Genomic DNA, 123,712 nt, shown 5'->3' with positions numbered 1-123,712 from the left:
ATACCTGGATATGTTTATTTTTGAACCATTCCATTGTAGATTTTGCATTATGTTTTGGATCATTGTCTTGTTGGAAGACAAATCTCCGTCCCAGTCTCAGGTCTTTTGCAGACTCCATCAGGTTTTCTTCCAGAATGGTCCTGTATTTGGCTCCATCCATCTTCCCATCAATTTTAACCATCTTCCCTGTCCCTGCTGAAGAAAAGCAGACCCAAACCATGATGCTGCCACCACCATGTTTGACAGTGGGTATGGTGTGTTCAGGGTGATGAGCTGTGTTGCTTTTACGCCAAACATAACGTTTTGTAATGATGCCAAAAAGTTCAATTTTGGTTTCATCTGACCAGAGCACCTTCTTCCACATGTTTGGTGTGTCTCCCAGGTGGCTTGTGGCAAACTTGGGGCGGCAGTGTAGCCTAGTGTTTAGAGCATTGGACTAGTGACTGAAAGGTTGCAAGTTCAAATCCCCGAGCTGACAAGGTACAAAATCTGTCGTTCTGCCCCTGAACAGGCAGTTCACCCACTGTTCCTAGGCCGTCATTGAAAATAAGAATTTGTTCTTAACTGACTTGCCTAGTTAAATAAAGGTTAAAAAAAAGCCTGAAATGTGGCAAAAGGTCGCAAAGTTCAAGGGGGCCGAATACTTCCGCAAGGCACTGTATATATACAGTACCGTTCAAAAGTTTGGGGTCACTTAGAAATGTCCTTGTTTTTGAAGGAAAAGCACAGTTTTTGTCCATTAAAATAACATCAAATTGATCAGAAATACAGTGTAGACATTTCTATTGTTGTAAATGACTATTGTAGCTGGAAACGGCAGATTTCTTATGGGATATCTACATAGGCGTACAGAGGCCCATTATCAGCAACTATCACTCCTGTGTTCCAATGGCATGTTATGATAGCTAATACAAGTTTATCATTTGAAAAGGCTAATTGATCATTAGAAAACCCTTTAGCAATTATGTTATTACAGCTGAAAACCGTTGTCCTGATTAAAGAAGCAACAAAACTGGCCTTATTTAGACTAGTTGAGTATCTGGAGCATCAGCATTTCTGGGTTCGATTACAGGCTCAAAATGGCCAGAAACAAATAACTTTCTTCTGAAACTCGTCAGTCTATTCTTGTTCTGAGAAATGAAGGCTATTCCATGCGAGAAATTGCCAAGAAACTGAAGATCTTGTACAATGTCAACAGTGAAGAGGCGACTCAGGGATGCTGGCCTTCTAGGCAGAGTTCCTTTGTCCAGTGTCTGTGTTCTTTTCCCATCTTAATCTTACATTTTTATTGGCCAGTCAAATATATGTTTTTTTCTTTGCAACTCCAGTGCCTAGAAGTGCCTCCAGTGCCTAGAAGGCCAGCATCACGGAGTCGCCTCTTCACTGTTGACGTTGAAAGGGGTGTTTTGTGGGTACTATTTAATGAAGCTGCCAATTGAGGACTTGTGAGGCATCTGTTTCTCAAACTAGACACTCTAATGTATTTGTCCTCTTGTTCAGTTGTGCACCAGGGCATCCCACTCCACTTTCTATTCTGGTTAGAGCCAGTTTGCGCTGTTCTATGACTGGAGTAGTACACAGCGTTGTACGAGATCTCTCTCTCTCTCTCTCCAAATTCATGAGGTAGTCACCTGGAATGCATTTAAATGAACAGATATGCCTTGTTAAAAGTAAATGTGTGGAATTTCTTTCATTTTTAATGCGTTTGAGCCAATCACTTGTGTTGTAACATGGTAGGGGTGGTATACAGAAGATAGCTCTATCTGGTAAAATACCAAGTCCATATTATGTCAAGAACAGCTCAAATAAGCAAAGAGAAACGACAAGTGGTACTGGAGCTTCAAGTCGAGGTCTAACCCCAAGCCATAAGACTCCTGAACAGCTAATCAAATGGCTACCCAGACCCCTCTTTTACGCTCCTGCTACTCTCTGTTTATGATCTATGCATAGTCACTTTAACTCCACCTACATGTACATATTACCTCAATTACCTCAACGAACCAGTGCCCCCCGCACATTGACTCTGTACCAGTAGCCCCAGTATAAAGCCTTGCTTGTTATATATAGCCTTGTTTGTTATCCAAATGAGCTTCAATACAACTCTCCTTCCGTGGCCTCCCATCTGCTTTCAAATGCTAATAAAACTAAGTGCATGCTCTTCAACCGATTCTACCCTCCTGCCCGACTAGCATCACTACTCTGGACGGTTCTGACCTAGAATATGTGGGCAACTACAAATACCTAGGTGTCTGGTTAGACTGTAAACTCTCCTTCCAGACACACATTAAGCATCTCCAATCCAAAATTACATCTAGAATCGGCTTCCTGTTTCTCAACAAAGCCTCCCTCACTCATGCCGACAAACATACACTCGTAAAACTGACTCCTTGACCCCGGCGATGTAATTTACAAAATAGCCCGAAACACTCTACACAGCAAACTGGATGTAGTCTATCACAGTGCCATCTGTTTTATCACCAAACACCATATACTACCCACCACTGTGACCTGTATGCTCTCATTGGCTGGCCCTCACTACATATCCGTCACCAAACCCACTGGCTCCACTTCGCTAGGTAAAGCTCCGTCTTATCTCAGCTCACTGGTCACCATAGCAACACCCACCCGTAGCACGCGCTCCAGCAGGTATATTGCACTGGTCATCCCCAAAGCCAACACTTCCTTTGGCTGCCTTTCCTTCCAGTTCTTTGCTGCCAATGACTGGAACAAATTGCAAAGTTTCTAGTTTCTGCATCACCACATTTTGCGTGAGGCAAAAGAGTAGGCTAGGTGCGCTTCAATTATCCTGTTGGGTGCAGTGCTGCTGGAACGCGCCAGAGCATCGCTCTGCCAGTTCACACTCTGGTGCTCTTTCAAACCTGAATCAATGTCTTGCAAGATCACATAATGATTCATTAGTATACTACATTACAGACTCAAATATAATAGCATAGTAGCCTATACCATTACTGTTATACCAAGAACACCACATTAGTCGTTTCTTATGAGATTTTAGGAATGGTTAGCTTATAGTAAAACAAAAATTCTCATGCCGGCAAAACTCAACGGCGTGCGCCACTAGGCAGAAATATGCTTGGAATGAAACAAAATACAGGAAGGATATTTACTGAATATTGAACAAAAATATAAACTGAGTTACAGTTCATAAAAGGAAATCAGTCAATTGAAACAAATTCTTTAGTCCCTAATCTATGGATTTCACATGACTGGACAGGGGTGCAGCCATGGGTGGGCCTTGGAGGGCATAGGTCACCCACTTGGCAGACAGGCCCAGCCAATAAGAAGTTTCTCCCCACGAATTTGCTTTATTACAGACATAAATACTCCTCAGCACCCCCCAACCTCCCTCAAATGATCCCGCAGGTGAGAAGCCGGATGTGAAGGTCCAGGGGTGGCGTGGTTTGTGGTTGTGAGGCCGGTTGGACGTACTGCCAAATTCTCTAAAACGATGTTGGCAGCAGCTTATGGTCGATCAATTAACATTCAGTTCTCTGGCAACAGCTGTGGTGGGCATTCCATGCTCCCTCAAAACTTGAGACATCTTTGTCATTGTGTTGTGTGACTAAACTGCACATTTTAAAGTGGTATTTTATTGTCCCGAGCACAAGGTGCACCTGTGTAATTATCATGCTGTTTAATCAGTTTGAATGGATTAGCTTGGAAAAGGAGAAATGCTCACCAACAGGGGTGGAAACAAATTTGTGCACAAAAATTGAGTGAAATAAGATTTTTGTCCGTATGGTAAATATCTGTGATTTTAATTTCATATCACAGGACGGGGACTTCAAAAGGACTGTTCAGATGGGTTAAATGGAACAGTAGCCTGACTGTAGGTCTATAACCTTTCACATAGTCTAATACAATATTAACTCCTGCAGAATTAAGCATTTCTTGCACTAAAATTATACATTAAATGTAAAACAGGAGTTGAGAAATCTTGAGAGAATTAATGTTAGGGACTGTGTGTACAGGTGTTATCTTTATCAGCATCATAAAAACTGATTGTATTTCAACCACATAAAATATGCATCCAAACCGAACTGAAATCTTATCAGAAACATGTTAGGTAGTTTTCGCAGCTTTTAATTTCCTTAAAACCTGTCAAACTAATGTTGTGAAAATGTTGCAATAATCAGTTTTATTGCATTTTCTCCCCGGCCCTTAAACCTTGTGCGAGAAAACTAGATTGGTATTCATTCTATCGATTTAAGACATTCTATAACTTAATTATCCTACTCCTGTCTATAGCTTACAAAAATAAATCAAATCATTCAAAATAGGCTACTGCACCAAAAAGCATGATTTGGCCAAAAAGGATAGGAAGGGCCTGCGATTCTGGGTAGGCTGAGCGGCAAATACCAAATAGATGTTTGTTGAGTTGCGACTGCCAGTGACAAGTAGAAAGGCCCAGCCAGGCATATCGCATTATTTCAAAATACAAAAACATAGTTTGGAAAGCAAATGGCTATTGCTGTAAAGAGAAGACAAAAAAAACTAAAATTTGTCTTTTAGTTAGGCCTATCAAAATGCTCAAATTAATTGAGCGAACGGTATAGCTTATCTTATTGGCACCAGCTGAGAGCACTGTCCGGGTCCCTGGTGCGCGCATATTCACTCTTTGTCATTGTTGGGTCAGTGCCACTTAAACTGTTTTTGTTTGGACAAGGTTAGAGGGACATCATATTGTAATTGTATCCCCTTCTCGTTAGCCGATTTAATAGGAAAATCCTATCTACTCACATTAGGAATAGTAGGCTTGCATAAGTCTGCAAATGTTATGATGCATGGGATGTGATGATGCATGGGATGTGATGATGCAGGGGATGTGATGATGCATGGGATGTGATGATGCAGGGGATGTGATGATGCATGGGATGTGATGATGCATGGGATGTGATGATGCATGGAATGCGATGGTGCATGGGATGTGATGATGCATGGAATGTGATGGTGCAGGGGATGTGATGATGCATGGAATGTGATGATGCATGGAATGTGATGATGCATGGAATGTGATGATGCATGGGATGTGATGATCCATGGGATGTGATGATGCATGGAATGTGATGATGCATGGAATGTGATGATGCATGGAATGTGATGATGCATGGGATGTGATGATGCATGGAATGTGATGATGCATGGAATGTGATGATGCATGGGATGTGATGATCCATGGAATGTGATGATGCATGGGATGTGATGATGCATGGAATGTGATGATGCATGGGATGTGATGATGCATGGAATGTGATGATGCATGGAATGTGATGATGCATGGGATGTGATGATGCATGGAATGTGATGGTGCATGGGATGTGATGATGCATGGAATGTGATGATGCATGGAATGTTTTATTGTACGGGTGCATTTTTATGGTCCTTTGCTTCCCCAAATTTGAAACTCACGCGACTCCTACGGCTAACAAGTAGTGAAGCCACATGTGTCTAATTGTAGACAAGTTGACTAACAAGCAATCTACCAAAATGTCTGAAATGATAAGCAGAAACATAGGTCTATCTATAGACAAGCTTGTCCAAATATTACTTCACCATCTCTGACTGTACAGAGCATTTTCTATTTTAGCGGGTCGGGTGCTGGCCTCAGATTTTCACTATCACATATAGTCAGGCAATTGTGGGTGCAGGTGAACAAACAGGTGAAACCGTGCTTCACTAGAATACACATTCATGGCATGGTTCACCAAGTGTCCAGCAGAGAGCACTGTAGGTACACGAATGACTGCAGGACTGCAGGTGCAAAGGGAAAAGGTATGTTGGTTTTATAAATCTTGGGGCAGATTTCCTTGACACAGATTATGCCTCGTCCTGTAGAATTATTCCATGTAGAATCATGCTTTTTAGTCCAGGATTCGGATCAATCTGTGTCTGGGAAAACGGCGCATGACATTCTCTGCCTAGTAATCATGATGGTGTGTGTGTGTGTGTGTGTGTGTGTGTGTGTGTGTGTGTGTGTGTGTGTGTGTGTGTGTGTGTGTGTGTGTGTGTGTGTGTGTGTGTGTGTGTGTGTGTGTGTGTAGACCATGCCTACAGACATGAGATCACTGCAGGACTTTGAAGAACCAGACAAACTTCAGATCAACATGAATGACATCATCACTGTTGTCGAGGGCAGGTCAGTGTGTGTGGGTGTGTGTAAGAAGAATGATTCATCATTCAGAAAGGCAGATAGATATCTATTATGAAGAACATATCCTTCTCTGTAATGTGCAATAGGGAATCAAATCGGCGTGTGTTCATGTGTGTCTCTGTGTCTCCAGAGCAGAGCTCTATTGGTGGAGAGGTCAGAACAGAAGGACGTTGCGCGTGGGACAGTTTCCTCGCCACGTGGTCACGTCGGTCAGCGGCCTGTCGGCCCAAGACATCAGCAGACCCCTCACACACTCCTTCATTCACACTGGACATGGAGACACTGACCCACACAGGAGCTGGGGGCACGCTGACCGCATAGACAGGTACACACATACACATACACACACACACACACACACACACACACACACACACACACACACACACACACACACACACACACACACACACACACACACACACACACACACACACACACACACACACACAGAGACCTGGCTGATACCTGCAGGTACAGTGTCTGACAACTGGAGTAAAGCAGAGCCCCGTTAGCAGTGCTATTGCTCTTTAGCTTGTCAGACACAATAAAACCAATGGAAAAGTCCCCAAATACTTTTTATAAAGAACACCTGAAGTACTGTGTTTAAACTCTACTATATCCCTGGTCTTTACCCCTCTCCAGTCTGTACTTGGGAAACCCTATGGACCCCCCTGATGTTATGGGAATGGATCCTTCCACTGCCCGGCCCACCAAACTACCCAGCCGCACCAGGAGTGAGTAGGCTACACAAACTAACACACAGTTATTCTCTCCTTACAAATATCTTACTACCTTTTCATTAATTCATAAAGTCTCTCCCTCTTTCTGCTTTGTCTCTCAGAGAAGCCTCCTCCTCGTCCTCCTCAGCCTGCTGTCCAGATCAACAGTATGTCTCCCACGCTGAGTGTGTATTTACCTGTATATGTTGAGCTGTCTATGACTCTCTGATTGATGATATCGGTGTGTGCGCTTGTGTGTATGTGTGTGTGTATGTGTGTGTGTGTGTGTGTGTGTGTAGAGCCGTTCTATGACTCTGTGTTAGATGATGATGATGAATATGAAGGTGCTTCGTCGGGGCTGAAGAGGCTGGGCGCGGCTATAGGCCTTAAACTCCACCCGGGGGAGGGGTCAGGTGTGAGGTCGGCCAAAAGCGAAGTCTCGCTCATCGACTTCACCGATGACAGCTTCAGCTCGGCCACGCCCTCCCCTCTCACTGAGACACGCATACCTGACCAGGACACACTCCAGGTACACACACACACACACACACACACACACACACACACACACACACACACACACACACACACACACACACACACACACACACACACACACACACACGCAGTAGGCAAAATAACCTTATTCTCTCCCTCCAGGACCTTCCTTCCATCCTGGACTGGCCCCTCCCTCTTCCAGCCTACGACGAGGTTGCCACTGAGGCTGAGGGTCAATTGGCAGACCAGGAGGTTCGATCTATCACTGGATTACCAGAGGGGATGTTGGCTCCGCCCAACACTGATGCAGAGAGGAGGGGCTTAACTCAGTCAGCTGATCTGTTCCAGGAGCTGCAGAGAGAGGTACGACACAGACACACACACAGACACACACACACCACAGGTTAGTCATTTGAGTCTGAAGTTTTAACGTTGTTTTTCTCTCTTCCTGCTGACCTGCAGGTGATGGTGAAGCTGCGTGTTCCCATGACAACCGGCCGTTCCCTCCCCTCCTCCCCCCTCCCCCTCTCCTTGGCCCCTCACAGACAGATCTACCTTCCTCCCCCCTCCTCTTCCTCCTATGAGGACAGACCCATGCTACCTCCACGCTCCCCCATCCCACCCCTCCGCTCCTCCAAATGCGTTTCCCTATGTGAGAGGGAAAACACACCCCCTCAGATCCCTCCCAGAGACCACGCCTTCTCTCAGCCCTCCTCCCGCTCCTCCTCCCCCCTTCCTTTAGTGCTTCCCCTCTCTGTCTCCCCTCTCTCCTCCTCCCTTTGTCTCCCCCCTCCTCCCCTCTCCTTCTCTCCTCGTCAGAGGACTGGACTATACGGGGTTGTTGGTCCTCTCGGCTCTCTAATCTCCTCCTCCCCCTCTTCCTCTCCTCCCTCCTCCTCCCTCTATTCCTCCATGCTTATGGCTGCCCCTCCCTCCAGTTCCTCGTTGGATCCCCTCTCTGAGGGGCGTGGCCTGTCAATACTTATTGACAACTCTCAGAGTTCTGAACGTCCCGCCTACTTAGAGAGGTATGGAGCCACCAAGATGGCCACCGTCCGACCCATGGTGCAACAGCAGCCAGGTGGGGGTGGGGCCAGGCCTAACTCCTCTTACAACAACAACAACCACAGGACTCAACATTTAACTACAGCTCCCAGCAAGCAACGGGAGAACAGCCTCATTCAGGTTAGAGATGTTCAGAACAATGAGGCTGCATTCAAGTGCTCTTTGTGTTTACTTGTTTATTGTGTCAGAAATGCATTCAAGTGCAAGACTTCTGAACCTATGAGATGCTTAAACATTGTGTGTGTGTGTGTTTGTGTGTGCATGTGTGTTTACACGCACACAAACACACACACACACTCTCTAACATCTGTATTCTCTCAAACATCTCTCTCTCTCTATAACATCTGCATTCTCTCTAACATCTCTCTCTCTCTATAACATCTGTATTCTCTCTAACATCTCTCTCTCTCTATAACATCTGCATTCTCTCTAACATCTGTCTCTCTAACATCTCTCTCTCTCTATAACATCTGCATTCTCTCTAACATCTCTCTCTAACATCTGTATTCTCTCTATCTCTCTCTCTCTCTCTATAACATCTGTATTCTCTCAAACACCTCTCTTTTTCTCTAACATCTGTATTCTCTTTAAGATCTCTCTCTCTCTCTCTCTCTCTCTCTCTCTCTCTCAATTCAATTCAATTCGCTTTATTGGCATGACGTAACAATGTACATATTGCCAAAGCTTATTTTGGATATTTACAATATAAAGTAACAACAATGACCAAGTGTCAAAATAACCATACATTCAATAACAATAAGAATACAGTAGAGGACATGTGCAGGTTGATTGGTCTGTCAGACACTGTCCCTCAAGTTATGGCAGGCAGCAAAGTAGTGCGCTGCCAACCCACAGCTCTCTGTGTCCTCCCCCAACAGGACGGGTAGCCTACTCTCATTAGAGAGGTATTTGAATAAGGGTTTCAAATTTGGGGAAATGACACTCTCTAATTGTTTTATATTTTTTACATTTTGTCAGGAAATGCAGCTCCGTCTCAGGTTCTGCTGTGGTGCAGTGGTTGCACAGCCTTTCCTCTACAGGGAGCCAGGTGTTTGTCTACCCTTTTCAATGGCAAGGCTGTGCTCACTGAGCCTGTACTTTGTCAAGGTTTTTCTAAGGTTTTGATCAGTAACCATGGTCAAATATTTAGCCACTGTGTACTGTCCATTTAGGGCCAGATAGCACTGCAATTTGCTTTGTGCTTGTGTTTGTGTTTCCCAATAAGCAATATAGTTTTGTTTTGACTGTGGTGTAATTTGGTTTATCCTGATTGATTGGATGTTCTGGTCCTGAGGCTTCAGTGTGTTAGTAGAACAGGTTTGTGAAATCAGCCCCAGGACCAGCTGGGACTCTTTTCTTTGCTCAGCTCTTGACATTGCAGGGCTTGGTAATGATATGAGAGGGGGTCACTGTATTTGAGATGTTTCCAAAACTTAATTGCTATTTTTTAGTTTTTATTATTAGTGGATATTGTTGTAGTTTTCCTCTGGACATGTAGGAGACTCTTACAGAACTCTGCATGCAGGGTTTCAATGGGGTGTTTGTCCCATTCGATTAAATCCTGTTTTGCAATTGGACCCCACACCTCGCTGCCATAAAGTGTAGTTGGTTCAATGACATATTCAATTAGTTCTAGCCAAATTTTAATAGGTATTTGAATTTGAATTGGCTTTTTAATGGCATAGAAGGCCCTGCGTGCTCTCTCTCTCTCTCTCTCTCTCTCTCTCTATCTCTAACATCTGTATTGTCACTATAACATATGTGTTCTCTCTCTCTATAACATCGTTGTTCTCTCTAACATCTCTCTCTCTCTCCCTCTATAACATCTGTATTCTCTCTAACATCTGTGTTCTCTCTAACATCTCTCTCTCTCTCTCTATAACATCTGTATTCTCTCTAACATCTCTCCCTCTATATATATAACATCTCTCTCTCTATAACATCTGTGTTATCTCTAACATCTCTCTCTATATATATATAACATCTGTGTTCTCTCTAACATCTCTCTCTCTCTCTATAACATCTGTGTTCTCTAACATCTCTCTCTCTATCTATAACATCTGTGTTCTCTCTACATCACTCTCTCTCTCTCTATAACATCTGTGTTCTCTCTGACATCTGTGTTCTCTCTGACATCTCGCTCTCTATAACATCTGTGTTCTCTCTAACATCTCTCTCTCTCTATAACATCTGTATTCTCTCTAACATCTCTCTTTCCCTCTCTCTCTATAACATCTGTATTCTCTCTAACATCTCTCTCTCTCTCTCTCTATAACATCTGTGTTCTCTCTAACATCTGTATTCTCTCTAACATATCTATCTCTCTCTAACATCTGTGTTCTCTCTAACATCTCTCTCTCTAACATCTGTATTCTTTCTAACGTCTCGCTCTCTCTCTATAACATCTGTATTCTCTCTAACATCTCTCTCTCTCTCTCTCTCTCTCTCTCTAACATATGTATTCTCTCTAACATCTGTATTCTCTCTAACATATCTATCTCTCTCTCTCTATAACATCTGTGTTCTCTCTAACATCTGTATTCTCTCTAACATATCTATCTCTCTCTAACATCTGTGCTCTCTCTAACATCTCTCTCTCTAACATCTGTATTCTCTCTAACGTCTCGCTCTCTCTCTATAACATCTGTGTTCTCTCTAACATCTCTCTCTCTCTAACATCTGTATTCTCTCTAACATCTCTCTCTCTCTAACATCTGTATTCTCTAACATCTCTCTCTCTCTCTCTCTCTCTCTCTCTCTCTCTCTCTCTCTCTCTCTCTCTCCCCCTCTCTCTCTCTCTCTCTCTCTCTCTCCCTCTATATATATATATATATATATATATATATATATATATATATATATATACTGTATATATATAACATCTGTGTTCTCTCTAACAGCTGTCTCTCTCTCTCTATAACATCTGTATCTCTCTCTCTCTATAACATCTGTATCTCTCTGTTGTAGGTAGAACAGTTGTTCCAGCTGGGTCTGCGTTCTAGGACAGAGTGCCAGGAGGTTCTAGAGCGTTGCCAGTGGAACCTGAAACAGGCAAGCACCATGCTACTGGACTCTTATGGAAAAGTAGGCTGAGACAGACTCCAGGACTACTGACCTACAGACTTAAAAGTACTGATCTTTAACCCTACAGACCTACTGTTCTAAAAACTACAAACCTTTACCTATTACTACAGACCTTTAACTACAGACCTGAAACAACAAACCTTTACCTATTACTACAGACCTTTATCTACAGACCTGAAACAACAAACCTTTACCTATTACTACAGACCTTTATCTACAGACCTGAAACAACAAACCTTTACCTATTACTACAGACCTTTAACTACAGACCTGAAACAACAAACCTTTACCTATTACTACAGACCTTTATCTACAGACCTGAAACAACAAACCTTTACCTATTACTACAGACCTTTAAACAGACCTGAAACAACAAACTTTACCTATTACTACAGACCTTTAACTACAGACCTGAAACAACAAACCTTTACCTATTACTACAGACCTTTAACTACAGACCTGAAACAACAAACCTTTACCTATTACTACAGACCTTTATCTACAGACCTGAAACAACAAACCTTTACCTATTACTACAGACCTTTATCTACAGACCTGAAACAACAAACCTTTACCTATTACTACAGACCTTTAACTACAGACCTGAAACAACAAACCTTTACCTATTACTACAGACCTTTATCTACAGACCTGAAACAACAAACCTTTACCTATTACTACAGACCTTTAACTACAGACCTGAAACAACAAACCTTTACCTATTACTACAGACCTTTAACTACAGACCTGAAACAACAAACCTTTACCTATTACTACAGACCTTTAACTACAGACCTGAAACAACAAACCTTTACCTATTACTACAGACCTTTAACTACAGACCTGAAACAACAAACCTTTACCTATTACTACAGACCTTTATCTACAGACCTGAAACAACAAACCTTTACCTATTACTACAGACCTTTATCTACAGACCTGAAACAACAAACCTTTACCTATTAACTACAGACCTTTATCTACAGACCTGAAACAACAAACCTTTACCTATTACTACAGACCTTTAACTACAGACCTGAAACAACAAACCTTTACCTATTACTACAGACCTTTATCTACAGACCTGAAACAACAAACCTTTACCTATTACTACAGACCTTTATCTACAGACCTGAAACAACAAACCTTTACCTATTACTACAGACCTTTAACTACAGACCTGAAACAACAAACCTTTACCTATTACTACAGACCTTTAACTACAGACCTGAAACAACAAACCTTTACCTATTACTACAGAGCTTTAACTACAGACCTGAAACAACAAACCTTTACCTATTACTACAGACCTTTATCTACAGACCTGAAACAACAAACCTTTACCTATTACTACAGACCTTTAACTACAGACCTGAAACAACAAACCTTTACCTATTACTACAGACCTTTAACTACAGACCTGAAACAACAAACCTTTACCTATTACTACAGACCTTTATCTACAGACCTGAAGCAACAAACCTTTACCTATTACTACAGACCTTTAACTACAGACCTGAAACAACAAACCTTTACCTATTACTACAGAGCTTTAACTACAGACCTGAAACAACAAACCTTTACCTATTACTACAGACCTTTAACTACAGACCTGAAACAACAAACCTTTACCTATTACTACAGACCTTTATCTACAGACCTGAAGCAACAAACCTTTACCTATTACTACAGACCTTTAACTACAGTCCTGAAACAACAAACCTTTACCTATTACTACAGACCTTTATCTACAGACCTGAAACAGACATTCCCTTGCTGGAGACAATAGCACCTGGTTGAGTCCTACGGAGGGAAACACTGGACGAACACAATACTGCATGTTCAGTAGTTAAGTTATTATATTTTATATTATATAGATACAGTGCCTTCAGAAACTATTCACACCCCTTGACCTTTTCCCATTTTTTTTGTGGTAAAGCCTGAATTACATGGATTAAACTGAGATTTTGCGTCACTGGCCTACACACAATACCCCATAATGTCAAAGTGGAATTATGTTTTCAGAACTTTTTACAAATTAATTAAAAATGAAAAGCTGAAATGTGTCGAGTCAATAAGTATTCAACCCCTTTGTTACGAAATTCCTAAATAAGTTCAGGAGTAAAAATGTATTTACTTAACAAGTCGCATAATAAGTTGCATGGACTCACTCTGTGTTCAATAATAGTGGTTAACATGATCATCTCTGTACCCCACACAGATAATTATCTGTAAAGTCCCTCAGTCGAACAGTGAATTTCAAACACAGAATCAACCACAAAGACCAGGGAGGTTCTCCAATGCCTTGCAAAGAAAGGCAGCTATTGGTAGATGGAGAAAAGAAAGCAGACATTGAATATCCGTTTCAGCATGGTGCAGTTATAATGACACTTAGGATGGTGTATCAATACACCCAGTCACTACAATGATACAGGTGTCCTCCCTAACTCAGTTGCCGGAGAGGAAGGAAACCTCTCAGGGAATTCACCATGAGGCCAATGGTGACTTTAAAACAGTTACATAGTTGAATGGCTTTGATAGGAGAAAACTGAGGATGGATCAACAACATTGTAGTTACTCCACAATATTAACCTAAATGACCGAGTGAAAAGAAGGAAGCCTGTACAGAATAAAAAATATTCCAAAACATGCATCCTGTTTGCAATAAGGAACTAAAGGAAAACTGCAAAAATGTGGCAAAGAAATTAACTTTATGTGCTGAATACAAAGCATTATGTTTGGGTCAATTCCAACACAATGCATCACTGAGTACCACTCTTCATATTTTTAAGCATGGTGGTGGCTGCATCATGTTATGGGTATGCTTGTCATCAGCAAGGACTAGAGAATTTTTTTAGGATAAAAAGATCAAATTTGATTTGATTTGAATTAAGCTAAGAACAGGCAAAATCCTAAAGGAAAACCTGGTTCAGTCTGCTTTCCAACAGACACTGGGAGACTAATTCACCTTTCAGCAGGACAATAACCTAAAACACAAGGCCAAATATACACTGAGTGTACAAAACATTATTAGCACCTGCTCTTTCCATGACATAGACTGACCTGGTGAATCCAGATGAAAGCAATGATCTCTTATTGATATCACTTGTTAAATCCACTTTAATGAAGGGGATGAGAGGATTAAAGAAGGATTTTTAAGGCTTGAGACATAGGTTGTGACATTCAGAGGGTGAATGGGCAAGATGAAAGATTGAAGTGTCTTTGTACGGAGTATGGTAGTAAGTGCCAGGCACAGCGATTCGTGTCAAGAACTGCAACGCTGCTATGTTTTTCACTCTCAACAACCAACTTGACAGAGTTCTAAGAATTTTTGAAGGAATAATGTGCAATCCAGGTGTGCTCTTCGAGACTTATCCAGAAAGACTGACAGCTGTAATCCAGAAAGACTGACAGCTGTAATCCAGAAAGATTGACAGCTGTAATCCAGAAAGACTGACAGCTGTAATCCAGAAAGACTGACAGCTGTAATCCAGAAAGACTGACAGCTGTAATCCAGAAAGACTGACAGCTGTAATCCAGAAAGACTGACAGCTGTAATCCAGAAAGACTGACAGCTGTAATCCAGAAAGACTGACAGCTGTAATCCAGAAAGACTGACAGCTGTAATCCAGAAAGACTGACAGCTGTAATCCAGAAAGATTGACAGCTGTAATCCAGAAAGACTGACAGCTGTAATCCAGAAAGATTGACAGCTGTAATCCAGAAAGACTGACAGCTGTAATCCAGAAAGATTGACAGCTGTAATCCAGAAAGATTGACAGCTGTAATCCAGAAAGATTGACAGCTGTAATCCAGAAAGATTGACAGCTGTAATCGCTGCCCAAAGGGATTCTGACATGGCCTGTGAATACTTATGTCAATTCGATATTTCTATATTTTATTATCTATACATTTGCAAAAAATTCTCCTAACATGTTTTAATTTTGTCATGATGGCGTATTGTGTATGTAGATGGGTGAGAGATTTTTTTTTCTTCATAAATGTTGAATTCAGGCTGTATAAACAACGTGGAATAAGTCAAGGGTATGAACACTTTCTGACAACACTGTTCATCATTGTTACTTATATTTCCTCGCCGGATCAAATGTGAAGTATGAATATTTATTGTTTGGCTATTTAAGGATTATTTATGTTACTTTAATGACTTCAGATCTTGTGTGTGCTTGTGTGCGTACATATCTGTGTGTTGATAGATACGGTAGATGCTCATGCTGTTAATGATATGTATATCAGGGATATACAATGATACTTTCTGTTTTATTTCATGACTACTACAACACTACAGAGTCCAGATTAAGTGTTCTGCACAGATATGTGTCATTGTAAAGTATGATAATAGTGTTGTATATTAGATACGAAGTACTATTGCAAAGTAAAAATGGTATAATACGTATTAAGTATTTAAGTGTAAAGTTTAGTAAAACATTGTGTATACAGTAGTGTTTTATGGTGTGGGACATACAGAAGATTTAACATGATGATAACTGTGTGTGTGTGTGTGTGTGTGTGTGTGTGTGTGTGTGTGTGTGTGTGTGTGTGTGTGTGTGTGTGTGTGTGTGTGTGTGTGTGTGTGTGTGTGTGAATAGTGATAATAATGACGTTAATCATGAAACATTCTGGAGCAGCTGAACACCATATTACAGACCTACCTATCTACATGGAGGTTCAGACACTGCAAGGTGTGTGTGTTTGAGTGTGAGTTATTGAGTGAGAGAGAGAGAGAGTGTTAATTCATGTGTGTGTTGGCTCTTGCTCAGTGGTGCTATAAACTGACAGTCAAGTGGTTGTAGGGTAATGTTGACTACAGGGGAACAGATATGTAACCCAACATGTCTGATATTTTATAATAAACAGGTTTTTGGATCAACTCTGTATTCCATTCTGGTTTCCCCGCTTGTCTTGGAACATGTGCACATGTGACAGAACAAAGAAACAAGACATAATAGACAAAGAGAGAGAATTATGAGGGAGATGGAGGATAAAGAGAGAGGGAGAAAGAGAGGCAGGATAATGAGGGAGAGAGAGAAAGAGAGAGGATAAAGAGGGAGAGAGAGAAAGAGAGAGGATAAAGAGAGAGAGAGAAAGAGAGGCAGGATAATGAGGGAGAGAGAGAAAGAGAGAGGATAAAGAGAGAAAGAGAGAGGATAAAGAGAGAGAGAGAAGGATAAGAGAGGCAGGATAATGAGGGAGAGAGAGAAGAGGATAATGAGGAGGATAAAGAGAGGAGAGAGAGAAAGAGAGAGGATAAAGAGGGAGAGAGAGAAAGAGAGAGGATAAAGAGAGAGAGAAAGAGAGGCAGGATAATGAGGGAGAGAGAGAAAGAGAGAGGATAAAGAGGGAGAGAGAGAAAGAGAGGATAAAGAGGGAGAGAGAGAAAGAGAGAGGATAAAGAGAGAGAGAGAAAGAGAGGCAGGATAATGAGGAAGAGAGAGAAAGAGAGGATAAAGAGGGAGAGAGAGAAAGAGAGAGGATAAAGAGAGAGAGAGAGGCAGGATAATGAGGGCGAGAGAGAAAGAGAGAGGATAAAGAGGGAGAGAGAAAGAGAGAGGATAATGAGGGAGAGAGAGAAAGAGAGAGGATAAAGAGGGAGAGAGAGAAAGAGAGGCAGGATAATGAGGGCGAGAGAGAAAGAGAGAGGATAAAGAGGGAGAGAGAGAAAGAGAGGATAAAGAGGGAGAGAGAGAAAGAGAGAGGATAAAGAGAGAGAGAGAAAGAGAGAGGATAATGAGGGAGAGAGAGAAAGAGAGGCAGGATAATGAGGGAGAGAGAGAACGAGAGGCAGGATAATGAGGGAGAGAGAGAAAGAGAGAGGATAAAGAGGGAGAGAGAGAAAGAGAGGCAGGATAATGAGGAAGAGAGAGAAAGAGAGGATAAAGAGGGAGAGAGAGAAAGAGAGAGGATAAAGAGAGAGAGAGAGGCAGGATAATGAGGGAGAGAGAAAGAGAGGCAGGATAATGAGGGAGAGAGAGAAAGAGAGGCAGGATAATGAGGGAGAGAGAGAAAGAGAGAGGATAAAGAGGGAGGAGAGAAAGAGAGATAATGAGGGAGAGGATAATGAGGGAGAGAGAGAAAGAGAGGCAGGATAATGAGGGAGAGAGAGAAAGAGAGGCAGGATAATGAGGGAGAGAGAGAAAGAGAGAGGATAAAGCGGGAGAGAGAGAAAGAGAGAGGATAAAGAGGGAGAGAGAGAAAGAGAGAGGGATAAAGAGAGAGAGAGAAAGAGAGGCAGGATAATGAGGAAGAGAGAGAAAGAGAGGATAAAGAGGGAGAGAGAGAAAGAGAGAGGATAAAGAGAGAGAGAGAGGCAGGATAATGAGGGCGAGAGAGAAAGAGAGAGGATAAAGAGGGAGAGAGAAAGAGAGAGGATAATGAGGGAGAGAGAGAAAGAGAGAGGATAAAGAGGGAGAGAGAGAAAGAGAGGCAGGATAATGAGGGCGAGAGAGAAAGAGAGAGGATAAAGAGGGAGAGAGAGAAAGAGAGAGGATAAAGAGGGAGAGAGAGAAAGAGAGAGGATAAAGAGAGAGAGAAAGAGAGGATAATGAGGGAGAGAGAGAAAGAGAGGCAGGATAATGAGGGAGAGAGAGAACGAGAGGCAGGATAATGAGGGAGAGAGAGAAAGAGAGAGGATAAAGAGGGAGAGAGAGAAAGAGAGAGGATAAAGAGAGAGAGAGAAAGAGAGGCAGGATAATGAGGAAGAGAGAGAAAGAGAGGATAAAGAGGGAGAGAGAGAAAGAGAGAGGATAAAGAGAGAGAGAGAGGCAGGATAATGAGGGAGAGAGAAAGAGAGGCAGGATAATGAGGGAGAGAGAGAAAGAGAGGCAGGATAATGAGGGAGGAGAAAGAGGGAGAGAGAGAGAGGCAGGATAATGAGGGAGAGAGAGAAAGAGAGGCAGGATAATGAGGGAGAGAGAGAAAGAGAGGCAGGATAATGAGGGAGAGAGAGAAAGAGAGAGGATAAAGAGGGAGAGAGAGAAAGAGAGGCAGGATAATGAGGGAGAGAGAGAAAGAGAGGCAGGATAATGAGGGATAGAGAGAAAGAGAGGCAGGATAATGAGGGAGAGAGAGAAAGAGAGGCATGATAATGAGGGAGAGAGAGAAAGAGAGGCAGGATAATGAGGGAGAGAGAGAAAGAGAGGCAGGATAATGAGGGAGAGAGAGAAAGAGAGAGGATAAAGAGGGAGAGAGAGAAAGAGAGAGGATAAAGAGGGAGAGAGAGAAAGAGAGGCAGGATAATGAGGGAGAGAGAGAAAGAGAGAGGATAAAGAGGGAGAGAGATGCAGGATAATGAGGGAGAGAGAGGCAGGATAATGAGGGAGAGAGAGAAAGAGAGAGGATAAAGAGGGAGAGAGAGAAAGAGAGAGGATAATGAGGGAGAGAGAGAAAGAGAGAGGATAATGAGGGAGAGAGAGAAAGAGAGAGGATAATGAGGGAGAGAGAGAAAGAGAGAGGATAAAGAGGGAGAGAGAGTATCTGGATTCACCTGGGGGTCATGATTTGGGGCTGTACAAATGTTTGATGTATTACAATAATTGATTATGCTTATGTTATATTAATAGAAGGGGAGGGGTTATAAGACCCCTCCCTCCTTACATTTATAGGGTCCTAGACTACAAATTTGGCTGCCTCTCCTTCCAGTTCTCTGATGCCAATGACTGGAATGAACTCCAAAAATCTCTGAAACTGGAAACACTTATCTCCCTCACTATCTTTAAGCCCCAGCTGTCAGAGCAGCTCACAGATTACTGCACCAGTACATATCCCATCTATAATTTAGCCCAGGCAACTATCTCTCCCCCTACCTCCTGTATGTATTTATTTATTTATTTTGCTCCTTTGCACCCCATTATTTCTATCTCTACCTTGCACATTCTTCCACTGCAAATCTAGTGTTTTACTTGCTATATTGTATTTACTTCGCCACCATGGTATTTTTTTTGCCTTTACCTCCCTTATCTCACCTCATTTGCTCACATTGTATATGGACTTGTTTTTCTACTGTATTATTGACTGTATGTTTGTTTTACTCCATGTGTAACTCTGTGTTGTTGTATGTGTCAAACTAATTTGCTTTATCTTGGCCAGGTTGCAATTGTAAATGAGAACTTGTTCTCAACTTGCCTACCTGGTTAAATAAAGGTGAAATAAAACAAATAAAAAAAGATTAACAATATATATATTCATTATATAGTTTTAGAATTGTTCCACAGCTGTTTGCTCTTTCTCTCTCTTATAATGTGTGACTGAGACAGAACTCTGCAGGGGAGTGTGGAAGATAAGAGACTACTCAGACATTCCACAATAAATCAGCTTTGAGGAGGGGACATTTATTGCCTAGCTTTTAGATAAACACTGAAACTCTATGTTTGTATAGCTATGGATGCAGGGTTTTGTTCTCAGGAGTAAAAAGGTCATGACGTAGTCAGTGACACCACTAAGGCAGGACTTCGGTTTAATAAAACACCTTGAGACCTTTTGTTTGATGCAACATTTGTGCTGTGTTCCTGTTTGTCAACTTATGTCTGCAATTGAATTAATAAAGGCTTTTGAATGATTTTATTATATTGTCATAATGCTAATTTCACCAATGAGCCAATGATGATTGACAAGGAGGAAAGGAACAAACCTAACAAGAGGATGAAGAGAGAAAGAGAGAGGATAATGAGGGAGAGTGATAGAGAGGATAAAGAGAGAAAGAGAGAGAGAGGGGATAAAGAAGGAGAGAAAGAGACAATGAGAAGAGACACAGTAGAAGAAGAATAGAGCTAGATTGAAAGAAAGATGAGACTGTTACTCATCCTTGAACTGGACAGAAATCAATGGGATCAGGTGGTTAGAGAAGAGATGGGGAAGGGGAGAGAAGAGAGGGGGAGGGGAGAGGAGAGAGAAGAGGGGGAGAGGTGAGACAACAGAGGGGGTAGGGGAGAGGAGAGAGAAGAGGGGGGAGAGGAGAGAGAAGAGGGGGGAGAGGAGAGAGAAGAGAGGGGGAGGGGAGAGGAGAGAGAAGAGGGGGAGAGGAGAGAGAAGAGAGGGGGTATGGGAGAAGAGAGAGAAGAGGGGGAGAAGAGAATGGGTAGGGGAGAGGTGAGAGAAGAGAGGGGGAGAGGTGAGACAAGAGAGGGGGTAGGGGAGAGGAGAGAGAAGAGGGGGAGAAGAGAGGGGTAGGGGAGAGGTGAGACAAGAGAGGGGGTAGGGGAGAGGAGAGAGAAGAGAGGGGGAAGGGGGAAGGTGAGAGAAGAGATTGGGAAGGAGAGAGGGGGTAGGAGAGTAGAAGAAGTGATGAGTGGAGGAGGGGAGGGGAGGGGTAGATGTGAGGAGTGGAGGAGGGAAGAGGAGGGAAGAAGGAGAGAGAAGGGAAGAGTTAATGGGGGCAGACAGACACACAGACACACACAGGAAATGCAACTCAGGGCTGAGGAACACACACACAGAGTGATGAGTAACAGACAGAATAGTCATTCAGCAGTGAGATTAACTACTGAACTCTTCTGTCCTCATCAAACACCTGCTCTCTCCCTCTGTCTTTGTCTTTGTCTTTGTCTTTCCTTCTGTCTCTGTCTCTCTTTCTCTCTCCCTTTCACTATACCTCCCTCTCATCTCTCACTTCCTCTTTGTACTAACTATTCCTTGTCAGTAGGACAGTCTAGCCAGCAGGGACAGTCCAGTCAGCAGGGACAGTCCAGTCAGCAGGGACAGTCCAATCAGCAGAGACAGTCCAGTCAACAGGGACAATCCAGTCAACAGGGACAGTCCAGTCAACAGGGACAGTCTAGCCAGCAGGGACAGTCCAGTCAGCAGGGACAGTCCAATCAGCAGAGACAGTCCAATCAGCAGAGACAGTCCAGTCAACAGGGACAGTCTAGCCAGCAGGGACAGTCCAGTCAGCAGGGACAGTCCAGTCAACAGGGACAGTCCAATCAGCAGAGACTGTCCAGTCAACAGGGACAGTCCAGTCAACAGGGACAGTCCAGTCAGCAGGGACAGTCCAGTCAATAGGGACAGTCCAATCAGCAGAGACAGTCCAGTCAACAGGGACAGTCCAGTCAACAGGGACAGTCTAGTCAGCAAGGACAGTCCAGTCAACAGGGACAGTCCAGTCAGCAGGGACAGTCCAGTCAATAGGGACAGTCCAATCAGCAGAGACAGTCCAATCAGCAGAGACAGTCCAGTCAACAGGGACAGTCTAGCCAGCAGGGACAGTCCAGTCAGCAGGGACAGTCCAGTCAACAGGGAGTGTCCAGTCAACAGGGACATTCCAGTCAGCAGGGACAGTCCAGTCAGCAGGGACAGTCCAGTCAATAGGGACAGTCCAATCAGCAGAGACTGTCCAGTCAGGGACAGTCCAGTCAACAGGGACATTCCAGTCAGCAGGGACAGTCCAGTCAGCAGGGACAGTCCAGTCAATAGGGACAGTCCAATCAGCAGAGACAGTCCAGTCAACAGGGACAGTCCAGTCAACAGGGACAGTCTAGTCAGCAGGGACAGTCCAGTCAACAGGGACAGTCCAGTCAGCAGGGACAGTCCAGTCAGCAGGGACAGTCCAATCAGCAGAGACAGTCCAATCAGCAGAGACAGTCCAGTCAACAGGGACAGTCTAGCCAGCAGTGACAGTCCAGTCAGCAGGGACAGTCCAGTCAACAGGGACTGTCCAGTCAACAGGGACAGTTCAGTCAGCAGGGACAGTCCAGTCAACAGGGACAGTCCAGTCAACAGGGACAGTCCAATCAGCAGAGACTGTCCAGTCAACAGGGACAGTCCAGTCAACAGGGACAGTCCAGTCAGCAGGGACAGTCCAGTCAACAGGGACAGTCCAGTCAACAGGGACAGTCCAGTCAGCAGGGGCAGTCCAGTCAATAGGGGCAGTCCAATCAGCAGACAGTCCAGTCAACAGGGACAGTCCAGTCAACAGGGACAGTCCAGTCAGCAGGGGCAGTCCAGTCAATAGTCCAGTCAGGGACAGGGGACAGTCCAGTCAACAGGGACAGTCCAGTCAGCAGGGACAGTCCAGTCAGCAGGGACAGTCCAGTCAGCAGGGACAGTCCAGTCAGTCAGGGACAGTCCAGTCAACAGGGACAGTCTAGCCAGCAGGGACAGTCCAGTCAGCAGGGACAGTCCAGTCAACAGGGACAGTCCAGTCAGGGACAGTCCAGGACAGTCCAGTCAGCAGGGACAGTCCAGGACAGTCCAGTCAGCAGGGACAGTCCAGTCAGCAGGGACAGTCCAGTCAACAGGGACAGTCCAGTCAATACAGCAGGACAGTCAATCAGCAGAGACAGTCCAGTCAACAGGGACAGTCCAGTCAACAGGGACAGTCTAGTCTGCAGGGACAGTCCAGTCAATTGGGACAGTCCAATCAGCAGAGACAGTCCAATCAGCAGAGACAGTCCAGTCAACAGGGACAGTCTACAGTCCAGTCCAGTCAGGGACAGTCCAGTCAGCAGGGACTGTCCAGTCAACAGGGACAGTCAGTCAGCAGGGACAGTCCAGTCAACAGGGACAGTCCAGTCAACAGGGACAGTCCAATCAGCAGAGACTGTCCAGTCAACAGGGACAGTCCAGTCAACAGGGACAGTCCAGTCAGCAGGGACAGTCCAGTCAACAGGGACAGTCCAATCAGCAGAGACAGTCCAGTCAACAGGGACAGTCCAGTCAACAGGGACAGTCTAGTCAGCAGGGACAGTCCAGTCAACAGGGACAGTCCAGTCAGCAGGGACAGTCCAGTCAATAGGGACAGTCCAATCAGCAGAGACTGTCCAGTCAACAGGGACAGTCCAGTCAACAGGGACAGTCCAGTCAGCAGGGGCAGTCCAGTCAATAGGGGCAGTCCAATCAGCAGAGACAGTCCAGTCAACAGGGACAGTCCAGTCAACAGGGACAGTCTAGTCAGCAGGGACAGTCCAGTCAACAGGGACAGTCCAGTCAACAGGGACAGTCCAGTCAACAGGGACAGTCTAGCCAACAGGGACAGTCCAGCCAGAAGGGACAGTCCAATCAGCAGAGACAGTCTAATCAGCAGAGACAGTCCAGTCAACAGGGACAGTCTAGCCAGCAGGGACAGTCCAGTCAGCAGGGACAGTCCAATCAGCAGAGACAGTCCAGTCAACATGGACAGTCCAGTCAGCAGGGACAGTCCAGTTAGCAGAGACAGTCCAGTCAACAGGGACAGTCCAGTCAACAGGGACAGTCTAGTCAGCAGGGACAGTCCAGTCAATAGGGACAGTCCAGTCAATACGGACAGTCCAATCAGCAGAGACAGTTCAGTCAACAGGGACAGTCCAGTCAACAGGGACAGTCTAGTCTGCAGGGACAGTCCAGTCAATTGGGACAGTCCAGTCAACAGGGACAGTCCAGTCAGCAGGGACAGTCCAATCAGCAGAGACAGTCCAGTCAACAGGGACAGTCCAGTCAGCAGGGACAGTCCAATCAGCAGAGACAGTCCAGTCAATAGGGACAGTCCAGTCAATACGGACAGTCCAATCAGCAGAGACAGTTCAGTCAACAGGGAAAGTCCAGTCAACAGGGACAGTCTAGTCTGCAGGGACAGTCCAGTCAATTGGGACAGTCCAGTCAACAGGGACAGTCCAGTCAGCAGGGACAGTCCAGTCAATAGGGACAGTCCAATCAGCAGAGACAGTCCAGTCAACAGGGACAGTCTAGTCAGCAGGGACAGACCAGTCAACAGGGACAGTCCAGTCAGCAGGGACAGTCCAGTCAATAGTGACAGTCCAATCAGCAGAGACTGTCCAGTCAACAGGGACAGTCCAGTCAACAGGGACAGTCCAGTCAGCAGGGGCAGTCCAGTCAATAGGGGCAGTCCAATCAGCAGGGACAGTCCAGTCAACAGGGACAGTCCAGTCAACAGGGACAGTCTAGTCAGCAGGGACAGTCCAGTCAATAGGGACAGTTCAGTCAATTACGGACAGTCCAATCAGCAGAGACAGTTCAGTCAACAGGGACAGTCCAGTCAACAGGGACAGTCTAGTCTGCAGGGACAGTCCAGTCAATTGGGACAGTCCAGTCAACAGGGACAGTCCAGTCAGCAGGGACAGTCCAATCAGCAGAGACAGTCCAGTCAACAGGGACAGTCCAATCAGCAGAGACTGTCCAGTCAACAGGGACAGTCCAGTCAATAGGGACAGTCCAATCAGCAGGGACAGTCCAGTCAACAGGGACAGTCCAGTCAGCAGGGACAGTCCAGTCAATAGGGACAGTCCAATCAGCAGAGACTGTCCAGTCAACAGGGACAGTCCAGTCAACAGGGACAGTCCAGTCAGCAGGGGCAGTCCAGTCAATAGGGGCAGTCCAATCAGCAGAGACAGTCCAGTCAACAGGGACAGTCCATTCAGCAGGGACAGTCTAGTCAGCAGGGACAGTCCAGTCAACAGGGACAGTCTAGTCAACAGGGACAGTCCAGTCAACAGGGACAGTCTAGCCAACAGGGACAGTCCAGCCAGCAGGGACAGTCCAATCAGCAGAGACAGTCTAATCAGCAGAGACAGTCCATTCAACAGGGACAATCTAGCCAGCAGGGACAGTCCAGTCAGCAGGGACAGTCCAATCAGCAGAGACAGTCCAGTCAACAGGGACAGTCCAGTCAGCAGGGACAGTCCAGTTAGCAGAGACAGTCCAGTCAACAGGGACATTCCAGTCAACAGGGACAGTCTAGTCAGCAGGGACAGTCCAGTCAATAGGGACAGTCCAGTCAATACGGACAGTCCAATCAGCAGAGACAGTTCAGTCAACAGGGACAGTCCAGTCAACAGGGACAGTCTAGTCTGCAGGGACAGTCCAGTCAATTGGGACAGTCCAGTCAACAGGGACAGTCCAGTCAGCAGGGACAGTCCAATCAGCAGGGACAGTCCAGTCAACAGGGACAGTCCAGTCAACAGGGACAGTCTAGTCAGCAGGGACAGTCCAGTCAATTGGGACAGTCCAGTCAACAGGGACAGTCCAGTCAACAGGGACAGTCTAGTCAACAGGGACAGTCTAGTCAGCAGGGACAGTACAGTCAGCAGCGACAGTCCAGTCAGCAGGGACAGTCCAATCAACAGGGACAGTCTAGTCAGCAGGGACAGTCCAGTCAATAGGGACAGTCCAGTCAACAGGGACAGTCCAGTCAACAGGGACAGTCCAGTCAGCAGGGACAGTCCTCTGGTGTTTCAGTTCTCAGTGTGTGTCACTGTGTTTGATTGTGATAGATGTGTGTAATGGTGTGTGTGAATGGATAATCAATCAATCAAATTTCAATCAAATGTATTTATAAAACCCTTTTTAAAGTCATCAGATGTCACAAAGTGCTATACAGAAACCCAGCCGAAATCCCCAAACAGCAAGCAATGCAGATGTAGAAGCATGGTGGCTCGGAAAAACTCCCTATAAAGGCAGAAATCTAGGAACATAACGAGAGAGGAACCAGTCCTCTTCTGGCTGTGCTGGGTGGAGATTATAAGAGTACATGGCCATTAAGGCCAGATCGTCCTTTAAGATGTTCAAACATTCATAGATGACCATCAGGGACAAATAATAATCAGAGTGGTTGTAGAGGGTGCAGCAGGTCAACCCCTCAGGAGTAAATGTCAGTTGGCTTTTCATAGCCGAGCATTCAGAGGTCGAGACAGCAGGTGTGGGAGAGAGAGAGATAGAGACAGAGGCCAATGTTGTCTGTACACAAAACTGCACAGAATTCTTAATACTCACAATATTATAGCGAGTACAGTGCCTTGCGAAAGTATTCGGCCCCCTTGAACTTTGCGACCTTTTGCCACATTTCAGGCTTCAAACATAAAGATATAAAACTGTATTTTTTTGTGAAGAATCAACAACAAGTGGGACACAATCATGAAGTGGAACAACATTTATTGGATATTTCAAACTTTTTTAACAAATCAAAAACTGAAAAATTGGCCGTACACTAGAAATCCCAATTCAGGGAAATGACAAAGTATGCAAACAATTTATTGGTCATCACTATAATAACTTAGACCTACCTACGACTTACAGCCTTAATTAAATACATTGTCCCTGGGTCACATTATTATTGTCCCTGGGTCACATTATTATTGTCCCTAGGTCACATTATTATTGTCCCTAGGTCACAGCCATTTTAAAAGTTATATATAGAAAGTACCAATCAAACGTTTGGACACACCTACTCATTCCAGGGGTTATCTTTATTTTCACTACATTCTACATTATAGAGTAATAGTGAAGACATCAAATCTATGAAGTAACACATGGAATTATGTAGTAACCAAAAAAAGTTTTAAACAAATCAAAATATATTTTATATTTGAAATTCTTCAAAGTAGCCAACCTTTGCCTTGATGACAGCTTTGCACACTCTTGGCATTCTCTCAATCTGCTTCATGAGGTAGTCACCTCGAAGGCATTTCAATTAACAGGTGTGCCTCGTTAAAAGTTAATTTGTGGAATTTCTTTCCTTTTTAATGCCTTTGAGACAATCAGTTGTGTTGTGACAAGGTAGGGGTGGTATACAGAAGATTTGGTAAAAGACCAAGTCCAAATTATGGCAAGAACAGCTCAAATAAGCAAAGAGAAACAACAGTCCATAATTACTTTAAGACATGAAAGTCAGTCAATGTGGAACATTTCAAGAACTTTTACATTTTCTTCAAGTGCATAATCAAAAACCATCAAGCGCTATGATGAAACTGGCTCTCATGAGGACCACCACAGGAAAGGAAGACCCAGAGTTACCTCTGCTGCAAAGGATAAGTTCATTATAGTTAACTGCACCTCAGAAATTGCAGCCCAAATAAATGCTTCACAGAGTTCAAGTAACAGACACATCTCAACCTCAACAGTTCAGAGGACACTGCGTGAATCAAGCCTTCATGGTCGATTACTGCAAAGAAACCACTACTAAAGGACACCAATGAGAAGAAGAGACTTGCTTGGGTCAAGAAACATGAGCAATGGATATTAGACAGGTGGAAATCTGTCCTTTGGTCTGATGAGTCCAAATTTTAGATTTTTGGTTCCAACTGCCGTGTCTTTGTGAGACACAGAGTAGGTATGATCTCCACATGTGTGGTTCCCACCGTGAAGCATGGAGGAGGAGGTATGATGGTGTGGGAGTGCTCTGCAGGTGACACTGTCTGTGATTTATTTAGAATTCAAGGCACACTTAACCAGCATGGCTACCACGGCATTCTGCAGCAATACGCCATCCCATCTGGTTTGTGCTTAGTGGGAATATCTTTTGTTTTTCATAAGGACAATGACTCAACACACCTCCAGGCTGTGTAAGGGCTATTTGACCAAGAAGGAGAGTGATTGAGTGCTGCATCAGATGACCTGGCCTCCACAATCACCTGACCTCAACCCAATTGAGATGGTTTGGGATGAGTTGGACCACAGAGTGAATGAAAAGCAGCCAACAAGTGCTCAGCATATGTGGGAACTCCTTCAAGACTGTTGGAAAAGCATTCAAATCAAATTTATTTATATAGTCCTTCGTACATCAGCTGATATCTCAAAGTGCTGTACAGAAACCCAGCCTAAAACCCCAAACAGCAAGCAACGCAGGTGTAGAAGCACGGTGGCTAAGAAAAACTCCCTAGAAAGGCCAAATCCTAGGAAGAAACCTAGAGAGGAACCAGGCTATGTGGGGTGGCCAGTCCTCTTCTGGCTGTGCCGGGTGGAGATTATAACAGAACATGGCCAAGATGTTCAAATGTTCATAAATGACCAGCATGGTCGAATAATAATAAGGTAGAACAGTTGAAACTGGAGCAGCAGCACGGCCAGGTGGACTGGGTACAGCAAGGAGTCATCATGTCAGGTAGTCCTGGGGCATGGTCCGAGGGCTCAGGTCCTCCGAGAGAGAGAAAGAGAGAGAGAAGGAGAGAATTAGAGAACGCACACTTAGATTCACACAGGACACCGAATTGGACAGGAGAAGTACTCCAGATATAACAAACTGACCCAGGTGAAGCTGGTTGAGAGAATGCCAATAGTGTGCAAAGCTGTCATCAAGGCAAAGGGTGGCTACTTTGAAGAATCTCAAATATAAAATATATTTTGATGTGTTTATTAACACTTTTTTGGTTACTACATGATTCCATATGTGTTATTTCATAGTTTTGATGTCTTCACTATTATTCTGCAATGTAGAAAATAGTACAAACAAAGAAAGGTCCTTGAATGAGTAGGTGTGTCCAAAATTATGACTGATACTGTATTTGCCTCAATTACTTCGTACCCCTGCACATCAACTCAGTACTGATACCCTGTATATCTTTACTCATTGTGTATTTATTATTTATTTTACCGTTAGTCTACACCTGCTGTTTATGAAGCAGGTGACAAATGAAATGTGATTTGAATTAATTTAACACAGATACACAGGTCACAGCATGTGCATGGAGCTGTGTGTGGGGAGAGGGGGAAGGTGGACTAATTTCATACCAAATTAATTTGAAAATAATAATAATTAGTTGCTTAATACTTCATGTAGGGATATGTTTTTTTTTCAGAAACAGAGAGGTATGAATAAAGAGAGAGAGAGGCAGAGAGACAGGTGTTTTTTCTGATCTCCTGCACACACACACAGCTCTTCTCTGCAAGTACCAGCTGTCACACACAGTGGAAATGGACTCTATCGGCAGTGCTGACCTCTGTTTCTCTATCTATCTATCTAATCTCCCTCCCTCCCCTTTTCTCTCAGTCAACATGGATACTAGCCTACTGTATCATGCTAAAATATTGCCCTGACCACAAGAGGGAGGTGGGGGGGGGGTTCTGGCAGGTCATTTGGGGGGTATGACTTTGTCGCCAGCCGGAGTCACACGCAGTCAGAGATAAATATAGGAGCGCAATTCACACAGGCACACACATGCTCAGACACACAAGGACGAGATAGATTTGTATCACTCTCTTATACTCTCTTTCCACTCCGTCTCTTCAGCGATTCCCTGCTTCGTGCAATCTCAGAGGTCACAGATCAGAGGTCAGGTCACCATGGTAACAATGAGCTGGATGCTGCTGTTGTGTGTGCTGGCAGAGGGGTATGGGTCAGAGGTCGGAGTTCAGGAGGGGTGCGGCCATTGGATGGGAGGTGTTCCTGGGACTCCTGGTCTGGACGGGCAGGATGGGAGAGATGGGAGAGAGGGACGCCAGGGAGAGACAGGAGACACTGGACTTCCAGGTAGAACACATCAGGGAATCAACAGTCAACATATAGATTCTCAAACTTTCTCTCACTCACTCTCTCCGTCCATCTCATGCTCTTTCTCCTGTCCTCACTAGGTGTGCGAGGTGAGAGGGGAGAGGTGGGGGAAGTTGGGGGGGACGGATTCCAGGGACGACGGGGTTTCCCGGGGGCCCCAGGGCTGCAGGGGCAGAGGGGCGAGAGTTCCTTCCTGTATCGCTCTGCCTTCAGCGTGGGACTAACCACACCCACTACCACGACAGACACACCCCTTCACTTCACCAAGATCTTCTACAATGAACAGGTACTGTGTGTTTGTGTGATGTCAGAGCAAATATCAAATATCGATTCTTCTTTCCAGCTTCACCATATCCAGTTTCTCTGTCTGTCTGTCTGTCTGTCTGTTTGTCTGTCTGTCTGTGCAGCATCACTATGATGACATCTCAGGGAAGTTCCGCTGTTTTATCCCCGGAGTGTACTACTTCACCTTCCACCTCACTGTACAGGTAACACACAAACAAATCCTGTAATGGTAAGTTACTGTAAATTTCAAAAAAACTTTGGTTTAAACAGTACATTACTGTAAACTTTGTTTAGAATCAGGGGTGTAAGGTGGGCTGTACAGTAACGGTGTGTGTGTTGTTTAGGGTCAGGGGTGTAAGGTGGGGCTGTACCGTAACGGCCGTGTCATGTCGCTGACTCTGGACCAGTTCCTGACCTCTGACCTGGACCAGTCCTCTGGAGGGGCGGTCCTAAACCTCTCATCTGGAGACCAGGTATGGCTGCAGGTGAGTCATACGCTGCCAATTCAAAGAAACAATGAAGGGGTATTTTTTCCTTTAGTTCCTTTAATTCTTTATTATTTAGAGTTCTAAAGTCTGGTTGAAAAAGTCAATATGGCTGAATCAGGCAAACAGAACTATTTTACCAAACTGGTGAATTTCCTATGGCTGCTATTAGATGTTGTATGTTTGCATTAGAATTGGACCTTTTACTCCTCACCACAAGTCACTAACTTATTACTTCATTAATAGCTAATATAATATCCCTCTGTCTACAGGTGTATGGTGCGGAACAGGAAGAAGTTGGAATTTACGCTGACATCAACAACGACTCCACCTTTACTGGCTTTCTGATTCAGCCGCGCCTACCTAGCAGCCCATTGGACAACCGCCGACGCTGACTTCCTGCTTTAGCTGTGCCTACCAGGCAGCCGATTGGACAATCTGCGCCACCATACCTACTTACAGCAGCAGCTGCTTATTTTCCATCACATCCCTTTTCCCCCCATCTCTCTCCCTATCCCCCACCTCTACCTATCCCCACCTAACTCCCTATCCCCCACCTCTCTCCCTATCCCCACCTATCTCCCTATCCCCCACCTCTCTCCCTATCCCCCATCTCTCTCCCTATCCCCCACCTCTCTCCTTATCCCCCACCTCTCTCCTTATCCCCCACCTCTCTCCCTATCCCCCACCTCTCTCCCTATCCCCCACCTCTCTCCCTATCCCCCACCTCTCTCCCTATCCCCCACCTCTCTCCCTATCCCCCACCTCTCTCCTTATCCCCCACCTCTCTCCCTATCCCCCACCTCTCTCCCTATCCCCCACCTCTCTCCTTATCCCCCACCTCTCTCCCTATCCCCCACCTCTCTCCCTATCCCCCACCTCTCCCTATCCCCCAACTCTATCTATCCCCCACTTCTATATCCCCCACCTCTCTATCCCCCACCTCTCCCTATCCCCACCTCTCTACCTATCCCCCACCTCTCCCTATCCCCACCTCTCTACCTATCCCCCACCTCTCCCTATCCCCACCTCTCTACCTATCCCCCACCACCACCTATCCCCCACCTCTACCATCTCTACCTATCCCCTGTTCTCTGAGATAAGCTGTATTAAATACTAAAAGTAAAACTCCTCTCTCTCTCTCTATTTCCCCCCCTCTCTTTCTGACTCTGTTTCCTTTCTCTTTCCCTCCCTTCCCCCTTTGGCCTCCAGCCAAAAGGGCCAGTGTGTGTGTGTGTGTAGCTGTAATCTATATTTATAATCATCTTAGTTCTGTAATGATAAAGGTCACCTGCCACAGGCTGTCACATACACATGAACATGCACACACAAAAAGAGAAGCTGTGTGAGTGGGTTTACTCTGGGCTCACAGCTGTTGTTACGGAGTCAGAGTGCTCTTGGATCAATAAAGGTGTATTGATGTTTCAAACTGTTTTTTTTCTTGTCTTTCTGTGAGTTGGGGAGCGAGGTGGGTTAGTTGGGGTAGGAGTCAGGTGCATGGCAGGAAAGGGGAAGAGGGATATTTTTAAAGCTCATTTTAACTTCTCCCCCTTCTCTTTGTTCATTCACTCTGCACCCTTCTCCCCAAAGTGTGCACTCATCCACTCCTGTCGTATTTAAAATGAGTCAACATTAATATGTTTAAAGTACCATAATGGTTTATATTTGTATAGGGGGACCCCTATAGCCTATAGGGGTCAGTAGATAATATTACCACTGCTAGCCTATAGGGGTCAGTAGATAATATTACCACTGCTAGCCTATAGGGGTCAGTAGATAATATTACCACTGTTAGCCTATAGGGGTCAGTAGATAATATTACCACTGTTAGCCTATAGGGGTCAGTAGATAATATTACCACTGCTAGCCTATAGGGGTCAGTAGATAATATTACCACTGTTAGCCTATAGGGGTCAGTAGATAATACTCCCACTGCTAGCCTATAGGGGTCAGTAGATAATATTACCACTGCTAGCCTATAGGGGTCAGTAGATAATATTACCACTGTTAGCCTATAGGGGTCAGTAGATGATATTACCACTGTTAGCCTATAGGGGTCAGTAGATAATATTACCACTGTTAGCCTATAGGGGTCAGTAGATAATATTACCACTGCTAGCCTATAGGGGTTAGTAGATAATATTACCACTGCTAGCCTATAGGGGTCAGTAGATAATATTACCACTGTTAGCCTATAGGGGTCAGTAGATAATATTACCACTGCTAGCCTATAGGGGTCAGTAGATAATATTACCACTGTTAGCCTATAGGGGTCAGTAGATAATATTACCACTGTTAGCCTATAGGGGTCAGTAGATAATATTACCACTGCTAGCCTATAGGGGTCAGTATAGAACATGGACACAAAGAGTAAAATACATGTTTTTCAAAGCTTTTATTTAAAACATTCAAAGTGTAAAAAAACTTTACATAATACATCATAAACAAAACAAACACAAAAAGAATGTGAAGTTTGTAGCTTCAGAAGTGAAGCAGAGCTGCAAGAATGTATTAAATATTCCAGTGATAATAGGGGGTCAATTAATCAATGAATAAAAGCTATCAAACTGACAGATAAAACAGCTAGTGGAGAGAAACTCCTCCTGCTTCTACTGCTAACAGCACATTACTATGTGTGTGTGTGTGTGTGTGTGCCTGTTCTGCTAACAGCACATTACTGTGTGTGTGTGTGTGTGTGTGTGTGTTCTGTGCACATTACTGTGTGTGTGTGTGTGTGCCTGTTCCTGTTCTGCTAACAGCACATTACTGTGTGTGTGTGTGCGTGTGTGCCTGTTCTGCTAACAGCACATTACTATGTGTGTGTGTGTGTGTGTGTGTGTGTGTGTGTGTGTGTGTGCCTGTTCTGCTAACAGCACATTACTATGTGTGTGTGTGTGTGTGTGTGTGTGTGCCTGTTCTGCTAACAGCACATCACTATGTGTGTGTGTGTGCGTGTGTGCCTGTTCTGCTAACAGCACATTACTATGTGTGTGTGTGTGTGTGTGTGTGTGCCTGTTCTGCTAACAGCACATTACTATGTGTGTGTGTGTGTGTGTGTGTGCCTGTTCTGCTAACAGCACATTACTATGTGTGTGTGTGTGTGTGTGTGTGCCTGTTCTGCTAACAGCACATTACTATGTGTGTGTGTGTGTGTGTGTGTGCCTGTTCTGCTAACAGCACATTACTATGTGTGTGTGTCAGACTTTATTCAGTGTTTTATTGTTTTGTATTAAATATAGTGTTCCATGTCATCTGCTCCTGTTTTTGGCTGGTGTGTTGGTTAGTTTTGTTGTTGTAGTCTTTAGGGCATATGCAGTGTGTGTCTATGTATGTAATCAAATCAAATCAAATTTGTTACATACACACGTGTGTGTGTGTGTGTGTGTGTATTTATTTTTGGCGGTAGTCAGCAGCGTATGCTCTGTGTTTATCCTGTTCAGGGTACTGGTCTCTGTATCCTCTCAGCATGTCCTGGAAGCTGGGCATTCCCTGCTGGGTTGAGGGGTAGGACCCGTATGACAGCCCCTGCGAGGGAGGGGGGTAAGCCCCGTAGGTCTCCTCCTGGCCACTCTGGTATGGCTCTGAATCTGCCTCGCTTTCTCTCTCTGGCTCCCCCTGGTTGTAGCTATGGTCCTGGCTGTGCTGTGGCTCCCCCTGGTGTACAGCTTGGGCGTTGGCGTCTGGCAGCAGATCCTCCCGGGGTTCATAGCGACGCAGGCGGCAGTTGGTGTCATACTCCGGGTCACAGTCGGGGTCAGAAGGCTCCAGAACTCCGTTCCGTGATCCATCGGCATTGAGATGCGGCTCGTAGGGCTCGGCGGGGTAGGCGGTGTTACGGTGGACGCCAGAACGCGGCTCTGCGCGGGCTATTGGGTAGCACTCCTGGTCGTAGCCGATGAAGCATTCATAGCCCTCCTTGGTCCTTCCCCGGGGGCCCAGCGGGTGGCGATCCTCCTGTGTGGGCTCCTCATAGCGGGGAGGGGGGGCGGGGGCCTGCTGTGGCGGGGAGGGGGGGACATGTCTGTGCATGGAGGCTGCAGCTTCACGGTACATTTCTAAGGGATCGTTAGCATTAGCCTGCCTGTACATGGTGTATGGGTCGTTAGCTTGAGCAGTAGCGATAGCTCGGCGGTACATGGCATATGGGTCAATAGTTGGAGCGCTGGGAGAACTGGCTTGGCGGTACATGGCATATGGGTCACTAGCTTGAGCTCTGAGAGCACTGCCTTGGCGGTACATGGCATATGGGTCACTAGCTTGAGTGCTGGGAGCACTGCCTTGGCGGTACATGGCATATGGGTCACTAGTTTGAGCACTGGGAGCACTGCCTTGGCGGTACATGGCATATGGGTCACTAGCTTGAGCGCTGGGAGCACTGCCTTGGCGGTACATGGCATATGGGTCACTAGCTTGAGTGCTGGGAGCACTGCCTTGGCGGTACATGGCATATGGGTCACTAGTTTGAGCGCTGGGAGCACTGCCTTGGCGGTACATGGCATATGGGTCACCAGCTTGAGAGCTTGGAGCACTGCCTTGGCGGTACATGGCATATGGGTCACCAGCTTGAGCGCTGGGAGCACTGCCTTGGCGGTTACCATTAGCATAAGCATCCCTGTACATAGCGAATGGGTCGCTGCGTTGCTCGGGAGCTGGGGGCGCAGCACGCATTGCGGCGGGTTCATCTTTGTGTTCTTCCCTGAACTCCTCTGGTGCCGTGGCGTACTTGGTTGCAGTGAGAGGGTTACAACCGTCCTCAAACAGAGGATTGCAGGAACCAGGACCTGCAAGGGCGGGGGGAGCAGGGGCACGGGGTGCCTGGGGATGGAAGTACAGTCATGATCATGATATTACAATTCAAAAATAATCGCATATAATAATAATGATGATGGCGATGATAACAAAAACCAATCTTACCTGTAGGGATGCAGCGTAGACGCAGCGAGGATCTCTGGGGTCACAGTTGGGGTAACGGAGGAAGAGGCCGGAGGGAGCTTTTTGGACCAGCTGGGGTTTACAGGTGGGGTCTTTCGGGTCACAGCCCAGGTGGGCGTAGGAGGGCTTGGGCCCAGCGGAGGGATTGTGGCCGAAAGCAGCTCTCAGGTGGTACTGGAGACAGTCCACGTCCTCCTCTGAACAGATACGCAGCAGCTCCGCCTTCTGCTCCTGGATGGGAATAAAAACAATCATGCATATGTTAATTATAGATAGCGAGATGGACACTATACATTTGTATAGTGGTACAGTAAAAGCAGTAATAGTGTAGTAATACTGTACCTTGGACAGGAAGGGCTGCACAGTGGGGGAGTAGTAGTACCCAGAATGAGGTTCTTTAACAGCCACAGGGGCGCGCACATATTTGGGGGCTGGGGCCTTGACCGGGCCAGGGGAAGGTGGGGGCTGGCTCTTGGCAGCATACAGACAATATGGGTCCCTACACAGGACATTAGATTAGATTCAATTGACAAGCATAAAATTATATAACACAGACATCAATTAACATGACTGACCTGTAGGGGTCACAGGCCTTGACAGGGGCGGGCTTAGGAGGGGCCTTGGGGGTTTCAGGTTCTTGCCGGCTAGTGGCCGAGGCCACGCAGTTTGGGTCCTCTGAGTCGGCGCAGGCCTTGTAGATGTCCCCTAGGTGGCCCAGGTAGGCCTTATAAGAGCGACGTCCCTCAGCACGGTTCTTATTTTGGAGGTAGGCCAGGTAGACCCTGTCCAGCTCCTGGACCTAAGGGGGGAGAAGGGGATAAAGATATGAGGTTAGAAGTATATGAGGTTCATAAAGATGAAAACCAAAGCTAGGGAAACCCCAAGAACATGAATAGAGATACCTGAGAAGTTCCCCAAGGTTCCTGTGTCATTCTCAAACACAATATCCCTTTTCATCTCTAAGCAGATGATACTCAACTGTGAAGGTTTGTGGTTAGTTAGTGTTGGCCCCTTGGGACCAGAAGGTTTGGGACCATTCCCGGATAACACCCCAAACTCCTCAGAGTGTACTCACTGCCTCCGTGTTTCCATTGTCCGTGAAGTATTTGTACCAGCTCCAGAAGTCTGAGTGTTGCTTGTACCAGCTGACGTTTCTACGGTTACGGACAAGCCTCTTTGCCGATGCCATGGCAACCGCTGTCTCTTCAGTGGCATCCCCTAATGGTGAGACATCAAGCATCAAAAACATTTGTTGTGTATGTCAAGTATGTTTGTGAGGTAGTTGTGCATTTACCATGTCCATTGAGCTTCTGAAACACCGGCCCTGCCGACAGGAATTCTGAGGAGACAGACACACACCGTCAGAGCTAGATGTTGTCAGCGTCAGCAGCAGAGACCAAAACATGCTGACATATACTGCTAAGTACATTTCCCCACTGCAAGTGTAATATACAGGTGGAAAGGTGTGGGAATAAACACACACAGGCTTACAGGGCAGGGGTTATTGGCCGTGCCTGGATGTTCGGTGACTACGGCCCTTTGTAGATTTTATAGGTGAGCATGTAACAGTGGACCCCAACTGGGCTAGCTACCTTACAGAGCTCCGTGTGTGTGTGTGTGTGTGTGTGTGTGTGTGTGTGTGTGTGAGAGAAACAGTAGACACAGCTTTGCATGCTCTTTCATCTCCACAGGGGAAAATGGTGCTAGCAGTTTTTAGGGGGAATGACAGCGTGGGGTGGAGGTAGAGCGAGAAGAGATGAAAGGAGGGAGAAAGAGGGATGGAGGAAGAGAAGGAGAGAGAGATGCATGGATGATGGATGGAGGGAGGTGTATGTGGTGTTGGGGTAAATGTTGCTGTCTCAGTGTATCCGCTGTATAATATTTAATGAGCCAGTAAAAGACCGGAACATCTGTAAACAACCGTCTTTACGGGACAGAGGGAGGGGGAGGAGGAGGGGGGGTGCAGGAGGCGGGACTCTGATGCTGACAGGTAATAATCTTTTACAAGTGCTGGAACGATGAAAGAATTCCCTCTCCTCCCCCTCCTCTATCCCTGTAAATACATGATGGGTTAAGGTTAGGATTATGGGTCTGTTGAGAAACAGTTTTAGAGGAAAGAGGAGATTGACAGTTCCCCTCAGGGGAATCTTTAGTCAATCATGTCAACACAGAACCAGAAACAGCTGGTCTGGTGGCTGTTATCCGAGGCAGACATCCGAGGCAGACATCCGAGGCAGATCCATATGTTGAGGTTATAATAGAGGTTATTACAACAGGTAATAATTAGAGGCAGACAGAGACTGTTCTGAGTTTTAGTTAGGGTTAGGACAATGTTTCTGAATCTGTTCTTTGGTTACTCTCAGGACTGGACATTTTAGTTCAAGCCCAGCAATAACAGACCTTATTCAACTAGCCAAGGGCTTGCGAATAGGCAAGGTGAGGAGGATTACGGTAGGAGAGGATCAATATTCACAAAGTCCATCCATCAGAAACCACTATGTCTGCTTGAGCATGACTGCATGTGTGACTCACCAGGCAGCAGTATGGTGGCCAGCAGAGCAGCAGTCAACACACCGGAGAACGACGTTCTGCTCCTTCCAGCCATGGCCTCCTCCTCTCCTATGGACAATTTCAGGTAAATACCAGTGGAAACAGTTTACTGTCAAATAAAGTGTTTCCTATACCCATGCCATTCCAAACCAAGACTAGTGAATGCTGTAGAAGACAGTTAGTACCCTCATCCTGCTAAATCACATTTAGTTGTTTTGCTTCCTATAAGAAAAAATGATAACAATGTTTCCAGTCTACATCCACCAGTGGGGCTGCTTCCACCCGTCTAAACTGCTTCCTCAGAGGGTCTTCTGTCTGAGTCTCATCAGGGGTTTAGGCTGCTCTGCTGGTTGATTCTCCTACACAGGCTACAGGTGTTTCAGAGCACTCAAACCTGACCTTAAACTGGACTTAAACCAAACCTTGATGTTGTCTTACCTGTAGTTGTGTGTAGTTGGATCTTGAGGAGAGGCTGTATCAGACGAAGCCCACTGGCCGGTTCAGAGGCTGGATGTTTAAGTGTGTATGTGAGGCTTCTGGTGAACCCTGTCCCTCTGGCTCTACTGACAGACTGTGCCCCCTAAAATGGTTAGGTCTGGTTTTAAACAGATCCCTAATAATTAACACACACAAACCTTTTCAGGAGATCGAGGGGCACGGCTACCAGAGCTGCTATTGGCTACTGCCAGCTCAACCACCCGACCAATCAGAGACTCCGTAATTACAGAGAGAGAGAGAGAGAGAGAGAGCGCTAAAACAACAGAGGGAGACAAGGAAATAGAGGGGAAATAATGAAGGGGGAAAGGAGGGTAAAGACGCCACATAGGCACTTCCCAGAACCCATTTTGTAGGAGGAAGGCCCAAAACCCTGCCTGCTAGCTGCTGTTAGACAGAGCTGTTGGCACACACTGACAGCTGGTCTGCCCATCAGTCATTTCAGGTGATAGTTTGCTCATTAGTTCTACTGTTCAGACACATCTGCCCTGAAACTGAGGGTTTACACACACAGGTCCTGCATCCGTACAGTGGCTCTCGAGCAATGCCCCTGTAAGATGTAATAGCACCCAAACCTAACAGGTGATGGTTTCAGACACACCAAACACTCCAACTAGGCCGTAGCCACACAGAGATGGATATAAATATATGCATTTGTCACCGGTGTGTTTTGTATCCAACTTGTTATGGTGCTACAGTGTGCACCATCTCAAATCAAATCAAATTTAATTTGTCACATACACATGGTTAGCAGATGTTAATGCGAGTGTAGCGAAATGCTTGTGCTTCCAGTTCCGACAATGCAGTAATAACCAACAAGTAATCTAACTAACAATTTCAAAACTAATTTCTTATACACAGTGTAAGGGGATAAAGATTATGTACATAAAGATATATGAATGAGTGATGGTGCAGAGCAGCAAAGGCAAGATACAGTAGATGGTATCGAGTACAGTATATACATATGAGATGAGTATGTAAACAAAGTGGCATAGTTAAAGTGGCTAGTGATACATGTATTACATAAGGATGCAGTAGATGATAGAGTACAGTATATACGTATACATATGAGATGAATAATGTAGGGTTTAAAGTGGCTAGTGATACATGTATTACATAAAGATGGCAAGATGCAGTAGATGGTATAGAGTACAGTATATACATATGAGATGAGTAATGTAGGGTATGTAAACATTATATTAAGTGGCATTGTTTAAAGTGGCTAGTGATAAATTTTTTACGTCCATTTTTCCATCATTAAAGTGGCTGGAGTTGAGTCAGTGTGTTGGCAGCAGCAATTCAATGTTAGTGGTGGCTGTTTAACAGTCTGATGGCCTTGAGATAGAAGCTGTTTTTCAGTCTCTCGGTCCCTGCTTTGATGCACCTGTACTGACCTCGCCTTCTGGATGATAGCAGGGTGAACAGGCAGTGGCTCGGGTGGGTGTTGTCCTTGATGATCTTTGTGGCCTTCCTGTAACATCGGGTGGTGTAGGTGTCCTGGAGGGCAGGTAGTTTGCCCCCGGTGATACGTTGTGCAGACCTCACTACCCTCTGGAGAGCCTTACGGTTGTGGGCTGAGCAGTTGCCGTACCAGGCGGTGATACAGCCCGCCAGGATGCTCTCGATTGTGTATCTGTAGAAGTTTGTGAGTGCTTTTGGTGACAAGCCAAATTTTTTCAGCCTCCTGAGGTTGAAGAGGCGCTGCTGCGCCTTCTTCACGATGCTGTCTGTGTGAGTGGACCAATTCAGTTTGTCTGTGATGTGTATGCCGAGGAACTTAAAACTTACTACCCTCTCCACTACTGTTCCATCGATGTGGATAGGGGGGTGTTCCCTCTGCTGTTTCCTGAAGTCCACAATCATCTCCTTAGTTTTGTTGACGTCAGGACAATAACCTCACACTCAACACCACACTCCGAGGGCCCTCACCTCCTCCCTGTAGGCCGTCTCGTTGTCGTTGTTGGTAATCAAGCCTACCACTGTTGTGTCGTCCGCAAACTTTATGATTGAGTTGGAGGCGTGCGTTGCCGGGCAGTCGTGGGTGTACAGGGAGTACAGGAGAGGGCTCAGAACGCACCCTTGTGTTGAGGATCAGCGGGGTGGAGATGTTGTTGCCGCCCCCAGGTGGTGAGGGTAGGCCCGTCAGTAAGTCCAGTACCCAGTTGCACAGGGCGGGGTCGAGACCCAGGACGAGCTTGGAGGGTACTATGGTGTTAAATGCCGAGCTGTAGTCGATGAACAGCATTCTCACATAGGCATTCCTCTTGTCCAGATGGGTTAGGGCAGTGTGCAGTGTGGTTGAGATTGCGTCGTCTGTGGACCTATTTGGGCGGTAAGCAAATTGGAGTGGGTCTAGGGTGTCAGGTAGGGTGGAGGTGATATGGTCCTTGGCCATCTAAGGCCTTAAAAAAAAATTAAAGCTGCTGTCCAGTCGGAATCAACATACTGGAAATGTTAACTGGGGATGTCCTATATATTTCCTCTAGGTATGAGTGTGCATGTGATATTATGGAGTATGTAATTATTAGTCCACTAACAGGTGTTTCTCAGCGCCTAAAGACCTGCCTGCCGCAGCACATTGAAGCACGACCACTCTAAACCCACACTGATCATTTAGCTCAGCTATGGAATGTATGGGATCCACAGAATTCACACACACATCTGCTTTTTAAAAAGAGCCTTTATTTTTTAACAAACACAGTGGCAGTGGGGGGGGGGGGGGGGTCTTCATTCACTGCAGGTCCTCATCATCAAACAAATCCTCGAAGTCTGAGAGAAACAGATAGAGAAAAACAGAGAGACCGAGTGAGAAACAGAGACAGGGAAGCAGAGACAGACAGAAAGGATAGGTCAGTGAGTTTCTGATTTGATTGACAGCTCCTATGTGCTGACACTTAGATGACTGACATGATAGGCATGCTGAAGTTTGAAAAACATCCTAAAATAGTTATGTATGATTCATAACAGATCATGCAGTAGTACCATATGTTAGTATTTGGTATGTAGTATCTGGGCTCTCAAGACTTCAGGTTCTAGGAGGGGTTTGGTGTTAACAGATGTGAGTGCTGCTTTAGGGGAGCTACAACCACTAAAGGACACAATCACAGACACCACAGAAACACAGGGGAATGTGTTTTTCTGCTGGGTGTGCGTGTGTGAAACGTGGTGTGTATGTGTGTTCAAAGCGGCAGGCTGGCTAAGTGTCCTGCTGAGTTTCAGTCTAACAGGAACCATAAACCCCTTGATCATCCCCCTCTCCTGTCCCCCTCCTCCTCCTCCTCCCCTTCTACCTGTCCTCCTACTTGTCCTACTCCCCCGCTACCTGTCCTCTCCTCTCCTCCTTGTTCTCCTCCCCCTCAACCTGTCCTCCTCCCCCTCAACCTGTCCTCTCCTCTACGCCTTGTCCTACTCCTCCTCTACCTGTCCTTCTCCCCTCTTCCTTGTTCTCCTGTCCTCCTCCACCTCTACCTGTCCTGCTCCCCTCTCCTCTCCTCCTTATCCTCCTCCCATCTCTTCTCCTCCTCCCCCTCTTCTCCTCCTTGTCCTCCTCCCCCTCTTCTCCTCCTTCCCCTCTTCTCCTCCTTGTCCAACTCCCCCTCTCTTCTCCTCCTTATCCTCCTCCCCTCTCTCCTCCTTGTCCTCCTCCTCTCTTCTCCTCCTTGTCCTCCTCCCCCTCTCTTCTCCTCCTTGTCCTCCTCCCCCTCTTCTCCTCCTTGTCCTCCTCCCCCTCTCTTCTCCTCCTTGTCCTCCTCCCCCTCTCTTCTCCTCCTTGTCCAACTCCCCCTCTCTTCTCCTCCTTGTCCAACTCCCCCTCTCTTCTCCTCCTTGTCCAACTCCCCCTCTCTTCTCCTCCTTGTCCAACTCCCCCTCTCTTCCTCCTTGTCCAACTCCCCCTCTCTTCTCGCTTACTTTACATAGTTAACCATCTCATCTGCCATTCCTCCTGTCCTCTCGCTCTACTCCCCCACTCCTCCCATTCCCCCTTCACCTACTACTACCCCTTACATCTCCTTCTTTAGCGTTCCTCTCCTCTTTTTAATGATCAGTTTCTAGGTCATGTGCTACTGAGACAAACTGTTTGTCCTGTAGCTAACTGCCAGATTAAAAACACATTAGCTACATTGTGTGGTGTGTGTCTGCGTTTGTGTAAATTGAGGTTTACATGGAAAATACGTGTGTTAGTTACTGAGATACGGCCCTGTTGGCAAAACAAACACAAACAGAACTAGTGATGTAACGATTCACCAACACGCATCAGTCCCCGGTTCAAATGTTTAAGGATGCAAGTGTATCGCGGATCCCAAACTGATCCAAATGTAGCATGCAATGGTCAGAAAACAGATTCAAATGTTGTGAATCTCCGGTTCACATTTTTGTGTTTGCACATATTACGTTATTTCTACCATCCTAAAATACCTCTATTCTTTTGTGACAACTGAAGCGTCCTCTGTTTCAGTGTGGAACTGCTTTGACAGTCATTTTGCATGCCAGACAACAACCCCAGGTAATACCAGGAGCCTAGTCAAACTGCCTGCGCACTGTGCCCTGCTCCACTCGCTGACCAACCCCAGGTAATACCAGGAGCCTAGTCAAACTGCCTGCGCACTGTGCCCTGCTCCACTCGCTGACCAACCCCAGGTAATACCAGGAGCCTAGTCAAACTGCCTGCGCACTGTGCCCTGCTCCACTCGCTGACCAACCCCAGGTAATACCAGGAGCCTAGTCAAACTGCCTGCGCACTGTGCCCTGCTCCACTCGCTGACTAACGCCAGCTAGGCGGCCTGTTCTTCAGCATTGAAATGCTTAAACAGTTTGAGTGATATCTGGCTTCATTAGTGGAGTGACAGCCGGTGTCATTTGGTAGGTTATTGTTATCTATGCGCTGTTAAAAACAGTGTTTTACCGGAGAGAACAAAAAGAATGGGAGACAGAACTCTGAACGGGGCTTAGAACCGATTTTATTTGGATTATTCAGGTTCATCAGCAATTGTTTGGATTGACACAATCAGTGTCATTTCACTGTAAGGTCTACCTGTTGTGTAACAAATAACATTTGATTTTCGAAAAATATTATTTGTCTTTAAAAAAAATATATATATATATATATACAAACTATAGTTTTGGCAAGTCGGTTAGGACATCTACTTTGTGCATGACACAAGTCATTTTTCCAACAATTGTTTTACAGACAGATTATTTCACTGTATCACAATTCCAGTGGGTCAAAGTTTACATACACTAATTTCTTGCCTTAAACAAACATACCAGATAAGGATGTTATGGCTGTAAAGCTTCTGATTAGGCAAATTGACATCATTTGAGTCAATTGAGGTGTACCTGTGGATGTATATCAAGGCCTTGTTTACAAACTCAGTGCCTCTTTGCTTGACATCATGGGAAAATCAAAAGAAATCAGCCAAGACCTCAAAAAAGAAATTATAGACCTCCACAAGTCTGGTTCATCCTTGGGAGCAATTTCCAAACGCCTGAAGGTACCATGTTCATCTGTACAAACAATAGTATGCAATTATAAACATCATGGGACCACGTAGCCATCATACCGCTCAGAAAGGAGACGCGTTCTGTCTCCCAGAGATTAACGTACTTTGGTGCAATTTAAATCGATGTTGGAACAACAGCAAAGGACCTTGTGAAGATGCTGGAAGAAACGGGTACAAAAGTATCTATATCCACAGTAAAACAAGTCCTATATCGACATAACCTGAAAGGCTGCTCAGCAAGGAAGAAGCCACTGCTCCAAAACTTCCATAAAAAAGCCAGACTACGGTTTGCAACTGCACATGGGGACAAAGATCGTACTTTTTGGAGAAATGTCCTCTGGTCTGATGAAACAAAAATAGAACTGTTTGGCCATAATGTCGCAAGCCGAAGAACACCATCCCAACCGTGAAGCACGGGGGTGGCAGCATCATGTTGTGTGGGTGCTTTGCTGCAGGAGGGACTGGTGCACTTCACAAAATAGATGGCATCATGAGGGAGGAAAATTATGTGAATATATTGAAGCAGCATCTCAAGACATCAGTCAGGAAGTTAAAACTTGGTAGTGAATGGGTCTTCCAAATGGACAATGACCCCAAGCATACTTCCAATGTTGTGGCAAAATGGCTTAAGGACAACAAAGTTAAGGTATTGGAGTGGCCATCACAAAGCTCTGACCTCAATCCTATAGAAAATTTGTGGACAGAACTGAAAAAGCATGTGCGAGCAAGGAGGCCTTTAAACCTGACTCAGTTACACCATCTCTGTCAGGAGGAATGGGCCAAAATTCACAAACTTATTGTGGGAAGCTTGTGGAAGACTTCCCAAAATGTTTGACCCAAGTTAAACAATGTAAAGGCAATGCTACCAAATACTAATTGGTTGCATGTAAACTTCTGGCCCACTGGGAATGTGATGAAAAAAATAAAAGATGAAATAAATCATTGTCTACTATTATTCTGACATTTCACATTCTTAAAATAAAGTGGTGATCCTAACTGACCTAAAACAGGGATTTTTTTAACCAGGATTAAATGTCAGGAATTGTCAAAAACTGAGTTTAAATTTATTTGGCTAAACGTTTGACTTCAACTATGTGTATCTACACATTGGGTGACGAGCACTTTGCATGACCGAAACGAGAAGATCTCTCCGTAAAAACGTCCAAATGAGATCGGGGTGAAATCCAAAATTGTGCTATATATTCATTGGCTATGTCATAGTGCATTTGTAAATGATCAATATTGATCCATTACAAGCTCAAACACTTAATCTGCAAAAAGGACAAGTTAATGTGGGTGATGGTGATTTCAGAACCAAAGGTGCCTACGTAGTACATGCACCATAGACATATATCATTTACACACACACACACACACACTTTATCAGCAGTAGATTTGAATTTAGAATGGGAAATGAATGTGTTTATGCAAAAAAATGTAGGGCATCGTATCACATTATATCGAATTGATTAGTTTCAAACTAACTAAAACATATCTTTCCTGTATCGTATAGGAGCCCGTGTATCTAGATATGTATGGAACCGTCTTGAAAGGGAAAGATGCACATCCCTACACAGAACACTTTTAGTATACCCCTCCCTAGTCACATAGATCCTTGACATAGCCTCTACACAGTCTAGCCCAGTGTCTCCCCCAACCTATTCTCCAGCATTTCCAGCCATTCCACTTATTTGATCTATTCCCGCAGCAATACACCTGATTCAACAGGTGATCCGCACTCTATTAGATTAAATCAGGAATTCTAGTATCGGAATATAACAAATAAGTGTAATGACTAGAGTTACTCAAGAATAGGTTTGAGAAAAACGTGTCTATTCTAGCCTCCTGCCCTGCCTACCGTGTTAGTGTGTATGTATCTCACCGTTGAAGAAGTCTGAGTGCACTGCTTTCTCATTTGCTGCCAGGTCCATGAGCAGACCGCTGCTGCCCCCTGCCTGAAGAACACACACCAGGTACAGTTTCATAATGTTAGCCATTTATCAACGTACATAAAACACATGAGCTCAACACGAAAAGTACAATAAATCAAAGACAGTTCGTTCAGTCTACAGACAAAAGGGTACCCGTGTAACTAGCTAACGTTAGGTTAAAGACAACTAACGTTATATGTGATAACGCTACAGCTACACAACACTCTAGCCTCTGACAAAATGCAGATATATGCCTTCTAAACATATCTAGCTAGCTAACGTTAGTAGTAGCAAGTTCCCAACAACTGTGTGTTGAACAAGATGACTGGATAACAGCGGGCGTTTTTTGTATCCCAGTCACATACTGTAGTTACTGTTGGTGGCTAGATGACCGTTGGCGTTAACATGGTAACGTTAGCTAGCTAGGTCGGTGATTCTTTCGTGTAACCTGATGATTACTAACCTCGTCTAGATCCACATAAGGCCCGGCGCCTTCAGGGAACATCTCGTCCACCGCTGGTTTCATGATAGTTTCTGTCTGACGAGTTACCGTAATGAATATTAACGTTAGCTACCAAGCTGTTTTCTGTCAAAGTAACAAAACAAACCGGACCTTTCTTCTTCTATGATATATGGCGTCCCGAAAACAACCGTTAAAGGTGCATGCCGCCACCTACTGTGCTGAAGTGTGTGGTCAATCACGGTTTACAACATTAGCTCCACATTTCTAAATCCTCCTACCTAAAGCAGTACTTCTAAGAAAATAAAAAAGAGCCCTACTAACTTCTAATAGACCATCCCCCAAATCCCTTCCACCCCCCCCCCCAAACCCGTCCAACCTCAATGACCCTACACTTCAATCTTTCTCTCTCAACATACTAACAACAATATAATAACACATGCTCTACTGTTTCATCAACAATACACTCCTGACACAAACCATTCACATGCTTGTCATCCAGATGTAATGACGAGTACAATGTCCTAGGTGTAATCGAGCAAACATCACCTCTTCCTTCCTAATCTGACTTTTTAATCTTGGTCCACCGACCTTTCTTTCATATAAATGCCGTCCCTTGGCCTCAGAGTCCCATCTCTTCTGCCACACATCTATCAAAATGGCTCTGATCTTATATTTGGCCTTATCACTACCCAGTGGAAAATTAATATCAATTATATTTTGTTTCAAAGCTCTTTAACTATCTGGTCTACAACTTCATTCCCTTCCACACCCGAATGTGCTGGGACCCAGCAGAATCTCACTACTACAGCCAGTCTCTCAATTCTCTATAATACCATGAATGCCTCCAATAGTAGGTCACTCCTATTAGATTTACCAGATGATAAACTATTCACTGCTGACATGGAATCTGAGCCTACTCACTTCTTCTTCTTTAAGGTTGGTGTATTGCCACCACCTACTGTACAGGGTAGTGAAACAAAAATAACATCATACAAAATGTAACAAAAAGAAATAACACAATGATGACTATTTTCTCAGATGTTCTCTCTGTTTGCGCTGTAACAAAGTCCACCTTAGCATGCAGGATGTCAGTATCTCTCTAGTGTCTCTACACCTACTAACATTATTTCTTCAACATCACTCCTTTCTTCCACTCTTCTCGCTTCCTCCGAATAGGAGACATTCTGGACAGGCCTTATTCTTGCCACCTCTGTCTCCTTCACCCGAACAGGAAACTTCAGGAATTTGGGTGCATGTTCACTACCACAATTGCAGCATTTAGATTTAGCTGGCATATGATACTCCTCCCGTCTATAAACACTTTACACATGCATGGGTTTGGTCACGTAGGCTCTCAGGGTATCTCAGTGGTGGAAAACGTACTCAAATGTCATACTTGAGAAAAAGTAAATATACCTTAATAGAAAATGACTAAAGTCAAAGTCAAAGTCAAAGTAAATGAAATTGCTAAAATATACTTAAGTATCAAAAGTAAAAGTATTAATAGTCTCAAATTCCTTATATTATGCAAACCAGACGGCATAATTTGTATTGCATGTTTTATTGACGGATAGCCAGGGGCACACACCAACACTCAGACATTCATTTACAAATTAACTATTTGTGTTTAGGTAGTCCACCAGATCAGAGTCAGTAGGGATAACAAGTGATGTTCTTTTGATAAGTGTATGAATTAGACCATTTTCCTGTCAAAATGTAATGAGTACTTTTGTGTTTCAGGGAAAATGTATGGAGTAAAAAGTACATTATTTTCTTTAGGAATGTAATGAAGTAAAAGTTGTCAAAAATATAAATAGTAAGTACAGATACCCAAAAAAACTTAAGTTATACTTTAAAGTAATTTTACTTAAGTACTTTACACCACTGGTATGTCATAAAACCCAAATAGAAAGGCAGAGACTCTTCTTCAGAAAACAACAGAATGGATGGAGTGGGCTTCCTCGCTTCATCCACCATGCGGGTCAGTCGGTGTGCACCAACCACTTGATCCAATTCTTCACGTATATCCTTTGCATTCACCTCATGTGGCACCTCAGAGATAACACCCTTCATAGGAGCCCTGCTTCGAAGATCCACACATCACACATTCCAATCTGATATTTTCTTGAGGCCACTTCTCGTTACTCTCACCAACACCACCTTACCCAATGCAGCCGTGATTTTCATAGAGACTACAAACAGATCTCCCAGGTAACTCCATCAATCCAAAACCCTTACTCCGACCATAAAAAAAAACTAGGCTTGGATTGACAAGATTCCACTACTATTTTACTTCTCTAATTTCCTTATGTGTTCTCCACTGTATTCCAATTCTTCTCATCTCCACTCGACACGCCATCTGATTCAAACAGAACAACTGCTTCCGCCATCTTCCAACAACAAGTTCCCGACAATCAGCCTCCCCATCAAAGTTTCCCCTAGCATAGATCAACGCCACTTCTTCTTATTCTTTGTCACGCCCTGACCTTTGATATCCCTGTTTTTCTATATATTTTGGTTAGGTCAGGTTGTGACTAGGGTGGGTACTATAGTTTTTGTACATTCTATGTTTTGTATTTCTATGTTGGCCTGATATGGTTGCCAATCAGAGACAGCTGTTTATCATTGTCTCTGATTGGGGATCATATTTAGGCAGCCCTTTTCCCCACTTTCTGGTGTGGGATCTTGTCTATGTATAGTTGCCTTAGCGCACATCAGTAGCTTCACGTTTTGTTTGGTTGTTTTGTTAATTGAGTTTCGATGTATTAAAATTATGTGGAACTCTACTCATGCTGCGCCTTGGTCCGATCCTTACGACGAATGTGACATTCTTCTTTAAATTTGCATACACCGCCACCTACTGTACTGGAGTGTGAGGTGGGTCACGGCCTCCCCATTCATCCCTATCAACTACACCCATTAAAACCTCACCACTATTCCACTACTTGGCCCCATCTGATCCTACACCAGCCCGGCAGCCTGAGAGGACGGGACGCTATCGTTCAGCACACCTTGTAACTCTTCTGCAGTAAAATCCTGTACACCCAAGAACCTCTCTGCAGCTGCCACCACATCTATTTTCTGTGATTTACGTTCCATTTCTGCAGTAAGGTTGATAACCATTGGTTATGAATGCTAAGAAATCAACCTTACTGAAGAAGCACGTTATTCCTATCACTTTCTATTGGCCTTGGCCTACTCACAAGGAGCCTCTTAGGATCCCTCGCCCTGGACCCATCTTCCTCTACTACTCTCTTCACTGCCTCCGCAGTCACAGCAGACTGTCACAGTTGCCGTCTTCACGGGTCCACCTGAACCCGAATCCCCGAGACCCAACCCGGGACCTAAGTGGGTCCAAAATTCTAACTTTTCCCTCGGGTCCTGGTCAGGTCCTGTTTGATTGACATCAGGTCTCGAGTCTATGTAACTACAGCTGATAGACCTGAATGGACCCGACCTCAGCTCTGCATAGCCCATAGCATACTTAATTTACGCTGACAAGGTGAATATATTGACTTATTGAAGGCCAACAGAGAGGACCTTCCCGAGGCACATGGTGCAGAGTGCCTGCTCCTTCTGGATGGAAGAAACGTAAAAAATCATCACGAGTCCACTTTGAGTTACTTTCACAGACTCCACAGTCCCCAACCTCTTCTCCACCCAACCTGACACCACATATGGACCAGCCAGAAGGCAAGGATCCATTCATTCCAAACATCTCACTCACACCGGGCCAGAATCATCTTTGTCATCATAGGGACGATTACCTGCCTCCGCAGGTAATTCATTCTCACTCTTGTCAAGTTCCATTTCTGACCTACCAGAGTAAGTTTTTTTTCTTTTTGTGCTTGACACCAATCTTCCTCACCACCGCTTGCCTCTACACCAGGGCTCTTCAACCCTGTTCCTGGAGAGCTACCATCCTGTACGTTTTCACTCCAACCCTAATCTAGCCCACCTGATCCTAAGAATTGGCAGCTGGTTGAGTAGCTGAATTAGGTTAGTTACATGTAGGGTTAAAGGGAAACCCTACAGGAGGGTAGCTCTCCAGGAACATGATTGTAGAGCCCTGCTCTACACTCATCTTCTTTTCTCGTAACACCACGTTTTTTTTGGTAACAATATAATGGGCTCGACTGTTACAAGGAATCAACCGGTGGTTTGGGTGTAGGTAGAGATTGAAGGTTGGCTAAAATGTAGATAAAACTATGTAAAATATTGGACAAACACCCAGGTGATGAAAGGAGTAACATACCTAGGATTGCAAACTCATAGGTAATTGTAAAATAAATCTATATTTTGTGTAAATTCCACATACAAAATCCCTATTACATTTCAATCCTTGCAAGTATCCAAATTAAAGACAGTAAATTATGACAACGAGATCACATTTCTTGTCAAAATGTATTATTATTGCACATTACATTGATATAACTTTTTAGATTATAGCAGTGTTTGGAATTAAGGTGTTTTTCTCATCTGTGAGATGCATTCATATATTTAATGATAGGTCCAAATACATATTTATATAACCTTGTTTTTTAAATGCATTTCAATTGACAATATGACTTATCCTTATGTTGCCCTCTTTTCCTCCCTCCCCCTCTCCTTATGTTCTCCCCCTATTTCCTCCCTTCCTGCCCCTCTCCCCACCTTCTCGATCTCATTCTCCCTCTACCCTCCTTCTCTCTCTCTCCTCAATGTTCATGTCCCTCGTTGGTCTCATATCCCAGTGTGTCTCCCAGGTGTTGGTGAGCATAGAAGGCCCGGGCCATTTCATTGATGTGGTTGTAGGCTCCAATAGACCTGAAGTACTCTACGTAGTGCCAGAAGTCTGAGGTGGTGTAGGGCCAGTATGGGACTGCCGGGGGCTCATCATATGGAACTACAGACACACAGACAGAAAAAAATCACAACACTCACTGACTGACAACCCCAAGGAAGGCTACATAATATAATAATCACGTAGGGCCTATCAGCACATGTTACAGAAGGTCTCAGTGTTTGTGTGTGTGTGTGTGTGTGTGTGTGTGTGTGTGCGTGCGTGCGTGCGTGCGTGTGTGTGTGTGTGTGTCTATTTTACCTCCTTCAGGGGTGAAGGCTCTGGCATCTGTAAAGAGGAGAGGGGGAGAGATGGAGAGAAGTTTAGCATTCTGGAGCATTTCACGTATTCCACACACAAAGAAGGGATTGAGAGTTCGGAAAAATTAGCCCCTCCCTGAGGACTCTGGGATACCTGAAGAAACTTTCTTCCTTCCTCCTCAAATATTATTCCTCACTGGGTTTACACACACACACACACACACACACACACACACACACACACACACACACACACACACACACACACACACACACACACACACACACACACACACACACACACACACACAGTGCTCTTTGTCCACATGCAGTTCTCATAACAAACCTCTCCTTATGTATGCAGAAAGCGGTAATTCCTGAATCCACAATTAAGTCAGTTATCTCCAGCTCTGAGTCAGTTAACTTCTAATGCTGTGTACTTATTCTAGCACTTTAATATGGATTAACTACATACAACGACACACAATATGGATTACACATATAGCACTATTTACTAATAGATTTTACATAAAATGCTTAACATCAGTCCCGGCCTAAACCCCCTAAGAGCAAGCAGAAGGTAAAATAACTGAGGGTATCCCAGAGGTTGCTGATGATTAGTAATAGTTTCAGGAAACACTGCTGTAATGGAGACTTCTATTTGCAGCCTCATTTTAATGGAGGCAGAGAGACTCACCAGTGAGCTTACAGGTGATGAGACAGAGGAAGAGAATACTAAGCTGAACCAGCAACTTCATCCTGACTTCTGAAAACACAAACACATTATTATAATTGTTTTAAACTTTATTTTAACAGGGTGTCAACACTGAGACCGAGGGTCTCATTTCCAGGTGAGCCCTGTGGACACAATACACATTGAGATACAATATACACATTTAAAACTACACATGCATAAATACGCAAAATAAAAAAATACAATCATAAACAACAGTTACATTTCTCAGCTACTAGGTCCTCAATCAACACTCTAAACGGCCCGAGAGGACATTGTAAAAACACATAATATACGAATAGCCTAGAGTTCATTGAAGACAACCCCCCTAAACTACTAACTCTAAACTGTACATATTAATCAGAATCAAAACAACAACACTGGGTTGTAGTGAGAAGAGTCTTGTTATTTTTACCTGTGTGTGTCGTTCCAGAGGTGCTCTCTGTCTCGGGGTCTAGAAGAGTCTCAAGCTCACGGCAGGAATGAAGCAGCAGGATCCTGTTATAAGATCACACGTCCCACCCAATACACACATACACACAGCCCTCCCCACATACCCTTGTCACAACCACACGTCTTCAGTTTGAGGCCAGAGAACTAACTCATGCTGTCGGCATTATATTCATCCCATGAAGCAACCATCACCATTGTTACATAGCTTGACATTAAATCAATCAAACCACATTATAAACTAACAGGTCTACCACTACAGTTTGCAAAGTCTATAAATATAAAATCATGTGATAGATAGATAGTAGAACTTAGATGGTACAGCTGTAGGATCTTAATTTGAGCCAGTTTGCTACAGCAGGAAAATAATCCTGCAGCAGCAGTATATTCAAATGACTATGTGGATTATAATTAATGGACCATTTTGTAAGGGTTAATACATTTTCCATTAGGGCAAATCAAGTCTGAAATTTCAAAGTGAAAATGAAAATTCTAAGCAAAAAAAATGTTATCAAATTAAGATCCTACATCTGTAGGTAGCAGAGGTGGGACCAAGTCATTGTTTTACAAGTTACAAGTAAGTTTCAAGTCTTTTGCACTCAAGACTGAGTCAAGTCTCAAGTGAAGACCGACAAGTCCCAAGTCAAGTCTCAAGTCCAAAACTTTGAGTTTTGAGTCCTAAACAAGGTGCTCTTCACCAAATTGAATAGCGTTTCATATTTTTAACCAGAGTAATAGTTAGTATATTAAATTCACGCAAATAATGACTGCTTTTAAAAATATATTTATTTATTACTTTCCAAATAAAATGTAGATTTCCATGGAAATACATGGGTAGCCATGATAAAGACACATCAGAGACAACAAAAACAAAATATTGCTCTTGGTCTCTCTCCAAATATACTCTAGACACCTAAAACAATCATGCCATAAAGTTACAATCATTTATTAAAAGGTACATCAAAACAACTGCTACTGAACTTTAAGTAGGCCTACAATTTTAACACTGGCCTGAATGTCTGAGAAAGAAATACAGATCCCAAAGATGGGGGATAAAACCGGAACATGGAGACTATGTGTGTGTGATACATAAACACTTTCATGTTCTGTCTTATCTCAGGGCCCTGTGATGCAAAATACCAAATTCGATAAAAGTCTGTCAAAAAATAGAGTGGCGGCAGTAGCACAGCACCGTCCACCCCAGTTTTTTGTTGACTACAGCGTAGTCTTTATATCCGAAAAAATAACATCTTTCCAAGGGCTTCATCTGAATTCACCCGCCGACCTTCCTCTGCACTGCCACGCGCAACTTTTTCTTCGCTGGCACAATTTGATTGGCTGCTGTCCGATTCAAATGGACCCCAGTAGTAGTATGTCTGGGCGGAGACCAGCGGGACAAGAGAGGAAACAGGAATCCTTTTTCTTATGAGAGGAGAGATGGGAGAAGGGGACGAGAGCTAAAGCCATAAGGTACAGTAAAGCTGTATGCCTATGAAGTGTCCCAGGACACGTTATCTGACCTGTAGAACTCTGCAGGCGGTCTACATACCACCTGTACTGCTACACCTGTTCCTCCAGTTCAAGTGTTTCTAGTTTTTATTGTCACCTGCACAAATAGAATGAAATGCCTTTCTTGCTCTCACTTTCCAACAATGCAGTGATTAATATCAGTAGTACTATAAAATAAAAGTAAAGTACAACAGAAACACGTGAGAAATAGATGTAAGAAGAACATGAGAAAGTAAGTAAGCTATATACAGGGACAATTCCAGGGTTAACATGACTAGGCATTTATATGGGTAAGGTGACTAGGCATCAGAATATGATAAACAGAGTGGGTGTGTTGTGTGTGTGTGTGTGTGTGTGAGAAAATGAAGTGTGTGTGTTGGAGTGTCAGTGTGAGTGTGTGTAGTGTGCATAGAGCGAGTTTGTGACTGTGCATAGAGTCAATGAAACAATTAAATGGGTCATTGCAGATAGTCTGTGTAGCCATTTTGTTAGCTATTTAGCAGTCTTATGGCTTGGGGATATAAGCTGTTCAGTAGCCTGTTGGTGTCAGACTTGTTGCTTCGGTACCACTTGCCGTGTGGAAGCAGACAGAAAAGTCTATGGCTTGGGTGGCTGGATTCTAACAATTTTAGGGTCCTTCCTTTCACACCGCCTGATATAGAGGTCCTGGATGGCAGAGAGCTCAGCCCAGTGATGTACTGGGTTGCCCGTGCCACCCTCTGTAGCGCCATGCGATCGAGGGTGGTGCATTTACCATACCAAGCAGTAATGTAGCCATCTCTTAATGGTGCAGCTGTAGATTTGAGGGCCCATCCAAATCTTTTCATCCTGATGAAGAAGTGATGTTGCGCCTTCTTCACAACTGTTTTACGGTTTGTGGATACAGAGGGAACTTGAAACTCTCGACCTGCTCCACTGCAGCCCCGTCGATGGGGATGGAGGCGTGCTCACCCCCCGTTTCCTGTACTCCACAATCAGCTCCTTGGTCTTATTGACATTGAGGGAGAGGTATGAACCCAGTATGAACCACACTGTCAGGTCACTGACCTCCTCCCTGTAGGCTGTCTCATCGTCGCTGGTGATCAGGCCTACCACCGTCGTGTCGTCAGAAAACTTGATGGTGTTGGAGTCGTGCTTGGAGTCATGCTTGACCACGCAGTCATGGATGAACAGGGAGTACAGGAGGGGACTAAGCACACACCAGTGGGACCCCCGTGTTGAGGGTCAGCGTGGTGGAGGTGATGTTGCCTACCTGGGGTCGACCTGTCAGGAAGGCCAGGATCCAGTTGCAGAGGGAGGGTTCAGTCCCAGGCTTCTAAGCTTGGTGACGAGCTTGGAGGGTACTATGTTGTTGAACGCTGAACTGTAGTCAATGAACAGCCTTCTCACATAGGTATTGCTTTTATCTAGGTATTCCTAGATGTATCTTATCTAGGTAGTCCTCTTTTCTTACCTCTTATCCCTTCCCTGTGAACTTGTTTCTATAATGGGGAAATGTGTGTATGTGTGCGTGCATTGTGCCTGCGTGTGTCCATATTTTACCTCCTTCAGGGGTGAAGGCTCTGGCATTTGTAAGAGGGAGAGGTAGAGAGACGGAGAGAGAGAAGTTTAGCATTCTGGAGCATTTCCTGTGTGTCTACATGGTAACTGTGCCCAACTCTCAGGATGCAAAACATACACGCCTCAACAGCCCTATTACCTTCCTCATACATTGAAAAACAACATCTCAAACCTGCCAGTGTGATTTCAATGGAAAGCTTTGCTCCTAAAGGTCACGAAACACGCAGTCAAAAACATCATATTACACTGTAGATTTACACTGTAAGCTTGGCTTTTTTGCTTACTACATGATTCCATGTGTGTTATTTCATGGTTTTGATGTCTTCACTATTGTTCTACAATGTAGAAAATAGTACAAATAATGAAAAACCCTTGAATGAGTAGGTGTGTCCAAACTTTTGACTGGTACTGTAGATGAGTACCTTAGTCAGAAAATCCCAGGAGTGGTCAGTGCACGTCACCTGACCCATATGGTAAATGGAAAGAAGGAGAAAATCCTGCATTGTTGTTTGAGGAAACTCTCCCTGAATATGTGAGGCTTGGATATGTGAGGTATGCATTGAGAAAATTTGTGTCCAAACTATTACAGTGTGGAAATTGTAAAGGATATGGTCACATTTCAAATGTTTAAAGACTGGAGAAGTATAATATTGAAGAATCTGTGAATGGAAAATGTTGCGACTGTGGTGGGGATCATACTCCGGACTTCCTTGAGTGCCCTGTAAGGGTGAAGGAGGCCGAGGTGTCAAGGATCAGGGCTGCCAGCAGATCTACCTATGTGGAGGTGGTGAAGAGGGTCGAAGGGGAAAGAGGCATCAGTGTTGAAGATATGGTGGTGGATGCATTGCAACCAGTTGATAGTGTTTTAAGTAAATCAGGTGATCTGGATACACTCATTGTGAAGAAGGTGGATTTTGTGGCATTTATAGCCACAATGATTAATTGTACAGCACAAGTGTCTAAGAAGTCAAAGAAGCTGGATGTCATTATATCTGCAGCCGAGAAGTGTTTGGGGTTCCAAGACTTCAAGGCAGAAGCACTACAAGGACTATTGTTGCTAGGAAGTGTCCCACCCTCACAGGAGGATTCTGAGGCTGTGTTGGGATCTGATTAGAATGAGGTTTTTACAGAAAAGCATCTTGATTTTGTTTGGTTAATTCATTTTTTGGGGTAGTTAGTATGATATTTTATTTTTACCCAAATGTTTTTTCCTTTTTTGGGATCCTTATTATCCACCCGCAGTAGGTGGCTGAATGCACATTTAATTGTTGCGTACGCCATTATACCATAGAAGAAGAAGACCACGCCCACAAATTGGGGAGAACAAACAGTATTTTCTATTTACACCCATTATAAAAGTGCCAACATGTTGTTGATTTTTTTATACAGAAATAACAAACATGCTGAAAAGCTGCCGTGTTTTTCAATGTACATGTAACCAGGTCAAAAATCCCGACCTATGGTTCGCAATGGTCCCGCGTAGGGAAATAGAGCCTGTAAGAAGAGCCCTGTGATATCAGGCTATTCCTTGCGGAAGATTGGGAAATTGTGGGGACTTGGTGTCCATGTAAGCTACATGGAAAACATTTCATCACGGGCAGGGTTGGATAGATTACTTTCCAAATGTAATCTGTTACAGTTAAGTTACCGGTCCAGAATTTTAATCAGTAATGTAAATTTGCATTACCCAAACTCAGTAGCATAATCTGATTACATTCCATTACTTTTAGATTACTTTCCCCTTAAGAGGCATTAGAAGAAGACAAAAATGTATGTTACAAATTGAACGACATCTATTGCAGGATAAATCAATGTTAAAGTTTACATAGCTGGCCATATATAAATGTTACATTTTACTTTATGGGTTGGTTATGTAGGCTTCTTCTAACCCATCGCTTTCTACTACATATAATTATATGGTTAAATGATATCTTTACATTAAAAACCAAAGTCCAGTCATTCCAATAAATGTTATACCCCTTGGTCTTCAAGAATAGGACTTGGAAATATGGAAGTATAGATTAGCATGACCCCAAAACTAAGCACTTATTAGCCAGCCCTATTCTGTTGTTTTTGATTTTGTTGTCATGGAGGACTGATTGAGCTCTTTGATTCGAGTTGAAAAATAAATGCTGCACTCATGGAATGACATGCTTTGAGCACTACTGAAAAGTGCTATTTACAGGTGAAAAATTAATGCCATATGCTGCATTTGCTATAGGCCTATTGTTTACCTTTTTGTTGGTGACACATTGATATCTTGATAATATGTTTAAAGGGCAAATCTACAGATGAAACAATAACAAAACAGACGCACCGCCTCTGTTTTAGTAAAAAACTGAGGGTTGGGCCTGGAGAAATGTAACCACTCTCAGATTAATAGATAGAGCTATGGATGCAAGGACTGACCATCCATGATATCAAAATTATTGTTTCAACCATGTTATTGGGGTATATGGTGTTTATTTACATTTACACACATTGAAAAAAACGAGCAATAAAAGCCCCACTTTTATTCAATAGGCTTGGATCCTCACTGTTGCAAGAGCGCATTTTTCACTGGTTGTACACACTGGTTTCAAAAACAATGGTTGATAGGCAGTTTAAATAATGTCTTGAATTCAACCATTATTGGGTTCAAATACACATGTATATTTGTGAACAGGCATCCACAACAACCACAATCCGTGTTTCACATGAATTCGCTATGTAGATATCAATAGTAAGTGATATCCGTATCGCCGTAGACTACGCCACTGCTGTCATTCTTACCTCCAAGTGTTTAAGCAAGTTAGATAATCTTTGGATGCCGACAGCAGACACACCATTGGAAGACATAGTTTGGACTGTAGCCAACAAAAGTATATTCCTGCTCTTTTTCCGCGATCTATCAAACACATTTGGTGTGTCATCATAGTGGTCTCTGACTTGTGGTCAGACTTGCTCAGGTGAAACCAATTTAAATTTGCGCCTGTTTTCAAGGCTGATTTGACTGTCATTGAGAAAACAGAGAAGTGTCAAAGATTTTTTTCGCAAACATCCTTTCTGAATTTAAAGGTTGTTTTTCAATGTATTTGTAATCTGATTACACAATTTTGCTGGTAATGTAACTGATTACAGTTACCGTTTTTTTTTTTAATCGCTTACATGTAACGGATTACATGTCATTGTTTACTCCCCAACCCTGATCACGGGTTAGTATTGTCCGTTTGTAACTCCACTCACTACTTGTAGTTGAGTTGAGTTGAGGGGGGCGCGGTGAGAGTTATATTATTTAAGATACTCTAGTAGGGCTTTCGAGAGATGGACAGGGACTCCGCTGTCCTGACTTTAGGGGGAAGCTGGTTCTACCATTGGGGTGCCAGGACAGAGAAGTGCTTGGACTGGGCTGAGCGGAAACTACCCTCCGGTAGGGGTGGGAGGGCCAAGAGACCAGAGGTGGCGGAACGGAGTGCTCGGGTTGGTATATAGGATTTGAGAAAATCAAATTATATTGGTCACATACACATTGAGCAGATGTTATTGTTGGTGTGGCGAAATGCTCTCAGACGCCATGAGCGGAGTGCATGCAGAGCGAACTGCGCGTAGGGAATGAATAGGGAGTGTTTCTAGTTCCAACAATGTCTAAGTAATCTAACAATTCCACAACAACTACCTAATATACACATCTAAGTAAAATGATGGGATATGAATATATACATATACGGATGAGCATATCCAGAAGGTAAAGGAGGTGCAGTTGCCTTGTTGCTCTGTATACAAGCACCAGGGTCTCGAAGAAAATGCGAGCTTTCGACTGGAAGCCAGTGGAGTGTGCGGATGATCGGGGTTACGTGGGAGAATTTGGGATGGTTGAGCACCAGGCGGGCTGCGGCATTCTGGATAAATTGCAAGGGTATGATGGCACAAGCGGGCTTCCAGCCATTCATTGTCATGAAAAATAATTTATATAAACATGTTCAGCATCTCCGGGCTTCCACGCATACATGCTGCTGACGAGTGCCTTTGGAACGTAGGTAAATCCATTTAATATAGCTTACACCATCCCAATAAAAGTATTTAGTTGTGATGGGCCTATAAGCCTGGGAATGTCGTAGAAATCAAAAGATAAGTACTGCATCATGCGACTCAATATTGATGATATAGAGAGAAAAAATAGCTAAAAAGTCATGCGCTCTGATACTCTCCTTGGGCTTGAGGCGGAGAGAAACAGAATTGCATTGCTGCTCTTGTGGCAAGTAAGTTAGGGGAGATCCAATCAATGGAAGATGGAATTCAAATTAAAAGTGAAATGAGAAAGAAAGGCTCCAATGACCAAACGCCAATAGGTAGTCTACAATTTTGGCTATAATCTGAATGGAGTTGTTTTATGTGTAGGCAAACTGTAGGACGGTGAGAAATAACGTTATGGCTAGCTTCCATTAGACTAGTTATGTAGCTTCTCTCTGTTTGATACTGTCAAATCAGGTGCTATGTAATCAGATGGGATGATAAATAACTATCAAGAAGTTAGTCTAGCACGAGATAACCATGGTTGCGGTCTCTCCCTCTCTGCCTGCTCCTGTGTCTTATTCACACACACCGCACGGCCTCCGCTCCCTTATAGCCAACAGCTGCTCGCACTGTGCCTCGCTCTCCCTCTCTCTCCCTTTCTCGGAACGGACCGGTTGTCCTTTAGGTCCTTTCGGAACGGGTTTTAACACTCCATTTATGCATATTGGGTCTGGGGATATACTGTGTCAATTAGGGAACGACAGCTCTTAACTCCAATCACAATTTTGCCCTTATCACATGTCCGATGGTAGAGCATTGAGCTTGCGACGCCAAGGTTGTGGATTTGATGCCCACGTGGGACCAGTACGAAAATGCATGCACTACTGTATGTCGCTTTGAATACGAGTGTTTGCTAAATGACAAATATGTAAATGCATTCAATCATGAAGTGTTTTGAGTTTGATTAGAGTGACAATAGCTGAGTGCAAGGACCGTTTGGTAGGCTACCCATCAGTGTCGTTAATTTGCACCGTTTTGGATGAGATTACTGTGACCAAAGGTTTGTGACTGCAGGTGTGGCTGTGATACAGTCAATGCAACAGCCATTGTTGTAGAGCATGAAACTGCAGGAGCAAGTCACTGCTTTGATGTTTGTAGTGAATGATGGTGTTGTCCAGGGTCATTCATGCCAAGGAGTTGTCAACTGTGATGGAGAGGTCTTGGAGCAGGCAGACCTTCCCTGGGAGGAAGAGCAGTGCTGTTTTTTTGAGTTTGGGTTTAAGGTGGTGGACTAACATCCAAGCTGATGTATCTGCCAGGCATGCAGAGATGTGTGTCAGAAAGGGGAGAAGAAGAGTGGTTAAGTGTCATCCACATAGCAGTGATAGGAGAGACCATGTGAAGATATTACGGAACCGAGTGACTTGATGTATAGAGAAAAGAGTGCTTAAAACCAAGCCCTGGGGGAAACAGTAGTGTGAGCATGAGAAGTCAGCTTGGGAAAGGCAGAGAGCCTCTGTGACGCAGAGAAGAGTGGTCCCAGTTGAGTGAGCCGCCTTGAAGCCTGACTGGTTCGAGTCAAGAAGATTGTTCTGAGAGAGATAACTAGAGTGTTGGTCAGAAACAGCACACTCAAGGGTTTTGGCTGAAAACAAGAAGGGATACTGGTCTGTCGTTTTTTACTTCATAGGGGTTGAGTGTTGGTTACTTGAGGAGGGGAGCGACTCTGGCTATCTTGAAGTCGGAGTGGGTGCATCCAGTGGTCAGGGATGAGTTGATGAGGTGAGGAATTGGAGATGGTCTGGAGAAGGGATGAGGGGATGGGGTCAAGTGGGCAGGATGTCGGGCGGCCGAACATCACGAGTCGCAGGATTTCATCTGGAGAGAGAGGGGAGAAATAGGTCAAGACATAGGGTAGTTGTCTGTGAGTAAGACTAGTGGACTATATTAGCCTGTCTTAAATGTTGTTTTGTAATTGACTAGAACAAGCAGACAACAAGAAAATTGCATTTGAAAAAGGTCAGGTTTTTGCTGTGAGCAAGTAGGGTAACCAAGGTAACCACGGGTTGTTTTCCACACAGGCGGGCACGGCCGCAACGTTCTATTAAATACCGACTGGGACTATAGGAAAACCCTTTTTGGTTTCAGGTAGAACCCTTTTGGGTTCCATGTAGGATCCTTTCCATAGCGGGTTCTACATGGAACCCAAAAAGGTTCTATGTGGAACCAAAAAGGGTTCTCCCTGGAACCAAAACGGGTTCTCCTATGGGGACAGCCAAAGAACCCTTTTGTAACAATTTTTTCAGAGTGTAGTTACCGTTACTAAGCTGTGTGTGTGCTTGTTTGTTTGTTCTCATGACACCGATGGCCTCCAGGTCACCATGGAGACGGCTGATGACATCCCTTGGCAACGATCGTGTCCGGGAAACGATCCAGGCAACGTCGACGGAACAGACCAAATAAATCAATTCACATTCCAATACTTTATTGAGAATCAATGTATTCAACTACAGCAGTCAATTCCAAAATCATATTCCGTTAGAAATTGATAAGCAAGTCTGTGCAGGAGTAGACCAGAAAGAAACTTCTGTCGTCTGTAGACAGAACCGAGTATGGATCACCTGGTAAACCTAGACACACACAGAGAGACAGGTGAGGTAGGGGCTATGGTTGGGGGCTTCAGGGTTGGTTTGGGGCTAGGAGCTAGATGTAGTTGGGACTGGGACCGGTACCACATCTCACCTTTGAAGAAGATCTGGTTATGAGTGTTCATGTTTATGGTTTGACTGATTTCATACAGTCTGTGATGTGAGTGTATGAGTTATATCGTGGAGTAGTGAGTATGTGGCCTGTTGGCACTTCCCTCTCAAATACAGCAGGCAGCTTCTCTGCCTCATACCACCTGCCCAGGTATTACACACCATCTAGAAGTTATTTCGAGTTACTATGACTTTTTAACTGTGTGTGTGTGTGTGTTCATGTGTGATAAATTCCATCTGAATTAACACTGTGTGTGTGCAGTTACCTTGGTGATGTTGAAGTCCTGTTGAATTGGGGGTGTGGGGCATCTACCCAGGTGAACGGTCTGAGCATGTGCAACCGATGAGGTGACCAGGACAACACACAGTACCAAGCCACATAAACACACAGCAATTGCACACATGTTAGTGGTAATTGAGATGGAATTGAGACTACTGTGTAGTTAATACATTATATACATACACAGACATAAAGACACACAGTACCTGCAAAGGCTGCATATTTTCTCAGTCAGTAGCCACTCAGCTCTCTTGGAGAAACGAGATGTTAACATGATCACACAGCACTCTGCCAAATGTCCATGATCAACCTTTCTCCAATATCTCTCATCTGACACATCAACCTGGTGTAGCAGACAATTGCATTATATTCATTTATGTGACAAAACATATTACATACACATATATTACATACACATTCATATATATATATAATATTTAAAAATATAAAGAATATTTGGCAAATGTTTCTATATATTGTTTAACATAATATACTGTACAGGCATATCACATTTCCAGAGTGGGATCTCTGATAGTTTTAAAGTTATGCCCCATTTTACACTCTGAGAAATTTCACAATTGGCCCAGCGTCGTCTGGGTTTGGCTGGGGTAGGCCAACATTGTAAATAAGAATTTGTTCTTAACTGGCTTGCCTAGATAAATAAGGGTTCAATTTAAAAAATAGGAAAAACAGCTCTCCTTTTGCTTCATAACACATCCTTCAAATCACCAGCAGAGGGCGACCATTTTTAACCCATTTTCACTTTCCCTGTTGGTAACGTTTGCAAATTGGTCATAACTCTAAAAGTAGCAGAGATCCCACTCTGGATCTATAGAGTAGGCTATTTTATGATCAACAATATATTGAAACATTAGCCAACATTCATGTTTATATTTTGTTATATTAATGAATAAATGCAAGAAAATTTGTATTGAAATCAACATACTATTCACATTACAGAGCAAATGGTAAAGCTTCATGTGACACCAATTTCTGCCTTGTAGCACCTACATTTGAAACATTATAGAGATTTAAAGGAGTAAGGCCAAAATGTCACAAATATGCGCTGTTTAGAAGGGCGAATTCAGTTATTGCACATGCGCACTTCACAGACAAGGCGTTCCTAACGAAAATATAAAAATAAATGCTTGAACGCGCCAACAGGATCTCACTAGCTCTGCCACCTCCCTGTATGTTGTGCTCACTGATTAATTTCCTATTTGGACACGACAGGCTCGATTCTATCTTGTGTTAGTTATACAAATCATTGACTGAGATCTGTATGGACATGATACACAGGAAGCCAATGCGTTTTTAATATGTTAACACAACAACAATCCGACATGGGTTACACCACATCATGTGAAAATATTGCCAGTGTTGAGAACAGTTCTGCAAGCTGTCCAACTCAGGCAGTCCATTCGGTGGTCGACCGAGCGTAGGAGCTAGTCTGAAAACTTTAGACATATTTAATAACTTCTAAGTCGTAAAAGAGTGCAAAGTGCTTGGCCAAAATGTATTACTACTGGACTGGTGACTGTCGAGGTGGGTGATCAGTCAAGTGAGGGGACAATAATGAAACAGCACTGATTGGCTAGATGTTGAGTTGCTTGTGCCCTGGGCAGTGGCCCACGGTCGTTTGGTGAGAGAGACAGATGAGTAGTTACATGGAACTGGAATAATTAGCTAGTTAAAATAATTGTATTTAATCAACAAAGACTTGAATCGGGCAATAATATATTACATCACTGTTAGCTAATTAATGGAAACATTAGATAGCTTGGTTTGGTAGCTAACAGTGTTAGATAGCTCAGGATCGCAATTTAAAATGTTTACTAAAGTTAGCTTAGCTAACTAAGAGATAAAAGTAACAACATTGCTATAAAAGTAGCTGGAAACTGAAATTGAACACATTTTCCTAGCTAAAACATCAGTTGTTCGCTTTCAGGCTGTTGAAAATGACAGCTAGCTAGCTACTTAGCTTAGCCTTTGGAGGCTTGTCCTTTGTTAGCTACTGTGACGACATCAAGGCGATGTTTATACTATGACTTCATAAACGCACGCTGTACTTATTTGTCATTATTTTTCAAGCTCAGAAATTATGTAGCTTTCCAAGTATATAGCTATTAACTTGCCTTTATCTCCAGACTTGATTTTATAGCAAATTATACCACTATACTTTTATCAGTAGAGCTGACTAAACAACACTCTGAATCCTAGAAATAAAAGTGTTCTGATTCTCTCTCAAGGGGGACAGAGATTTCCATTGGCATTGAGGCTTGGAAGGAGAATGCTGCGCAGGACCGTCTCCTTCCCCATTGAGGTAATATCTAGAAGTCTGTAGCTAGAATATGTTCATATTCTGCCAACAAATGTTTTTTTTTCAATGTCTTTTTTTATTGCTTTGGCAACATTGGGTTATTTCAGTTTAATGTCAATAAAGCTCACCTGAATACTGTACTAGTATCCTGCTATTGTTTTTGCTTTATAGTAGTTTGTTAGCTCTTTGAGAGTTGTGTATGTAGACTGAAAGCCTTTCCTAAGGAAGCTGTGGTTCTAATGTAGGCGGGACAGCTGCAGCAGCTGGGTCTACAGAGCTGTGGCTCCCACGGTGTGACATCATGCTCGGTGCTCGACCTCCCGGCTCTCCTCAACGCTCACCATGGGCAACGGCAATGGGAGGATGAACGGTGGGGCTGGTACCAGGGGCATGCCGAGGAAGGCCAATGGGAGGATGAGGGAGGGCTAGTGGTCACGCCCTCCTCTACTGGTGAGAGTCGACTGGTCGGGCAATCGGCCATTCTTTCCTATTCTGATTCTTCCTCTCTATGGCTCTTGATGTTCCAAACATTCAGCTGGTAGTCAGATTCATTGACACATCAGTGAAGTATTGGTAACTCTTGGTTCTTTCTCTCTTCTTTCCTGTCCCCTGTGTAGGTATGCAAAATGATGAGTTTGTCAGGCTGTTCGTGTCAGAGGAGGAGAGAATCCTCAACTCTGCAGACCTGTGAGTGCCCCAGACAACTCCCATTGCCTGTTGTAGTGCTGTTGTGATAGCAGAGTTGGTGTATTTACTACTTTCTAACATGTGTTGTAGGAGTGCAGAGGAGAGGAGTGACGTTCTAGCAGAGTTGGTGTATTCCCGAAGCAGACTAAAGCAATTGAACTCAGAGCTGCAGAGAACAGTGGAGTTAGCCGAAGACAACAACACACTGCTACGCACTGAGAACGCTGCACTGCGCAACCAAGTCAAAGGGTAACAGTAGCAACCATGCAGACACACTGCACTGCACAACCTGGTCAAATGTAACCATCAATCAAAATGTTCATCATTATTTGTGTGTGTTTGTCAGGATGAATCAGTCGATCCATGACGCAGAGCAGCTGATGGATGAGCTGGAGGAGATCCGGAGCTTATCAGCTGAGAAGGACGGCGCTACAGGCAACCTGGAGTCCTACATCAAACAACTGGTGGGTTACCATGAAGTGGTGTAGAGCAATAGTAACCAAGAAACCATATATACGGTTAGGAAGTGCCTAGGAAAGATATAGTGTTGATAAACTGATGTTGTTTTCATCCCTTGTTCCGGCAGGAGAAAGAGAAGGAGATTTTGGAAGACCAGATCGAGACCATTGGCAGTGAGGTATGATGACCTCTAAAGCCTTGACCGTTGACCCTGTCAGAACAGACAAACTGAACGTTTCACTGGCCAGCCAACATGGATGCATAATATTAATTTGTTGTCCTCAAAACATCACTGAACTGTTCTGTTCTGTTCTCTCTCGCTCTGTCTCTCTCCCTCTCCTTAGATGTCCCTTATTATACCAGATAGAGCCACTGACAAGAAGAAGATCGCTGACCTCAGCAATGCTCTACAGGCCTTACAGGTAGCACACATACATGCTCGGAAATCATCTGATACCACCAGATCACAGGAGGGTGATTGATATCCTTCCACCAGATCACAGGGGGGGTGATTGATATCCTTCCACCAGATCACAGGGGGGTGATTGATATCCTTCCACCAGATCACAGAGGGGTGATTGATATCCTTCCACCAGATCACAGGGGGGTGATTGATATCCTTCCACCAGATCACAGAGGGGTGATTTGATATCCTTCCACCAGATCACAGGGGGGTGATTGTGGTCCTTCCACCAGACCATAAGGGGGTGATTGTGGTCCTTCCACCAGATCATGGGAGGGTGACTGTGGCGGGAGGGTGATTGTGGTCCTTCCACCAGATCAGAGGGTGGTGATTGTGGTCCTTCCACCAGATCACAGGGGGTGATTGTGGTCCTTCCACCAGATCACAGGGCGGTGATTGTGTTGCTGGGAGGCCACATGCTTTTGTTCCACCCCAACTATTAAGTGTGTGTGTGTGTTTGTGTGTGCGTGAAACAGCTACGGCTAGAGGAGAGCAGACTCGCCCTGGATCAGAGGTATGAGGTCATACATAAGGTATGTGATAACTACATATTGAAAATAATGTTTACATGTCAAATATTCTCTAAATTCCCAATAAATGTTCTTTAGACATGCCACATGACTTGCCAGTTTAAATGAGGTCCATTGCAGTCTATTAGCTGGCTGGCCAGTCCCCAACATCTCTTTGTGTGTCTCCCCTACAGAAGGACTTTGTTATTGAGCAGCTGGAGCAGTCCCTCACAGAGTACTCCTCCATCGCACAGGTACAACACACACACACATTTTACATATGCCTGATGTAGACATCTTACATCTAACTGATACACACTGTGGGCTTTATGTTGTGTGTTTCTCTGTTCTCAGGATCTGAAGGAGAAGATGAAGGATCTGGAGAGCCAACTGGCAGAGGCCCTAGTGTAACACACACACTCAATCATAACATCCCTCACACAATCACTCTCTAATTTTGGCACGTTCTTTGTAATACACTCTCTTTTTTTAATACCCTTTCTCTCTTTCCCCTGTCTTTCCCTATCTCTTTCTCTGTTTTTAGTAATGGAGGAGAGGGGCGTTACATGTCGTTAGATGGGACTCTGTCTGCAGCCACTCAGCGCTCCATCTCTCTAGCGGAGGAAATGGCTCTACTGCCACGTAGGATGGTGGGTCGGTTACACACAACATATGACCGATCACTCTTTTCACATCTTCCCCAAATGTGCAGAAGTGCTTGTCTGTAGTGTTGCCTTCACTGTTTGGTGATCAGGTAGTACTACAGGACAGTGTGAGCTTAGGGTTGGGTAGGACTTAGCTGGGAGGCAGGCTGCCATCACACACACGAGGGAGATGCTCTGTTGCGAAATGTATGTGTTCACTTCCTATCCCAGGATGAGTCCTCTGATGAGGAGGTGCAGGAGCAAAGAGATGAGAGGGTAGAGAAAGAGGAGAAGCAGAGAGTGGAGGAGAGGATAGAAAGCGAGGAGAATGAGAAGAAAGATGAGGAGGTCAAGGAGGAGAAACAGCTGTTACAGGAGAAGAGAGGTGTGTGGTCAGATCTGGTGGGAGGTGTCCAGGCAGCAGGAGGTTTCACCCTGGGTTTCCTGGCTCCTCTGGGTGTGCTGGTCTCCATGGTCCCTGGCTGCTACGACCACTGTACTGGACTCAGCTGCACCGATATCCTCTGGTCTACTGCCAGATACCTCATACAGCCATACTGCAACGTACACCACATAGGCCTTCCTCCTCTGTAACACATACATACATATATATACGCATGCATACCTACCTACATACTACCTACACACACACATTCAGAAAAACACACACACTAATCAAACCTCAATCCACCAACCCTGATCTTCAACCCTCCCAGGCTGCAATGTTGCTGTTAACTAAATAAAACTGAATACTGCATCATACATGGACAACTGGTTGTATTTTAATAAAGGGAAACAGTAGAGTTGATTTTACAATGTTTCTTTTTTAGCTTTATGAAGATTAGCTCAATTACATTTTAAAGATTGGACTCAATGTTGTTCATGTTTTTGTTATTTCTCTACACTGTTTTATTTATTTTTTTTTAACTAGGCAAGTCAGTTAAGAACAAATTCTTATTTACAATGACGGCCTACCAAAAGGCCTCTGCGTGGATGGGGGCTGGGATTAAAAATAAAGGACAAAACACACATCACGACAAGAGAGACATAAGACGACAACATAGCATGGCAGCGACACAACATGGTAGCAGCACAAAACGGTACAAACATTGTTGGGCACAAACAGCAAGAAAGTAGAGATTGTTCTGTACAGTACTAAATAAATGCACTGTCACGTTCCTGTTTGGATTGTAAATATGATTTCTATTCAATACAGCGACATGAACCAGCTTGTCTTTCCACTTCATATAAACGTTTTAATGTATATTTTCAAACAACGCGAGACTAGAGCAGTGGACTGGAGTCGTGGTCTGACGTCATCCGAAAATGGCTACTTCCTAAAAGGATTTATAAAATACGGTATTTTCATTTTACACATTTAAATCCGTCTATATGCTCTATTTCTACATTTCATAGGTTTTTAATGTTATATTTCTCAATGTGGTTACCCTCCTGAATGCCCCGTCATTTTAAAATGGACTAACTTCGCTAGTTTACCGCGCTCGTCGTATTTCGAAATAAGAGCGCTTTGTTATTAACAGTAAATTATCCGCGAAATCAACATTTAAGATAGATTAAATGGTTTCAAACTTCATAAACGTTTATCTTAATGTACATTTATAATTATAGCATAGGAAATGATTCACAATTTAAATTGATATATGAGTAATGGTTCAACAGAGCGTAGCTGATTTTCGCGGTTAGCTGTAGGGCAGTTAGCTATGGAACTGAGGAACTTTTATTTTCATAATTTTGGCTGAACTGTTCGATGAGATTAGTGTTGTGGTTGTAATTGCGTATTCATTTCAATCACTTATTTTTTATCCCAACAGAACACCCGATACACACTTTCAACCAAACATTAACATTATTATAAAGGGTGAGTACATGTGTGTTTATGTAAATGTGTTATCTTGCTGAGGGAGAGAGAAGGAAAGAACTAGAATGGTAGATGGATAAGCTATTATTATTTCGGGAGAGAAAAGATTGACTGTTTAAACAATAATGTTTTGGTAAAAAGATGAGGGCTGGACATGGAGAAATGTAACCACTCTCAAATTCATAGGAATATGGATGCAAGGACTGACCATCCAAGATATCAACATAGTTTTAATAATGTTTTTAGGTTTTACAGTGTTTGTTTATATTTACAATGTTTACAAACATTTGGAGTTAAACAAGCTTATATTTTGGGTTCTGATGAAGTGTGACAGTTGAACTAAGCTCATTAGGCATTTCTAAGATATATTCTTCAAGAATCCATGAGGATATATAATTCATTTATACGTCCAGAAATGGATGTAGATTTCCCCTTTAAATACTGTCAGTTTGAGGTTGGACCTGTCCTAGCCTTTCTCAAATATAAGCAGCAACAACCTTGCAAGCACACTATCTCCTCTGACATAAAGACCTTTTAGTAAAGGTATTGCACTGTTAGTTAAAAAACTATCTGGTTGAAATCAATTTCTCTCCCTGCAGTTTGACCCCATTGGGGAACTCGGAAGCAGTAATGTCACAGCTGGCCCACAGCGAGCACCTGTTGGAGCAGCTGCGTTGGCAGCAGGAAAGCAACGTTCTGTGTGACATTACGGTCGTCGTGGGCGACACGCTGTTCCGAGCGCACCGTAATGTCCTGGCGGCGTTCAGCGGGTTCTTCTCCGCACTGCCTGACAGAGGTCACCTGGTCACAACCCTTAACCCGGAGTTTGTCAGTGAGCAGGCCCTGAACACCCTGCTGAAATACATCTATTCTGGAGAACTACTCACTGACAGGTAGGTACATCACTACACTGATGTGTACGAAGCTAATTTAGCAATAGGGGTGGCAATACTATTCATCAAATCAAAAGGTGTGTAAGCGCCCCTACTACTCCCTTTGTATAATATGACTACACCACCATCATACCATCACAATAACTATGTATCACAGGAGGCTGCTGAGGGCAGGAATGGAGTGAATGGAATGGTATCAAACAAATGGAAAGCATGTGTTTGATGAGTTCAATTACCATTCCTTTTATTCCATTCCAGCCATTACTATGAGCCCGTCCTCCCAAATTAAGGTGCCACCAAACTCCTGTGCTATGTAGGATACGATATTGTTGTTAATCTGTTTTTATCTGTTTTAGTTATTGATCTCTTGTTTATTTGTGGTTGCCATGATAACAGTGATGGGTCGGAGGCCGTGCTAGGAGCGGCGGTGTTCCTGGGGATGAGGGAGGCAGAGCGTCACCTGATAGACAAGTCTGACAGCCAGCGGGAGATGAGGATAGAGTCAGCCTCACCTACCACCTCCCCCCATTGCTTAGCTTCACCCCCCAGCCCAGAGGCGTTCAAGCCCTTGTCCTGCGTTTCTGGAGGGGGCTCGGTAGAGAGGGAGGAGGAAGAAGAGCGGGGAGATCCAGAGTACACCCCTCCCTCCCCAAGCCCCCCAACATCCCCCCGAAGAGGAGCAAGGAAAAGAAAGGGAAGAAAGCCAAAGGCCACACCTCGAAACCAAACCTTGCCTAGCAACCCAACATCACCTAGCCATGACGACACCCAAGATGACGCAACAGTCCCCCAGCCTCAGAGGGGCAGGGGGAGAGGAAGGGGGAGGGGAAGGGGGAGAGGAGGAGGAATGAGGAGGGATCTGTCGTTGAAGGTGTCAGACCTTCAGATCGTTGAGGGGAATGAGACAGACCTCAGCCCTTCATCATTGAAACCTGTCAAGAGGCAAAGGAGGAGCAGTGGAGAGAGGAGAGGAAAGAAGAGAGGGAGAGGCAGAGGAAGAGGGAAACTGAAGGAGAGCCGATCGAGCGATGGAGAGGGGGATGAGTGGAAGGCTGGGTTGAAGAACCAACAGGTGAAAGAGAAGCCAGTGTGTGCTGAGTGTAACAAAGAGTTCTCTGAGATCAGTAGCCTGAGGAGACACATGAGGATCCATAAAGGAGTGAAACCTTTCCAGTGTCTCTTCTGTTCCCGAGCTTTCACACAGGGAAACCAGCTCAAGACTCACCTCCGTATACACACAGGTAAGAGACACACACATAGCTAGCATACACACGGGTAAGACACACACACACACACACTCCTCCGCATACACGTGCAGGTGTGAGACAACCTAACTGTCTCTCTGCCTTTCTAGGAGAGAAGCCGTTTGCATGTTCTCAGTGTGACAAGGGTTTTGCCCAGAAGTGTCAGTTGGTGGCTCACTGTCGAATGTACCACGGAGAAGAGAAACCTTACACCTGTGAACAATGTGGGCTGCAGTTCGCTACCTCATCTAACTACAAGATACACTGCAGGTAGGACTGTGTGTCTGAGTGTGCATGCATGTGTGGAGAGAAGACCTATTTGTGTGTATCTATCTACCTGTGTGTGTGTCCATGTGTGTCCATATAGGAAGCACAGTGGAGAGAAGCCGTATGTGTGTGAACAGTGTGGGAAGGGTTTTGCCCAGGCCAGCACTCTGACCTATCACATGAGGATCCACACAGGAGAGAAACCTTACCAATGTGACGATTGTGGGATGGCCTTCTCTGTCTCCTCCTCTCTCATCACACACAAACGCAAACACACAGGTAACACACTGAAGCAAAGACAAACATTACCAGTTAAATTAGTATTGATGGTGTGTGTGTGTGATCATGTGTCCCTGTATTCTCTGACGTGTGTGTGAGATCATGTGTCCCTGTTTTCTCTGACGTGTGTGTGTGTGAGATCATGTGTCCCTGTATTCTCTGATGTGTGTGTGTATGAGTGATCATATGTCCCTGTATTCTCTGACGTGTGTGTGTGTGAGATCATGTGTCCCTGTATTCTCTGACGTGTGTGTGTCCCTGTATTCTCTGACGTGTGTGTGTGTGTGTGTGTGTGTGTGTGTGTGTGTGTGTGTGAGTGATCATATGTCCCTGTATTCTCTGACGTGTGTTTGTGTGTTTCTGTCTGTTTTCCAGGTGAAGCTCCACACGAGTGTCTGGTGTGTCAGAAGGCCTTCATTACCAAACGAGAACTCAACAAACACTCCCGCATCCACAACGGTGAGTCTACCGAACACACACACACGTGAGAACCAACCACTTTGAATACTTAAATCTATCCAAGGGAAAGGATGACAAGCAAGCTGTCTGTTAGTTGTGTAGTTCTACTGTGTTCTAGAAGGGCACCTGTCCTGGAGTGGAGAGTAAACACAAGATGGAGAGAGTCACTTGGAAGAGGAGAGAGAGAGAGATGTAGGTAAAGAATAGAGGATGGAGAAGAAGGGACCATATAGAAGTGTAGTGGGAAGAAGATGGAAGCGATGGATAGACTGATAAAGGAATTGATATGGAGATTATAGATGTTGCTGAGTTTTTCCTGACCATGTGACTTGACCAGGAAAGACTCCTGGGCCTGGTTGTAAAGAATGGGTAAAGATTTGGGTGTGTGTGTTTGCTGTATGTGTGTGTAGGTGGAGACTCAGCTGTTAAGCAGCGTGTGACATGTGAGCTGTGTGGAAACACCTACGCTGGCCTGAGCAGCCTGAAGAAACACCAAGAGAGACAACACTTAGGTGAGATGTGTGTGTGTCAACTTATCCTTTTGGCCATCTATGTTAACCTGTGTGTGTGTGTTCTCCAGTTCCAATGGCGGTTCCAGAATGGGTTCTCCTCCACAACATTCCTATCGACCACCAGGGGCTAATCTCCCGCGATGCGCCCAGCCCCATGCACGAGGAGCCAGGCAACCCTGACCCCGAGGAGCCAGGCAACCCTGACCCCGAGGAGCCAGGCAACCCTGACCCCGAGGAGCCAGGCAACCCTGACCCCGAGGAGCCAGGCAACACTGACCCCGAGGAGCCAGGCAACACTGACCCCGAGGAGCCAGGCAACCCTGACCCCGAGGAGCCAGGCAACCCTGACCTCGAGGAGCCAGACAACCCTGAACCAACGACCCCTAACTTGAGCCCAAACCCTCTCAGTGTTCTAGTAGAACAGTTGCGTACATCTTCCTCCAACTTCTCTTCCTCACTCTCCCACTGTGATCCAGCCTACCCTGTCGAAGACATGGAGCAGATCATCATCATTAGAACTTTGGACAATGACCCCTGACCTGACCCCTGACTCAACCACCTCTGACCCCCTCACCCAGATCCTAACATAACTCTCTCAGGCTTGGAGTGGATCCAACCTTTTTGAATGGATCAACGGGACCTACAGGATCCAATATGAATCAGCTGTAGTGTCAGATATAGAACTGTGAATAGTGTGGATGTTGACAAATCATATATGTAATTACATTTACATTTTAGTAATGTAGCAGACGCTCTCATCCACAGCGACTTACAGTAGTGAGTGCACAACTTTTTGTAATTCACTCCATCTTTTAATGAAATTAACTCATTCAGATCTAAACATTTTATTTTATTGTATGTTTGAAATGTTTATTACTAGAGATAATCACTGAGGACCTACCCACAGAACAGCCAGGCTCACCATCTCCTGGCTTTGCATTTCTCTACACATCCTGAATCGTCCTCTGTTCAATGTTCCGGTTTTAATCCCACGTCTCAGTAACATAGGGTTTAATGTCTTATGGAATCGAGAGGTAGTATTGAGATGGATGGATATTTATGAAAAGTCAAGGTTATTAATTCAACAGCTCTATTCTTTATTCACACACCTTGATTTTCCCCCCCAAAATTGGTGTTACAAAGTGGGATTAAAATGGATTTAATTGTAATTTTGTGTCAATGATCTACACAACATACTCTGTAATGTCAAATTGGAAAAAACATTCTAAGATGAGTAAAAAAATATATATATGTCAAAAATACAACACTTACAGTTGAAGTCGGACGTTTACATACACTTAGGTTGGAGTCATTTTTCAACCGCTCCACAAATTTCTTGTTAACAAACTATAGTTTTAGCAAGTCGGTTAGGACATTTGCTTTGTGCATGACACACGTAATTTTTCCAACAATTGTTTACAGACATTATAATTCACTGCATCACTTATAATTTACTGTATCACAATTCCAATGGGTCAGAAGTTTACATACAAAGTTGACTGTGCTGTTAAACAGCTTGGAAAATTTCAGAAAATTATGTTATGGTTTTAGAAGCTTCTAATAGACTAATTGACATAATTTGAGTCAATTGGAGGTGTACCTGTGGATGTATTTCAACGCATACCTTCATACTCAGTGCCTCTTTGCTTGACATCATGGAAAAAATCTAAAGAAATCAGCCAAGACTTCATAAAACATTTTGTAGACCTCTACAAGTCTGCTTACCAAACGGCTGAAGGTACCACGTTCATCTGTACACCGTGGGACCACGCAGCCGTCATACCGCTCAGGAAGGAGATGCGTTCTGTCTCCAAGAGATGAACGTACTTTGGTGCGAAAAGTGCAAATCAATTCCAGAACAACAGCAAAGGACATTGTGAAGATGCTGGAGGAAACAGGTATAAAAGTATATCCACAGTAAAACGAGTCCTATATCGACATAACCTGAAAGGCCGCTCAGCAAGGAAGAAGCCACTGCACCAAAACTTCCATAAAAAGACTGGTGCACTTCACAAAATAGATGGCATCATGAGGGAGGATAAGTATGTGGATATATTGAAGCAATGTCTCAAGACATCAGTCAGGAAGTTAAAGCTTGGTCGCAAATGAGTCTTCCAAATGGACAATGACCCCAAGTATACTTCCAAAGTTGTGGCAAAATGGCTTAAGGACAACAAAGTCAATGTATTGGAGTGGCCTAACAAAGCCCTGACCTCAATCCTATAGCAAATTTGTCGGCAGAACAGAAAGAGTGTACGAGCAAGGAGGCCTACAAACCTGACTCAATTACACCAGCTCTGTCAGGAGGAATGAGCCAAAATTCACCCAACTTACTGTGGGAATCTTGTGGAAGGCTACAATAAACATTTGACCCAAGTTAAACTATTTAAAGGCAATGCTACCAAATACTAATTGAGAGTATGTAAACATCTGACCCACTGGGAATGTGATGAAATAAATAAATGCTGAAATAAATAATTCTCTATTATTCTGGCATTTCACATTCTTAAAAAAAGTGGTGATCCTAACTGACCTAAGACGGGGAATTGTTACTGATTAAATGTCAGGAATTGTTAAAAAAAACAGAGTTTAAATGTATTTGGCTAAGGTGTATGTAAACTTCCGACTTCAACTATATATAACTTGATTAGATAAGTATTACAACCCCTGAGTCAATACATATTAGAATCCCCTTTAGCAGTGATTACAGCTGTGAATCTTTCTGGGTAAGTCTCTATGAGCTTTGCACACTTGAATAGTACAATATTTGCAAATTATTTTCAAAATTCTTCAAGCTCTGACAAATTGGTTGTTGATCATTGCTAGCAATGTCATAGACTTACAAACCGATTTAAGTGAAAACTGTAACTAGGCCACTCAGGAACATTGTCTCGGTAAGCAACTCCAGTGTAAACTCAGCAAAAAAAGAAACATCCCTTTTTCAGGACCCTGTCTTTCAAAGATAATTCGTAAAAATCCAAATAACTTCACAGATCTTAATTGTAAAGGGTTTCATAAACACTGTTTCCCATGCTTGTACAATGAACCATAAACAATTAATGAACATTCACTTGTGGAACGGTCATTAAGACACTAACAGCTTACAGACGGTAGGCAATTAAGGTCACAGTTATGAAAACTTAGGACACTAAAGAGGCCTTTCTACTGACTCTGAAAAACACCAAAAGAAAGATGCCCGGGGTCCCTGCTCATCTGCGTGAACGTGCCTTCGGCATGCTGAGGACTGCAAATGTGGCCAGGGCAATAAATTGCAATGTTCGTACTGTGAGACGCCTAAGACAGCCTACAGGGAGAAAGGACGGACAGCTGTGTAACCACGTGGAACAACACCTGCACAGGATCGGTACATTCGAACATCACACCTGCGGGACAGGTACAGGATGGCAACAACAACTGCCCGAGTTACACCAGGAATGCACAATCCCTCCATCAGTGCTCAGACTGTCCGCAATAGGCTGAGAGTAAGGGGGCTTGTAGGCCTGTTGTAAGGCAGGTCCTCACCAGACATCACCGGCAACAACTTCGCCTATGGGCACAAACCCACCATCACTGGACCAGACAGGACTGGTAAAAGTGCTCTTCTCTGACGAGTTGCGGTTTTGTCTCACGAGGGGTGATGGTCGTTTTCACGTTTATCGTCGAAGGAATGAGTGTTACACCGAGGCCTGTACTCTGGAGCGGGTTCGATTTGGAGGTGGAGAGTCCGTCATGGTCTGGGGCGGTGTGTCAGAGAATCATCTGACTGAGCTTGTTGTCATTGCAGGCAATCTCAACGCTGTGCATTACAGAGAAGACATCCTCCTCCCTCGTGGTACCCTTCCTGCAGGCTCATCCTGACATGACCCTCCAGTATAACAATGCCACCAGCCTTACTGCTCGTTCTGTGCGTGATTTCCTGCAAGACAGGAATGTCAGTGTTCTGCCATGGCCAGCTAAGAGCCTGGATCTCAATCCCATTGAGCACGTCTGGGACCTGTTGGATCAGAGGGTGAGGGCTAGGGCCATTCCAGCAGGAAATGTCCAGGAGCTTTCAAGTGCCTTGGTGGAAGAATGGGGTAACATCTCACAGCAAGAACTGGCAAATCTGGTGCAGTCCATGAGGAGGAGATGCACTGCAGTACTTAATACAGCTGGTGGCCACACACCAGATATTGACGGTTACTTTTGATTTTGACCCCCCCCCCTTCGTTCAGGGACACATTATTCCATTTATGTTAGTCACATGTCTGGAACTTGTTCAGTTTATGTCTCAGTTGTTGAATCTTGTTTATGTTCAAACAAATATTTACACATTTAGTTTGCTGAAAATAAACGCAGTTGACGGTGAGAGGAAGTTTCTTTCTTTGCTGAGTTTATATTTGTGCTTGTGTTTCAGGTTATTGTCCGTAATTTCGATTAAGACAATGAGCACGCTAGAACGCATGTAGCGTTAGTCAATATAACTATTTGTTTTGTACTTTTGAAATGTACAGCGACAAAATTCAGAGTATGCGCTGTTTTACAGTGCTCTCCCTGTACCCCAAGTTAGAACCATAGGATAAATAAAGGGGGCATATACTGTAAGCAGACAATGAAAGCACTTATTATATTAGATGATTAGAACAGGATAGAACAGCGGCGTCTGGTAAGACAAGGGGCGGCGGACTATGTATTTTTGTAAATAACAGCTGGTGCACAATATCTAAGGAAGTCTCGAGCTATTGCTCGCCTGAGGTAGAGTTTCTCATGATTAGCTGTAGACCACACTACCTACCGAGAGAGTTTACATCTATATTCTTCGTAGCTGTTTACATACCACCACAGTCAGAGGCTGGCACTAAGACTGCATTGAATGAGTTATATTCCGCCATAAGCAAACAAGAAAACGCTCACCCAGAGGCGGTGCTCCTAGTAGCAAGGGACTTTAATGCAGGGAAACTTAAATTTGTCAGACTCCAGTCACCCTAGTCATAGACTGTTCTCTCTGCTACCGCACGGCAAGCAGAACCGGAGCGCCAAGTCTAGGTCCAAGAGGCTTCTAAACAGCTTCTACCCCCAAGCCATAAGACTCCTGAACATCTAGTCAAATGGCTACCCTGACTATTTGCATTGCCCCCCCCCCTTACATCACTGCTACTCTCTGTTGTCATCAATGCATAGTCACTTTAATAACTCTACCTACAGTACATGTACATACTACCTCAACTAACAGGTGCTCCCTGCACATTGACTCTGTATCGGTAAACTGCTGTATATAGTCTCGCTTTTGTTATTTTACTGCTGTTCTTTAAGTACTTGTTACTTTTATCTCTTATTCTTATCTGTATTTTTTTAAACTGCATTGATGGTTAGGGGCTCATAAGTAAGCATTTCACTGTAAGGTCTACACCTGTTGTATTCGACACATGTGACTAATACAATTGGATTTGATTACATTGCTCTAAAATAGGTTACAGGCTACAGTAGAACAGTCAAAACAGTTGGCGAAATGAAGAGGGGTAAATATACCAAATTATTAGGGTGAGGCGCATGGGCTAACATCTTACTACACAACATACACGTAGTATTATTTTCTTAGCTACAGTATACATATCTCCCTGACATAATTACATAATTTATGAAGCAGCATACAAGTCATTTTTGGATTCGGCTCATTTGAACAGGACAGTGGCATGGGTTAAAGGTTTGGACCGCGGCACAAATCGTGCTTCAGTGACAGCATGGCCGATGTTGAACGTTATTTATTTTAAATTTGGAAAAGAGCCCCCTAATCCCAGATTTGGGACCACACAGCCACTGTCACTGATTCCTGGAATATATATTCTTTCTCTTTTCTTCAAACAATCATCTTTATTCAATATTGATTCATTATTGCAATATAGAAACCGTCATTATTGTCCCTACCCTTTACAGACCATGCTGTCCCTTATATATCTGACACCAAGATTGCTCAATCATAGCTGGTTCAGATTTGAATTTGTAAACATTTTGAAAAACAACTCCACTTTGACATTATTGGGTATTGTGTGTAGGCCAGTGACACAAAATCTCAGTTGAATGTATTTTAAAATCAGGCTGTAACACAACAAAATGTTGAAAAAGTCAACGGGTGTGAATACTTTCTGAAGGCACTGTAGATGCACCACTATGCTTAGATTTGACCCTTTTAAACATTTTACATTAGTGTGGATTGAAGAAAGTTAACGTTTTAAAAAAATGTTTTGTTTATCATCAGAGATTGAATAATTCTAATGAATGTTGGGTGCGCGTTTCTTCGCTTGCATTTTTGATTTTACAAGCGCGAGGGCGCGCCTGTGTTGCCATAGGAATGTAAAACATTTCCTTGTCCTCTGGCCTTGACTGGTGATTTGGCATTCATATATAGCCTAAAGTTTCGCTACTATGGGAAGTATTACAGATGTTTACTCCTCTGTCTGCAAAGAACTAAAACTACAAACTAATCGATACATTTTTGAAGTCCTGCAAGAGACGGAGGGGAAGACGGGGTAGGTTCGCAGCATCATGGCACGCTGCAGTTCATTTTCTAGCCGCAAAAGCAACTTCTTATACTGAAATTCACGTTTCTCACGAAAGAGCTTTATCAAACCCTGCCTGTCTTGTCTGCATTCCGTAGAGACATCACACTCAAACTGACTGGGAACGACAGGCTGAGAAAGGTAGAACAAGTGACCAACAAAGATGCTCTCGCTCTGTCCAGAACCCTCCGAGACAACGACTCAGTGACAGGTAGATAGACATGTGTACTGTTGAGACCATGGATAGCCTGCATTCTAACAAAATCCTCAAGTGGGATCCTCCTCTCCTTCATCACTAGTCTGCGAAGTCAGAGGATAGGATAGGTGAACGCATCGTAGACATGCAAGCGCAGGGATATGCTTTCTCCTGTCGGGTTCTTAGATCCACGGCCGGCGCCAGAACGAATCAGTTGGACTTGACTGGTGATTTTCATAGCTGCGCACGTTTGTTGAGGAACCTCCCACGTGTGCACGCACTTACGCGTTCACAATATTTTGTTACGGGTGTCAATAGTAAAGACCAGGCAGTTCGTGAGTTGCAACATTGGGGAAGCCTACAATTTATGTCAATTGTGATTATTTGTTATATGCGCATTTTCGTGGAACAGTTTCATTTCAATAATAACGTTTTTGTTCTCAAAATCATTGTCACTTGGTTAATCATACAAATCTTAAGTAAAATGATACAAATCTAAAAGTTCAAATTCAGCTATGGCGAGAGCACTAGCCTCTGCCATATGGACACATTGGTACACTGATCTATTGGTGACTAAAGAAATGAGAGCATAGAACTCCTCCGTTATAACCTATAAGCCAAGGCAAATATGCAATTATGCAGTCAACTAAGTAAAATACATACGCCTAAAGCAGTAAAAAAAAAAAAAAAAAAAAAAGATGAAAATTCCGGTTCTTTCAATCAAATTAATCTCTCTACTCCACCTGTCTGCCTTACTTTATATCCATCTTGACTTGAACAATTCCAAGTGTAGTGCAACATTGTATCAAATCATCACTGGGTCCTGCCGAAGCTGACCTTCATTCCTGACCTTCAGAGTTTCCTGAGCCAGTTAGATCAGAACATACAGCTGTTTTTGAATGATGTTTCCACTGGATATATGGGATCATCAGATTATGATATTTTGCCCTTTCACACCGAAGCTTGGTGATTATCGGGGCTGGGAGTGTTGGAAAGATTTTTCAAATAGGAACTATCATTTGCAATGTATGTTAAGAAAAAACAGACTTCGTTGACTTGTGTGAGTCGAAGAAAAAATTTCTGAGAAGCTCATTTTATTAGTGGTGGACGTGGTGAGCAAAGACAATCAGAAATCAGACAATGCCAAATGGGCATTTTCCTACATATGCATGCATTCGCATCCTGGAGAGAGACGCACCGTATCTTCATCATCTTCTTCTTGATGCAACATTTTAAGTTATACTCAAGACACACTTATTTTAGACGCGTATTACTGACAGCCGCAACTCAATCAGCTATACCTACTGCCACGCGCACTACCCAAACAGCGGGTTTCCCAAACAGCGGGTTTCCCAAATACACTTGTGATTGGAAACAATCCACAGCTAGTTATTTTTTTAAGAAGCAAATTATCCTCTGTGGCTAAGTCATGCTCTCTGGTGAAGTATTTTGAATTATTATTTAGACTGGTGATCGAGGGTGTCAAATGCAGCACTAAGGTCTAGGAGCCTTGGTCTGACGCTATTAAAAGGTAATTTACCAACTTCACGAGTGCAGTCTCAGTGCTATGATGGGATCTATATTATTTGTCTCCAGGAAGTCAGTGAGTTGCTGTGCAACATCTTTTTCAAAACAAATTGAGTGTAATGGGAGATTCAATATAGGCCTTTTACATTTTCCGGGTCAAGGTTTTGCTTTTTCAAGAGAGGCTTTATTACTGCCACTTTTAGTGAGTTTGGTACACATCCGGTGGATAGGGAGACATTTATTATGTTCAACATAGGAGGGCCAAGCACAGGAAGCAGCTATTTGAGTAGTTTAGTTGGAATAGGATCCAATATCCAGCTTGAGGGATTAGAGGCCATGACTATTTTCATGAATGTGTCAAGAGATACAGGATTAAAAAACGTAAGTGTCTCCATTGATCCTAGGTCCTAGCAGTTCTTTGCAGACTCAGGACAACTGAGCTTTGGAGAAATACGCAGATTCAAAGAGGAGTCCGTAATTTGCTTTCTAATGATCATGATCTTTTTATCAAAGAAGTTCATGAATCATCACTGCTGAAGTAAAAGCCATCCTCTCTTGTTGAATGCTGCTTTTTAGTAAGCTTTGCGACAGTATCAAAAATAAATGTAGGATTGTTCTTATTCTCCTCCATTAGGTTGGAAAAATAGGATGATCGAGCAGCAGTGAGGGGCTCTTTGATATTGTGTGGCACTGTCTTATCAAGCTAGTTCGAAGACTTCCAGTTTGGTGTAGCGCCATTTCCGTTCTAATTTTATGGAAGCTTTCTTCAGGGCTCGGGTATTTTCTGTATACCAGGCAGCAAATTTCTTGTTACAAATGTTTTTCTGTTTTTAGGGGTGCAACTGCATCCAGGGTATTACGCAAGGTTAAATTTACATCCTCAGGTGGTTCACCGATTTTTGTTGTCCAAGAATTTATAGCACGGCTTCTGATGATCCTTAGTTGGGGTCTGAGCAGATTAGTTGTTGCGATTGCAAACGTCATAAAATGGTGGTTTGATAGTCCAGGATTATGAGGAAAAACATTTAGATCCACAATATTTATTCCACTGGGCAAAATTAGATCCAAGGTATGACTGTGGTAGTGAGTAGGTCTGGAGACATGTTGGACAAAACCCACTGAAACAATGATGGCTCCGAAAGCCTTTTGGAGTGGGTTTGTGGACTTTTCCATGTCAATATGAAAGTCACCAAAAATGTGAATATCATCTGCCATGACTACAAGGTCCGATAGGAATTCAGGGAACTCAGTGATGAACGCTGTATATGTGTAATGATTTTCTTCGTCCTCCTCTGATGAGGAGTAAGAAATGTCGGACCAATGCGCAGCGTTGTATGTGTCCAAGTTAATATTTAATACATCAACTGAACACTGAAAATACAAAATAACCAAGTGAAAGACAGAAACTAAAATTAAACAGTTCTGTATGGTGCAGATGTAACAGTATAACTTTATACCGTCCCCTCGCCCCGACCTGGACGCGAACCGGGGACGCTCTGCACACAGACAACAGTCACCCTCGAAGCATTGTTACCCATCACTCCACAAAAGCCGCGGCCCATGCAGAGCAAGGGTAACCACTACTTCAAGGTCTCAGAGCAAGTGACGTCACCGATTGAAACGCCACTAGCGCGTACCACCGCTAACTAGCTAGCCATTTCACATCGGCTACATAAGTATGATTCTCAATCAGAGACAACGAACGACACCTGCCTCTGATTGAGAACCATACCAGGCCAAACACATAAACACAACCTAAAAAAAATAACATAGACTACCCATCCCAACTCACGCCCTGACCAAACTAAAACAAAGACATAACAAAGGAACTAAGGTCAGAACGTGACAGTATCCCCCCCAAAGGTGCGGACTCCGGCCGCAAAACCTGAACCTATAGGGGAGGGTCTGGGTGGGCGTCTGTCCGCGGTGGCGGCTCTGGCACGGGACGTGGACCCCACTCCATCATAGTCTCTGCCCACTTAAGTGGCGCCCCTGGCGCGGCGGCCCCCGCCGCCGACCTCGAACTGGGGACCCCTGCAACGGATCCTGAATGGACGGGAGATTCCGGCAGCGCCGGAGTGAAGGGCGATTCCGGAAGCGCCGGAGGGAAGGGCGGCTCTGGCAGCTTCTGACTGACGGGCGGCTCTGGCAGCTCCTGACTGACGGGCGGCTCTGGCAGCTCAGGACAGACGGGCGGCTCTGGCAACTCAGGACAGACTGACAAACCTGGAGGGAGGAGACGGAGAGGCAGCCTGGTGCGTGGAGCTGCCACAGGACCCACAAGGCTGGGGAGACCTACAGGAGGCCTGGTGCTTGGAGGAGGCACCGGATGGACCGGGCTGTGGGGGAGCACTGGAGCCCTGGTCTTGCAGCCTTGGCACCACTTCTCCAGGCTGGATGATCCCTTTACCCCGGACCCTCCAGAGTGCAGGCACAGGTTGAACCGGGCTGTGGGTGAGCATTGGAGATCTGGTGCATACCACTCGCACCTCTCCCTTAGGCTCAATACCCACATTCACACGGACGGAGCGCAGGCATAGGACGCACTGCACCCTCCCAGCACCCTGGAGACACAGCACGCAGCACTGGCGCATGATAGGGGACTGGCCTATAGCCCACCGGGCTGTGAGTGCGTACTGGCGACACCGTGCGCTTGACCGCATAACACGGTGCCTGACCAGTACTGCGCTTCTTTCGGTAAGGACGAGGAGTGGGCTCAGGTCTCCAACCTGACTCTGCCACACTCCCCGTGTGCCCCCCATTTTTTTTGGTGGGGCTGCCGTGCTGCATCCTCATATTGCTGCTGCTCAGCTTTCGCTGCCTCCATCTCTGTCTTGGGGCGGCGATATTCCCCAGCCTGGGCCCAGGGTCCTTTTCCGTCCAAAATCTCCTCCCATGTCCATGAGTCCAGAGATTGCTGCTGCTCGATACCACGCTGCTTGGTCCTTGGTTGGTGGGTGATTCTGTAAAGATATTCTTCGTCCTCCTCTGACGAGGAGTAAGAAATGTCGGACCAGTGCGCAGCGTTGTATGTGTCCATGTTAATTTTGAATAAATCAACTGAACACTGAAAATACAAAATAACCAAGTGAAAGACAGAAACGAAAACGAAACAGTTCTGTATGGTGCAGATGTAAACAGAAAATAATCACCCACAAAACACAGGTGGGAAAAGGCAACCTAAGTATGATTCTCAATCAGAGACAACGAACGACACCTGCCTCTGATTGAGAACCAAACCAGGCCAAACATATAAACACAGCCTAGACAAAAGAACATAGACTACCCATTCCAACTAACGCCATGACCAAACGAAAACAAAGACATAAAGGAACTAAGGTCAGAACGTGACAATATGGCCCAGGAGGCTTGTAAACAGTAGCTATAACAAGTGATTGAGTAGGCTGCATAGAGTAACCAGGAGTGGCCTCATTTAACACAGTAAATTCATCAGGCATAAGCCATGTTTCAGGCAGGCCAATCAAATGAAGATTATGATCAGTGATTCGTTAATTGACTATGACTGCCTTGGAAGTGAGGGATCTAACATTAAGTAGCCCTATTTTTAGATGTAAGCTTTCACAATCTCTTTCAATAATGACAGGAATTGAGGAGGTCTTTATTCCAGTGAGATTGCAAAGGCGAACTTTGCCATGTTTAGTTTTGCTCAACCTAGATTGAGGCACAGACACGGTCTCAATGAGGATAGCTGAGCTGACTACACTGACTCTGCTACGGACAGTGCACTGTACAACCGCAAACTTTCCTTTCCAATCCACAAGAGGCTGAAACCAGAGATCTGTATACTGTATAATGATGAGATGCTCATGTCTCCACCTTGACAATGGGAGACTTTGTGCCAAAGGCGGAAAGGCAGGCAACAAGCTTAGGTCTACATATTATTTCCATTTAAAAAAATAAAGAAAAATGTTTCTATTTAACTAGGCAAGTGAGTTTTGAACAAATTCTTATTTACAATGACGGCCTACCCTGGCCAAACCCTCCCCTAACCCGGACGACGCTGGGCCAATTGTGTGCCGCCCTATGGGACTCCCGATCACGGACGGTTGTGATACAGCCCGGGATCAAACCTTAGACCGCTGCGCCACTCTGGGCTTATTCTGGACAGATTTTGACAAGAGTGAACCCTCGCGCTTGGCCTCTTCCTCTTTGCTGAATCTATGTCACTGGAGAAAGCATCCGAGCGAGCAAAACAGCACTATATGTACCCTAAGTATCTGATGCTGTCTGGACAGAAATAGTATGCCACGCCACACTCTTTTGGTCCAGACAGCATCAGATACTTGGTCTACACATACTGAGACAGAGGGGAGCTGTTTCACTGTCCAGACAGCATCAGATACATGGTCTACACATACTGAGACAGAGGGGAGCTGTTTCACTGTCCAGATAGCATCAGATACATGGTCTACACATACTGAGACAGAGGGGAGCTGTTTCACTGTCCAGACAGCATCAGATACGTGGTCTACACATACTGAGACAGAGGGGTGCTGTTTCACTGTCCAGACAGCATCAGATACGTGGTCTACACATACTGAGACAGAGGGGAGCTGTTTCACTGTCCAGACAGCATCAGATACGTGGTCTACACATACTGAGACAGAGGGTCAAGACAGAGCTGTTGGTCACTACTGTCCAGACAGCATCAGATACGTGGTCTACACATACTGAGACAGAGGGGAGCTGTTTCACTGTCCAGACAGCATCAGATACGTGGTCTACACATACCGAGACAGAGGGGAGCTGTTTCACTCGCTTGGATTCTTTAATTGAATTAATGTCTTTCTGTCGGTGCGCGTCTCTGTGAAATAAATTATTAATATTAAAATGTTTTATTTGGATGGGCAAAGAGGTACGGTAGGGCGGGCCAGCCCCCCAAAAGGCCCGCCCATAACGCTGACCCTGCGTAGATCAGTGAAGATGAAGGAGAGGAAAGAACTTCCCTTGTAGATATTGAGATGCACTCTTATGTCCATGTGTCTTGTTGTTCATCCAGGTGTGTTGTTGATTGACAGGTCTGGATTTGAGGTACAACTGCATCACAGATGAGGGGGCGGGACACCTCGCTGACCTCCTCAAGGTAACCTGGTCACATATAATGGAGGTCGATTAGAACACTGGTCCCATTTCCTAAAATCCAGACATGCTGTTGTGAAGTGTATATTAAGCTGTGTGTTGTTGTGTGTTATATTGTGTCAGGAGAACGTGTGTCTGCGCTCTTTGGACCTGACGTGTAACGACATTCAGACAGACGGAGCTGAATACATTGCAAAGAGTTTGACTGTATGTACAGTTCAAGTCTGAAGTTTACATACACTTTGGAGTCATTAAAACTCGTTTTTCATCCACTCCACAAATTTCTTGTTAACAAACTATAGTTTTGGCAAGTCGGTTAGGACATCTACTTTGTGCATGACACAAGTCATTTTTCCAACAATTGTTAAAAGACAGATCATTTCACTTATTATTGTATCCCACTGTATCCCAATTCCATTGGGTTAGAAGTTTACATACACTAAGTTGACTGTGCCTTTAACAGCTTGGAAAATTCCAGAAAATTATGTCATGGATTTAGAAGCTTCTGTTTGGCTAAATTACATAATTTGAGTCAATTGGAGATGTACCTGTGGATGTATATCAAGGCCTACCTTCAAACTCAGTGCCTCTTTGCTTGACATCATGGGAAAATCAAAAGAAATCAGCCAAGACCTCAAAAAAGAAATTGTAGACCTCCACAAGTCTGATACATCATTGGGAGCAATTTCCAAATGCCTGAAGGTACCACGTTCATCTGTAAAAACAATAGTGCGCAAGTATAAACACCATGGGACCACGCAGCCGCCATACCGCTCAGGAAGGAGACACGTTCTGTCTCCTAGAGATGAACGTACTTTGGTGCGAAAAGTGCAAATCAATCCCAGAACAACAGCAAATGACTGTGTGAAGATGCTGGAGGAAACAGGTACAAAAGTATCTATATTCACAGTAAAACAAGTCCTATATCGACATAACCTGAAAGGCTGCTCAACAAGGAGGAAGCCACTGCTCCAAACCCGCCATAAAAAAAAGCCAGACTATAGTTTGGAACTGCACATGGGGACAAAGATCGTACTTTTTGGAGAAATGTCCTCTGGTCTGATGAAACAAAAATAGAACTGTTTGGCCATAATGACCATCGTTGTGTTTGGGGGGACAGGGGGAGGCTTGCAAGCCAAAGAACACCATCTCAACCGTGAAGCACGAGGGTGGCAGCGGCATGTTGTGGGGGTGCTTTGTTGCAGGAGGGACTGGTGCACTTCATAAAATAGATTGCATCATGAGGGAGGTAAATTATGTGGATATATTGAAGCAACATCTCAAGACATCAGTCAGGAAGTTAAAACTTGGTTGCAAATTGGGCAATGACCCCAAGCATACTTCCAAAGTTGTGGCAAAATGGCTTAAAGACAACAAAGTCAAGGTATTGGAGTGGCCATCACAAAGCCCCGACCATAATCCTATAGCAAATTTGTCAGCAGAACTGAAAAAGTGTGTGCAAGCAAGGAGGCCTACAAACCTGACTCAGTTACACCAGCTCTGTCAGGAGGAATGGGCCAACATTCACACAACTTATTGTAGGAAGCTTGTGGAAGGCTCCCTGAAACATTTGACCCAAGTTAAACAATTTAAAGGCAATCCTACCAAATACTAATTGAGTATATGTAAACTTCTGACCCACTGGGAATGTGATGAAAGAAACAAAAGCTGAATTAAATCATTTTCTCTACTATTATTCTGACATTTTACATTCTTAAAATAAATTGGTGATCTTAATTGTTACTAGGATTAAATGTCAGGAATTGTAAAAAAAACACACACAAAAAACAGAGTTTAAATGTATTTGGCTAAGGTGTATGTAAACTTCCGACTTCAACTGTATATATACATTATTTATAAACACACTATGCAGTAGCTATATAGACCACATAAAAGAACATACAGGAAGTCTTCAATACATGATTTCTCCATTTGTATACACCATGTAAAGTGTGTGTGTTTTTCCCTATCTCCAGTCTAATGATACCCTCCTGTCTCTGAGGCTGACTGGTAATAAGATAGGGAACGGAGGAGCCATGCACTTCGCAAGCATGCTGCAGGTCAACTCTACACTACAGGAGCTGGACGTGGCTGACTCTGACCTGGTAACACATGCGCCACACACTCTCACATACACATACTGGCTGTGTCCGAGTTGGGATGTAGGGTTTGAGCAGAGCCTGAAGGTAGGGGGCAGCAGTTCCTCTTGCTGCTCCATAGGCAAGTACCATGGTCTTGTGGTGGATGCGAGCCAGTGGACTGTGTGGGCGAGTGTGGTGACATGGGAGAAGTTGGGAAGGTTGAACACCAGGTGGGCTGCAGTGTACTGGATAAGTTGCAGGGGTTTGACGGTACAAGCGCGGAGCCCAGCCAACAACAAGTGCCAGGTTTAGGACCTGCACCACTTCCTGTGTGAGGTAGGGTCGTACTCTACCGATGTTGTAGACCATGAACCTGCAGGAGCGAGTCACTGCTTTGATGTTTTCAGAGAACTACAGGGTGTTGTCCAGGGTCAGGCCAAGGTTATTGGCGCTCTGGGAGGGGGACACCGTCGAGTTGTCAACCATGATGGAGGTCTTGGAGCGGGCAGGCTTTCCCCGGGAGGAAGAGCATCTCCACCTTGTCGAGGTTAAGCTTAAGGTGGTGGGCCGACGTCCAAGCTTAGATATCTGCCCAAAACTAAACAATCCATATGTTTAAATCAAAAGGCCTGATTAAAATGACATCATTACCGCAGCCACATCCTGCGTCTCCAGTGCCGACACATTCACAAATCAAAAGATGGTTTAGTATTTACTTTAAAAGCTCTGATGAAGGCCAAGAGAACAAGCAACCCTTTTAAATGAGAAAACAGAAATCCACAAAAAAAAGTAAGATTTTAAGGAGAACAAAAAATATTTCGCCTGCACTTGGACACCACCGCAGAAGCTTCGCTATTCGTCATCTTCCCAATTAAATAGCTTTGTTTTGTTGTTTGGTTACTTGAAGAGAACCAGGGCCTATCACTCGCAGACCACATCTTCCTGTGCATTGTGGAAACATGTGCATTGAATTTTACTTGACGAAGAGCTGAAATTAGTATAACATCCTGGCATTTAAACCATACACGAATTTTGAAAATTCACATGCTATAAAACATTATATTTTCGCATACTGAGAATTTGTCATGCGCGATTGTGTTGTTTCCCGCTATTTGTTGATTTCAGTAGTGCATCCCCATATGTAATTGATGAGCTGTTGTCAGAGCCAAAATGAGAATGACATCCGGGCATTTAAAGTATATTCAATTTTTAAGAACAATTTGGCGTACTATTAGACAACATTTTCTCTCATGCTCAAACGACCTACTATTTAGGATGCAAGTTTGGGTATTCGGCCATGGCCACTGTCTCGCGCTCTCTCTCTGCATAGGGGACTCAGAGTGTGATAGCGTTTGCCATCGTCTTGAACAACAACAAGAGCCTCCGATCTGTCAACATCAGCAGACCTCTACTCTTCAGCCACCAGGTACACTGCACACAACGTGTACTAAGATGTGGTCTTCAGAAAGACTACCGTGTCAGAACATATGCGCATCTTTTGTGTGGCTCTGTCTCTTTCTGAGAAAATAAAAGCTGCAAACTCGAATGGCTACTATGCAATACGTTTAGTAAAGCCACGTTTCGACAGCTACGCTGCCTTCATCAGGTTCTCTCTATCATAGGAGGAGACAGCGGTCCATCTGTCAGGTATGTTGGTAGTTAATCAGTGTCTGAGGGAGCTGCACCTGGGAAAGATGGGCATGACTGACTATGGAGTGGAGAGACTCACTGACGCCCTGAGAACCAACTACACCCTCAAATACCTGGACTTACGCTGGTACACACACACCGTACACAGACACACGCACCATGCACAGAAACGTCATACACTCAAAGCTCATACACATACTTACATACACCATAAGCATGCTCATAGTTACTCACGCCATAACCCCTCCTCTCTGTCTGTCCTTTGTTCAGTAACCGTGTGACTCGTGACGGGGCGCGGTGTCTAGCAAAGGTCCTGAAGAACAATGGAACCTTGGAGATTCTGGACCTGGCGTCCAATCGCATCGAAGACGATGGTGCCCTCTACCTCAGCCAGGCTATTGCCTTGCCCACCTGCAACCTCAAAGCGTGAGACACACATACACACACACCTCACCTTTAACCCACCCCCAACCCTTGAGTGTTACTTATTGGACACGTTCAGTTAGTGCTTACATTTTTCACTTTGTTTCAAAACTTTTCCTACATTTTCGTTCCTACTGAACACAACCCAGGATTTATCCAACTCTCTCTTCTCCCTCTCTCTCTTACTGTCTCTCCAGGTTGTCTATCCCCAATAATAACATAGCTACTGTTGGTCTGGTGTCTCTGTCTCGGGCCATGCAGGCTAACAACACTCTCACACACATCTACATTTGGGGGAACAGACTGGAGGAGCCGGTCTGTCAGGTAACACGCACGCAAGCAAGCACACACACAGATCCATCGGCCAATTTCTTCGGCCACTGTACCTATTTTGCCAATTGGACTGAACCCCTTTGCTACACGGAACCCTAGTACTCCATCACGACTGGTCTATTTGATGTAACTGCACGATTAGGCTATAACAGACTTCCTCTGTCGTGACGTCCCTCTAAGGCCCTTCTGCTAGCTTGCTAGCCCCGGCCTGCTAGCTGTCTGAATCGTCGTGTCTCCAGCCAGCCTAACTACTCACTGGACTCCTATGATCACTTGGCTACACATGCCTCTCCCTAATGTCAATATGCTTTGTCCATTGAGGTTCTGGTTAGTGATTATTGTCTTACTTCACTGTAGAGCCTCTAGCCCTGCTCAATATGGCTTAGCCAAACCTTTAGTTCCACCTCCCACAAATGCGGTGACATGAACAATGCCTAGGTTTACCTCCAATGTATTCACATTATGTCGTGGAAATTTCCTGTATTACCAAATCATGAGAGAGCAAACCACACACAAGTCAGAGTTATCATAAAGTCCATCTTTAATTATATGAGCTTCATCACAACCCTGTGACTCTCAGATCAATTCAGTGTCTGTAAATTAATTCTCTGAGAGTGCTTACAAAACAGTCCTTAGTATCATTTATAGCCAAGACACACCCATCAAAACTCACATGATGAATAACAGATCTTAGGAACATTATATACAAATAACCTTTTACCAGAAAAAGGAGTATCCCATAATTTATAGCATTAGCTATAAATTATTGTTCAGTTTGATCTCCTAAACCAAAGCTCTTATCTCATTCTTGGTACCACTTAGAACCAAAAACATTACCTCATCCAATGGCATATATAAAATACACCCCCTCCTGGACAAGCTTACAGAGAGACGTGACTGGCACACAGACATTGTGGAGCCACCTTACTGGTTCCCAATTAATAACACCATCCCTTCACATGGTTTAGGAATAGTTTACAGACACATTCACAGATAAGACTAACCCGACCTCTTCCCTCTCTGGGCCCAAGTAACTTTCCCCACATAAGCATGCATATGAAAATTAATAAAACATCTTATTTATAAATGTTACCTAAAGAATTCTGATTCTGCCACGACAATCCCACCATACCTTTGTCTGTACATTTTGCCTTGAATCTATTCTATTGTGCTCAGAAACCTGCTCCTTTTACTCTCTGTTCCGAACGTACTGGACGACCAGTTCTTATAGCCTTTAGCTGTACCCTTATCCTAATCCTCCTCTGTTCCTCCGGTGATGTAGAGGTTAATCCAGGCCCTGCAGTGCCTAGCTCCACTCCTATTCCCCAGGTGCTCTCATTTGTTGACTTCTGTAACTGTAAAAGCCTTGGTTTCATGCATGTTAACATTAGAAGCCTCCTCCCTAAGATTGTTTTATTCACTGCTTTAGCACACTCTGCCAACCCGGATGTCCTAGCCGTGTCTGAATCCTGGCTTAGAAAGGCCACCAAAAGCCCTGAAATTTCCATCCCTAACTATAACATTTTCCGACAAGATAGAACTGCTAAAGGGGGCTGAGTTGCAATCTACTGCAGAGATAGCCTGCAGAGTTCTGTCTTACTATCCAGGTCTGTACCCAAACAATTCGAGCTTCTACTGTTAAAAATCCACCTTTCCAGAAACATGTCTCTCACCATTGCCGCTTGCTATAGACCACCCTCTGCCCCCAGCTGTGCCCTGGACACCATATGTTAATTGATTGCCCCCCATCTATTGTCAGAGTTCGTGCTGCTAGGTGACCTAAACTGGGACATGCTTAACACCACAGCCATCCTACAATCTAAGCTTGATGTCCTCAATCTCACACAAATTATCAATGAACCCATGGGGGCACCCTCATAGAACACGGGAACCCCCATAGATATCATCCTAACCTCCAAATCCACCTCTGCTGTTTTCAACCAAGATCTCAGCGATCATTGCCTCATTGCCTGCCTCCGTAATGGGTCTGCGGTCAAATGACCACCCCTCATCACAGTCAAACGCTCCCTAAAACTCTTCAGCGAGCAGGCCTTTCAAATCAACCTGGCCCGGGTATCCTGGAAGGATATTGACCTCATCCCATCAGTAGAGGATGCCTGGTTATTCTTTAAAAGTGCCTTCCTCACCATTTTAAATAAGTATGCCCGTTCAAAAACTGTAGAACCAGGAACAGATATAGCCCTTGGTTCACTCCAGACCTGACTGCCCTTGATGAGCACAAAAACATCCTGTGAAGTACTGCATTAGCATCGAATAGCCCCCGTGATATGCAGCTTTTCAGGGAAGTTAAGAACCAATATACACAGGCAGTTAGGAAAGCTAAGGCTAGCTGTTTCAAACAGAAATTTGCATCCTGTAGCACAAACTCAAAAAAGTCCTGGGACACAGTAAAGTCCATGGAGAATAAGAGCACCTCCTCCCAGCTGCCCACTGCACTGAGGCTAGGAAACATTGTCACCACCGACAAGTCCACTATAATGGAGAATTTCAATAAGCATTTTCTACGGCTGGCCATGCTTTCCACCTGGCTACCCCTACCCCGGTCAACTGCCCTGCACCCCCCACAGCAACTCGCCAAGCCTCCCCATTTCTCCTTCACCCAAATCCAGATAGCTGATGTTCTGAAAGAGCTGCAAAATGTGGACCCCTTCAAATCAGCCGGGCTAGACAATCTGGACCCTCTCTTTCTAAAATAATCTGCCGAAATAGTTGCAACCCCTATTACTAGCCTGTTCAACCTCTCTTTCGTATCATCTGAGATTCCCAAAGATTGGAAAGCTGCCGCGATCATCCCCCTCTTCAAAGGGGGAGACACTCTAGACCCAAACTGCTACAGACCTATATCTATCCTACACTGCCATTCTAAGGTCTTTGAAAGCCAAGTTAACAAACAGATTACAGACCATTTTAAATCCCACCATACCTTCTCCGCTCAGCAATCTGGTTTCAGAATGGGTCATGGGTGCACCTCAGCCACGCTCAAGGTCCTAAACGACATCATAACCGCCATCGATAAGAGACATTACTGTGCAGCCGTATTCATCAACCTGGCCAAGGCTTTTGACTCTGTCAATCACCACATTCTTATCGGCAAACTCAACAGCGTTGGTTTCTCAAATGACTGCCTCACCTGGTTCACCAACTACTTCTCTGATAGAGTTCAGTGTGTCAAATCGGAGGGACTGTGGCAGTCTCTATTGGGGTGCCACAGGTTAAATTCTCAGGCCGACTCTCTTCTCTGTATACATCAATGATGTCGTTCTTGCTGCTGGTGATTCTCAGATCCAGCTCTGGGCAGACGACACCATTCTGTATACTTCTGGCCCTTCTTTAGACACTGTGTTAACTAACCTCCAGGCGAGCTTCAATGCCATACAACTCTCCTTCCGTGGCCTCCAACTGCTCTTAAATGCAAGTAAAACTAAATGCATGCTCTTCAACCGATCTCTGCCTGCCCGTCCAGCATCACTACTCTGGACGGTTCTGACTTAGAATACGTGGACAGCTACAAATACCTAGGTGTCTGGCTTGACAGTAAACTCTTCTTCCAGACTCACATTAAGCATCTCCAATCCAAAATTAAATCGAGAATCGGCTTCCTATTTTGCAACAAAGCCTCCCTCACTCATGCTGCCAAACATACCTTCGTAAAACTGACCATCCTACCGATCCTCGACTTTGGCGATGTCATCTACAAAATAGCCTCCAACACTCTACCCAACAAATTGGATGCAGTCTATCACAGTGCCATCCATTTTGTCACCAAAACCCCATGTACTACCGACCACTGCGACCTGTACGCTCTTATTGGCTGGCCATCGCTTCATACTCGTCGCGAAACCCATTGGCTCCAGGTCATCTACAAGTCTCTGGTAGGTAAAGCCCCGCCTTATCTCAGCTCACTGGTCACCATAGCAGCACCCACTCGTAGCACACGCTCCAGCAGGTATATCTCACTGGTCACCCCCAAAGCCAATTCCTTCTTTGGCTGCCTTTCCTTCCAGTTCTCTGCTGCCAATGACTGGAACAAACTGCAAAAATCACTGAAGCTAGAGACTCATATCTCCCTCACTAGATTTAAGCACAAGCTGTCAGAGCAGCTAACAGATCACTGCACCTGTAAATAGCCCATCCAACTACCTCATCCCAATACTGTATTTATTTATCTTGCTCCTTTGCACACCAGTATCTCAACTTGTACATTCATCTTCTCTCACATCTATTCACTCCAGTGTTTAATTGGTATATTGTAATTACTTTGCCACTATTTATTGCCTTACCTCCCTTATCTTACCTCATTTGCACACACTGTGTATAGACCTTTTCTACTGTATTATTGACTGTATGTTTGTTTTACTCCATGTGTAACTCTGTGTTGTTGAATGTGTCGAACTGCCTTTGCTTTATCTTGGCCAGGTCGCAGTTGTAAATGAGAACTTCTTCTCAACTAGTTTACCTGGTTAAATAAAGGTGAAATAAATAAAATAAAATAATAAACACACAAATCAAAATCACACTCGAAGCCACACTCTTACTCCCCTCCACCAGGCTTTCAGTGATCTGCTGTCCAGTGGTCGTCTGTCGTCGGAGCAGACCGATGTGTGTGTGTACGAGGTGGACGGGTGTGTGTGTCTGGCTGAGGTCTTCCATGGGCTGAAGAGGCACTACTACTGGACACCCAGCTACGGACAGGATGTAAATCCTGCTAGCAATGCAGCTGTGGCCCTCACAAATCCACAACTCTATCCTAACTCCTCACACACACCCTAAACCCTTAATAATACTACCCACCTGGCGCACATTCAGTTAAACTTGATGCATACATGCACTCTAATAAATATCTAATAAACTGTTTTAAGTAACTTATCTGTTCATGTCCTATTTGTATCATGCTCTTGTGTTGTATGTTTACGCTGACCGCTTGTCAAGCCCTACTTCCAAAAGAGGTTTTGTAACCTCCAAAATATATTTTCCTGTTATATAAAGGTTAAATAAAATAAAAAATAAATTATCCTTTTCATACATTTACAATATGGCTGGTACACCAAATATGGCCAACATGTTAATGTGATATAGTTGCCATGGTAATGACCATTTTTGCATAGAACACTAAGAAAAGTTTAGGTTGCTCAATGTTCTCCATCTACAGTGCATTCGGAAAGTGTTCTGACCCCTTGACTTTTTCACATTTTGTTACGTTACAGCCTTATTTTAAAATGGATTAAAAAACATTTTCCCATCGATCTACACATAATAGCCCATCATGGCAAAGCAAAAACAGTTTAAAAAACAGAAAAATTACATTTACATAAGTATTCACCCTTTACTCATTACTTTGTTGGAGCACCTTTGGCAACGAATAGCTATTTTCAGGTCTCTCCAGAGATGTTCGATCAAGTCCGGGCTCTGGCTGGGCCACTCAAGGACATTCAGAGACTTGTCCCAAAGCCACTCCTGCATTGTCTTGGCTGTGTGCTTAGGGCTGTTGTCCTGCTGGACAGTGAACCTTCACCCCAGTTCCTGAGTGCTCTGGAGCAGGTTTTCTTCAAGATTGTCTCTGTACTTTGCTCTGTTCATCTTTCCCTCGATCCTGAATAGTATCCCAGTACCTGCCGCTAAACAACATCCCCACAGCATGATGTTGCCACCACCATGCTTCACCGTAGATATGGTGCCAGCTTTCCTCCAGATATGACGCTTGGCATTTAGGCCAAAGAGTTCAATCTTGGTTTCATCAGACCAAAGAATCTTGTTTCTCATGGTCTGAGAGTCCTTTGTGTGCCTTTTGGCAAACTCCTAGCAGCTGTCATGTGCCTTTTACTGAGAAGTGGCTTCCGTCTCGCCACTCTACCATAAAGGCCTGATTGGTGGAGTGCTGCAGAGATGGTTGTCCTTCTAGAAGGTTCTCCCATCTCCACAGAGGAACTCTGGAGCTCTGTCAGAGTGACCATCGTATTCTTGCTCACCTCCCTGACCATGTCCCTTCTCCCCCAATTGCTCAGTTTGGCCAGGCTGCCAGCTCTAAGAAGAGTCTAGGTGTTTCCAAACTTCATCCATTTAAGAACGATGGAGGCCACTGTGTTTTTGGGGACCTTCAATGCTGCAGAAATGTTTTGATACCCTTCCCCAGATCTGTGCCTCGACACAATCCTGTCTCTGAGCTCTATGGACAATTCCTTCGACCTCCTGGTTTGGCTTTTGCTCTGACATGCACTGTCAACTGTGGGACCTTATATTGACAGTGTGTGCCTTTCCAAATCATGTCCAATCAATTGAATTTTCCACAGGTGGACTCCAATCAAGTTGTAGAAACATCTCAGGGATAATCATTGGAAACAGGATCCACCTGAGCTCAATTTCGAGTCTCATAGCAAAGGGTCTGAATACTGTTTTTTATTTTTAATACATTTGTAAAAATGTCTAAAAACCTGTTTTTGCTTTGTCATTATGGATTATTCTGTGTGGAGTATTGAAGAAAATGTTTTATTTAATCCATTTTAGAATAAGGCTGGAAAGTAACAAAATGTGGAAAAAGGAAAAGGAGTCTGAATACTTTTCGATTGCGCTATAGAACAATGCTATGGCTCTGGTAATTACTATGGCAATCATTAACTTTCATATGTTAGTTGGTTGTTAACAAAGCACACAATGAATCCTGAACGCTCCCAAAGAGACATCCATTGAATGTTCCTTGTTGTACCTCAAACCCTGTTCAGCCACCACGTAACGTTGACCTGTATTGGATTGAGTTCTAGCAATTGTAACTCTGGTGCTAACATAGATAGTGCCAACTCCCCTCTGTGGTATCATGAAAGGTAGCATCATGCTCTCTATCCACTTCTATGAAATCATACAGCTGGTGGTGCGAGACGGGTCGGTTGGAGTGTGAGCCTACTGGGTTCGTAAACGCCTAGGGACAGGCAAGCTAAAATCCTGTTCCGGGACTGTTCTGGATGGGGCCTTACGGCATTCCCCTCCCTGGTGCTCCACCCAGTCCACCTGGACAGGGACCAGCTCCAACACATCCCACCTGGCATCTCCTGCCTTACCTGCCTGTGGGTTCTCTACCTACAACCGGCTGGGCACCGTGTACCAAGAGCTGGGATGCTTGCCGCAACTACGCTCTCTAGACCACAGCCGCAACCCACTGGACCTCAGCCTGGTACGGAAGACTGGAAGAGATCATCTGCAGAACGTGCTGCAGCTCCTTGGTAATGAGCTGGCGAGGCTATCTAATGGCCTCTGTCAGAACCTCTACAACCTGGAGCTGTTGGGCCTATCAAAGAACAGCCTGACTACCCTGCCTGCTGAGGTCATCAGCCTGGGACTGCTGAGGGAGCTGTATGTTACCCAGAACCAGCTGGAGAATGTACCAGAGACACAGGGAGCTCTACTATGTCTGCAGGTCAGATACAATACACACACAAGTATGTGGACACCTGCTCGAACATCTCATTCCAAAATCCTAGGCATTAATATGGAATTGATCCCCCCTTTGCTGCTACAACAGCCTCCACTCTATTGGGAAGGCTTTCCACTAAGATGCTGGAACATTGCTGCGGGGACTTGCTTCCATTCAGCCATAAGAGCATTAGTGAGGTCGGGCACTGACTGTGTTTCAATTCATCCCAAAGGTTTTTGATTTGAGGTCAGGGCTCTGTGAAGGCCAGTCAAGTTCTTCCACACCAATATCGACAAACCATTTCTAAATGGACCTTGCTTTGTGCACGGGGCATTGTCATGCTGAAACGGGAAAGGTTTTTCCCCAAACTGATAACACAAAGTTGGAAGCACAGAATCGTGTAGACTCTAGAATGTCATTATATGCTGTAGCATTAAGATTTCCCTTCATTGGAACTAAGGGGCCCAAACCATTATTTCTCCTCCACCAAACTGTACAGTTGGCACTATGCATTGGGCCAGGTAGAGTTCTCCTGGCATCCGCCAAACCCAGATTCATCCATCGGACTGCCAGATGGTGAAGCGTGATTCATCACTCCAGAGAACGTGTTTCCACTCCTCCAGAGTCCAATGGCGGCAAGCTTTACACCACTCCAGCCAACGCTTGGCATTGAGCATGGTGGTCTTAGGCTTGTGTGCGGCTGCTCGCCCATGGAAACCCATATCATGAAGAACCCAACAAACAGCTCTTGTGCTGACGTTGCTTACAGAGGCAGTTTGGAACTCGGTAGTGAGTGTTGCAACCGAGGATAGACGATTTTTACACACTTGGAGAGTGATATCATCAACCTTCAGCAAAACTGAAATTAAACCATATTCACTACTATATGGCTCCATATTCCTTAATATAGTGCACAACTTTTGGCCAAAGATTCATATGCTGCCACATAGAACTCTGGCCAAAAGTTGTGCACTATATTAGGGAATATGGAGCACAGAGGTTGGTGGCACCTTAATTGGGGAGGATGGGCTCATGGTAATGGCTGGAGCAGAATCAGACAAATACAACAGGTGTAGACCTTCCAGTGAAATGCTTACTTACGAACCCCTAACCAACAATGCAGTTTCAAAAAAATACGGAAAAGAATAAGAGATAAAAGTAACAAGTAATTAAAGAGCAGCAGTAAAATAACAATAGTGAGACCATATACAGGGGGGTAGCGATACAGAGTCAATGTGCAGGGGCACCTGTTAGTTGAGGTAGTATGTACATGTAGGTAGAGTTATTAAAGTGACTATGCATTGATGACAACAGAGAGTAGCAGTGGTGTAAAGAGGGGGAGAGAACAATGCAAATAGTCAGGGTAGCCATTTGACTAGATGTTCAGGAGTCTTATGGCTTGGGGGGTAGAAGCTGTTTAGAAGCCTCTTGGACCTAGACTTGGCGCTCTGGTACCGCTTGCCGTGCGGAATCAGAGAGAACAGTCTATGACAAGGGTGGCTGGAGTCTTTGACCATTTGTAGGGCCTTCCTCTGACACTGCCTGGTATAGAGGTCCTGGATGGCAGGAAGCTTGGCCCCAGTGATGTACTGGGCCGTTCGCACTACCCTCTGTAGGGCCTTGCGGTCGGAGGCCAAGCAGTTGCATTACCAGGCAGTGATGCAACCGGTCAGGATGCTCTCGATGGTGCAGCTGTAGAAGCTTTTGAGGATCTGAGGACCCATGTCAAATCTTTTTAGTCTCCCGAGGGGGAATAGGTTTTGTCGTGCCCTCTTCACAACTGTCATGGTGTGCTTGGACCATTAGTTAGTTGTTGATGTGGACACCAAGGAACTTGAAGCTCTCAACCTATATGCCTCTCCTGTGACACCTGGTGGTTCTACAGCTGAATTACAACCCTCTGGTAGAAGTTATGCCTCAGGGCTATACAACTCTACCTAAAGGAGACTGGATACAAGTTCCGCAAGGCCATACAGATACTACTAACATACAAACACACGTACAGGTGCATGTAAATAACTGAAGGGTGAACACAGTCTTGTGGCACACAGGAGATCTGGGTTTTTGAACCCAGTTGGTCACACACAGGGTTTCTGCGAACAGATCCAGGCATGGCGGCAGGGGCTGATGGTCCAGAAGGGCCTCCGGAATGTTCCGAGAACTGGAGAAGGACAGAAGAAGAGTGATGGAAGAGAGGAACTTGCAGTGAAGGAGAAGAAAGCACCCGCCAGCAAGAAGAATAAATGATTCAGGTTCTGTTTCTACCGGAGATGAGAGGAGAATGTGAAACCCATTAAACACAATATGACACACACTACTTTCCGCCTGCAGAATTATTACACACACTCCAAGATGTCAAACGTGTTATTCATGTACCCGGTGCATAATTTATTGAAACAATCAGCATGTCAGAGTGAAGCTAAAAGTCAAATGAACAGAATTGGCCAAACAGCTCAGATCAGTACTCACAGTGTTAGTAGTTTTACTGATGTAAACTTCTTACTTTCATCAAAGTCATTATCAGCGGGAAAACAATGTGCAAACAGTATGGTGTATGTGCATGGTGCTTAACATCACAAGATTATTTTGGGTGCTTGATCTAAAAGACAACATAGTTAATGTGTTTGACCCATATGTTAGAAGTAATAAACATTAGATACATTTACATGAAATCAAACAAACAAAAGCCCCTCCAATTCCCTTCCCTCTTTCTAGCTCTACTCCTCATTGCGTTCCTCCTCTCGCCCCTCCTGGTTGGCAGACGAAGCAAACGGGACGGGGTCCAACTCTAATAGTACTTTCCTCTTCCTGAGGGCGTGGTTTACCTGCTCCCGCTCCTGGAGGAGAGAAGGATGTAATAACATACATCTGATAGTTCCAGCCATTACAATTGATTTTATGCCGTATAGATGAAAAGTCAGTACCAAGTCAGTGCGTGTGTGTGTGTGTACCTGGGCTGTGAGAGTCCATCGCTGAAGAGAGAGACGTGTCAGCGCAGGTAGATGAGGAAAAGCAGAGAGCAGGGTTGGCAGCCAGGTCAGGGGTGAGGGGTTGGATGTCAGGAGTGAGGGTTTAGAGGTCAGGGGTCGCAGACTAAGGTCCAGCTCCTCCAGTGAGCCCAGCCCCCCTTCTCCTAGCAACCCACACCACCCCTCCTCCCCCACCCCTCCGTTATAGGACAGGTCCAACACAGAGAGGACAGAACGCCACGCTTACATACCACAGCTAGGGGCAGAAGGAAAGATTATTAAACTCACCTGTATTTGTGTCAGTAGGTATGTATAGAGTGCGTGATAGTGTGTATGCATGTGTGTACCCAGATGAAGCAGGTCGTCAGTGGTGAGGTCACAGCTGCTAAGGCGGAGCTCCTGGGTGGCTGACGGCTGCAGAGCTTCCAGTAGCAGTGCCAGACGCCCGCCCACCATCTTACTCCAGGACACATCTATACACTGCAGGTACGGCATAGCTAGAGCTGGAACACACACATACAGAATATTTTATTTGGATTCAAGCAGTCAAACAGAAGCCTCATCTTGAAGTACACTAGACTAGAATAAGAAGCAGCCAGTAATAGTGGAGTACCGAGTGCGCTGAGTGATTCCTGGTTCAGACTGCAGCCGTTGAGTGGGAGGAGTTTAATCTGTGACAGCGGGAGGGCAGAGACAATATCACTGACCACACCCCCAACCTCCTTATTGGATGACAGGTCCAGTTCCGTCAGCTCAGTGAGCGAGGGCAGCGCCTGGACTGGAGACAACACACACTCACATTCAAAGGTATGCAACAACTCAAGACATACCACTTCTCTCGCTCTCTCTCTCACACACACACACACACTCACTGAGGGCCTGTAGGTCTGTGTGTGTGAGGCAACAGAGGTGCAGGTCCAGGCCGCCCAGATGTGAGAGGAGAGCCAGGTGAGGGGAGAGGAGGGACAGCCCCCCGGCCACACCCTTATTACAGGACAGGTCCAATTGACACAGGGAGCGGAGGCAGTGGAACGAACCACCTGTAGAAAGAGGGGTTGATCAAATTAACAGATCTATGAGGACTGATAGATGAATTAGCCCCTAGACAAACACTAATCGAATGGCCAGTTTCTCTCCCTTATGTGTTATGTGACTGACATCTTACCCAACAGGCCGAGGGATTGTGTGGTCAGGCCACAGTCGTGTAGTCGTAGGGTTGTAAGGGAGGGGGTGTGGCTTAGGGAAGGGACTAACCCCCCCAAACCCCACACGCTGCCTTTCCCTGGCTCTGTTTTGGACATGCTGCCTGTGAAAGAAAAACAACATCAAGAAAATCTAAATATCATCTGCAACTAGATCAACTGCCATCAATGCGCCCAATAGGACACATCACTGCACTCTTTACTCCTCTGTAAACTGGTCATCTCTGTATACCCGTCGCAAGACCCACTGGTTGATGCTCATTTATAAAACCCTCTTAGGCCTCACTCCCCCCTATCTGAGATGTCTACTGCAGCCCTCATCCTCCACATACAACACCCGTTCTGCTAGTCACATTCTGTTAAAGGTCCCCAAAGCACACACATCCATGGGTCACTCGTCTTTTCAGTTTGCTGCAGCTAGCAACTGGAACGAGCTGCAACAAACACTCAAACTGGACTGTTTTATCTCAATCTCTTCATTCAAAGACTCAATCATGGACACTCTTTACTGACAGTTGTGGCTGCTTTGTGTGATGTATTGTTGTCTCTACCTTCTTGCCCTTTGTGCTGTTGTCTGTGCCCAATATTTTGTTGTCTGTACCCTGTTTTGTGCAGCTACCATGTTGTGCTGCTGCATGTTGTTGTCATGTTGTGTTGCTACCATGCTGTTGTTATCTTATGTCTCTCTTTATGTAGTTTTGTCTTTCTTGTCGTGATGGGTGTTGTCCTATATTTTAATTTAATGCATTTTTAATTCCAGCCCCAGTCCCCACGGGAGGCCTTTTGCCTTTTGGTAGGCCGTCATTGTAAATACGAATTTTCTCTTAACTGACTTGCCTAGTTAAATAAAAAGGTAAACATGTTTTTATAATAATAAAAAAATACAATTATAATAAGGCCTGTAATGTTCATCATAGGTACACTTCAACTATGACAGAAAAAAATATTTTTTTTCTCTCCAGAAAATCACATTGTAGGATTCTTAATGAATTTATTTGCAAATTATGGTGGAAAATAAGTATTTGGTCAATAACAAAAGTCATATACCCTTTGTTGGCAATGACAGAGGTCAAACGTTTTCTGTAAGTCTTCACTGGGTTTTCACACACTGTTGCTGGTATTTTGGCCCAATCCTCCATGCTGATCTCCTATAGAGCCGTGATGTTTTGGGGCTGTTGCTGGGCAACACGGACTTTCAACTCCCTCCAAAGATTTTCTATGGGGTTGAGATCTGGAGACTGGCTAGGCCACTCCAGGACCTTGAAATGCTTCTTACGAAGCCACTCCTTCGTTGTCCGGGCGGTGTGTTTGGGATCATTGTCATGCTGAAAGACCCAGCCACGTTTCATCTTCAATGCCCTTGCTAATGGAAGGAGGTTTTCACTCAAAATCTCACGATACATGGCCCCATTCATTCTTTCCTTTACACGGATCAGTCGTCCTGGTCCCTTTGCAGAAAAACAGCCCCAAAGCATGATGTTCCCACCCCCATGCTTCACAGTAGGCATGGTGTTCTTTGGATGCAACTCAGCATTCTTTGTCCTCCAAACACGACGAGTTGAGTTTTTACCAAAAATGTATATTTTGGTTTCATCTGACCATATGACATTCTCCCAATCTTCTTCTGGATAATCCAAATGCTCTCTAGCAAACTTCAGACGGGCCTGGACATGTACTGGCTTAAGCAGGGGGACACGTCTGGCACTGCAGGATTTGAGTTCCTGGCGGCGTAGTGTGTTACTGAAGGCAGGCTTTGTTAATTTGGTCCCAGCTCTCTGCAGGTCATTCACTAGGTCCCCCCGTGTGGTTCTGGGATTTTTGCTCACTATTCTTGTGATCATTTTGACCCCACGGGATGAGATCTTGCGTGGAGCCCCAGATCGAGGGAGATTATCAGTGGTCTTGTATGTCTTCCATTTCCTAATAATTGCTCCCACAGTTGATTTCTTCAAACCAAGCTGCTTACCTTTGCAGATTCAGTCTTCCCAGCCTGGTGCAGGTCTACAATTTTGTTTCTGGTGTCATTTGACAGCTCTTTGGTCTTGGCCATAGTGGAGTTTGGAGTGTGACTGTTTGAGGTTGTGGACATGTGTCTTTTATACTGATAACAAGTTCAAACAGGTGCCATTAATACAGGTAACGAGTGGAGGACAGAGGAGCCTCTTAAAGAAGAAGATACAGGTCTGCGAGTCAGAAATCTTGCTTGTTTGTAGGTGACCAAATACTTATTTTCCACTATAATTTGCAAATAAATTCATTAAAAATCCTACAATGTGATTTTCTGGATTTTTTTCTTCTCATTTTGTCTGTCATAGTTGAATTGTACCTATGATGAACATGACAGGCCTCTCTCATCTTTTTAAGTGGGAGAACTTGCACTATTGGTGGCTGACTAAATACTTTTTTGCCCCGCTGTATATAAACTGCAACAAATGAGTAAGGGCTGGCCCCCTTTTCAATTTAGGATTGTTGGCTTCTAGCACCCTATTCCTGTATTTTAATAATAAAGAGTTGAGCACCGTCCTCTGCGTCGGTCTGTGTGTGGGCCAGGAGAGGGTTGCAAGACGCATCCAACACACACAGTCTGGGGAGAACACTCACTATACCACCTGGGATGAGAGAGAGAGGGGAGAGAGACATTTCATTTAATCTCGTAGCAACTTTGTGTTTGTGTGTGTGTCTGTGCATGTGTACGTACCCAGTATAGTAGCGTCAGTTTCAGTGAGCTGGCAGGCCACCAAGTAGAGCTCTCTAAGGGTTGGGTGGAGTTTACCCACAATGCCTTGCAAAGCTGAGCCACCAATACCAGCATTCCAGGACAGGTCCAGAACCTCCAACACCGGAACACACTTCAATGCCTCACCTACACAACACACACAGGCAGTCTGCAAAATTGCCACTAATGTAAAGACACAGTAAGTGTTTAGGTTAGAGTCTCTTTTTAAGCCCCACCCAGAGCAGTGATGTCATCAGCAGTCAGCCTACAGCAGGAGAGCCTGAGGGTTCTGAGTCCACCCACGTTCTGGAGGTGAGAGGTCAATGATCTCAGACATCCTCCAATCAGCTCATTCCATGACAGGTCCATCTCCTCCAATAGAGACAGAGAGGGGAGCAAGGTAGCTGAGAGAGAGAGACAGGGTGGGCACAAAAAGATAACACCAACATAATATGACGAGTATGTGCGTGTGTGTCTTGAAATGTACGTTTGATTTGCTGATCCAAATAAAGTATTTAAATGTATGGGTGTACTAACCCAGTTCCAGTACATCAGTAGCAGTGAGGTCGCAGTGAGCCAGACTCAAAGTCCTGCTGTCTGCTCTTTTCCCCAGCCTCTTGACAAACACACACACACGACCCCAGCCCATGTCACACACACTCTCTGCTGGGTCAGTTGGGCCAGGAACGACACCTGGGACACAACACAAACACCAAACATATCACATGTTAAGTTATCCTAAGACACATTACAATTCCAGTAAAATGGTACTGACTATGGGCACTAAATACTTTTGCAGCTTATTGAGATTCTCACAGTCCACTCACCTGCGCCGTCCCTCTCCTCCTCCGCCTCTCTGTCCTCAGGAAGCACTCCACTCTCGGCTTGGCGGGACAGGAAGCGGCCAGACGTTGACTTCCTGTCTGAGGTCGTGCGTTTCCTGCGGATCTGGTTCATGATGAGGTCAAACGGCGAACGTCCCCGCCCCCGCTGGACATCTGGCCAATCACAAACAGACATGATTAGATGCCTACTCAATCCCAAATGGACCCTTACCCTATACCCCAACCCAGTTCTTGAGAGCCACAGGGTGTGCAGTATTTTGTTCCAGCTCAGCTCTAACACACCTACTCAGTCAAGTGATCAATTGAATCAAGGACTGATGTATGGCCATAACAACAGATCAATCAGATTTTCCAATCTCATTCCAAACATTTATCATATTTTAATCATCAGTAGGACATAATCAGTTGGCTAGGAGATTAATATTGGAGCCTAGACCTGTATAGGAGCAAAAACATAAAGCAACATACCTGATGATTCCATTCTTCAGTGCAGCTCAGCAACTCAAATAGCTCTGTAACAGCTTATGATCATACGGTGCACAGATCACACACACGTTGACACAGATACCATTTTACATGACAGTTTCTGCCTAGAAGAGGAGCAATACTTCTGTATTCAATCTTTTGAGTAATAGGCCTACCGAATTTAACACTGAAATCTTATTAAAAACGCAATCGACCTCCCCCAAAGAAACACAAGCTGCGTGCGTCTTGTCTCTTATTGCGAAAAACATGACATTTTTCGGCATTTAAAGTTCACGATACATACTTTTTGATCCGTGTTATTGCCTGACCGCCGAACTGCGTCTGTCGCAGGTGTAGGCTACTTCAGCTCCAAGTAGAGGCTGTCCTGTACAGGTATAGGATCGGCTTGGCGTCCCCAAACCCCCTTCAGCTCAATAAACGCCAAATTGACCTTGGATCAGCGTCTACATTTGCGACTCCTTCGGATATTGTCACTCCGTGTTGACGCGTGGTGTCTCGTGCTCTTCAGGTGCTGTCTTCAGTTCTTTATCACAGCAAATCGCCGCATATTTCTACAATGTTCTACAACGATTTTAAACCTAACCACTCTGGTAGCCATATGCCAAACTCTAACATTAAATTAAGACCAAAAAGCAACTTTTGTTTTCATTACTTACGATATAGCCAAGGCAATTTGGACTTTGTGGCTGTGGTAACGAGTTACAACCATCAGGTGTGCCATCCATCCAGGAAGTAGACTTCGGAACTCCTTTAGTAAACAAAAACGACAGCTTGCAACATAATAAAGATTGAGCTAAAATCATTTTTTTCATCTAGGTCAAACAGAGATGATTGAATAACGCTGAAATATTTGGATTGATCAATAAATATTTTATTTATTACAGGATTACATTCATATAATAACTTAATTATCATTATATTACATATCACCCAAGGATAATAATGCTATAAGACTACTCAAAGGAAACATATGTGGACTTTATGTAGCCTACATATTGACTTCATGTAAATATTTAGCCATTTTTTACTGGAAATATGTAAGTACAGTAAAAGCTGTTTCCCAGAAATCGAGCAAATAATTCAACTCTCGATCTCTGCATAAGAGGGTATGAATCTGAAATGAGACAGTGACAAGGGGCATTGCGATCTCATTTATATACGACAAACACTTTTCCAGGCGTTGTGAGATCTGATTATTTGTGCAACACAACTGCAATAAAGAAGACCTGAAACGCAACTATGTATCTTCTCTAACTGTGCTGGATTTGCACAGAGGCCTTCATTGGTAAGATCCTCAGAGGATGGAGACTACAGCTAAATCAAATCAAACTTATATAGCCCTTCTTACATCAGCTGATATCTCAAAGTGTTGTACAGAAACCCAGCCTAAAACCCCAAAGAGCAAGCAATGCAGGAGTAGAAGCATGGGGGCTAGGAAGAACTCCCTAGAAAGGCCAAAACCTAGGAAGAAACCTAGAGAGGAACCAGGCAATGAGGGATGGCCAGTCCTCCTCTGGCTGTGCCAGGTGGAGATCATAACAGAACATGGCCAAGATGTTCAAATGTTCATAAATGACAAGCAGGGTCAGATAATAATAATCACTGCCTCCCGGGTGGCGCAGTGGTCTAAGGCACTGCATCGCAGCGCTAGTTGTATTGCAGTGCGGCTTGGTTGGGTTGTGTTTCGGAGGACGCATGACTCTCGAGCTTCGTCTCTCCCGAGCCTGTACAGGAGTTGTAGCGATGAGACAAGATAGTAACTACTAAAAACAATTGGATACCACAAAATTGGGGGTAAACAAAATAAATACAAATAAAATAATAATAATCACAGTAGTTGTCGAGGGTGCAACAAGTCAGCACCTCAGGAGTAAATGTCAGTTGGTTTTTCATAGCCGATCATTGAGAGTATCTCTACCGCTTCTGCTTTTGAGAGTTGATAACAGCAGGTCTGGGGACAGGTAGCACGTCCGGTGAACAGGTCAGGGTTCTATAGCCGCAGGCAGAACAGTTGAAACTGAAGCAGCAGCAGGGCCAGGTCGACTGGGGACAGCAAGGAGTCATCATGCCAGGTAGTCCTGAGGCATGGTCCTCGGGCTCAGGTCCTCCGAGAGAGAGATAGAGAGAATTAGAGAGAGCATACTTAAATTCACACAGGACACCGGATAGGACAGGAGAAATACTCCAGATATAACAGACTGACAGAAAGATCTCCGCCAAGTCACAACCCATCGAAGTGTCGGAACCGCCAGTGGTCACTCTCGATGGTTTCTTTCCTCTGCACAGACTCTGTGACCACACCCAGGTACCAATTTGTATTTTGCACAACTTCAACATCCCAGCTATGTGTCCCTGAGTTAACTCCATCACAACCCATGATCCATGTAAAGTAATCAAATCTCTCTGGGTGGTCAGGAAGCTTCTGTCTCTTCACTCTCTCTCACACTGATCAGATCCTTAGACAATGTGAGATCTGGATGGACAGTGTTGGGGTCCAGAATCACAGGATCTGAAGACAGGGAGAACAAGGTCTCTGTTCTAGCAAACGCTGTGACGACATGGCAGAATCCCTGAAGATGTCATGGCACAGAGGACAGGAGAGATGGTTTTGGAGGCTTTGTCTCCTCAGGTGGAAGAGGTTCAGGAGCAGTGTTCTCCTCTGATTGAGGTTTATCTGTCTCCTCTGTAATTGCTGAAATAAAAGGCTTCCGTTTCAAAATTGGTTGTAAGAACACCAAGATTTCACTTTGTCAGTGAGGGAAAATGTACACTAAGTGATATTTCAAACCTAATGTGAGTAATTACCTGATGGGTTGTCAATTTGTAGTCCCTCGGCAAGAATGTTGAGGTTTATCTTCCTGAGGATCTCCAGCATTCTCAAGTCCATAGGGCTGCATCGTTATATCCACAGTGTCTTCTCTCTCAGCATGCTCCAACTTGGCCTTTGGGATGTGACTAAAGTAATCAGCACACCATTATTCTGGTGCCATTTAAGTCTCCTTTCTTCAGCTCCTCCAAAGTGTTCAGCAGCAGCTCAGGAACTGATTTCCACAGTGTAAATCACCAGATAGACGACCACAAAGTGGTTTACTTTATCGTTTTTGGAAGGCAGTATTCATGCATTTCCCATTATCCTATAACATTCAGACCGAGCTGAATGTTATAGCACTGAGCTGAACTTTATCCCAACAGGTGAGTTAGGGGTGGAGTTTACAGATAAATCATTACTGAGTGTTTTTAGCTGTACTCAGGCTTTACATGTGACTTCTCTCGTTTTTTTGTTAATACATTATTCATAAACCCTCATTGTATTCTTGCCACTTGTCTGCTTTAATTGGACAGAAACATGTGTAAATAGATCATTGCATAATAAAAAGTATCCAATCAAACCCTATAGAATATTAAAGAACAAACTCACAGGCTTTTGTTCCAAATGTGCATTTTATTAGATTTCACTGAAAGCTGTTAACAGCAGAACACACAGCACTATCAACCATCTGTTACTCCAGGGCTTATTCAGGATGGAGCAACACTTACTGTACAGCCAGATAGAAATATATAAAATAGAAAAGGACAGGATTCTCTGTCATGTGGAATTAATAGGAACTCATGTAATCTCAGCTCTATCCATTACATTTCTATCTGTAGCGTTGTGAGTGTTGCCCCCGGTTCCATCATTCCCAGTCCTGCTTTGGGAGATAGTCATCTTAAAACCCCAGACCAGCTACCTTTCTTTACCCTCCCTGGCTGCATGTCAATACTTTACGGTGTCTTCCTCATTCGTCTGCACTGATCTGAAAACAAGACAGATGAAAACAGTAGATATCTATGAGGAACCTGCTTTCACCTGTCACAGTTCTTTATTTATCAGTGCAGATGTAGGAGAGGAGACGTAGTGAGGAAGCCAGTATAGATATTTAAGATGCAGCCTCCTTCCTTCCCTCTCCCGGGTCAGGTATCCCTCTCTCGGCAGCTGTACAGGTGTGTGTATGTATGAAAAAGAGTATGTTGGGTGTGTAGTCTTGTTGAGAGGGTGTCACCATGGAGACACACTTCCTGTTTGGTTGCTCAGTCGTCGTCCACAGTAGGGGTGATGGTCACGCCCCTCCTGATCTGGCCCCAGCCAATCAGACTGCAGAGAGAAAATAGACAACCAATAATGCGATAGTCAGGGTAAACAGCCAAACACATATACACATACATACACATATATATATTTACACATACACATATATACAGTGCCTTGCGAAAGTATTCGGCCCCCTTGAACTTTGCGACCTTTTGCCACATTTCAGGCTTCAAACATAAAGGTATAAAACTGTATTTTTTTGTGAAGAATCAACAACAAGTGGGACACAATCATGAAGTGGAACGACATTTATTGGATATTTCAAACTTTTTTAACAAATCAAAAACTGAAAAATTGGGCGTGCAAAATTATTCAGCCCCTTTACTTTCAGTGCAGCAAACTCTCTCCAGAAGTTCAGTGAGGATCTCTGAATGATCCAATGTTGACCTAAATGACTAATGATGATAAATACAATCAACCTGTGTGTAATCAAGTCTCCGTATAAATGCACCTGCACTGTGATAGTCTCAGAGGTCCGTTAAAAGCGCAGCGAGCATCATCACTAGGCGGCAGGGTAGCCTAGTGGTTAGAGCGTTGGACTGGTATCCGAAAGTTCATCGCAAGTTCAAATCCCGAGCTGACAAGGTACAAATCTGTCGTTCTGACCCTGAACAGGCAGTTAACCCACTGTTCCTAGGCCGTCATTGAAAATAAGAATTTGTTCATAACTGACTTGCCTAGGAAAATAAAGGTAAAAATTAAATTAAAAAGAACAAGGAACACACCAGGCAGGTCGGAGATACTGTTGTGAAGAAGTTTAAAGCCGGATTTGGATACAAAAAGATTTCCCAAGCTTTAAACATCCCAAGGAGCACTGTGCAAGCGATAATATTGAAATGGAATAGTATCAGACCACTGCAAATCTACCAAGACCTGGCCGTCCCTCTAAACTTTCAGCTCATACAAGGAGAAGACTGAGAAGACTACAAGATGCAGCCAGGAGTCCCATGATCACTCTGGATGAACTGCACAGCTGATGTGGGAGACTCTGTCCATAGGACAACAATCAGTCGTATATTGCACAAATCTGGCCTTTATGGAAGAGTGGCAAGAAGAAAGACATTTCTTAAAGATATCCATAAAAAATGTTGTTTAAAGTTTGCCACAAGCCACCCCAGAGACACACCAAACATGTGGAAGAAGGTGCTCTGGTCAGATGAAACCAAAATTGAACTTTTTGGCAACAATGCAAAACGTTATGTTTGGCGTAAAAGCAACACAGCTCATCACGCTGAACACACCATCCCCACTGTCAAACATGGTGGTGGCAGCATCATGGTTTGGGCCTGCTTTTCTTCAGCAGGGACAGGGAAGATGGTTAAAATTGATGGGAAGATGGATGGAGCCAAATACAGGACCATTCTGGAAGAAAACCTGATGGAGTCTGCAAAAGACCTGAGACTGGGACGGAGATTTGTCTTTCAACAAGACAATGATCCAAAACATAAAGCAAAATCTACAATGGAATGGTTCAAAAATAAACATATCCAGGTGTTAGAATGGCCAAGTCAAAGTCCAGACCTGAATCCAATCGAGAATATGTGGAAAGAACTGAAAACTGCTGTTCACAAATGCTCTCCATCCAACCTCACTGAGCTCGAGCTGTTTTGCAAGGAGGAATGGGAAAAAATTTCAGTCTCTCGATGTGCAAAACTGATAGAGACATACCCCAAGCGACTTACAGCTGTAATGGCAGCAAAAGGTGGCGCTACAAAGTATTAACTTAAGGGGGCTGAATAATTTTGCACGCCCAATTTTTCAGTTTTCGATTTGTTAAAAAAGTTTGAAATATCCAATAAATGTCGTTCCACTTCATGATTGTGTCCCACTTGTTGTTGATTCTTCACAAAAAAAATACAGTTTTATATCTTTATGTTTGAAGCCTGAAATGTGGCAAAAGGTCGCCGAATACTTTCGCAAGGCACTGTATGTATGTATGTATGTATATATATATATATACACACACACACACACACACACAGAGTCAAATCAACCCCTCCCCTCTCTCTTACCGCCAATGTTTCTCCACACGACGGCTGAGAGCGATCTTCTCTCCAACCTCTGTACAGACAGGGTTGGTCAGGACGATCTTGGCCAGATCAGCCTTCACTGCACTCACTCTGCCGCCCGTAGACAGACTCCCGATGTTCACCATCAACACCTCGTTCTTAGACAGCTTCTGGACCTGAGGGGAAAAACACAGAAACAGAAAGAAGACTGAGTTGGAGTAGACAAAACCTCTCACTTACTGACACACTCTCACTGGGTGCGTCTCTAAAGACGCTTTCTCCTCTAAATGTAATTTTAAAATTCTGTCTGTTACCATCCACAACATTGCAACAGCAAGCCTAGGAGTATCAGGCTACAGTTCCAAGGGTACATTGCTGACCTTGGCGGCCTTCTTGTCTCCTTCAGTGCGGACTCCCAGAAGCCTCCTCAACAGGAAATAGGAGATTTCCAGTTCTGTGAAGATCTCAGGTAGTGCTCCGACCGCTCCCAGCACCTGGCCAACCATACGGTCAGCTCTGCACAGGGTCGGATCAATCTTAGTGCCTACACCTGGATAGGACAGAAAACACACATACCTGAGTATTTAAACCTATATTAGAAAGAACACACACCTGACCCACCATACTGTCACAGTAACACACAAGTACATACCAATCAGTCCTCCGGGTGCTGCGTACTGTAAGTCGTTGTGTTCAGCAAAAAGTGAGACGATCTTGGAGAAGATGGGTTTACACATCAGCTTCCCCTCATGGTCCTTAGACACGATGCCAGGACGCACCTCCAACTCCTGACCCACCTGGAGAGGGACCAATATATAAAAGGAGGGAGGCAGGTAGTGAGAGAAAGAGGGAGATGAGACAAGAAAGAGAAAGACAGGGTGAATGAGACAGGAGAGGAGAAACAGAGAGAGGAGGGAGTGACAGAGACCAGGGAATGAAAGTGAGTGAGAGCTTCATGAGAACTTTGCGCCATAGGACCACTTACCCATGATGCCTTGGGGAAGAGGAAGTGAGTCCTACCTTGAGCACGCCTTTTAGAATACTGCCTCCGGCCACACCTCCTTTCAGGTCGTCAACCTCACATCCCGGCTTGTTGACATCAAACGACCGGATCACTGAAACACACAAACTCAAACCACATTAACACACCCACAAAACATACACACAACACATGATAAACTGGTACAAGTCATCACGTGTCTATTCTTACCAATCAGTCTAGGTTCTGAGGTGAAGTCTCTGATGGGGACAGGGATCTTCTTGACAATGTATTCACACACCACCTCTATGTTGTACTTCAGCTGGGCTGAGATAGGAATAATAGGTGCTCCCTCTGCCACTGTACCTACACACAACAGGAGAGAGGTTACACACACTTTAAAAGGAGAGGCAGAGGGGTTAAACATCTACATTCACTACGCTCAGGCAAACAAACACATTCAGAAACACACACACAATGCTTTACAGGACAGAGCTATTCCAGCCACTGACCCTGTACGAAGGCTAGGATCTGTTCGTACTGCTCCTTGGCCTGGCTCTCCTTGACCAGATCAATCTTGTTCTGGAGGATCAGGATGTGTTTGAGCTTCATGATCTCTATGGCAGCCAGGTGCTCAGAGGTTTGGGGCTGGGGACACGACTCGTTACCCGCTGGGAGAGAGGAAGGAGAGGTGTATGTATGTATCAAATCAAAATCAAATCAATGTTTATTGGTCACATAACATATGCACATCTGTTAATCGCATCAATGTTAGAGTCCGGAATAAAACAAACACATACCGGTCAAAAGTTTTAGAACACCTACTCTTTCAAAGGTTTTTCTTATTTTTACTATTTTCTACATTGTAGAATAATAGTGAAGACATCAAAACCATGAAACAACACAGTAACCAAAAAAAAAACGTGTTACAACAAATCAAAATATATATTATATTTGAGATTCTTCAAATAGCTATCCTTTTCCTTGATGACAGCTTTGACTGGCTTGGCATTCTCTCAACCAGCTTCATCTGGAATGCTTTTCCAACAGTCTTGAAGGAGTTCCCACATATGCTGAGCACTTGTTGGCTGCTTTTCCTTCACACCGTGGTCCAACTCTTCCCAAACCATCTCAATTGGGTTGAGGTCGGTGATTGTGGAGGCCAGGTCATCTGATGCAGCACTCCATCAATCTCCTTGGTCAAATAGCCCTCACACAGCCTGGAGGTGTATTTTGGGTCATTGTCCTGAAGAAAAACAAATGATAGTCCCACTAAGCACAAACCAGATGGGATGGCGTATCACTGCAGAATGCTGTGGTAGCCATGCTGGATAAGTGTGCCTTGAATTCTAAATGAGTCACAGTGTCACCAGCAAAGCACCACCACACCATCATACCTCCTCCTCCATGCTTCACAGTGGGAACCACACATGCGGAGATCATCCGTTCACCTACTCTTCGTCTCACAAAGACACGGCAGTTGGAACCAAAGGACAGATTTCCACTGGTCTAATGTCCATTGCTCGTGTTTCTTGGCCCAAGCAAGTCTCTTCTTATTATTGGTTTCCTTTAGTAGTGGTTTGTTTGCAGCAATTCGACCATGAAGGCCTGATTCACGCAGTCTCCTCTGAACAGTTGATGTTGAGATCGTCGGTTACTTCAACTCTGTGAAGCATTTATTTGGGCCGCAATCAGAGGTGCAGTTAACTTTAATGAAGTTATCCTCAGCAGCAGAGGTAACTCTGGGTCTTCCTTTCCTGTGGCGGTCCTCATGAGAGCCAGGTTCATCCTAGCGCTTGATGATCTTTGCGACTGCATTTGAAGAAATGTTAAAAGTTCTTGAAATTTTCCAGATTAAAGTAGGGAAAATATATATATTGTCAAACTGAATGTATTCAACTGAAATGCATCTTCCACATTAACTTTGAGAGAGGTGCGGGGGGCTGCCCAGAGAACAGTGGGTAAACTGCCTTGCTCAGGGGAAGAACAACACATTTTTACCTTGTCAACACGGGGATTTGAACCAGCAACCTTCCGGTTACTGGTCCAACGCTCTAACCACTAGGCTACTTGCCGCCCCCAAGTAATGATGGACTGTGGTTTCTCTTTGCTTATTTGAGCTGTTCTTATCATAATATGGACTTGATCTTTTATCAAATAGTGCTCCTGTATACTACCCCTACCTTGTTACAACACAACTGATTGGCTAAAACGCATTAAGGAAAGAAATTCCACAAATTAACAAGGCACACCTGTGAAATTCAATGCATTCCAGGTGACTATCTCATGAAACTAGTTGAGAGAATGCCAAAAGAGTGCAAAGCTGTCATCAAGACAAAGGGTGAAGAATCTCAAATATATTTTGATTTGTTTAACACTTTTTTGGTTACTACATAATTCCATGTGTTATTTCATAGTTTTGATGTCTTCACTATTATTCTACAATGTAGAAAATATTAAAACAAAGAAAAACCCTTGAAATGAGTAAGTGTCCAAACTTTTGACTGGTATTGTACATATAAATAATGGTGTGTATAAACAGTATGGATATGATAAATTGAAATTTTTTGTTTAACGTTTAAAAACGACCACTATAGGTTTTCCGTTTAAAATTAAAATAAAAATCATAAAATTCCACGTCAATTCACAATGTAGAATAACGATCCTATTATATATGTTTGACCGTAACGGCCGGGCAATTAATGTATATCCACCACAACCCTTTACAGACATACAACGCAGCTACAGACATACAACGCAGCTACACGTGATAACTTTTCAGACAATTAAAAAAGTGCCGCATCAGAGAGTCTGTAGCTTTTCAGACAGTAGAATTCTGCTCAGGCATATCATGTTCTATTGTTTCCCTGACAACAAGAAACATTGCTGATTGATGTGCTGCTGTGTTGTTTCTAATGGTAGGGTAGCTAGATGTGCTTTATTTCTACTAAATGTTTTGGTAACTCACAGTATTTCAATAACTTTAAAGCACTATTTTAAGAGAACGTGGTCTGCGTGCAGGCAGGCAGGCTGCGCGCAGCAGATCAAGATGTGATTGACTGTTCTGGACGCATTGCGATAGTCCCTCTTCAGAAGCAGCATTACTTTACAGACAAGTAAAACGCCGTTCATATCTCCAGAGAAGGTTTTGTGTTTGCATTTAAAAAGCCGTAGTGTAGCCTACCCTAACAGACCACATTCCATTATATCTGAAAAGGGTAATCGATACAGGCTACCGGTAGCCTACTGTCATTTCATATTATGAGAACAAAACACCTTCTCCCACTCAGCAACGAAGAGTACCCTGTGCTTCCAAGACTGGCCAGAAGATACCTCTGTATCCCGGGAAACATCGGTTCCATGAATAAACTAGGATATTCTAAATCAAATATAAATGTTATGCCACAAGCACCGAATACAACACGTGTAGATCTTAACGTGAAATGCTTACATAAAAGCCCTTAAACAACAATGCAGTTCAAGAAATAGAGTTATGAAAATATTTACTAAATTAAAGTAAAAAATAACACTAAAAAGGCTATATACAGGGAGTACGGGTACAGAGTCAATGTGCAGGGGTACAGGTTAGTCAAGGTAATTTGTAAAATATGGGGGTCAAAGTAAATTGTCCAGGTGGCCATTTGATTAATTGTTCAGCAGTCATGACTTGGGGAGTAGAAACTGTTAAGGAGCCTTTTGGTCCTAGACTTGGTGCACTTGCCGTGTGGTAGCAGGGTGTGAGAGGACAATTAACATGTTTACCTGCTTTGTTTAATATTAATAGTTAACAATTATATATACTTAACAAACTGTAAGACATTTCAGTTCTACTAATTCTGTGTTTTCATCAGGGTGCATACTCCAGCTCCCTGCAGCTAGTCAAGGCGTGTGGTCAAGGACATGGGTTTTACTCAAGATAGTAGAGGTCAACCGATTATGATTTTTCACCGCCGATACTGATTATTGGAGGACCGAAAAAGCTGATACCGATTAATCAGACGATTTTGAACATTTATTTTTAATAATGACAATTACAACAATACTGAATGAACACTCATTATAACTTAATATAATACATCAATCAAATCTATTTAGCCTCAAATAAAAAATGACATGTTGAATTTGGTTTATATAATGCAAAAACAAAGTGTTGGAGAAGAAAGTAAAAGTGCAATATGTGCCATGTAAGAAAGCTAATGTTTAAGTTCCTTGCTCAGAACATGAGAACATATGAAAGCTGGTGGTTCCTTTTAACATGAGTCTTCAATATTCCCAGGTAAGACGTTTTAGGTTGTAGTTATTATAGGAATTATAGGACTATTTCTCTCTATACCATTTGTATTTTATTAACCTTTGACTATTGGATGTTCTTATAGGCACTTCGTTATTGCCAGTGTAACAGTAAAGCTTCTGTCCCTCTCCTCGCCACTACCTGGGCTCGAACCAGGAACACATCGACAACAGCCACCCTCGAAGCAGCGTTACCCATGCAGAGCAAGGGGAACAACTACACCAAAGTTTCAGAGCAAGTGACGTTTGAAACTCTATTAGCGCGCACCCAGCTAACTAGCTAGCCATTTCACATCGGTTACACCAGCCTAATCTCGGGAGTTGATAGGCTTGAAGTCATAAACAGGACAATGCTTGAAGCATTGCGAAGAGCAGCTGGCAAAACGCACAAAAGTGCTGTTTGAATGAATGCTTATGAGCCTGCTGGTGCCTACCATTGCTCAGTCAGCCTGCTCCATCAAATCATAGACTTAATTATAACACATAGAAATACGAGCCTTAGGGTCATTAATTTGGTCGAATCCGGAAACTGTCATTTCGAAAACAAAACGTTTATTCTTTCAGTGAAATACGGAACCGTTCCGTATCTTATCTAACAGGTGGCATCCCTAAGTCGAAATATTGCTGTTACATTGCACAACCTTCAATGTTATGTCATAATTACGTAAAATTCTGGCAAATTAGTTCACAATGAGCCAGGCGGCCCAAACTGTTGCATATACCCTGACTCTGCGTGCAATGAACGCAAGAGAAGTGACACAATTTCACCTGGTTAATATTGCCTGCTAACCTTTCTTTTAGCTAAATATGCAGGTTTAAAAATATATACTTCTGTGTATTGATTTTAAGAAAGGCATTAATGTTTATGGTTAGGTACACTTTGGAGCAACGACAGTCCTTTTTCACGAATGAGCACCGCATCGATTATATGAAACGCAGGACACGCTAGATAAACTAGTAATATCATCAACCATGTGTAGTTATAACTAGTGATTATGATTGATTGATTGTTTTTTTATAAGATATGTTTAATGCTAGCTAGCAACTTACCTTGGCTTCTTACTGCATTCCCGTAACAGTCAGGCTCCTCGTGAGGTAGGTGGTTAGAGCATTGGACTAGTTAACCTAGTTAACCTTAAGGTTCCAAGATTGAATCGCTGAGCTGACAAGGTTAACATCTGACAACATCTGTCGTTCTTCCCCCGAACAAGGCAGTTAACCCAGTTAAGGCCGTCATTGAAAATAAGAATGTGTTCTTAACTGACTTGCCTCGTTAAATAATGTTGTAATTTTTTTTTACACAAAATCTGCAAAACCAGCATCCAAAAATACCGATTTCCGATTGTTATGAAAACTTTAACATCGGCCCTAATTAATCGGCCATTCCGATTAATCAGTCGACCTCTACAAGATAGCGGTACCTGGAACTGACAATTGATTTAACGGGTTGGTGATAAAACATACAGCATGCATTTCATAGAATGAGTTGGTGTTGGATAACGATGAGAGGAAACAAACTCTGGTTTCTATACAATAAGAACAGTCTTCACAACAAATGCTATCTGACTGGGGGGAATCCTCCTTTCTCATATATCAAGTCTCACCTTTTGAACCATTCCATACATCTGATGTTCGTCATGTAGGCTAAGAGGGTGCATCTCTGCTATAAAATATATTTGTATTCTTTCTATGTCAGAGCTGCTTGGCACTACAATCAAGAGTGTTGGGTCGACCAGCCTCACCGGCTGCCTTACATTTTGAATAAAGTAACATCCCGATCGGTGATTGACCTTGTCTTTCCTCATTATTGATTAGAATTTCAACAAGAAGAGAGAACAGTCTATGACTTGGGTGACTGGAGTCTTGACCATTTTTTTAATCTTCCTCTCACACACCGCCTAGTATAGGTCCTAGATGGTATCAAGGCAACAGACCAAAGACTGAACACACACTCTCCTAATTAGCAAAGAGAAAGAGCAGGCAGGCCAGCACAAGGGAGTGAGAGGGGCCAACAAAACCGTGCGCCTAGTAGTCTAGTGGTAAGAGCGTTGGACTAGTAACCGAGAGGTTGCAAGATCGAATCCCCAAGCTGACAAGGTAAAAATCCATCGTTCTGCCCCTGAACAAGGCAGTTAACCTACTGTTCCAGGCATATAACACAGAAAATAACATTTTTTGTGATAATTGCACTGTGATTTGAATTATGTAGGGGGTCAAAAAAATCCCAAACAGAATTTCTTAACGTTAAGGATCCACCTTTGTTTAAACGTAATTCCCAACGTTGTATAAACACTCCTAGCCTCATGGACATTATACGAATAGACAAGGTGTGTGTGGATGAGAATGACAATTGACGTCATATTAACATATCAGAGGTGGAGTCTTACCAATGAGGAGGAGGGCAGCGTCCATAACAGCTGCTCCGTTCAACATAGTGGCCATCAGAATGTCGTGACCAGGACAGTCCACAAAGGACACATGTCTGACCAGTTTGAAGTTACCCTTGGTTCCAGGGATGTCTGTAGGGAACTCATCAGGAGTACTGGAGCCACACGACCTGTAGCACTCTGGCCTGGGACAGCTGGGATCATCCAGCTTGTACACCTAAAGCAGGGAGGGGAGGGCAGGTCAGTAGGGAAACATCACCTATGCTACTGGTACTATGCCATTTCCATTCTCTCACATGTATTCTGCCCATGTCACAGCCCTTCCTCATGTGTGATCCTATTTCTGTTAGGGTCAATGGCCACTGTTGCTTACCTTGGCATTAGCGTAACCTAGCTTGATTGTGATGTTCCTCTCTAGCTCGTTCTTGAAGCGGACAGTGTGAACCCCTGAGATGGCCTTGACCACCGTCGACTTCCCGTGGGCCACATGACCAATGGTGCCTACAGGGCAGGGAGGACTGAGAGTGTTACTGGAGGTGCTATGTGGAGGAGGGTATTAGGGGGTCAATGCTCACACGTAGGGCTACACTATTGATCAATTTCACAGAAATCGCAATACTGACATGTGCAATACCCATATCGCAAGATGTGGCATGCAATATTTTGAAACGCATCTCAGCAGTATGTAATGTCCGTTTTTATAGTTTACTCCTTTGTTTTTTCTCCTCAAGGCTGCTTCTCACACACAAACCCATGTTACTCAAGCTGCGCAGTTCCTCCTCCTCGCTGTTGGATTCACCCTATGTTTGCATGCTGTTCTATTTAGGTCAAATGCATCAACCGATTGTTCCAAACCAGAACATTCTATTTCTATGATTCCAACAGTTCACCCAAGTGTTTTGATTTATATTGCAAGTGCAATATTTGGTATATATATATATTTTTAAGCAATTACATTTTGTTCCCCTATGCTGCAGCCCCACAGCATAACATTGCCAATAATATGTCTGAATCCTTATTTCCACAAAGGCAAATGTCAACATACAATCAGACAGGCTAGAATCAGATCAAGTGAGGGGTGTGTCATCTATGGCTGATTTCCCCAGGTCTCAATTTAGACACCACTACTGTAGGGGATTGGTTCTGGTTCACTCACCAATGTTGATGGTGGCCTGTCTGCTGATGATCTCTTGAGAGAGAGGAGTCAGGGTGGACACATCCTGTTGAGAGAACACACACAGGTCATTGAAGTATGCAAAGTGTAGCACATGGGGATGTGAAACTTACTCCTCAACCTTGTCTTGCCACTTGAACCGCCAAACTGTAACTTTTATGTGGCGCTGACTGGTAAGACGCTTCAGGAAAGCTGTCACGTCTGCAAGCAAGGCAGAGGTCCTGGGTTCAAGTCTGGTGGAATCAGGAGTGGTATCGCTAAGCAAGCAGCGTGACGTCCGTTATAAAATTATGGTATTTAATCTAGTGGGCTAATAACATTATGAGAGAGCTAGCCGTGAGAAGTAAATAATGGATGATTTATTGTGTGAGTATCGTGAGCTATGACATTGTGAAGCAGACAGTGGAAGCCTAATCTATTCTGCATAATTAAACGGGACCTGTGGAGCGGCTGGAAGTTTACGTGACATGCTCCTAGTGAAGTGACCATCAGGTGCTGATGATACCATGGTAAAATATCCCCATCAATAATATCGACTAATTGAACAGCTAAATTACAGCGTATCTCAATAATATATTTTTAAAGTGTTGAGTATAGGTCATTCACACAACGGAATGGGCTGTTGTTCAGTTGTGCTGCGACATTTCCTGTCCATTCAGGGAAGATGTGCACTGAACAGCTGTTTACTTTTAATTTCAGTGACAACTGCACATACACAACTGAATGCAAACACGACTGACTTGGAGGAACAAATGCACTTGTAGGTCTAGAACGTTACTATATATGAAAGAGAAAACTGTCTTTACTCATTGGGCATGGCTGAATATGGACAATCCCCACGTTGCTACGACAGCCAAGCTAATGTTAGCTAGCTAGTTACTGTTAGCATGTGCCGGTAAAACAGTCCCCTTCTCTGAGCCCGCAACAACATCATTATTCATATTTTGTTCGGTGACTTTTAAAGAATCTAACCATCACTATCCATATCAACAATGTTGAAAAGATCAACACTCACCAGATCATTTAGATCTTGTTTGGAAAGATGAGGCTGACCCAGCGTTATTCCAGACTCGTCACCCGCCATCTTAAACGTAAAAGGAATTTGAGTATGTTGCGGCGATTGCCTGAAAGATTTAGTACACCAAATTCTACTCAGCAAGTTGTGTCTCCTGTAATATCACCAGTCAGACATGACAGTTGTCAGAAATTAGATGTTTCATCGTGTGTTATCGTGAATTGTATAATAGAAATGTATGATATATTTGGTGAACAACTCAAAAAAGGGTCCTTTCGTTAGGGATGATGCAATATTCTAATTCACTAGCAATTCAAAGCCCTTCTTTACACAATATTCACTGGTGCTGTTGACAGCTACTGTGAAGTAACTGCATATAATTAATATCGTTTCATCGATGTGCTTTTGTTTGATTTACTCATCATAAAAGAAGTGAGAAAGAACTTACTATACATGCGTTGGGTCCGTCCTTTATTGATGATGTCACTCGTTATTTGTCCATTTGTAGTTTTTTCATAAATCTTTATTGTCAAGTGCCCGCTCTATGTTAAATTATACATTATCGCTCTCATTTTCTCAATAGTATCTCATTCTCCATATCCCGTCAATCCTTCACCAGCACAGCCCCTCCACCATCAATAAGGGATCGAAGCTTTCACCTGGATTCGATTGGTCAGTCTATGTCATGGAAAGACCAGGTGCTCATAACGTTTTCTACACTCACTGTATGTGATCGTATAGAAATGTAAGTAAGGTTTGCAATTATTATGTTTTAGTCAATATTATATATGCTTGTGCTTCTTGCTGTCAATTTGTAGTCTACAAATTATTTTTAAGTAGTTTTTTGGGGGTTATCTGTACTTTACTTTA

The 123,712-nt window shown here is 44.2% G+C and overlaps 10 protein-coding genes across 11 annotated transcripts in view; 5 read left to right on the top strand and 5 right to left on the bottom strand.

The window, feature by feature from the left end:
• The window catches only part of tnk2a (tyrosine kinase, non-receptor, 2a), a 20,719-nt gene extending 8,963 nt beyond the window's left edge, over positions 1-11,756 (top strand). For both annotated transcript variants that reach the window (XM_064949409.1, XM_064949408.1), the window contains exons 12-19: positions 6,063-6,157; positions 6,303-6,497; positions 6,818-6,909; positions 7,017-7,061; positions 7,194-7,423; positions 7,555-7,755; positions 7,855-8,577; positions 11,425-11,756. In XM_064949409.1, the coding sequence (XP_064805481.1) occupies positions 6,063-6,157; positions 6,303-6,497; positions 6,818-6,909; positions 7,017-7,061; positions 7,194-7,423; positions 7,555-7,755; positions 7,855-8,577; positions 11,425-11,550 (1,707 nt within the window). In that variant the 3' untranslated portion in view covers positions 11,551-11,756. The remainder of the gene's footprint in view (positions 1-6,062; positions 6,158-6,302; positions 6,498-6,817; positions 6,910-7,016; positions 7,062-7,193; positions 7,424-7,554; positions 7,756-7,854; positions 8,578-11,424) is intronic.
• A 17,672-nt stretch (positions 11,757-29,428) lies between these two features.
• Positions 29,429-31,363, top strand: adipoqa (adiponectin, C1Q and collagen domain containing, a). Its single transcript, XM_064949913.1, has 5 exons — positions 29,429-29,728; positions 29,830-30,035; positions 30,157-30,237; positions 30,379-30,519; positions 30,792-31,363. Exons 1-5 carry the CDS (start codon positions 29,542-29,544, stop codon positions 30,912-30,914), a joined length of 738 nt encoding a protein of 245 aa, XP_064805985.1. The 5' UTR covers positions 29,429-29,541; the 3' UTR covers positions 30,915-31,363.
• A 1,874-nt stretch (positions 31,364-33,237) lies between these two features.
• Positions 33,238-39,321, bottom strand: and1 (actinodin1). The gene is made up of 8 exons (XM_064949407.1): positions 38,440-39,321; positions 37,984-38,070; positions 36,746-36,790; positions 36,527-36,669; positions 36,027-36,250; positions 35,794-35,950; positions 35,434-35,682; positions 33,238-35,334 (listed from the first exon to the last, which is right to left on the bottom strand). Exons 2-8 carry the CDS (start codon positions 38,054-38,056, stop codon positions 33,910-33,912), a joined length of 2,316 nt encoding a protein of 771 aa, XP_064805479.1. The 5' UTR covers positions 38,057-38,070; positions 38,440-39,321; the 3' UTR covers positions 33,238-33,909.
• Positions 39,322-41,161: 1,840 nt separating this feature from the next.
• Positions 41,162-46,579, bottom strand: cops9 (COP9 signalosome subunit 9). The gene is made up of 3 exons (XM_064949912.1): positions 46,392-46,579; positions 45,880-45,952; positions 41,162-41,265 (listed from the first exon to the last, which is right to left on the bottom strand). Exons 1-3 carry the CDS (start codon positions 46,452-46,454, stop codon positions 41,228-41,230), a joined length of 174 nt encoding a protein of 57 aa, XP_064805984.1. The 5' UTR covers positions 46,455-46,579; the 3' UTR covers positions 41,162-41,227.
• A 4,458-nt stretch (positions 46,580-51,037) lies between these two features.
• On the bottom strand, positions 51,038-52,693 carry otos (otospiralin). Its single transcript, XM_064949911.1, has 4 exons — positions 52,622-52,693; positions 52,171-52,239; positions 51,475-51,501; positions 51,038-51,276 (listed from the first exon to the last, which is right to left on the bottom strand). The coding sequence occupies exons 2-4, from the start codon at positions 52,229-52,231 to the stop codon at positions 51,089-51,091; spliced, it is 276 nt and encodes a 91-aa protein (XP_064805983.1). The 5' UTR covers positions 52,232-52,239; positions 52,622-52,693; the 3' UTR covers positions 51,038-51,088.
• A 6,253-nt stretch (positions 52,694-58,946) lies between these two features.
• Positions 58,947-67,732, top strand: LOC135522800 (myosin-11-like). Its single transcript, XM_064949405.1, has 11 exons — positions 58,947-59,184; positions 65,007-65,080; positions 65,323-65,527; positions 65,695-65,764; positions 65,855-66,013; positions 66,111-66,228; positions 66,351-66,401; positions 66,568-66,645; positions 67,163-67,219; positions 67,390-67,449; positions 67,550-67,732. The coding sequence occupies exons 2-11, from the start codon at positions 65,048-65,050 to the stop codon at positions 67,604-67,606; spliced, it is 888 nt and encodes a 295-aa protein (XP_064805477.1). The 5' UTR covers positions 58,947-59,184; positions 65,007-65,047; the 3' UTR covers positions 67,607-67,732.
• A 1,347-nt stretch (positions 67,733-69,079) lies between these two features.
• Positions 69,080-77,720, top strand: mynn (myoneurin). Its single transcript, XM_064949404.1, has 9 exons — positions 69,080-69,198; positions 69,672-69,718; positions 70,318-70,611; positions 71,008-71,852; positions 71,966-72,125; positions 72,223-72,401; positions 72,777-72,860; positions 73,271-73,372; positions 73,441-77,720. Exons 3-9 carry the CDS (start codon positions 70,349-70,351, stop codon positions 73,908-73,910), a joined length of 2,103 nt encoding a protein of 700 aa, XP_064805476.1. The 5' UTR covers positions 69,080-69,198; positions 69,672-69,718; positions 70,318-70,348; the 3' UTR covers positions 73,911-77,720.
• A 1,022-nt stretch (positions 77,721-78,742) lies between these two features.
• Positions 78,743-96,063, top strand: lrrc34 (leucine rich repeat containing 34). Its single transcript, XM_064949406.1, has 10 exons — positions 78,743-79,878; positions 80,007-80,119; positions 86,671-86,735; positions 86,855-86,938; positions 88,708-88,836; positions 90,143-90,238; positions 90,435-90,589; positions 90,733-90,888; positions 91,083-91,209; positions 95,788-96,063. The coding sequence occupies exons 1-10, from the start codon at positions 79,775-79,777 to the stop codon at positions 96,007-96,009; spliced, it is 1,251 nt and encodes a 416-aa protein (XP_064805478.1). The 5' UTR covers positions 78,743-79,774; the 3' UTR covers positions 96,010-96,063.
• Positions 96,064-101,003: 4,940 nt separating this feature from the next.
• On the bottom strand, positions 101,004-107,594 carry lrrc31 (leucine rich repeat containing 31). Its single transcript, XM_064949402.1, is given in 14 exon segments — positions 101,004-101,478; positions 101,593-101,834; positions 101,837-101,866; positions 101,958-102,113; positions 102,224-102,388; positions 102,483-102,650; positions 102,776-102,916; positions 105,332-105,421; positions 105,511-105,675; positions 105,765-105,932; positions 106,066-106,221; positions 106,356-106,526; positions 106,842-106,894; positions 107,143-107,594. Coding segments are annotated over 13 exon segments (1,785 nt in total). The 5' UTR covers positions 106,855-106,894; positions 107,143-107,594; the 3' UTR covers positions 101,004-101,358.
• A 2,687-nt stretch (positions 107,595-110,281) lies between these two features.
• Positions 110,282-122,947, bottom strand: LOC135522797 (eukaryotic translation initiation factor 2 subunit 3). The gene is made up of 11 exons (XM_064949401.1): positions 122,843-122,947; positions 121,810-121,873; positions 121,027-121,154; positions 120,654-120,870; positions 114,489-114,647; positions 114,208-114,342; positions 114,018-114,112; positions 113,650-113,794; positions 113,378-113,547; positions 113,001-113,173; positions 110,282-110,991 (listed from the first exon to the last, which is right to left on the bottom strand). The coding sequence occupies exons 1-11, from the start codon at positions 122,909-122,911 to the stop codon at positions 110,928-110,930; spliced, it is 1,419 nt and encodes a 472-aa protein (XP_064805473.1). The 5' UTR covers positions 122,912-122,947; the 3' UTR covers positions 110,282-110,927.
• Positions 122,948-123,712: the final 765 nt, after the last annotated feature.

This window comes from Oncorhynchus masou, chromosome 30, assembly GCF_036934945.1.
Source record: "Oncorhynchus masou masou isolate Uvic2021 chromosome 30, UVic_Omas_1.1, whole genome shotgun sequence".
Lineage (NCBI taxonomy): Eukaryota > Metazoa > Chordata > Actinopteri > Salmoniformes > Salmonidae > Oncorhynchus > Oncorhynchus masou.
This window is presented reverse-complemented; position numbering and strand designations above follow the sequence as displayed.

What these genes read in the sequence shown, in the direction of transcription:
- adipoqa (XM_064949913.1), top strand. Translation starts at nt 29,542, where the DNA reads ATGGTAACAATGAGCTGGATGCTGCTGTTGTGTGTGCTGGCAGAGGGG. An exon ending in AGGAGACACTGGACTTCCAG is followed by an intron (nt 29,729 to 29,829) that starts GTAGAACACATC and finishes TGTCCTCACTAG; the next exon opens with GTGTGCGAGGTGAGAGGGGA. An exon ending in AGATCTTCTACAATGAACAG is followed by an intron (nt 30,036 to 30,156) that starts GTACTGTGTGTT and finishes CTGTCTGTGCAG; the next exon opens with CATCACTATGATGACATCTC.
- mynn (XM_064949404.1), top strand. Translation starts at nt 70,349, where the DNA reads ATGTCACAGCTGGCCCACAGCGAGCACCTGTTGGAGCAGCTGCGTTGG. An exon ending in AACTACAAGATACACTGCAG is followed by an intron (nt 72,126 to 72,222) that starts GTAGGACTGTGT and finishes GTGTCCATATAG; the next exon opens with GAAGCACAGTGGAGAGAAGC. An exon ending in CCAAGAGAGACAACACTTAG is followed by an intron (nt 73,373 to 73,440) that starts GTGAGATGTGTG and finishes TGTGTTCTCCAG; the next exon opens with TTCCAATGGCGGTTCCAGAA.
- LOC135522800 (XM_064949405.1), top strand. Translation starts at nt 65,048, where the DNA reads ATGCTGCGCAGGACCGTCTCCTTCCCCATTGAG. An exon ending in CCGTCTCCTTCCCCATTGAG is followed by an intron (nt 65,081 to 65,322) that starts GTAATATCTAGA and finishes GTTCTAATGTAG; the next exon opens with GCGGGACAGCTGCAGCAGCT. An exon ending in TCGAGACCATTGGCAGTGAG is followed by an intron (nt 66,402 to 66,567) that starts GTATGATGACCT and finishes CCCTCTCCTTAG; the next exon opens with ATGTCCCTTATTATACCAGA.
- otos (XM_064949911.1), bottom strand. Translation starts at nt 52,231, where the DNA reads ATGAAGTTGCTGGTTCAGCTTAGTATTCTCTTCCTCTGTCTCATCACC. An exon ending in CATCACCTGTAAGCTCACTG is followed by an intron (nt 51,502 to 52,170) that starts GTGAGTCTCTCT and finishes TCCTCTTTACAG; the next exon opens with ATGCCAGAGCCTTCACCCCT. An exon ending in AGCCTTCACCCCTGAAGGAG is followed by an intron (nt 51,277 to 51,474) that starts GTAAAATAGACA and finishes GTGTGTCTGTAG; the next exon opens with TTCCATATGATGAGCCCCCG.
- and1 (XM_064949407.1), bottom strand. Translation starts at nt 38,056, where the DNA reads ATGGCTGGAAGGAGCAGAACGTCGTTCTCCGGTGTGTTGACTGCTGCT. An exon ending in TCAGAAGCTCAATGGACATG is followed by an intron (nt 36,670 to 36,745) that starts GTAAATGCACAA and finishes TCTCACCATTAG; the next exon opens with GGGATGCCACTGAAGAGACA. An exon ending in TGCAGCCCTTCCTGTCCAAG is followed by an intron (nt 35,683 to 35,793) that starts GTACAGTATTAC and finishes ATTCCCATCCAG; the next exon opens with GAGCAGAAGGCGGAGCTGCT.
- cops9 (XM_064949912.1), bottom strand. Translation starts at nt 46,454, where the DNA reads ATGAAACCAGCGGTGGACGAGATGTTCCCTGAAGGCGCCGGGCCTTAT. An exon ending in CTTATGTGGATCTAGACGAG is followed by an intron (nt 45,953 to 46,391) that starts GTTAGTAATCAT and finishes TGTGTTCTTCAG; the next exon opens with GCAGGGGGCAGCAGCGGTCT. An exon ending in GCACTCAGACTTCTTCAACG is followed by an intron (nt 41,266 to 45,879) that starts GTGAGATACATA and finishes TGTTTCTCTCAG; the next exon opens with ACTTCGAGGATTTGTTTGAT.
- lrrc34 (XM_064949406.1), top strand. Translation starts at nt 79,775, where the DNA reads ATGGGAAGTATTACAGATGTTTACTCCTCTGTCTGCAAAGAACTAAAA. An exon ending in GAGACGGAGGGGAAGACGGG is followed by an intron (nt 79,879 to 80,006) that starts GTAGGTTCGCAG and finishes TGCATTCCGTAG; the next exon opens with AGACATCACACTCAAACTGA. An exon ending in ACATTGCAAAGAGTTTGACT is followed by an intron (nt 86,939 to 88,707) that starts GTATGTACAGTT and finishes CCCTATCTCCAG; the next exon opens with TCTAATGATACCCTCCTGTC.
- LOC135522797 (XM_064949401.1), bottom strand. Translation starts at nt 122,911, where the DNA reads ATGGCGGGTGACGAGTCTGGAATAACGCTGGGTCAGCCTCATCTTTCC. An exon ending in GATCCTAGCCTTCGTACAGG is followed by an intron (nt 114,343 to 114,488) that starts GTCAGTGGCTGG and finishes TGTTGTGTGTAG; the next exon opens with GTACAGTGGCAGAGGGAGCA. An exon ending in AGCACCCGGAGGACTGATTG is followed by an intron (nt 113,548 to 113,649) that starts GTATGTACTTGT and finishes TGTCCTATCCAG; the next exon opens with GTGTAGGCACTAAGATTGAT.